Raw genomic sequence first — 144,179 nt, 5'->3', positions numbered from 1 at the left:
TTATCTTGGGATTTTCATTAACACAGGTACGTATAAGGCAAAAGTTTGGTTTCTCTGTGTTCTGGCAGTATTTCCTTCAGTATACTGCAAGTCCAATGAAGGCATTGCCCAATGAATGCACTCTCCAAAATCCCACAAACTGTATTCAGGTGCACAATTCAATTTTGTACTGGTTATACAAAAAAAAATCAGTCAGAACAAATCAACCACGTAACCCTTCTCATTACTCATTGAATTCGCAGGAGTCATCTACTGCACTCAGTGCTCCCGTTGTGGCCTTCTCTACATCGGAGAGACTGGATGCAGACTGGGAAATCGCTTTGTTGGGCACCTTCGCTCTGTCCGTATCAGTATCCAGTTTCAGGTGGAATAGCTGGGAGAATGCGGCTGCAGAGCTGGCTGCGAGTGCGCGCGAAGCGACATTCAGGTGGCAGTGCTGAAGGCACTGTTCTGGCACCTGAAAGGTCCGCAGTGGGGAGAGGCGCCACAGAGCAAACGCCGGCTCCTGCCGACTGTGGCCATAGTCCTGCCTGCTTTCAGGTGCCATTGGGAGCGCTTGGAAGCAGAGAATACACCTACCCGAGGAGGGTTGGGTAAGTACTCCTTGGGTCAAGGTTCTCCGCTTTCAGGTGGCCTTCCAACAGCCGCATTTTTAGATGGCTTTACGTTGGGGTATTCTGGCCACCTGAAAGCGGCTAGTGACAGTGGCCAACCACTTTAATTCCTTGCCCCACTCCTGTGCTGACATGTCTGTGCACTGCCAAACCAAGCCCACTTGTAAAACTGGAGGACCACACCAACTATTCTGTCCGGGCACCATCCAACTGGATGGCATTAACAGCAACATCTCCGGTTCCCATTCTCCCCCATCCCTTTGTCTTCTTTCCTTCAGCTCTCCACCCCTTTCTCTCCACTCACAGAGCCATCCCTCCTCCCCTTGTTTGCTCATGTCCCATCCCTCCCTCTTCCACCTATTACCTCCTGCCTGTGGGAACGTGCTCCTTCCCTCTCCATTTTGTTTGAGCTCCTGTCTACATTTGGCTCAGGCCCGAAACGTTGCTACATTGCTACATAGAGTTCGCTGTTTGAACTGCTGAGTTACCCCAGCATCGTGTGTTTTTACTTCAACCGCGGTGTTTTATGGATTCTACAGTACCCATGGAGGCAGAGGGAGATTCACATTTGACAAGTTGCCATCTACCCTCCAGCACACACCACTTCTAGTTAGAATGGTGCTTGAGCCAATGGAAGCCAGGTCAAGTTTAACACTAAATTCAAGGCACTTTTTGTAACTGCTCCATCATCAATTATGGGTTTAGCTGCAGTTCTGTGACCTCCAGCGATGTCTGCTGTAACTTTAAGCTTGTGCCCCAACTCATCAGCAAAAGTTGAGCAAGAGCAAAGATTGTGAGATTGCATTCTTTTTCCTTTCTCCCCAGTATTCCAGGCTGTCAAAGCAGTATGGGATGGAAATCTACTTGAAGAAGGAGTATCTGCACCACACTGGCAGCGTGAAGGAGCGGGGAGTGTGGTACCTGTTGACATCACTCTCACAGGTACGGGAAGTCAAACCTGCCAGCTTACTTCTGTGCCGTTCTGAATAAAACTAGAGCAAAACTGTGCAAATGTAGAGCTCTCACAAAAGATCAGAAAATGTTTGGAATAGTTAGTGGCGGACCCAGGAGAGCAGGGAGCGGAGACACACCACTACTTCACAGTGGCCTACTGCCTTGTCCTAATACCGTACAGGCTCTAAACAGCCTGTTAGACAGGTTATCTATGCCTCTCATAATCTTGTAGACCTAAAACCCAGAGCTTTGTCCCCAAGATGGTGGCGTCTGTGCTGGGCAGCGTGCCATGAGGGGGTTGTAAACTCTGGGGAGTAGTAGGATACCACCCACCTTCCCATGTAGAAAGAGAAGCAGAGGAATTGACCTCCTTACAGGACGGTGACCAGAGCAGTGAACCACCGAAGGCCTCAACGACTGAAGAATCTGGTGGTTGGCAGCTTGTGGTTCAAGGACTCACACAGGCTGTGGGCAGCTGGAGACCGCCTCATGGGAACCCGGTACTGGAAGCTTGATTTGAGAGGGTGCTGAGGGCAAGGAAGGAACTCGAAAGGCTTCAGGTGCTGAAGGCCTGGAGGTTTGGACCAGGAGCTTGGGGCACCAATGAATTGAACAGGAGTCTGTGAGCACTGGACACGAATCTACGGACACTCAGTGACTTTGAAGGGTCTCTTTTTTGACTCTCTTTCTCCTATTGTTGGGGCACCAGGCAATGCTTATGGTGTCTCTGTTTGCCTTACAGCAGGCAAAAGTTGAAGTATATTTCATTTTTAAAGTATTTATAAGTAACATTAAAGGGAACCTTTGAACCTGGAAACAGATCTTGTGTCTGCAAGGAGCTCATTTCATAAAAGAGAGAAGAGGGGGTAAGGACGAGGAACCTATGCACGATCAATTGCACAAAGACTGAAGTAATCGAAATTGATTTGGAAGAGATGGACAGCGTCTCCACGTTGGTCGCTCACACTGACCCGGACTCGAACTGGGGGGGCAGGCTTGTGGCATGACATGGGGGAGAAAGGGGGAAGAGTCATGAGCTGGCCAGTGAGAGCAGAGTCAACCAGGAAAGGTCATGTAATTTACATATAACGAATATGTCCAATAGTGGTTTCACTACAGAACCAACGAGAGGAGATCATGCTTAAATGATCTGCAAACTTCACTATAAAAGATTTACACAAGGCTCTTTCAGGTGCATTCTCCGCTAAGAATGCGCCTGAAGAAGCAGAAGCGGCCTTTTAAATTGCCATTCAGGTGGCAGCATTAAAAGCGCAACGCTGGCCACCCGAAGGACACAGCTGCACAGGATGCGGCTCTGAGCACCCTCCGGCTCCTGCCCAGTGTCAGCTGTGATCAGCAGCCTGACCCTTTAACATCTGCTTTCAGCCAGCTGCATTCAGGTGGCTGGGGGAGCTGCTGAGCTGAGCTGATTATCCCTCTCGGAGGAGGGTTACATAGCTCACCTCAAGAGCCCCTCCTGTACATTCAGGTGGCCTCAAAACAGCCACCTATTGCTCAAACCTGCAGCAATTGGCTACCTGAAAGTGCCTCGAGAAATTTTGGATAAAATCAGCTGGTCTTGAAGCATCCTTGAGAGGTAAAGATATTGACATTTTGGGCCGGAGCCCTTCCTCAAGGTGTTAGCTAAAAGCAGCCAGGAGCCTTATATTAAAAGGCTGGGGAAAAGGGAAGAATGGGAGGGGAGGAGAACAGACCAAAGGAAAACAATGTTAATTGGATCTAATAAGAGTACAGGAGAGAGGAATAGTGAGAATTGATTGAGGAAGGGGTGCAGTTTTTGGCTCTGTGACAGAGAGAGAGAGAGAGAGAGAAAGAGAGAGAGAGAGAGAGAGAGAGAGAGACAGGGCCAGCGGAAGGGAGATGCAGGGAAAGATGGAGAGAGGGGTAGTTTAACAGAAACTGGAGAAGTCAATGTTAATGCCATCCAGTTGGAGAGTGCCCAGGTGGAAGATGAGCTGCTGTTCCTCCAGTTTGCGGGAGGTCTTAGTCTGGCAGGGGGCGAGACCCGTGAGGGAATGGGATGGAGAATTGAAATGGGGGGCCACTGGGAGAACCCCGCCATTGCGGCAGACGTAGTCAATGTCTGGCTAACGTTTCCAGCCCATGCAGGACCAATGAATTGTGAATATTCCATTCATGTGAATTGCAAAGAGTAATCTTCCCCATTTAATATTTGAAATGAGACCCTGTCTAGGATTGGGCCACAGGCTGGGAACTTGCCAATGGTGGGGGGTGGGAATAGAACAGGCACAGAGCTCAAATTTAAAGTGAACCTTTACAATAAAGTCATTGGAGGGAAATTATTGGTAGCCTTTTATTTCTGAAATTAGAGCCGGAAATAGGTTTTGTGCTTAAACGATCCAGCATCCAAGTTGCAGAGTGTCACAGCTAGTAAAAGACCCTATCCCACAATTCTTGTTCATCCCTGATCTCTGAGAGCTGTCTGTTACTTCCCTGTGACCACACGTGTTCCCTCTGAGAGCTCCAGTTTCCTCCCGAAGATCTACAGGTTGGAGGTTAATTGGAGTGCTGTATATTTACCATAGTGCAGCTGGGTGGGGAGGCACAAGGTGAAGGGAAATGTGTGAGGAGGCACAAGGTGAAGGGAAGAAAGTTTAGGGAAGGCATCATAGAACATTGCAGCACAGTACAGGCCATTTTGCCCTTGATGTTGTGCCGACCGTATATTCCTTTAAAAAATATACTAAACCCACCCTTCCTTGCAACCCTCAATTTTTCTTTCACTCATGTGTCTGTCTTAGAGTTTCTTAAATGCTCCCAATGTTCCAGCCTCCACCACCATCCCCAGCAATGCTCTCCAGGCCCCCACAACTCTCTGTATAAAATAACTTACCCTTGATGTCTCCAATAAACATCGCTCCCTTCACTTTTGTAGAGATGTCCTCTGGTGTTTGCTGTTCCTGCGCAGGGAAACAGATGCTGGCTCTCCACCCTATCTATGCCTCTCATAATCTTGTAGACCTCTATAAAGTCTCCTCTCAACATTCCAAAGAGATAGGTCCCAGCTTTGCCAACCTTGCCTCAGAAGACTTGTTTTCCAATCCAAGCAACATCCTTGGTAATTCTCCTCTGCACCCTCTCCATATCTTCCACATCCTTCCCATAATGAGGTGACCAGACCAGAGAGTTGTGGGTGCCTGGAATGCATTGCCAAGAATGGTGGTTGTAATGTAACTGAATGCCCTCAGAGACAAGTGAGGAGTACAAACCAGCTTTTAATAGCTTACAATCGATGGCCAGTAGATACAATAGTTCTCAGGTGAATCTCAGGTAAGACGGGAAAACCAGGGTTTATATTGGAGTAGGTAAGGGTGGAACCAAGGGAGGAGCCGATCATCTGAACAATACTCAGGCGGTGAATTCCAGTTCACTGCATTGGAGACAGCCAAAAAGAAAAATAGAGGGTTACGAAGTTGGAAGGGTTTAGTTTATTTTTGGTAGGAATACATGAGTTGGCACAACATTGCGGACTAAAGAACCTGTACTGTGCTGTAATGTTCTACATTCTAGGTTTAAGACTGGAGGGTAAATGCAGCATTGGAATAAATAAGGACAGTGGTCTGCATAAACATAGTGGGCTGAGGGGCCTGGTTCTGTACTGTATGACTCTATATTATGCAGACATCATTCCCCTGTTTAAAGAAGGTGTGGGCAGTACTGGGTTAGCTAGTTAAGTAATGCCATTGGAGAGATGAGCTATAGACCAGCGTCCAGATTGTTCGGCTAGTGATATGGGAAATGGGATTACTGCTGAAACGAGGCAGTGCAGGAATCCAGGTCTAATGTGCAAAATCATCGAGGACCCCTTCCACCCCACACACAGCATCATTCAGCTGCTCCCATTGGGGAAGAGATACGGGAGGATCAGAGCCAGCACCACCAGGCTGAGGAACAGCTTTCTTCCCACGGGCAGTGAGAATGATGAACGACCAAAGGAACTGCTCACACAAATCTTCCGAGATTCTCGTATTTCATAAAACAAAATTTATATGTTTATTCATTTGCATGTATGAATACTTACCCTGCGTATGTATTGTCTGTCTGTATGTGTGTTATGTCTGGTTGTGTGCCTGTGTGTTTTGCACCAAGGGCCAGAGAATGCTGCTTTGTTGTATTTGTACAATCAGATAACAATAAACTTGAGTTGGTCTGAGGTGAGATGACTGACCTGCTTCTTTTCCAGGAACAGCAGAGGAAAGGCGTGATCCTGGCATCGGACAACGACTTCGCCAAAGCTGTGGCTCACCATGCCACTGAACTCCATGTACCGGTGTTTGTCATCCTGTCCGCCAACACCCCACCCAGCAGAGTCAAAACCTGCCGTGAGTATGGAGCGATGGTGATTACGCACGGAGGTAGCATCAAGGATTCCCGGAGCCACGCCAAAAAACTGGCCACTGAGAATGGCTATCTCTACCTGCAGGAGTGAGTTCCTGAACTGCCGCTTCTATACAAACTTGGAGGGAACTATGGTGACCAAACTCAGATTTCACAAAGTGGAAAGCAAAATTCTTAGTCAGGATCCCATCACTTCTTTGTGAAGAAGGACAGGCATTGATTATTGAAAGTCTTTGGGAAAGGAATGAGAGGATAGGAAAAGAGAATTTTCCTTTTGGAATTTAACGCACAAAAGTACTGGAGAAACTCAGCAGGTCACGCAGCGTCCATATGGAAGCAAAGGTATAGAACTAACGTTTTGGGCCTGAGCCCTTCATCAAGGTATGAGCAAAAAGCAGGTAGGCGGCTGAATAAGAGGTGGATGAAGGGGGAAGGGGAGGGGGAGGAGCGCAGGACAACAGGCAAAAGGTGAATAGGGATGGGAGGGCAGCTGGGAAGGAATAGGGGGAGGGAGTAGCTCTCTGAATGGTAGAGGGAAGGGTGTGGGGGGATGGGGCAGGAGGAAAGTGGAGGAAAGGAAAAGGAGAGAGAGAGAGAAATCTGAGTTAATATTAATGCCAGGTGGTTGGACACTCAGATGTACTGTTAGGTGTTGTTCCTCCAAATTGAAGGTGTTCTCAGGTTTGGCAATGCATAATGCCCTGGACAGACATGCCCATGTGGGAATGGGGTGCAGAATTGAAATGACTGCCCAGTGGGAGCTCTCCATCATTGCAGCAGGCAGAGCAAAGGCATTCAACGAAATGCTCTCCCGGTCCTTCTCCAGTCCCTCCGATGCAGAGGAGGCCACAACGGGAGCACAGGGCACTGTAGACGACTCGTGCAGATTCACTTAGAAGAACCACTCTACCGGTTAGAACTCTAAGTCTGACGTTGTATCCTCTGCATTAGAAAGGCGACCAGCTTCTGCAACCTCTACTGGCCTCTGCCAATCACTCAGCCTTAATTCTGTTCCTCCGCTACTTGCACATCCTGCCCTGACATCTGTCCTCACATCTGTAACTGTCGACCTCCAGCAACCAGCAACTCATGCCCCATATTTCTCTTTCCTCCTTTTAAGGTTTGCTTTAAAAACCCAATTCCTTTACGTCACCTATTTTGTAGCTCAATTTAAGATTAAATTTTTTTAAAAACACGTCACAAAGTGGTTTGGAGGGTCAGAACAACGAGCTGACTAGATTTGGAGCTGGGTTCTGTGAAGTTCCAGATATGTCGGAGTATAAGGTGGTATTTAATCTTAAAAATATCACCCCGAAGCCAAGGGTCGTCTTATACGCCAAGTATGAAATCCAATCCTTGACGGTGAAGTCTCAGTTCTTCCCCCCTTGGGGTCCTTCCACCCAGTCCAACAGCCATCAGCTCCAAACAGGCTTTAAATGGCCTGTAAAAGGAGCCAAAAGTGGTTTATTTTAAAGTATCCTCATAAAATTTAAACCTTTACTGGGTAATTTGCTTTTAAAATATTGCGACAGCATCACTCCACTGGTCACTGGTGAGTGGTCTTATATTTTATAAATTTTAAATTCAGGACGGTTACGGGCCATTTTGGCCCACAAGTCTCTGCCATCCAATTTACACCCAATTAACCTACCCCCCCCCCCCCCCCCCGCGGTACGTTTCAAATGGTGGGAGGAAACCAGAGCCCCCAGGGAAAACCCACACAGACATGGGGATAACATACAAACAGACAGTGTGGGATTCAAACCCCAGTCCCGATCAATGGCACTGTAGAGGCGTGGTGCTAACTGGTACACCAACCGTGCCACCCCAATTACAGTGAGTATAACTCAAAACCTACATTTTGTGGAAATTCTGCGGGTCATCTTATACACAAGATGTCTTATACGCTGACATATACACTAGTACAGGCCACTTGGGTAGAAGGACCTGCACTATAGATTCTGCATCATTGTCCGCTGAAATTCATACCTATGCTGTCTAAGGACCCAATCCCTGAGGCATTGGCTTTGGTTTTTCTCACCCTTTCTATTGCAAGGCCACCAGCCCAGCAAATTCATGGCAAAGTCTCGAGCTTTTTCGCATCCCAGTCTAATCAGCTCTTTGAGGTGCATTGAGTGCAGCTCCTGCTCCAGGATGTCAGTGAGCCAGGTTCGTTCTTGACCTTCAGGGTTATCACTGTGGAGCTTGCACAGTGAGTTTGTCCTGGATGCTCTAGGTTCCTCCCACTTCCCACATATTCCGTAAGTGTGGATTCGAAGGTTGATTGACCATTGTGAATTGCCCCGAGTGTGTGGTAGAATTTGGTAGGAGTTGATAAGAATATGGGGAGAATTCATTAAAAAATATAGGATTAATGTAAGTGGATGGTTTCAGTCAGTTGAGCTTACTTAGGTATCCTGCTGTGCTTCCATGACTCCTACCCCAAGATATGTGAAGTAAAAGTGCAACGCTGGAGATTGGCATAGCGATCGGGCCCGGACCAGGGTTCGAATCCTGCGCTGTGTGCAAGGAGTTTGTATGTTCTTCCCATGCCTGCATGGGGGCTCCAGTTTCCTCCCACCATTCACAAACGGACTGGGGTGTAGGTTAACTGGGTGTAAATTGGGCGGCACGGACTCATTGGCCGAAATGGCCTGTTACCGTGCTGTTATGTCTACATTAAAAAAAAATTAATTTAAAAACTCAACTGGTCAAACAGTGTACTTTATCTTCTTTCTTTGGCTTGGCTTCGCGGACGAAGATTTATGGAGGGGGTAAAAAGTCCACGTCAGCTGCAGGCTCGTTTGTGGCTGACAAGTCCGATGCGGGACAGGCAAACATGGTTGCAGCGGTTGCAGGGGAAAATTGGTTGGTTGGGGTTGGGTGTTGGGTTTTTCCTCCTTTGCCTTTTGTCAGTGAGGTGGGCTCTGCGGTCTTCTTCAAAGGAGGTTGCTGCCCGCCAAACTGTGAGGCGCCAAGATGCACGGTTTGAGGCGTTATCAGCCCACTGGCGGTGGTCAATGTGGCAGGCACCAAGAGATTTCTTTAGGCAGTCCTTGTACCTTTTCTTTGGTGCACCTCTGTCACGGTGGCCAGTGGAGAGCTCGCCATATAACACGATCTTGGGAAGGCGATGGTCCTCCATTCTGGAGATGTGACCCACCCATCACCTTTGTTGACCTCACCAAAGCCTTCGACACCGTGAGCAGGAAAGGGCTTTGGCAAATACTAGAGCGCATCGGATGTCCCCCAAAGTTCCTCAACATGATTATCCAACTGCACGAAAACCAACAAGGTCGGGTCAGATACAGCAATGAGCTCTCTGAACCCTTCTCCATTAACAATGGCGTGAAGCAAGGCTGTGTTCTTGCACCAACCCTCTTTTCAATCTTCTTCAGCATGATGCTGAACCTAGCCATGAAAGACCCCAACAATGAAGACGCTGTTTACATCCGGTACCGCACGGATGGCAGTCTCTTCAATCTGAGGCGCCTGCAAGCTCACACCAAGACACAAGAGAAATTTGTCCGTGAACTACTCTTTGCAGACGAGTGTACTTTATATAGCAAAGATAAAGATACATAAGCAATGTTTTAGGCTTGAGCCCCCGATCAAGGTGTTCTTTGCGACACTGTTTGATCTGCTGAGTTTCTCCAGCCTTGCGTTTTTACTTCTGCAGACTTTCATGTTTTAAGGAGGTTTGGAATTCTTCCAAGGGAACACAGGCTCAATCTGGTAAAGGGCAATAAAAAATACTACAAACCAGAAAAACATTGGTCATTACTTGGAGTAAATTTCCAGGTTCAGCGGTCCAAAGATCACAGTGACTGAAATCTCATGATTCTCCAGAATAGTGGAGTTAAAATATTAAAAAAACCAACCCACAGAGTTGGAGAAACTCAGCTGGTCAGACAGCGTAACAAAGATAAAGATGCATGACCAACATTTTGGGCTTGAACCCTTCCTCAAGGTATGGAAAAATGTCAGCAGGAGCTCAACAAAATGGTAGGGGGAGGAATGGGCAGGGGGGAGGAGCACAGTCCCACAGGCAGGATGTAATAGGTGGATAAGGGAGAGAGGGCACAGCAGGAAACAAGAGGAGAGGGAATGACCCTGTGAATAGAAAGGGTGGGGACTGGAGTACTAGAGGAAAGAAGACCAAAGGAAAGGGAGGAACAGAGAGTAGGCTGGCAGAAATCAGAGAAGTCAATGTTTTTTTTTTAATTTTTTTATTTTTCACACCATAAATCACATTAGCCATGATATACACTATTTCTTTTTCACACATATACAGTGACTTTTTCTCCCCCCCCCCCCCTTTCCTCCCAAACCACCCCCCCCACCCCCCCCTCATCCATTTTAGGTATACAATCTAGGTTGCATTAAGCCAGTCAGACAATGTTGTCATTCAACAAAATTACACCAGAAATTCTACTGAGTCCATTCTTTTCTTTCCTTCTCCTTCCATCAACTTAGGTAATGTTTGTCCCCGGTAGGTTTTCGCTATTGTATTTAATGTAAGGCTCCTATACTTGTTCGAATATTTCAATATTATTTCTTAACCAATATGTTATTTTTTCTAATGGAATACATTTATTCATTTAAATTTGGTAGTTTCTTCCTTTTAATTTGGTTATGTATTCCATTAATATTTAAAGACATATAGTTCAGCGTAGCCCTTTTATATTTTGTTTATCTTCTATTTCCGTTTTTCCATCATTACCTTTCCTCCTTTTCCATTTCTGTTTTCTTATTTTCAACTCTTTATAAGACAACATTCCTACAACATCCAACATTTTCCTTATTCTCCTATTTCTATCTTATTTATCCCCAATCTCCCCTTCACCTCCTGAGTTGTCCTTTATCCCTTGTCGGAGAACCACATCTCCCCTCTCCATTTGGATTTGCGAATCCACTCGCAAGCGTCAACTGATTTTGCAGTGACCGCTATTTCCCCCCACCCCGCCTCCCCCAGAAAAGATTTCACTTTTCATATGTCACAAAGGTCACTCTTTTAATTCCCTCCTTATTCTCTCTATTCCATTACCTTCCCTTATTAATTCTTGTCTATACTATCTATATTTTCCTCTAAGTACAGATACATTCATGTATGCTCATTGTCTCTATTCACTCTTATACCTCTTTACCCGCATACATATCAATCGTGATCATTTTTACTCTCATTACCCGTCTTCATCCCTCAGTCTATTTTTGTCTTTACCCACATACATATCAATCGTGATCATTTTAACTCTCATTACCCGTCTTCCTCCCTCAGTCTATTTTTGTAATTGTTCTGCAAATTTTCGTGCTTCTTCTGGATCCGAGAATAGTCTGTTTTGTTGTCCTGGAATAAATATTTTCAATACCGCTGGATGCTTTAGTATAAATTTATACCCTTTCTTCCATAAAATCGCCTTTGCTGTATTGAACTCTTTTCTCTTCTTTAGGAGTTCAAAACTTATATCTGGATAAATGAAGATTTTTTGCCCTTTATACTCCAGTGGTTTGTTGCCCTCTCTTACTTTTTCCATTGTCTTCTCCAGTACCTTTTCTCTTGTAGTATATCTTAGGAATTTTACTACAATAGATCTTGGTTTTTGTTGTGGTTGTGGTTTAGAGGCCAATACTCTATGTGCCCTTTCTATTTCCAATTCTTGCTGTAGTTCTGGACATCCTAGGGTCTTAGGGATCCACTCTTTTATAAACTCCCTCATATTCTTGCCTTCTTCATCTTCCTTAAGGCCCACTATCTTTATGTTATTTCTTCTGTTATGGTTTTCCACTGTATCTATTTTTTGAGCTAGTAGTTCTTGTGTCTCTTTAGTTTTTTTATTAGATTTTTCCAATTTCTTTTTTAAGTCTTCTACCTCCATTTCTGCTGCTACTGCCCGCTCTTCCATCTTGTCCATTTTTTTTCCCATTTCTGTTAAGGTCATCTCCATTTTATTTATTTTCTCTTCTGTGTTGTTTATTCTTTTTCTTAAATCCTTAAATTCCTGTGTTTGCCATTCTTTAAATGACTCCATGTATCCTTTAATAAGAGCAAGTATATCCTTTACCTTGCCTTTCTTTTCTTCTTCTATTTCACCATACTCTTCCTCTTCTTCTTCCTCTGGGTTGACCATCTGTTGTTTCTTTGGTGCCCTTTCCTCCTCTTCTTTCTTGTTTCTATTGTCTTCTGTGGTCTCTTCTTGCTGCAGGTGTTCTGCAGCTGTCGTTGCCGGCTGTGGAGATCGACTCCCCAGCTGGTCCCCCCTCCCGTCGGTGTGTCTTTTTTCATTCGCATCGTGCATGCGCGATTCCTCGCGCATGCGCGGTTGCGCACTTTTACTCGGCTCTGCGAGCCATTTTTGTAGTCCATTATTTACCGACCTGAGGGAGCGGGTTTCTCTCTCCGCAGCGGGCCTCTTCGGACATGTAAGGCCTTCACCTTTTTCCTCCTTTGTCTTCTCTTCCTCTCTTCTTACCGTTGCTTTCGATTTTTCTTTTTTTGTCGCCATCTTCTTTCCACCTTTATACTCACTTTTCTGTAACTTTTATTTCTGTGCCTTTGTGTTTTCTCTTGTTTTTCCCGACTTTTCTGGAGAGGGCTGGAGTTCACCGTCCGGCCACTACTCCATCACGTGACTCCTCCCAGAGAAGTCAATGTTAACGCCATCTGGTTCGAGAGTGCCCAGACTGAAGATGACGTTAATGCCATCCAGTTGGAGAGTGGAATGTTGGCCATGTGGCCTCCTGGGAAATGTGACTGTGTTGTGTGTCATTCTGACAGGGAGGACAGCACACCATATCTGGCAGGACTGGGAACCATGGGGCTCGAAGTCTATGAGCAGGTGAACAAGCTGGATGCCATTATTCTACCAGCAGGTGGTGAGAGTCATATCCTGGCAGGAGCTGCAGCGCCCATCAAACACCTGAATCCGGGAATCACTGTTATTGTGAGTATACACAGATTGGCACCACACTCACCTGCGTCGATGGCAGCAAGTTAATGTCAGGGTCACCACAGTGGGGTGGGAGCTGGTGCTGAACTTAAGCTCACCAATGTAAAGTGATTTGGGTAGTGGAATTGGAGATGAGCATTTACTAAAGAATGGTGGAGTCTTGTTAAATATCGAGCTTGAGGAAATCTTGGAATGGCTCCTATCGTCGGTTGTTAAATTCCTCTCTCCTCTGATCTTGACTTTTGATGGAGGAGGCCTTTGGGTATTGGGCAGTGCTGAAGGATCCACATACTTCCTGATTACATTGGGCAACAAAGATTTTGCTTCATGAACATTTTTGGATGTATTTTATATATTTTGGGCCATTGATCACGAACATCACCGTAAAAGTTTCCTACCATGTACTGCTTTTTAGGTATAACCTTATTTTTGTGATTTCCTGCCATGTTTTAAGACTATTGGTATATTGCCTACATAGCAAGCTGTTTTGGTCCATCTAAGCATGCCTAGTCAGGATAGATGCAGACAGGAAATAAAAACAGCTCACATATACCGATGCTGTGCATTATATTGATTATAATTAAACACATGTTTTTCAGGCAATCGCATAGTGAGGGTACTTAAAAATAGCATTTATTGTCTTCAGGAAGATTTATCACAGCAGAAATGTCTCGTCAGTGTCACAACAGCTGTGATACATTCTGATACATTTGTGGTGAGTGTACGCTGAAGGCTCAAAGACACAGCATGACTGCATTTATTAAGAAAACCTGTGACCTCTACTTTGGTTGTAAAATTGATGACCAAGACAAACCCTGGGCTCTTCACAATTGTTGTGCAATATGTGCAGTCGCCCTGAGAGTTGGTGACAGCATTATTATGCAATTAAACGTGCTAAATTCAATAAAAGTTAATTTAATGTTTCTCCAACATCCGACAGCAAATCTGAAATTATCTTTGTGTTCAGTTTGAAATTGTCTATCATAATCCCCAATTTTTTTACAGGGAGCTAACCTTTGGAAAAATGTTGCTGTCCAGTGTTGAACTCTTTCCATCTACCAACAATCCTTTAACCCAAAGGCTTGTTGGAGTTGGACTGAGGTGGGAGGTATAATTTCGCCCTCTCAAGAGGTCCAATCATACCTTATGTTTGTGATTGATGATCTCCTGGATTTCTTAGTTGGTCCTATCAAAGCATTCCCTCACCACCACCCTGGAGGAGAAGCCAAAAGTCCTTTAACAAGGACTTTTACAGAGAGTTTCATGGTTAACGAGCCACTCTGAACATCATCATAGCTCAGGTTCGAGGAGTTGAGTGGTTGACTTGTGGTTCAGTATTATTGAGGAGACTAAGGCTAATCTTGGTGTTCCACATTGACGAGCTCTCTCCAGAGCTGTGACCTGCTCGACAGATGAAACCAACCGATCGATTTACTGTGGATTTACCACTCACTTGCTCAGTTACACAATCAAAGACATAGTATGGTTTCATTCATGGGCAACATGGGCAACATGCTGTTACAGTGCTAACCATTGGGCCCAGGGTTCGAATCCCACGCTGTCTGTAAGGAATTTGTACATTCTTCCCATGTCTGCGTGGGTTTTCCATGGGGGCTCTGGTTTCCTCCCACTGTTTGTAGGTTAATGGGGTGGAAATTGGGTGGGCCGAAATGACCTGTTACCGTGCTGTATGTCTAAATTTTAAAAAAAATTTAAAAGTCCTGACTGATGAAGAACAGCGGTGTGGAAGATCTGGGTGCAGAAAGCAGAGCCACTAGAAATGAACTGGAAGTTATAGTCAAAAATGTGATTGTCCAGCTGACAAGAAATCAATGCAGCCAGAACAATTTGAAGGGAAACCCCATGCTTGTTTATCGGGGCTGTACCCAATACCTCTGTTATATTTCTGGTGCCTGAGTATTTGTTAAGGGTCTGGCAGTGACAACTGGTTCTGTCTTATTTACATCCAGGGAGTGGAACCTGAGAATTATTCACCACTTCTACAGTCCCTTGAGATGGGCCCCACTTTAAAGGAGTCACCTTACACCATCCAAAGATTCTATGGAGGTAAATGATTTCTGAAATCAACAGAGCTAAATATACAGTAAAATTCCAAAAATCTAGATGCCAGAAATCCGGACTACCTGAGAATCCGGACTCTAAAAATTTTTTTAATTCAGCGGGCTTTTGTAAATGCTGCCACAGATGCACAACGGCAACAAGCGACCAGGTAATCTTATCACAAGGACATTCATTTGTACACCGCGTTCTTCTTCTACAATATTCATTTTTAAACATACTTTCAAGCATTGTGCACTTTGTAGTGAAAAAAATTATATACAGTATGTTTACAAGTTTGTCAAGTGTTGACTTTATTTTTCTTTAAAACTGCTCGTTTTGATAAATGAAGTGAGCTAAATTTGCTAATGAATAGATTATCAAAATTTACTCGTTCATCTCTTCTTTATTCCTTCTAAAATTTCAATTTTAAGAGTACTACCTGAGAATCCAAAAATCTGGACTGAGATCCCAGCGGAATCCAAGAGTAGTCCAGATATTTGGACTTTGACCAGCCATTTGGCACAACTAGTCTGTGTTGGTGTCATCCTGCCTGCAAGAAATAATTCAGATCTGATGACCTTCCCTCTTCTTTTATTCGTTCAAATCTTTTTTCCTTTGACCATCTATTCAGATTTAGAACCGTGGCTGCTTCAAACTTTAATCCCTGAACTGTACTCTCTAGCCTATATCTCTCTGTGGAAGGAATCTCATTGTCTCCTGACTTTTGTCCTCTGGAAGTACATTGGTACATCATGAGAAAACCTATCTCTTTATTTCACAGAGTTGTTTAACCCTTGTTTTGGCCGTGATGCCTTTCACATTGCTGAGAAACTAATAGACAAAATCGTTACAGTGAGGTAAGTGTGAGTGTTTTTTTTTCCATGGGATTACTCTTTATCACTGTGGTGGAATCACTCTTAATACTATTTGTATGCACACAACTGGCCCGCCCCTTGCTGATTGTAACTGTGTCTCCTCCCCCTTGATTCCCCTAATAAAGGCAGTAATGTCATAACCCCTCCCCCAGAACAAGCTCGGGTCTCGGGTCAACAACATGAGATGTGCTGTCGGTTTATGGTAATAAAAGCCTATCAGTCGGGTAACTTCTAGCCTTTGGAGAAATTGATGGCGCATCACTCATACTCAGTGATCACCTTATGTGATGGCATGCTCGACTCTGGAAAAAAATTAGACGCTCTACTAATGTAATGAACCTGATTTTCTAAATTTATGGTGCCCTCTTCAGTATTTATAGGATTATTGGATCCCATTTTACGGTTTGGTTGTCCTTTCTGTCATGCATTAATAGAACAGATACGGTTAATCATCACTTCACAAGGGAAGGGTTAGATTATTAGAATAATTTTTGTTTTATATACATTTTGATTTTTTTTGTCTCTTTCATAGGTTGTTTACAGCTATTTGTTAATATACCTTTACTTAGTTGGATATATATTCTTGTTATCATCTTAGTATGAGCAGATATATATTTAAAACTCAACAAAAATATTGGAAAGAGGGATTACTCTTTATAAATGTTCATATCTAGGGCAGGGCTTTCAGTTCCAGCCAGCCCAATAAGCCCACTCTTTATAATGACCAATATACAGTAAAATCTCCAGCACCTACAGGGATTATGGATACCAGATATGCAAAATTTCCGGTTGCCTGAGACACACTCTTATAATGTTTAACTAATATACCAGCATTAAAAATAAACAGTTTAAAAGACAAAAGAGTGTCAAGTGTAAAGCAATTTGAAAAAAATCTGTATTGTAGTCCTTAATTATGTAAATATCACTTTAATCGGGGCAATTCCTGTAATTTACAAAATATATAATTTTAACACTGCAATACTTTGGCCCTCGATGTTGTGTTGACCCATATATTCCTTAAAGAAGTACTAAACCTATTTTTATTCCATCCATGTGCCTATAATTTATAACCACATTACAATTACAACACAGTAACAGACCAGTTCGGCCCTTCTAGTCCATGCCAACCACCTTCTCCCACCTAGTCCCATTGATCTGCACCAAGCCCATAACCTTCCATACCTCTCCCACCCATATACCTATTCATATCTACTGCTTTGGCCAGAAGCTCATTCCACACTTCCACCACCCTTCATGTTTCCCCTATACTTTCCCCCCCTCAATCTCAAACCATGTCCTCTTGTTTGAATCTCCCCACTCTCAATGGAAAAAGCCTGACCACATTTACTCCATCTGTCCCCATCATAATTTCTATCAAATCACCCCTCAATCTTCTACACTCCAGGGAATAAAGTCCTAGCCTGTTTAACCTTTCCCTGTAATTCAAACCCTGAAACCCAGGCAACATTCTTGTAAATCTTCACTGCACTCTCTCTATTTTGTTGTTGTCCTTCCTATAATTTGGCGACCAAAACTGGACACAATATTCAAATTTGGCTTTGTACAACTTCAACATGATATCCCAACCCTTCTACTCAGAGTCACTTAAATGCCCCTAATGTTTCAGCCTCCACCAGCATCCCGGGCAAGGCATTCCAGGCACCCACCACCCTCTGTGTTTAAAAAAAAATGCCCCTGATGTTTCTCCTAAACCTCCCTCCCTTAACTTTGTACAGACGTCCTCCGGTGTTTGCTATTCCTGCCCTGGGAAACAAGCGCTGACTCTCCACCCTATCGATGCCTCTCAGAATCTATCAAGTCCCCTCTCATCCTTCTACGCTCCAAAGAGAAAAGTCCCAGCTCTGCTAACCTTGCCTCATTAGACTTATTTTCCAATCAAATCCATTTCTGAAGTGTAATCTCCTTCCCATAGCAATAAAACAAAAACATTCCGGAAGCTTCCCTTAAGTACTTACTGTGGTTGCTCATTAGCCTTTAGTGAAACTTGCACGGGGAACGCAAGATCCTTCTGCAGCTAACAGCCCTGCATTTTCTCAGCACTTGGAAAATGTGATTTATTTTTATTTCTCCATCTCACATTATTTGCCTGACCCTTTGCCACTCATTAACCAGTATATTTCTGTGAGGGGGGGAGGGGGCTGTACAAAGTGGCGACTCTCTGTCTTCCTTATGGTAGACAAAGTTAAAAATTGTTACTTTCTAAATGTAGTATTACGTGACAATAATGGAACCTTTACCTTTACATATCCCTTTGTGGCCTCCTTATGAACTCTTCTTTTTCCACCTCACTACATGTCATTGAAACCAGGCCACAACTCTCTAACAGCTGAGATGTAGTGCACGGTAATGAGATATTAAAACAACAGACCAGGAAAACCTTGGGTTCTTTAAATTTAAATTTAGACATACAGCATGGTATCAGGCCCTTCCGACTCACGAGCCCAATGACACCCAATTAACCTATGACCTCCCCATATGTTTGGAAGGGTGGGAGGAAGCCAGAGTACCTGGAAGAAACCCATGCAGACACGGGAAGAACGGACAAACAGCGCCGAATTCGAACCCAGGTTGCTGGCGCTGCAATAGCATTGCGTTAACCGCTTTGCTAACTTTGTGCTGTGTTAGCCTGACAACAGCCACAACCCATGGTGGGAGACAGAGAAACAAACTGCCGGACTTCCATTAGAATTACTACAGGGCTCAGGCATGCATATGTTGGTTTAGGGTAAAGGTAAAGGTTCCATTATGGTACAGCCAAGAGAAGAAAACAACCTGAACACTGACCGCCGTGCCGTAACAAACCCCTGTTATATGTCTTATACCTTTGTTGTGAGTGGTTAGTTTTGTGTTAAATGTGAGAGGTGGGGAGGGAGGGGGACGGAAAGAACATGAACTCTGCAGAAAACTTTATATAGAATTGATCATTTTAAAGTGCGCTCGATGCTGATACTATTAACATTGACGCTAATAATGTTGATAACTGTTTAAGTTTGGAAAATCATAAATATTCAAAAAGAAAAGGTTCCATTGTTGTCACCTAATACTACATTTAGATTGTAATGTAGATGAAATTCTTTAACTTTGTCCACCATAAGGCAGACAGAGAATCACCACTTCGTCCAGCGCCCCTCACAGAAACCTATAGCACCTGGTGTTCCAATGCGGTCCCCCCTCCAAGTATAGACCAGTGCAATGCCTGCTTAGCTTTCGAGATCAGACAATCCCAGGTGTATTCAGGCTATTTGGTGCTGCATATGTTGGTTTAGAGCATGCATATGTTGGATGAGGACATGCATATGCAGGTTGAGGGCATGTGTATGCAGGTTGAAGGCATGTATATGCAGGTTGGGGGCATGTGTATCTTGGTTGAGGGCACGTGTATGAAGGTTGAGGGCATGTGTATGCAGGTTGGGGGTATGTGTATGCAGGTTGGGGGCATGTGTATGCAGGTTGGGGGCATGTGTATGCAGAGTGAGGACATGTGTATGTAGGTTTATGCATGTGTATGTTGGGTTTTTTAAAATTCTTTATTTATCGCACTATGAACCATATCAACCAATATATTTACAGATGCATCTCTTTAAATATTCACAGTGGCATCTTCTCTTTTTTCCCCCATCCCTCCCTTTCCCCTTCCCAACCCCCTCCAAAAACAGTAAATATTGAACATATAAAATTCAATAAAACAATATCTTTATACAAAAGGAATCAAACAAAAAAGACGTATCATCTACTTATTCACATTAACTCTGATCATGTTTATCTTCTTATCATTTTAGGTGGTGGTGGTCCGAGGCCTGCTCTTTCTGTTATATTCCATATATGGTTCCCAGGATTTTTCAAACATTGTAACTTTGTCTTTTAAATTATATGTGATTTTTTTTCCAATGGGATACACTTAAACTTGGTTATATATTCCATTAATATTTATAGTCATATAGTCCAACGTGGCCATCTTATATCTTTATTTTCACTTCTTTTCTGCCTCTTTACCACCTCCATCCCCTTTTTTTCCGTTACTGTTTTTTAAGTTTTCCTTTTTAATCTCAATATATGACAACGGGCTTGTGTTTGTTGGTTGAGGGCATGTATATGCAGATTGGGAGCATGTGTAAACTTTTCCATTTTATCTCACAGAGAAACAGACATCTTGCTCTCCATCCTTCGTCTTGTGGAGTATGAGAGGGCGACGGTGGATGCAGTGGGGGCGATAGGACTTGCTGCTGTCATTGCTGGGAAACTGCCAGAACTCAAAGGCAAGAGGTGAGAGTTTCCTCAGGTCTATTGGGATAGACTGGGAGATCGCTTTGTTGAGTACCTTGGCTCTGCCTGCTGCAGTTACGTGGATCTCCCGAGGGCCACACATTTCTATTACCCATCCTATTGCCTTGACTGACTGTGGTCTCATGCACTGTCAGACTGAGACCACCCGCAAATTGGAGGAGCCACACCTCATCTTTTGCCTGGGCACCCTGCAACCGGATGATATTAACATCGACTTCTCCAGCTTTCATTAAACATCCCCCCCACCTCACTTTCTTCTTCCCCCGTCGTCTTTCCCCCAGCTCTGTCTCTCTCTCTTCCCTTTTCCCTCTGTATCCTTTCACAGAGCCACAATTAATTCTCATCTTTCCTCTTATCACATCCAATTAACATCTTTGTTTGGTCTGGATTCCTCCCCCAGCCAGCCTTGCTTTTATTCTGATACCTTCCTGCTCTTTACTTGAAGATGGGCTCAGGCCTGAAATGTCGGTAATATATCTTTACCTCACATGGATGCTGTGAGACCAGCTGAGTTCCTCCAGTATCTCTGTGTGTTTTTACTACAATCACAGTGTTGGCACTCTTTCATGTTTCCCTCTATTGGTGCTTTTGTTACAGCCAAAATTCAACCCAATTCAATCCTCAACATAATTACAGAATCAGAGACTGAATTAGGACAGAAAGATGTTAGAGATGACCAGGTGTGCAGTGCTGATTTTTTTAGGTGCAGGACCTCACCAAAAATGACGACAAGGAGGTGCCGGGGGCTGCCCCATGAGGTGTCAGAATGGTACTCCTGTGACCACCTGCACCCCGATGATAACCACGTATTATCCCTTTAAAAGTGTTCTTTGGCTTGACTTCGCGGACAAAGATTTATGGAGGGGGTAAAAAGTCCACGACAGCTGCAGGCTCGTTTGTGGCTGACAAGTCCGATGCGGGACAGGCAGACACGATTGCAGCGGTTGCAGGGGAAAATTGGTTGGTTGGGGTTGGGTGTTGGGTGTTTCCTCCTTTGCCTTTTGTCAGTGAGGTGGGCTCTGCGGTCTTCTTCAAAGGAGGTTGCTGCCCGCCAAACTGTGAGGCGCCAAGATGCACGGTTTGAGGCGTTATCAGCCCACTGGCGGTGGTCAATGTGGCAGGCACCAAGAGATTTCTTTAGGCAGTCCTTGTACCTTTTCTTTGGTGCACCTCTGTCACGGTGGCCAGTGGAGAGCTCGCCATATAACACGATCTTGGGAAGGCGATGGTCCTCCATTCTGGAGACGTGACCCATCCAGCGCAGCTGGATCTTCAGCAGCGTGGACTCGATGCTGTCGACCTCTGCCATCTCGAGTACTTCGACGTTAGGGATGTAAGCGCTCCAATGGATGTTGAGGATGGAGCGGAGACAACGCTGGTGGAAGCGTTCTAGGAGCCGTAGGTGGTGCCGGTAGAGGACCCATGATTCGGAGCCGAACAGGAGTGTGGGTATGACAACGGCTCTGTATACGCTTATCTTTGTGAGGTTTTTCAGTTGGTTGTTTCTCCAGACTCTTTTGTGTAGTCTTCCAAAGGCGCTATTTGCCTTGGCGAGTCTGTTGTCTATCTCATTGTCGATCCTTGCATCTGATGAAATGGTGCAGCCGAGATAGGTAAACTGGTTGACCGTTTTGAGTTTTGTGTGCCCGATGGAGATGTGGGGGGGCTGGTAGTCATGGTGGGGAGCTGGCTGATGGAGGACCTCTAAAAGTGTTAAGCTAGTAGAAATCCCTTTAAAAGTGTTAAGCTAGTAGAAATTCTCCTGCATTTTCCCTTCATCTCCACATTTCTTTCCCTCATTAAACACGTATCCAGTTTCCTTTTGGTAAAGAGAGAGATTCTCCTCAAATAGTTCTACTGTTAGATCTCACTTGCTGTTAGACTGAGCCAAGTGAATTGAAATGTCAGAACAATGATTTGGCATCGATTATTCTGCTTTTGAATAAGTTCTTCCTCCTGACCATTTCCCTCTCCCCGCCACGTGGCTGTCCCTCACCTGTCACTCATATTCCATCAGTGCAGAGTCTTGGATACAGGCTGAGCCGTGGAATAGATGTTCAGGTAGGAACAGTTCGAAGGAAGTCCGGAGATGGAGTTAAGTCAGAGTGTGGAATAATGGTAAAATGTATGGAATGGTCATGAGGAAGAACTGAGTGCGGACGAGGGGAGGTGGGGAAAGACAAGCGACAGAGCAAAACTGGGAGGTTGATTCCTCAATATCAACGCAGTATTTGTCAGTCTGTGACCCCCCGCCCACTAACTTCCAGTGAATTGGAGATCGATGGAGATTGGGGAAACTATTCATTGGTTAGCGCAAAGCTATTACAGCACCATGTGTCTGCGTGGGCTTCCTCCGGATGCTCCAGTTTCCTCCCACCCTTCAAAATGTACCAGGATCATAGGTTTGGGAGGCACGGGTTCGTGGGCCGGAAGGGCCTGTTACCATGCAGTATCTACCTTAAATTAAATAATAATTAGCACAAAAGAAGACGGTGAGCTTCTTGGAAGTCAGGTTATTCCTGCAAAAGTTCCTCAGGGCCACTCTATCAGAAAGCCAGCCACATCCTGCTACATAGCTGACTGTTCTCCCATGGTCAGGTTGGAACTGGGGATGTTCACTGATCAGCGCACCATATTCAGTTCCATTTCAGCTGCTCAGATTGGCCATTGATTCGTGCTCTCATCCTGCAAGGCATGACCAAATAAATGGCAGATTACGTTCATACCAAACAGGTTCAAGCAAGCTAACAACTCCGACATGGTAAACTGACCATTATCCAGAACACCATCAACATCCTAGAAATCAGAGCTCACCATAAGCTTGCACCTGGATCAGCCACCTATATACCAGAAGAGGCAAGGGGCCAATGCCTGGTGGGTGTTACTGTTTACTAGACTCTCACAGCCCCTTTCCACCAGGCCGGCACGGTTAGTGTAGAGGGGGGCACGATTAGTGTAGAGGGGGACACGGTTAGTGTAGAGGTGACACGGTTAGTGTTGGGGGGGGTACAGTTAGTGTAGAGGGATAAACGGTTAGTGTAGAGGGGGGACACAGTTAATATAGAAGGGGAACAATTAGTGTAGGGGGGCATGGTTAGTGTAGAAGGGGCACAATTAATGTAGAGGGGGTATAGTTAGTGTAGAGGGGGCATGGTTAGTGTTAGTGTAGAGGAGACACAGTTAGTGTAGAAGGGGCACAGTTAGTGTAGAGGGGGAATGGTTAGTGTAGAGGGGGAACAATTAGTGTAGAGGGGGACACGGTTAGTGTAGAGGGGAAACGGTTAGTGTAGAGGGGGAACGATTAGTGTAGAGGGAGCACGGTTAGTGTAGAGGGGAAACAATTAGTGTAGAGGGAGCACAGTTAGTGTAGAGGGGACACGGTTAGTGTAGAGGGGACACGGTTAGTGTAGAGGGAGCATGGTTAGTGTAGAGGGGGAACGGTTAGTGTAGAGGGGGAACGGTTAGTGTAGAGAGAATCATGGTTAGTGTAGGGAGACACAGTTAGTGTAGAGGGCAAAATGGTCAGTGTAGCAGTTAGCAAAACGCTGTAACAGCACCAGTAAACTGGTTTGAATTCTGTGCTATAAGGAGTTTGTACACTCTCCCCATGTCTGAGTGGGGTTCCCCGGAGGCTCTGGTTTCCTCCCACCCTTCAAAAGCATATGGGCTTGTTGGTTAATTGGGCCCCACGAGCTCTTGGGCCAAAAGGGCTTGTTACCATCTAAATTTATATATATTCAAGATAAAAATCAGGATACATTTGCCTAGATGACTTTGGGTCTAATAACAGTAAAATCTCAAAAGCATCCAGGGGAAAGTAACCCACTCAATCAGAACACCAAGAAAAGGAACCAGGAGTGAGATCATTAGCTCGTCGCTCCATTCTGTAGATAATGACCGATCCAATCTCGGCCTCAGCACCATTTTCCCACTCTCTCTCTCCAAGCTCTTTGGCTTCCTCAAGTTTGGATGTTCATTAATGTCCAGCTCTCAGGCATAGAGAATTCCAAAGAGTCAAGTCCCTCTTCAGTCATAAAAGGGCACCCCATTTGTTCTGAAACTCTTCCTCTAGGTCTAGATACCCAAAGTAGGAGAAAAATAATTGAGATAAGCTGTTGGAAATATTGGGCAGATTTGGCTGGAGAGCAAAGCACAGTTAATGTTTCAGCTTTAAAACACTCAATCTATTACATAAATGCTGGATTTTTCTCCACTGCATTTTGTTTTTCTATTGCACAATTTTAAGATCATCGAGTGTTGTGGAGTCCAAAACTAGAGTTGTAAATCATAAACAGGGTTTAAATTTTTCATCTTCAACTAATAAAACTCTAAACATAAAGCCCATGTAACAAAGATTTTTATTAATTTTGTTTTAACAATCCTGCATGTGGCTTTTAAAATGGGACATTTAGTGACATCCAGATGTTTTGCCTGGACTCTATGCCAGGGATGGACCAAACTTGCTTTAACGTATAAGCCACATATGATAAACTTCAGATGTCTGAGAGCTGCAAATCATGAAAAGAATTATATATGTACGTTTACTTTTGCATGCATATTTTGTTACAAAAATTTTAATACTCTGCTGTGGTGTGGCCCTGCCCGAGCAAGGAGATCCTGACTCCGGCATGTGCTCCTCTGCAGGGGACATCCCTCCAGTGCCCACATCCTCTTCCCTCTCCTTGTCATGCAACCTGGACTTGTGACCATCCCAGGTTCCCCTGGTCTGGCTGCAGGGATTTGGATGTGGCTTTGGGTGCGCTGGTATCTCCTCCAGCCTACATATTTCCCCCAGCCGCCCATTACAGGTCAAATAGCCACATGTGGCCCGTGAGCCACCCCTACTTTACACTGATTTTCCCTTCCAGAGTGGTCATTGCACTTTGCAGCGGGAATCTGGATGTTCCTCTGATGCGTCAGTGTCTGGACAGAGCCCTGGTCCTGGACAACAAGCTGTGCAAGTTCTCCATCCAGATGAATGACTTCACTGGGGATCTTGTAAAACTGCTCGAGATTCTCTCCCGTGAGGAAGTCAGGTGAGAACAAAGAAAGCATTGAACAACTTCATATAAGTGCTAAAGCCTTTGTCATTCCTGGATTGCTGCAATTGTGTTAACATCACAGAAACAAAATTGTTACATCACTGGCTATTTGGCCCATAGAATCCAAGATTCCTTGATATTGATCTGTTGAAAAATGTGGATTAGGGAGTGGGAGAATGCATTCCATAGATCTGCTTTATGTCCACATCCATGTTCGGATGTGTTATCAACCTGTTAATGGTACGTCACGTTGATTAGAACCAAATATGATGTTATCCAAGGTAGACCACAATCTAACACACTCTAACAATCTCCACAACAACACAGTTAAATTGTGAAGTACAATAATTATTTGCAAAACAAATGCCAGTTTACTTGGTGTTCTTTATTCGGGAGTTTTACATGTGGAGAGCTTAGTGGTCCTTGACTTAAATCCATTTCCTGCTTCCTCCCCTTAACACTTTGTTTCCCACGGTGTGAACATAATCCCACTGACTGTACTTGCCTCTGGACGTAGTGTTCAGCAAAGGGACCATTTCAGCAGAGGTGAGCAGAAACTGTAGGCCAACAGTACCTGTTGCTAAACCAGAAAGTCTGCAGATGCGGTGGATGTCATGCGATACACAGACATGCTGGAGAAACCCAGCAGGTCATGGAGCGTCCATGGGAAGCAAAGGTTCAGGCCTGAGCCCCTTCCTCAAGGTATGAGCAAGAAGGAGGCAGGGGACACTTCAATGAAATAGTGGCAGGAGGAGAGGAGGGAAGAAGGGGCATGGGGAGGGTGCACAGGCCAACAGGCATAAGGTCATGGATGGATGGATGGGAAAGCATAAGCAAAAAAAACTGAGGTGATAGGGGTTGGAGGGGGAATGATGCAGCAGGGATTGCAGATGGGAAGCAGTTAGCCCCTATATCCACCTTTAAACCTCTTGCCTGTTGGCCTTCCCCTGCCCCTCCTTCCCTCCTCTTCTCCCCTCCTGGTGCCTGCTTTCTTTTTGATCATACCTTGATAAGGCGCTCAGGCCTGAAACATAGAACAGGCCCTTCAGCCCTTGATGTTGTGCCGACCCATATATTTTTTGAAAGCAAAGTATGAAACCACCCCCCCCCCCCGTACCCTGAAACATTAAGCATCCCTTTGCTTTCTGTAGATGCTGCATTTCTCTTTAGCATTGGCCGTGGTTGCTCAGGGCCAACAACTAAAGATGAATTTCTCTCCCACCTACTGAAGCATTTATCTGTCTTCCACTAATTCTTTCTTCTTGCACTTTCCTTCTTGACTCAGGGTGCTGGACATTAGTCAGGACCGGCTTTTTGTCACCTCCAGCATTTTCAGCATTAAGGTAAGAAAGCCACATTAGTTCAGTATTTGAAGTCAAATGCTTTTTACATTAAATCACTGCACTAAGCACTTATCCTGATTAAATCAAGTGAACGGTGCCCTCACTGGAAACGAGGAAATGTACTAACAACATCAGTTCACCCAAGAACCTAATAAATTTACCAAGGTTTGTCATAAACTCCCCTCTGACCCGACACCAAGCGTTCCAACAAAGACAGCCAGCTGTTCAGTATGTGATATATCAAGGAATGAGGAGCTATGTGGATTTGAACTAGTCATGCAATTGAGGAGAGAACAGCTGTGAAGGGCTGAATGGCCTCTTTCTACTCCACATGAATCAAGAACAATCTAAACCTGTCTACACGTCGGGCATAGACTTTGACATTATCCCAATGAAGTTATCAATTAGGGAGTTCATATAGCTGATATTTTTAGAGTTGTACAGTTCAATGCAATAAATGCAGAGCCGTATCTAGGTAAAATAGCGCTCATTGCAAGCACTGAAATTGTGAGCCCACCCCACCCCCATTTAAAAAAAATGCACATAAAGTTGACCGTTGGGTGGTTTTCAAACACCATTGGGTATTTATGCAGATCAACCGGGTGTGTATTGGACACTCTCTCAGAGGTCATGAATTCCCATTCCCTAAATCTGCACCCTTCCTCACACCTGGGTTCATTGTAGAAGTGGGACAGATGAAAGGTTTTTAATGGGGAGAAGCAGTCTCTCTCGCCCCCCCCCCCCCACTGTTTAAAGCCTCTGCGCCTGCCGTGTGATTGGACTCGTTTGCTTTGTTCGAGAAACCGGCATGTTGAATTATACAGTATATTGACGTGCAGCCACTCCAGAGCTGAGCACAGGAGCGTGCTGTGCGAAGAACAGCAAATGCACTGCTGTTACCTGCTGTCGCACCGAAGGCCGCTCCTCCCGCACCCAAGGCCAGGTCAAACCGGCCTGACTGCAGAGCCTAGAAGGGCAGCTTGCACCTGAACTTCCTTTCTCATCCTAGAATAACTCTACTTGGCAGCCGATCATAGCACAGCAGTGGTCTACCATAATCTGACTGGAGCTTTACTGAAGCAATATTTTCAAGCTCATGTGTAAATCAGTCTTCTAACTCCAATCATCAAGAGTGGGAGATTTAAACACTGGGTCGAAGAGTGGCCAAGTTCACAACATGCCCTGATCTCCAGCAGGTGCCCATGTCTCTTGTACATGCCAAAGGAAAGAGACAGGGTGGGACGAGTAACAATAGGCCACTGAGGCAAGTTGAGAGAATTCCTGAAGTGGGTGCATACATAACTGTTTAATCAGCATGAAACCTTCTAAACTCATATATCGTGGGTGTCAGCTCATGAGGTGTGGTAATATATCTTCCTCTCCCGTTCTGAAGGAGGGCACCTTTGCTCTGTCTGCGTCAATAACAGGGATCTCCCAGTGCCCAACCATTGCAATTCTGTGCCCATTCCCACGCTGCCCATGGCCTTATGCACTGCCAAACCAAGGCCACCCATAAATTGGAGGAGCAAAGCTTAATATTCCATCTGGGCACTCTCCAACCTCTTTCTTTCGGCACAACATCTTGAGACCAATCCTGCTGACTACGCCAATTGTCTTGGGTAAACTCTCATTTTGATTGTTTTAGATTGGTCACAGTGTTTGAGCTACCAAAAGAAAATAGACACACACACACTGAGAGCAGTTCAGTTTATACAAGGCTTTATTACTAAATCTAAAGCTGAATTCACACTACAATATGCAAGCCCTTCCCAATTATACTTATCAATGCCTAGACTGGTCCCAACTGCCAAAGCGAGACAACGACTGCACACTTGTAGTAGGTTGTCTGGGCGCCGGTAGTAGCTTCTCCACCTCCCAGGACCGGGACGTTGGTTGGAATCTTGAAGTTCTTCTTGCTGAGAGATGTTGCCACCTCTTGGAGAGTCTCAAACTTCAGCAGTGGGACCATGACTTATATTACCCAAAAGTTGTTTACTTCAGATCTTATCTCTTTGAACAAATGATTTAATTATCTTCCCCCAAGGTCTCCTGACAGTCTGCCACCAACAAAAGAAAACTGCATCCCTGGGCCCCATAGTGTAAATTAGATAATGTCTGCTGATTCTAAAAGAACAAGCAGGTTCTCAGCCTTGCAGAAGTAAAAAACACAGTTTAAATCTTCCATGACATTCCACCCCTTGGTCGCAGTCTGTCACTTACGAGACCCAACAAGCATTCGAGTACAGAAGGAGCGAAAAACAGAAACTAAAACTATAATAATCACAAAAATAAGCAATAATGCGAGCAACCGACGGAGAATAATGTGGCCCAATCCCCCAAATGTACCAGTTAACTATGAAAAAGGATTCCAACCAAAGCTCAAACTATCCTTGTGGGCCACAATACCCAGACACTGAAGCTCATGAACAGATTTTGAAACATGCTGAACAATATCAAATATATTAGTGGATACATCGGGCCGTGTCCCCCACAGACAACTCCCTTGGAACATCCTTGACATTAGAAATCTAACTGCTGGCATCAAAGCAGCTGTTAAGCCAGATCAGCAGGAGCACAAGACAGAGGACCTGGAACAAAGAAACCTGACATACGTCACTCACAATGCCTTAAGTGTTCAGCATTTAAATAAATTAAACCATCCTGTCCCTCAATAGCTACCCACCAAGTGTTAACCTGGGCAGGTGTCACTATTTCCCCTTTTACAGGAGGGGCACTACCTGATGGTGCCACCCATACCTTTTGTCCGGCATTCTCTCATTCGGGAATGGGGGGCAATGACTGTTTTTCCTCTGGAATAGGCTGTAGTTCAGAAGCGTGAAGAAGTCGGTGGAAAGGTGTACTTCCTTTTAAAGGGCGATGATTCAAATTGTCAACTGCCTGCTGCAGCACATGATACCACCCCTTCAGGGTCCCCAGTGGTGTTAAACGAATTTGTTCCTTCAGTAAGCCATTCATTCGTTCAACTAACCCGGCTGCCTGTGGGTAATAAGGAATATGGTGGACCCATAAGATACTGTAGTCAGCTGCCCAATCACAGATTGACTTCCCGGAGAAGTGCAAGCCATTATCAGACTGAATTTCATCTGGCACATGATAACGAGAAATTAAATGGTTTAGTCCTTGGATAGTGCTAACTTGGTCAGCCGTCTTGGTGGGAAAAGCGAAAACCAGGCCCGAAAAGGTGTCAACCATTACTAGGACGTAACGTTTACCCATACAGTCTGGCATAGGGCTTATGTCATCAATTTGCCAGACCGCAGCTGAGCGAGCTCCCCGTCTTATTCGGCCATGCGGACCAGGAGGAATGGTGTGGGACTTCACAAGCTGGCATGCAGGGCATGTACACACGACCATGCAGACATCGTCCTGATGGACGGGCAAAGCATGTGTACGGGCCCACATAGCTGATCCCTTCTCCCCCAAATGGCCACTCTGTTCATGTGCCCATCAAGCCAGGGGGACGGTATCGGCGCGGCTGATAGTGGCAAGCTGATCTGCTACTGCATTATGTTGTGCCATGTTCGTCGTCACATTGGTATGGGCGCCAACGTGATATACGGTTATCTCACGATGATGGGAAGCATCCCACAACAGCTGCCACAACTGTTTGCCCCATACTGGGAGGTCATGTACCAGCCAGACATTCTTTTGCCAATCAGGCATCCATACCACTAGTCCATTAGCCACAGCCCAGGAATCAGTAAACAAGCGAAGAGGGTGATCACGGGGGTCCAGTGGTAAAGTGACCGCCTTCAACTCAGCATACTGACTGGAGCCACCATCCCCCTCCTCCAATAAGTGACCTGGGATGGTAAGCCACCGCCTTCCACTTTTGCTTTCCTTGCACCCACCGGCTGCTTCCATTGGTAAACCAGGCGTCCTCTTGTTCTACTTTCTGTACCATCTCTTCCGTGGCCCCTTGGACCATCACATCATCAATATAATGGTGAATTGAGAGGGAAGGCGATACTGGCACCGTCTCCAAATCACGGGCAATTAGGCTGTTGCAAATAGTGGGAGAGTGTACATAGCCCTGAGGGAGGCGGGTGAAGGTATACTGGTGCCCCTTCCAGGTAAAGGCGAACTGATCCTGTGAGACCTCATCTATAAGAATACTGCATACCATGTTCCTGAGTTCCCAGTAGCAATGTTTTCAATAAGGGTAACAATGTCCCGAACTGCCGAAACAAGTGGTTGGGCATGTTTGTTCAAGAAAGAATAATCAACTGTCATTCTCCAGGAGCCATCCGGCTTCTGGACCGGCCAAACAAGGCTATTAAAGGCCGACATTGCAGGCCTCACCATCCCTTCTTCTTGCAAAGCATCGATGGTGGCAGTAATTTCTTCCTGCCCCCCAGGGAGGTGATATTGTGGAATACATACTGGTTTCAGGGGGGAGGCACCATCACAGGATCCCACTTAGCCCGACCCACCACTAGTCTTTTAGTAATAGTCCGAATTCCAAATGCAAATCCCCCTCGACTAGTATTAAGGGCCGTACCGGCCAACATATTGAAGCCCAGGATACAATCGTCAGTGGCAGCCACCAGGGCATGTAACCATATAGGGGAAGGGCCATCACCTACCATGGCGCAGACTTTGATTTCCTTTGCCAGGGTGATCGGTCCTCCCATCCCCTCTATTTGAAATGTCAGTCCAGTCCAGAGGTCAGGATTACCCGGAATCACCGAGTGCTCCACACCGGTATCAACCAAGGCCAAATATTGGCGGTCATTACCCCCACCCCAATGGACTGTTAACGGTATGTAGGGCCGTGGGTCCCCGTGTATCCGCCGTATCTCAATGGAGTAGATATGGGGGCCCTGCCCACATCCTCATGCTTTAGTAGGGTTCGAGGGCTTCCAGGCCCACATGCCACTATTATCCATAAGAGCCTTTTTAACCATTTGTTGTATCTCATCACGGATAACTGGAGCAAGAGAAGCCTGCTCGATAGGAGTAGCAGTGGGAGCGGAGCTGGGGATGATGTTCCCCTGCCTTTCTCTTATAAAGGGCATAAAGGACTGCAGTAGGTTTCCCATCAATATCACTTTTAGGTACGCCTAACTTTAACAAGGTCAGAAAAAGGTCCTTTCTTGTCGGTCCGTTATTACCAGCAGCCCCTCTCTTTTCATCCTGCTTGTCTGATTTAACCTGGGTTGTACGTGAGTGGATTTTACTTCCCAACTCTAATTCTCTAAGCCCAGATAAGGCGTGCATCACCTCAGACACAGGGTGTCCAATTAGCAGACTAGTTACGGACAGAACCAGTCCCCGTATAGTGGGTTGGGCAGATCGAACCAATCGGGTATGCATTCCGGCTGTGAATATCTCTTCATCAGGGCTCCCCCCGTGTACCCACAGCCTCAAACGCCCTGCATACAAGGCAGAGGCCAGGGCCTGCTGACGAATTACTGCTATACCCTCCTTTGGGGTGCCCTAATTGTTCTGTAAATGTAAACCCAATCTACTGGTGATGGGTATACTCGTAGCAGGGCATCCCCTAGAGTGGCAAGTAAGTAATCCATCTCTCTTCCTCTACCCCGCAGCTCAGCAGTGACCCGGATATCAGTAGTCAATGTTCTTAATCTCAACAATCCCTCAGGGGTTAAATGTACATTACCCCCTCCTTGTTCCCAAACACGCAAGAGCGATGCTGCCAGAGTTTCTCCCGCCTTTTGCCTATATCGATCTCCAATGGCAGCCAGCTCTTTTATAGAGAAGTCACGTATCATTGTCTGCTCTTGACCTCTGCTCCCACTTTGGCCCACAGGGTCCTTTGCTCAATGGACGGGACGAGGCCTAGGCCATCCCGTAGAGGGGGTGGGCCATTGAGCATAAGCAGGGGTTCGGGTATTTTTCCCCTGGCTCCGCTTGGAGATCGGGGTATCTATCCCTTGAATCTCTACCCTTACATCATCCCCCCTTTTGTCTGTTTGAGAAGTCTGCTGCCTTATGGGGCGGGCATGAACAGCAGGTGGAGAGGGTACCATGTTAGGCACATGCTGAGGAGTATCTGCATTATTACCATGGTTATCTTTCCAGATATTCCCATCCCATTCATCAATTACATCAGGATCGTCGCCATTCCTTATCATGGCATGAATACGATGTGGATCAGGTTCTACTCCATGCCTTTCTTTATCTGCACAGAACTGCTGCCGGAGTTTAATATTATGGCAGATCGTTTGGACATGCTTATCCTCCCATTCTTTGGCTCGGTCCTGACTGGTGCGAACAATCTCGTTCATCATGGAACAGCGTTGTCGCAAGGCTTCTAGCTCCTCCTCTAGTTGCTCTCTCTTACGCTGAGATTCTACTTCTCTCTGAACTGATTCTGCTTCACGCTGAACGGAGTGGCATAAGGCTGCGGCCAGCAGCCAAAAACCGTCCGTCAGCGTTCCCTTTTTAACAGGAAATTTACTTTCTCGAAGGAGAATGGCAACCCGCTCTCTCAGAGGTGCACTTGATGGATCTAACTTCTCATCCCAACTGAGGGTGGTCCCAACAAAGACAGGGTATTGGCCAACATGCCAAACCCATCGTCTTTGGAAGTCCATACCGGAATCAAGAACTGCTCAGGGCTCGCCTCTTTCTTTCGGCACAACATCTTGAGACCAATCCTGCTGACTACGCCAATTGTCTTGGGTAAACTCTCATTTTGATTGTTTTAGATTGGTCACAGTGTTTGAGCTACCAAAAGAAAATAAACACACACACACCGAGAGCAGTTCAGTTTATACAAGGCTTTATTACTAAATCTAAAGCTGAATTCACACTACAATATGCAAGCCCTTCCCAATTATTCTTATCAATGCCTGGACTGGTCCCAACTGCCAAAGCGAGGCGACGGCTGCCAACTTGTAGTAGGTTGTCTGGGCGCTGGTAGCAGCTTCTCCACCTCCCCGAACCGGGACGTTGGTTGGAATCTTGAAGTTCTTCTTCTTGCTGAGAGATGTTGCCACCTCTTGGAGAGTCTCAAACTTCAGCAGTGGGACCATGCCTTATATTACCCAAAAGTTGTTTACTTCAGATCTTATCTCTTTGAACAAAAATGATTTAATTATCTTCAATCTCCTGACAGTCTGGAACCAACAAAAGAAAACTGCATTTCTGGGCCTCATGGTGGAAGTTGGATAATGTCTACTGATTCATATGCATCCCTGGGCCCCATAGTGTAAATTAGATTATGTCTGCTGATTCTAAAAAAACAAGCAGGTTCTCAGCCTTGCAGAAGCAAGGGCTGCAAAAGTAAAAAAACAGTTAAATCTTCCATTATACACACATCCCACTTTAAGTATTCCCTATGCCATCGGTGCTCTGTGATTAGTAAGGGATTGCTTAAGGTGGTATGCGAGTGGGAAGGGAAGCTTGAAAATCACTGCTCTTGACCCAATTGTTACTGAAATATCTTGCTTGAGAAAAATTTGGAGTTATGAAACTGTGCACATAGTTTCCACTCACATTCCACCTTAAGTAATCCCTTACTAATCACAGAGCACTGATGGCATAGGGAATACTTAAAGTGGGATGTGAGTGGAAAGAAAAAGTTTGAGAACCACTGATCTAGATGTTCTCAACAGTGGGGAGAGTTTTGCCTCTTATGTTCTGGATTGTGTTCATTTCCTTTTAGATGGCTTTATTCATGGGTATTGGTGTCCCCCATACAGCTGGTCAGCACCCTTTTCACCACACATCTGTGGAAATTTGCCAGGGTTTCTGATGTCGTACAAACCTCTGAAAACTCCTGAGGAAGTAGAGGCACTGATGTGCTTTAGACCAGCGGTTTTCAAACTTCTTCTTTCCACTCACATACTATCTTAAGTAATCCCTATGGCATAGGTGCTCCGTGATTAGAAAGGGATTACTTAAGGTAGTATGTGAATGGAAAGAAAAAAATTTGAAAAGCCCTGTTTTAATTGTACTTAATTGACTCCTTATGTGCAGGGTCTCATAACTCCAAAGGGAATGGGCCAATGACAATTTTTCTCAAGCCAAATATTTCAGTAACAATTGGATCTAGAGCAGTGATTCTCAACCTTTTTTTCCCCCCACTCACATCCCACCTTAAGCAATCTCTTACCAATCACAGAGCATAGGGATTACATAATGTGCGTGGAAAGAAAAAGTTTGAAAATCACTGCTGTAGACTAACCAAGGCAATAGAGAATGGTGTAACTAGAAAGCTTACTTGGTAGGGTAGACTGTTATCTCCGAGTTTTCCTTGTCTGCAAGCAGATGGAATGGCTTATCTCCATCCTCTGAATTACTGGCCATATCATTTACAGTCTTAGAAATTTTCACTGGGGCCAATCATAAACTAACACACTATGACATTGTAGCTTTGCCATGTTTCCCATCTGCCTTACAAGGATTTGGCCGTCTATCACCATGCAAAACTCATAACATTGGCATGTCTCACATCATGATTAGTTACAGATGGTGATTCTCATCAACTGTCCGAATAATCCACTTTCATTGCCAATATTATTGCATGCAGACACCAACCATTTTATGAAAGAACGTGAAATGACCTTGGTCAAGTTTTCTGTAGATCTTTCCAAGGTGATATTACCTTGCTCTCCTGTTAATCAAGATCCAACCATGATCAACTTATGTTTTTATCACCCTGAAGATTGAGAATGTGTGTCGTCTTTTGATGCAACAGGTCACTGTGATTCCCTTTATGTGACTCATATAACATCTTTTACTGGTGGGTCTTGGTGCTGTAACATGTATAACATGTACTATAGTTAAGATAGTGCTTTGTAACTGTTCCCATATGTTGTATCTATTATTGGCGAGCGTGCTGTATCTTTTATTGTCAATGGACTGCATGCTGTAATCTTGCTTAGATTTATTATGATGTTATGGCCAATGTAATGGGTTTAGCTCTAATATGCCATAGTTTCAGAGCAGCATTCTCTAATCCAATATCTTTGTCAAGCAGTTAGCTTAGATATGTAAAAGATTTTTAGTACGTTGTTATGAGCCCAGAGGACACCAAAACCCAGCAGCAATAGAAATTCACCAAGCCGATGATTACTTATACAAAAGTTGCTTTTAATTTTATTTAAACATAAAAGCAAGATCAAATTTTAACTTATTACTATTAACTTAACACCCTTCTAATTTTAAGCACACGTGTATGTTATGTGTATGTGTTCAGGAAAATTCTTTGATTCACTGTTCAATCTCACTTCTCCAAGTTCACTGGTATCAGGCAATTCTTATACTGTGCACAGAATTTAACATTTATGAATCTTCACCAGGCTCTGATGCTTGAAAGTTAAATGGTTACTGCTCAGGAAAGTTCTTGTCAGTTTCAGAGAGATATTTGTTGCTTGTTGGACACACACACAAACTGATTTCCTCCAATCAATCACTTCAGTGTCTTCCTGAAGAAACTTGCCCCATCATGGGTTTTCCAAATGATCACCTCTTCTTCCAGGTCACCACAGAGTTCCTCTTTTCCCTTATTACAGGAGAAAGACTCTAGCCAGCCATTTCCTCTTGCAAGGACTACAAGGGTTTTGAACAGGGAATGCTACCATCAGAGGGCAGCAGCAGTCATCAAAGACCCACACGCTCTGTTCTCGCTACTGCCATCAGGAAAGAGGTGCAAGTGCCCCAAGACTCGCCCCACCAGGTTCAGGAACTGCTGCCACCCCTCCACCATCTGACTCCTCAACAGCAAACTCAATTAGGGACTCTTACTTGTGCACTTTAATGATTTTCTTTGCTGTCCTATATTGCATGTTCAGTTTATTCACATTCATTATCTGTTCACAGATCTATTGATTGTTTACATGTTTGTGCTGTGTACAGATTTTTCGCACTACCAATTAGTGTTAATTCTGCCGCACCTGCAAGAAAATGGAATCTCAGGGTTGTATGTGATGTCGTGTATGTACTTGGACAATATATGTGAAATCTGAAATAACACATATACAGACGAACAATACAGTTATTTCACATATACAAATAAATACATAAATATTGTTTAATGAATATGAGGGTCTCGGATGGTTAGTGCTAGCAGTTCCTTTGGACGTTCAGCATTCTCACTGCCCATGTTTCTCAGCCTTGATGCAAATGGTTCCACACCAGAATCAGACTGAGCACTTTCAATTGAACGTGATTGGATCTCCAACCTCCTTGTGCAGCTAGGCCCAGTTCCTAACCTATATAATTCCTTCCCTTATTGGACCGGGAACCATGAGCCATGCCGGTATGGTCGTACCCGACTTGGATTTCCTCGGGAAAGAGAACATCCTTTCATGGGGGGTGGCATTGGTCATGGTGCATAGGAGGAAGCGGATGGAGTGTAGAGCACTAGTGAGTACATCCTGCCAACGAGAGGTGGGGAGACCTTTGGACCGGAGGGCAAGCGTAACCATTTTCCAGACGGTGGCATTCTCTCTTTCGACTTGCCCATTACCGCGTGAGTTATAGCTGGTGGTTCTGCTTGAAGCAATACCACACTCCAGAAGGTACTGCCGCAGCTCCACGCTCATAAATGAGGACCCCCTGTCACTGTGGATGTAATTGGGGTACCCAAAGATGGCGAAGATGCTGTGCAGGGCCTCTATAACTGAGGAGGCAGTCATGTCCAAGCAGGGCACAGCAAACGGGAAGCGGGAGTACTCGTTGATGGCTGTAAGGATGTAGGTGGTCGACAGTAGGGGCCCCTTGAAGTCTACGCTGAGATGCTCAAAGGGGCGGGTGGCTTTGATGACGTGGGTGTTCTCCGGATGGAAGAAGTGGGGCTTGCACTCAGCGCACACTGGGCAGGCTCGGGTCATGGAGCGAATCTCCTCAACCGTGTAGAGCAGGTTGTGAGATTTGACAAAGTGCGCAAACCTAGTGGCCCCTGGATGACAGAGCTCCTCGTGGAGTTTCTGCAGCCTGTCCAATTGCATGTTGCCGCAAGTCCTCCTGGAGACCGCATCTGGCGGGTTGTTGAGTTTACCTGGCCAATACAGTATGTCATAATTAAAGGTGGAGAGCTCGACTCTCCACCTGGAGATTTTGTCATTCTTGATCTTACCTCGCTGGGTATTGCTAAACATGAAGGAGACTGCGTATTGGTCAGTCAGCAGCGTAAAGCACCTGCCAGTGAGGCAGTGTCTCCAATGACGTACTGCCTCGACTATGGCCTGGGCCTCCTTCTGGAGAAGAAGGCTACTGGCCGGCCGGCCTGGTTCAAAGTGGCTGTCAGTGCAAAGTCAGAAGCATCACTTTCGACTTGGAATGGAATGGATTCGTCAATGGCATGCAGTGTTGCAGCAGCGATGTCCGATTTGATGCGGTCAAAAGCCGCTCTGACTTCGGTTGACATGGGGAAGGAGATGGTCTTGATGAGTGGCCATGCCTTGTCGGCATAGTGTGGAACCCATTGGGTATAGTACGAGAAAAAACCCAGGCAGCATTTCAGAGTGCCTTCTGGGTGTGGGGACTGCATGAGGGGATGCATGCAGTCAGGGTCTGGCATGACCACCCAGTTCTCCACCACACAAGCCAGAATTGTGAGCCGAGGGGTCCGGAAGACACACTTGTTGAAATTGTAGGTCAAGTACAGCCGAGTTGCAGTCTGAAAAAAATTTTCAAGGTTGGCATCATGATCCTCCGTGTCATGGCCGCTGATTGTGACATTGTCCAGATACGGAAAAGTAGCAGTCAGCCCGTTCTGGTCCACCATCCGGTCCATTTCCCGCTGGAAGACCATTTGTGACACCATTTGTGACCGCAAAGGGTACCCTGAGGAATTGATACAGCTGCCCATTCGCTTCGAAGGCTGTGAAAGGTCGGTCTCCTCGGCGGATCAGGAGCTGATGATAGGCCGAACATAAGTCAATGGTGGAAAATACACAGTAATGGGCAATCTGATTCACCACATCCGTGATCCGTGAAAGGGGGTACGCTTCTAGGAGCGTGAAGCAGTTGATAGTCTGGCTATAGTCAACCACCATCCGCGGCTTCTCCCCGTTTTTAACAACCACTACTTGGGCCCTCCATGGACTCGAGCTAGGTTCGATAATGCCCTCATCCAGCAGTCTGCGCACCTCGTTTGTGATAGATTTCCTGTGTTCAGAATTATATTGCCGGCTTTTGGTGGCCACAGGCTTCCAGCCAGGGGTGAGATTTTCAAAAAGTGCTGGCAGAGCAACTCGGAGGGTGGAGAGACTACAGATGAGGCCCCGGGGCGTGGGGGTGGGTGGCTCGGGCTGCCGCTGGCAGGAGGTTCCTGGGGTGGAGTGGTTACAGTGAGGCCCCTCAAAGTGCAGGAAAATGGTTTGAAATTGGCACTGAAAATCCAGTCCCAGCAGAGCAGGGGCACACAATTGTGAAAGGACTAATAGTTTGAAGTCTGTGAACGTGATGCCCTGGACTTTCAGGGTCACCACGCAGTACCCCTTTACCCCAGTTGAGAGCGATCTGGTCGCCAATGAAATTCTCTGTGCAGTGGGGAGAATAGCTAGTCCGCAACGGTGGGCCAGGTCCGGGCGGATAAAATTGTCAGTTGACCCCGAGTCAAATAAGCAAGTGGTATAGTGTCCATGCACTTTAATCAGTTCCATTGGTTTTGTGAGGGGCTGTGGGAAGTCCTGGTCAAGGGTTATTGATGCAGAGACTTGTAATGTAGACAGTGGAGACCAGCGTAATGACGTCACACAAACAGTGGGCCTGAAAAAAACAGTGTCGGGGAGGTGGTGTTGGTGCCTGCAGCCAAAGATAAGTGTTGGGGGTTGCTGCTTGCCGTTGGCGGTGGGGCGGTCAGCGGGGAAGTGGTCAACGGTGGTGGGTCCCTGGACGGCAGCGTCAGCGGGTACCGGGTCGGCAGCTGGGACCTGGTCAGACGTTAGTGTGAACGTCATCGCGGTGAGGGTGGGTTATACCTTCCATGCTCGGCGACTGCCCCATGACTTCAGGTGCTGCCGCGCAGTGGAGTCCTCGCTCTCATTGGACGAGAGCTCTGAGGAAGAAGTGTTTGAAATGGAGAGTGGCGATTTGGCTTCACACGAGGCACTGTGTTTGATGGCGGCCATTTTGGAGCAACAGACTGCAGCAAAGTGGCCGTTTTTAAGGTACTTCTGGCATCTGGCTTTTCTTGCCGGGCACTGGGACCTGCTGTGCTTGTTCTTCCCGCAGAAATAACACTTTGGGATTGCATCGGGCAGCGTAGCAGCAGTAGTAGGGTAAAGGGAGGGCATCCTACTCACATCAGAGTATGGGGTCCATACTTAAGACCGCAGCCTCCATCGTCTCTGTGATTCAGATCACGACCTCTAGGTTTTCTCCCCCGTGCTCTAGCAGGCGCTGCCTCACCTCATTCAATCGAACCCCAGCCACGTAGGCATCCCAAATGAGATCGTCTGTGGTCTCCGCAGCAGTTCTGTCTGTGCATGCACAATCCCTGTCCATTGCCCTTAGTGCCTGAATATAAGCTTCACAGGACTCACTGGGCTGTTGCCTCTTTGTAGAAAGTTTGTACCGACATAGACCCTGTTCACTGGTCACTCGTAGAGCCCTTCCAGCACCTTCATGGCTGCGGCGTAAGTGGTCGCGTCCTGGACACTCTGGTAGACTCTCGGGGTCACCATAGTCATCATTATTAATAGTTGACGACTGTCCTCTGTCACGGCAGGATCAGAGAGGTGTAATTATGTTTCGAAGCATCTCACCCAGTGCTTAAAGTCATTCGAGGCTGTAGCTGACTGTGGGTCGATGTTGAGGCGTTCCAGCCGTAGCATACGCTTTATCCCTTCAAAATTTATTTTAGTTAATAAAATTGTAATGTGCATTGAAAGAACCAAAGACTTGTTGATCCAAACCAAGGCTTTTATTAACTAAAAGATTGGAGCATTTCACAAGTAGGTCGACCAGTCCAGAATGACTTGGTCTGGCTAGGAGCAATCCTTTAAGACCTGCCAGTAGGTGTGGCTACACTCTCAGCCAATCACAGTCATCCTACACTACCATCTGTACATGTACACATTGGTGATAGAATCTGTACTGTCACACTAACCTATATAATTCCTTCCCTTATTCTCTCCATGATTCCTAACACGGTGCCCAAACCTTTGGTCTTTTATGTGTATCAAATATTTTGGCTGATTATGCAAAGCTCTGTGTAGTATTAAAAGGTGGAAAATAAATGCAAGCTCTTGTGGATGGTTAATGTTACAGCTTGCTTTGCTTGATCCTTTCAGGTCACATGTGTCATCGAAGTCCGAGATGGATCTCAAATGATGCAGGTGGAGAGGTCCCTGAGAGAGCGCTATACCACATTCCGCTGGCTGGAACAGTCTGCAGACCAAGTCCCAGAAAAGTAAGGGAGGCTGCATGCAGCGAACAATGTCAGGCATGCGACGCATTTCAATTGTAGTTTAGACAGCTTGTATATAGTTCTCTGTGGCCAGTCATTTCTGGTGGGTTGTTCAAGGTAACACAATCAAGCCAACCTTTCACCAGCATCAACTCTGATGTAATGGTAGTATTCTCACCTCTGAGTTAGGTCCCACTTTGGAGACTGGAGCACAACATTTGGGCAATGCTGAGGGAGTATAGCGTTGGCTGAAGAACTCCGAAAGGTGTTCGCAAAATTAACGCAACACTATTTCAGGGTCGGCGCCCTGGGTGTGAATCCAGTGCTGGGTGTAAAGAGTTTGTACGTTCTCCCCGTATCTGCAGGTGCTTCAGTTGCCACCCACCCTCCAAAAATGTACATTTGTAGGATAATTGGTGTATTTTGGGAGGCACGGGCTTGTGGGCCAGAAGGGACCATTATAGAGATGATTTCTAAAAATTTAATTAAACATTTGTTTGATATGAAATGGGAAAATGAAGCCTTTTCTGGTCTGTCATTTGAATATAAAGTTTAAGTTCAAGTATGCTGAAGAGTAGCGGGGTTTGCTGTTTCGACCTTGATTTACTCATCAGTTTTGGGACCTTGACTGGAATATATTTTGGTCAAAAAGACCATGCAAGGGTGATGAATGGGGGGGGGGGGATACAGGGAAGCCCTTACCCCCGCCCATGCCCCAACGGCCCCAAATCAACCTCCCCTCCCCAGTGGGCTGGGATCTGTCAGGTAGCGGGGCTGTCAGGTAGCAGGGCGGGGGTGGGAGCTGTCAGGCAGCAGGGAGTTGGGTTGCCAGCTGATGGAGTCATCAACCCGCCCCCAGGCAGACATGTACAGCGGGCTGTACATTCAGGTGCCTCAACGGAGCGCGGAACTCTATCGATTATCCCTCCCAGAGGAGGGTTGGCGTCGGTACTTCGGAGGTGTTTCGGCTGCCCTCAGGAAAGTGTGCCTTTAGCCGCAAAGGGGGACATTATGCGGCTTTACACTAGGGTGTTCAGGCCACCTGAAAGGGCCTTATCTCACGACAGCAAGAAGGCAGTCACATTCTCGTCTATGTTACAAGGCAACTATAGTCTCACCCAATTCATTAACTCTTTGTTAAGTAAATTTATTAAACTTATTTTTTTCACAGTTGAATACACAAAAGTGCAGGAGAAACTCAGCAGCATTCATAACCAACAATTTGGGCCTGAGCCCTTCATCAAGAACCAGGATCAGGGTGTCTTGCTCCAAGCCCAACATGATCAAGTATGCTCAGTTCAGACAGTGGTCAAGTTACTGACCATCTCAGGGAAATTGAGGTGTATGCACAGCCCAGCCTGGTCGAAGGACTGTCAGATTTGGTTGCAGGATACCTTCCATCACTCTTGCGTCTCAAGATGTTGCAATAAAGATCTCGCAAAAGAGTGGACACGTCCTGCCCGACCAGGGCTGAGAAGGTCAGTAAAACCCACTGAGCTCAATCCCACTCAAAGTTTTTTTTTCTGGCCTCATCAATCCCTATGAGTTGGCAACTGGTTGACTGGGAAGTCTTCACTTTCCCATGCTGCATGAATTTAGTTTGTATTCTCACAAGGAAGGTTGGGAGATCATCTGTTTGAGGTGATTAAAGTTTGAAAATGATTTTCTGGGGTAAGCATTCAGTATTTATTTCATTCTGAAGGGAAATCCAGTGTCATGCTTTAAAAAAAATGTAGGTTATTCAACCATGGGGACATGGATTTTTTTTGGACAAAAAGCATAGGAAATCGGAATTCTGGTGAAAAGAAGGACAATCCTCAACTTAACTTTTTAAAGACGGGGGGGATGGGGCACAAATTTTCTTATACTAGGACCCCCAAAAGAAACATGTCAAAGGCAGACAGTTTGAACTGAGGTTCAGGTTCAGCGATGAACCAGATTTCAGAGATGAATGGTCAGTGATTCCTAAAAGTACAACAGCAGTAGATTATTTAAATTCCTTAAAGATATTGTGTCTTGAAAGCCTAAGCTAGTATGAGTAATGAACCAATAATGTAGGTATAGTCAATGGCTTTGTTGCAGTACACACTGAGAGATTATTGCTCAATTAGAAGTAGACCAACTGCATTAATTTTAAGATCCTGAAAAAAGAGGATCATTGAGCCCAAAGTGCCCACAAATAAAGAAGGTGGCTGATTTGTGGGGTCTTCACTTTTTCTTCTGCTCTGGTTTGTATGACCAGAGGTGGTGGAGGGAGATAATCCCAAACAAAAACGTTTGCAAAGCCCACTTGATGCGAGTACTTTGGTTGGTGATGCCCTTGTCTCTGCGTGGGGAAAGAGAAAAGATGGTTAGCATTAATGAAGCCAGAAAGGCTATTGCACCTGTGCACAGACCCACTTTTTAACTACTGGTATCCTGGAAAACTCACAGCAATTCATGAGAAATTGCAATTCTATCTTGACCAAGAAAAATCACGTACAAGATCTATTATGGCCAGATTTTGGTAAAGTAACAGATGTTGATCTCGTCCACTGCATGTGAAGAAATAAATAAGCTCAGTCCATGCGCTTGTCTGACGAGACTCTTTACCCTCACCAGAACATTCTTCCATTTGTTCAGCATGAATTCTCCTTTAAACAAAGGGTCAATAAAATAATTTGTATAGAAGGTGGCATACAAAGTGAAATTTGGTGTCAGTGCTGGGCAGTTGCTCAGTAAAAGGAGATGTAAGGCACTCCTTCCATCCGATAGAGTACGGGTCACCCCTGGGCAAGGTGTTTAGCCTCCCAGTCAGGGTCATGTGAAGCCATGGATTGCAGATGATGAATGGTTTTTACAGGAAGATTCTACAATTGGAATTTATGGTTGTAACACTAAAAACGCCAGGCAGCTGAATCTGCTGATCAATGGCCAAGGTCACCCGTCCAGTATAGACACTGCAACTGAAGAAGACAACGGGAAACCACTTCAGTATTTTTCCCCTTGTATAATCATGACTACGGTCTCAGCTCAAAGATGGAGCCTTCACCGAAGGAGAAGAGGCAACAACTACAATTTGGAGGTTCAGAGATCATGATGGATGGAGAGACATGATTGCCCACACCAAACGGCAAGGCAACTGAATGAATGATGACAAGGTGAAATGAGGTAATATCATTAGATGCAAAACATCTCTTTTATATGCACTTTGAAAGGAGAAACAATGATTTACCCTCTGATAGTACAGATTCTATCACCAATGTGTATATGTATAGATGGTAGTGTAGGATGAGATAGACAACAGACTCGCCAAGGCAAATAGCGCCTTTGGAAGACTACACAAAAGAGTCTGGAAAAACAACCAACTGAAAAACCTCACAAAGATAAGCGTATACAGAGCCGTTGTCATACCCACACTCCTGTTCGGCTCCGAATCATGGGTCCTCTACCGGCACCACCTACGGCTCCTAGAACGCTTCCACCAGCGTTGTCTCCGCTCCATCCTCAACATCCATTGGAGCGCTCACACCCCTAACGTCGAGGTACTCGAGATGGCAGAGGTCGACAGCATCGAGTCCACGCTGCTGAAGATCCAGCTGCGCTGGATGGGTCACGTCTCCAGAATGGAGGACCATCGCCTTCCCAAGATCGTATTATATGGCGAGCTCTCCACTGGCCACCATGACAGAGGTGCACCAAAGAAAAGGTACAAGGACTGCCTAAAGAAATCTCTTGGTGCCTGCCACATTGACCACCGCCAGTGGGCTGATAACGCCTCAAACCGTGCATCTTGGCGCCTCACAGTTTGGCGGGCAGCAGCCTCCTTTGAAGAAGACCGCAGAGCGCACCTCACTGACAAAAGGCAAAGGAGGAAAAACCCAACACCCAACCCCAACCAACCAATTTTCCCTTGCAACCGCTGCAATCGTGTCTGCCTGTCCCGCATCGGACTGGTCAGCCACAAACGAGCCTGCAGCTGACGTGGACTTTTTACCCCCTCCATAAATCTTCGTCCGCGAAGCCAAGCCAAAGAAAGAAGTGTAGGATGACTTGTGATTGGCTGAGAATGTAGCCACACCTACTGGCAGGTCTTAAAGGATTACTCCTAGCCAGACCAAGTCATGCTGGACTGGTCAACCTACTTGTGATATGCTCCAGTCTTTTAGTTAATAAATGCCTTGGTTTGGATCAACAAGTCTTTACATCCCCTTACAAGTCCATACAGCTCCCAGCAATCAAGTCTTCCAGTTTATTTCTCACGTGAGAAGATCCTTCAGGAGAGTGAATGCTCAGAAAGTGTCCAGCCCAGATGAAATTCCTAGCTGTGTCCTTAGAATATGCATGGATCAACTGGCTGGAGTTTTTACAGGCATTTTTAACAACTTTGCTGCTATACTGAGGTTCCCACTTGCTTCAAAAACACATCCAACATACCAGTGGTCAAGAGCAAGGTGATCTGCTCTCAACAAATATCTACTGTGATTAAGTACTTGGTTGGTTATGGAGCAAATCAACTCCTGTCTCTGGAAGGATTTGGACCCACTTAAATTTGCCTATGGTCACCAAAGGTAATCTTGCCGATCCTCCACTTTGCTTTAGATCACCTGGACCACAAAAAACCTCACTTCAGGCTGATGTTCATCGACTACAACTCATCACTTAGCAAAACAACGAATGACTCAGGCCCAAACCGTTGGTTGCACTTTGCTTCCTCTAGATGCCATGTGAGCTTCTGCAGAACTTTTGTGTACTGCAATAAAACTTGGGGATCTGGGTCCCTGTTCGTCCCTTCGCACCTGGATTTCAAACATCAAACTGTGCGGAGTGGAAACATCACGTCAATCATGAATTTGGTCCAATTGGAGCCTTTGATTTTTTTTCCCCATTTCACCCAATGAGTCCTGCTTTATACAGTAACTTTGATTTCTCCTATTAAATACAGATCAACAACAAATAGTTGGACAACCTTGATATCTGAATGGTGTGACAAATTCGCGTGGTTACATTACCCACTATATACTCTCAGAAGATCCAAGTGACCCATTGCTTCCCTATAAAATCATGACCAACTTAAAGGCCTGTGCTTTTCCCCATGCTCCCCCAATCTGGATAAATAGCTAATTATGTAGTGCATCATTTATATACAGAACCTTCCATAATGTTGGAGACGAAGACATTTCATTTCCTATATTTGCCCCTGAGCACCAGTTTTACATTTCGCATGGAATTAAAGTGCATATTCCAGAGTTTATTCAAAGTCCTGCGTGTAAATTTTGGTTTGAACATGTAGAAATTATAGCATTTTTTAAATATATAGTCCCCCCATTTCAGGGCACCACAATGTATGGGACATTTGGCTTCACAGGTGTTTGTGAGTACTCAGGTAGGTCTAATTCTTCGTTGGTGTAGGTAGAAGAGAGCTAGGCTTGCTTCTAAGCCGTTGATCACCTTTGGAGTCTGAAGATGCCATTTTTCTATGAGGTTCTCAGCACCCCCCCTCCCCAACCCCAGTTCTCAACACCACCCCCTCCTCCATTCTTGGCCACCTCCTTGTCACCATTTTGATGAGCTCTGGCACCTAAAAATTTATCACTGCCTGTAATGAGGGAACTATATATTAAAAATACTGTAATTTATCATGTCTTGTTAATGAATAAATAATTTCTGTCCAATTCAGTGGTTCCCCACCCCCACCTCCATTCGTACCATCTTAAGCAATCCCTTACTAACCACAGGGGGCCTGTGGCGTAGGTGCTCTGTAGTTAGTAAGGGATTACTTAAAGTGGTTTCTGACTGAGGACAAAAAGGGGTGAGAACCACTGGTCTAATATGAACAAGTATCATCTGTCTCCTTGGCACAAAGTAGGCTATAATACAGTCTGTAAAAAGGATCATAAATGAAAAAGGAAACAAACAATAAACTGCTTTCATGAGTCCACATTGTTCTGAAATTCATTGCAGCCCAGGAAGCATTTTCTAATGCAGAAAATGAGACAGTAAAGCTGTATAATCAATGTTATAATGATCAAATAATTCACCTTTGATTTGCCAAGGGTAGCTCACCCCTCCAATTTAGAACATTGGCATCTTGTTCCACGACAGAATTAGACGACAGGGGAAGTCACGGTTTCATCAAAACTTCCAAGTAGATTTTTTTTTGCTTTTGTTTCTAGACTCAGACTCAATCCCAACACCTTCTAACTCAAGTGGCCAGAATGCCGCAGTGTGCTTTCACTGCAAAGCCGTTCCAAATTTGGCAATCTCGTTCAGGAGGGTCACTGGATAGATGTGGGAGAAGACAGGGAAGTTATATCAGGTTAATAAGGGGAATACTCTTCCAAGAATGAGGCAGCCCCAAGAAGACTTCATGATTTATCTAGGTGTGGGATGATTCTTTTATCCCCCAAAATAGACAGTATTTATATCTCAGATAACCAAACTTTAAACAAATGAACAGGATGAGAAAGTGAGATGAACCAGAAAGCATTAAGAAGCCTCACCTGCAGAGTTTAATGCTGTACAGTGCCTCAGCAACGTGGACTAACCAGGCCAACCAGTAGCTGTGAATAATTGGAAATAAGCACATATGGACTTATCAAAAGCAGCAGAAATAGAATACAACTAAGTGTCTCTACGTGCATGCCACTGCCTGGTGATGGACCAGAGTTCTGGCTGAGCATCAGACCGAATTCTGGCATTATAGCCATTAGGATCTCTCTTGCCACCTTTTCAATGTGCTGTAGGTCACATAGAAGTCCTTGTTAACGTTAATAAGAATTTCCTTCATTCGTGGCACAGCAACAATTCTCCAAGACCAGGCAGCACCCCCCTCTCCCCACCAAACTGACAGCATTGAGTAACCAGAAGGGCAGCAAGGTCACTGGAACCCCCATCGCCTTGGTGCACCATCATGACCTGGTATACACCGCCATTATCTGGTCATGGGTCAAATTCCTAAAACATTCCTACTAACAGCATTCCTGTCACATGGGCTGCACTTGGAAGTCTCACTAGCATCTTGTCAAGGCACCAGAGAAAGGGAAAGAATGCTCATTTTGCCATTAAATCAGATGTTTGGACAATATCGACCTTTAACATGGTGGTGGCAGAGGAGTGGCAGTGTCACATCAGGTGACATGGCCATGGTCAAAATTATGAGCATGTCTTAAGGGTATATGGGTGTTAACATCAATATTTATAGGAGGCTCATACTCAATTCCCAGGACATCACAGGCAAAACCCCTCCCTACCATCAGGAACATCTTCGGGGAATGCTGCCATCAGAGAGCAGCAGCAATCATCAAGGATCCACACCCCTCCCCCCCCCCCCAGCATACGCTCTGTTCTCGCTACTGCCATCAGGAAAGAGGTATCGGTGCCACAAGACTCACACCACCAGGTTCAGGAACAGCCACTCCCCCTCCACCGTCAGACTCCTCAGGAATCTTGCACTATTGATTATCTTCTCCAAATTGCAATCAGTTTGTTCACATTTCTTTACCATATTTGTTTACGTGTGCATATTGCGTACAGTTTTTTTTTAGTGGTAATTCTGCCTCGCCCACAGGAAAAAGAATCTCAGGGTTGTATTTGATGCTATATATGTGCTCTGACAATAAAACTGTGTGCAGGTTTGGTCCCCATTTCTTAGAAATTATATAGCAAGGTTGGAGAGGGTACAGAGGAAGTTTACCAGAATGATTCCAGGAATGAGAAAACTAACAGATGAGAAAAGCTAGCAGCTCTTTTCATTAGATTACAGAAGAATGGAAGGGCTCATAGAAACATTTTGAATAAAATGAATGGATTGGACAGAGTGGATGTAAATAAGATACTTCCCCTGTTGGGTGAATCCAGGACAAGAGGGCACTGTCTTAGAATTAAAAAGTACCAATTTACAACAGAGATGAGGAGAAATTTCTTTAGCCAGAGGTTAGTGGATTTGTGGAATTCGTTGCCATGTGCAGCTGTGGAGGCCGGGTCATTGGGGGAATTTAAAGGGGAAATTGATAGGTATCCAATTAGTCAGGGTATCGAGGGATATGGGGACAAGGCCAGAACTTGGAACAAGATGCGAGAACAGTTTAGCTTAGGGAGCAGACTCAATGGGCCAAATGGCCTGCTTCTGTTCCTTTTTCTTGCGATCTTGTGATAAATCTGAAATATGAAGAACAGTTTCCTTCCAACAGCCTCTTGAACAGTCCCTTGGCACTCCAATCGTAGATGGACTGGATCTATATATGTATTTATTGTCTATTTTAATTTAATTAATTTACTATTAGAGTTTTTCTCTACCTGTTTAGCTGCAGCATGAATTTTGATGCATGTGTACATTGCACAATGAGCATGACATCATCTCCACAGGCACAAATGGGGGGAGATTAATAAAACAAATTTTCAATGGTGAACTGATTGGGGTTGAGTAGATGAAGGTGGGAGATGGAAGGAGTGAGCTGGAGAGGGGTAGTTCCAGAATACGTCCAAAAAACTTACCCTCCATACAAATGGGGGTGATATTTATCCACCAGATTCTTGGAGAAGTTGCCCCAGAGTCCAAGGCTCTTGTATGGTATGCTCTGTGGCCAAAACACCAGCAGCTGGAAGGAAGAACAGAGTTCAAATTTATTGTCAGAGTACATACATGACATCACAAACAACCCTGAGATTATTTCTCCTGCAAGCGAGGCAGAATTATCACTTGTTGTTAGTGCAAAACAAAACTGTCATCAATGTACACATGTAAACAAACTGATTGTGTAATACAAAGAGAAAAATAACTCAATGAAGTGCGTAAGGAAGAGTCCTTAAATGAGTCCCTGATTGAGTTTGTTGTTGAGGAGTCTGATGGTGGAGGGGGAGCACCCGTTCCTGAACCCTGGCACCTCTTTCCTGATGGCAGCAGCGAGAACAGAGAGTTTGCTGGGTGGTGTGGATCCTTGTTGATTACTGCTGCTCTCCAATGTCAGTGTTCCCTGTAGGTGTTCTTGATGGTGGGGAGGGTTCCCCGTGATGACCCCCACCACCCAGGCCATGCCCTCTTCACTCTGCTACTATCGGGGGAAAAGGTACAGGAGCCTAAAGATGAGGACTTAAAGGCACAAGGACAGCTTCTTCCCCGCTGCCATCCTGAATGAACAAGGAACCACAGACACTGCCTCACTTTGTCTTTTACTTGCATTTTTTAAATTTAAAATTTAAAGTGGTTTTACATAAACATTTGCGCTGTGACGCTGCCACAAAACATTGAATTTCGTGACACATTCTGATTCAGTCTCTGAATTTTTTAAATGCCAAATCTATAGATACAGTCCTAACTGATAGGATGCATGCAATCAGCGGACACATTTCAGACTTACAGTATAATAGCCAAAGGCTCCAGTAATGACAGCCATCCAGAAGAGCCTAGTCCTTCTGAAATAGGCACCAGAGACTTCAGCAGTCATTATTTCCCCAGGCTTGCTTCTCTTTCAAACAACGGACGCATTGTTTGGGGTTCAAAGGTCACCAGCAGAATTTTACTTCCTATTTGATTTCTTAAAGCGAGACTGCCCTAGTTAAAGGGAAGATCATGACCCAGAAACCAATGACACTGGTCAACAAATTTTCAGTGACACGTTGCACTTTGTGGATTTTTATGCTTGAAGTGGACTTAAAGTATTTCAAAAATAGGTTATATCTAAACAAAACAAAGTACGCAATAGGAAATTTTTAAGGTGATTTTCATGATCTGAAAAACCCTTTGGGTGTTCAGGAAGCAACAGGCACTTTCAGGTGGCCAATTGCCCCGCCTGTAAAGCCGCATATTTTGGCGAAATGCGGATGTGGGAAGGCCACGTGAATGTGAAGGAGGCGCCTTCAAGGCGAGTTTGGTAACCCTCCTCCGAGAGGGATAATCCGCACAGCATAGTGGCCTCCCCAGCCATCTGAATGCAGTCGCCTAAAAGCTGTCAGTGCGGGGACGTCCCCACACTGATCCTGCTGCCCCGCTCTCTCCCCACTCATGAAATCAGTCCCCACACTGTGGGGCGGTTGGTGCGGGCTGTCCCCACACTGTGGGGACTGATTTCGGGAGTGGGGAGAAGGGGGCTGGAGCGGCCGGCGGGGGAGAAAGGGGCTGGCCGAAACAATGCCGGTACCTGACTCGAGCACCTCCTTCTCCCCGCCAGCCACTCCAGCCTCCTCCCTCGCTAGCTGCTCCAGCCTCCCCCCCCTCCAGCCACTCAGGCCCCGTACTCACCCACCGGTGCTCCAGCCCCCTTCTCCTCCGCCAGTGTTCCAGCCATCTCCCCTGCTGGCCACTCCAGCCCCCGTACTTACCTGCCGGTGCTCCAGCCTCCTTCTCCCCCACCAGTGCTCCAGCCTCCTCCCCTGCCTGCCGCTCCAGCCTCCTCCCCCACCAGCTGTTCCGGGGCAGCGGGATCAGTGTGGGGACGTCCCGCATGGGATGTCCCCGCGCTGACAGCCCGTGCCGGCTGCCCCACAATGTGGGGACTGAATTAGTGAGTGGGGAGAGAGCGGGACAGCGGGATCAGTCTGAGAGCCTGTTCTGGCTGTCCCAGCTAACAGCCAGCCATCCTGAATTGACAGCCCAAGGGACAGGAGCCACAATGCGCTCAGATGCGCATCCCAGCGCAGCTGTCCAGCATTCTGCTTTCAAAGCTGCCATCTGAATTGCAATTTAAAGGGCCGCTTCTGCTTCTTCAGGTGCATTCTTAGCGGAGAATGCACCTGAAAAAGCCTAAAATCTTCATTAATGAACAATAAACACAAAAGGTGCATGTACTAGAACTGTAGTTCAGTTACAAAGAGGTGTTAATGTAGAGGATGCCAACATCCTGAAAGGCCCATCCTACCCTCCACCCCCCAAAATACTCTTTCCTTCCTCCCTCAGGGAGAAGAGTGAAATCACACACCACTAGGCTTAAATACCCCACAGTAGTGCTATTATGCTGCCCTTGCTAAGCACCAATTGCTCTTTTCACTGCAACATGATACGATGTAATTGTTTTTAAATGTAGACATACAGCAAGGTAACAAGCCCTTCCTGCCCACAAGCCCGTGCCGCCCAATTACACCTGATTAACCACCTGAAGAAACACAAAGATCAGCGTGTACAGAGCCGTTGGGCATCACCTACGGCTCCTAGAACGCTTCCATCAGCGCTGTCTCCGCTCCATCCTCAACGTTCATTGGAGTGGCTTCATCACCAACATCAAAGTACTCGACCTGGTAGAGTCCGCAAGCATCGAATCCACGCTGCTGAAGACCCAACTGCGCTGGGTGGGTCACGTCTCCAGAATGGAGGACCATCGCCTTCTCAAGATCGTGTTATATGGTGAGCTCTCCACTGGCCACCGAGACAGAGGTGCACCAAAGAAGAGGTACAAGGACTGCTTAAAGAAATCTCTTAGTATCTGCCACATTGACCATCGCCAGTGGGCTGATATCGCCTCCAACCGTGCATCTTGGCACCTCACAGTTCGGCGGGCAGCAACCTCCTTTGAAGAAGACTGCAGAGCCCACCTCACTGACAAAAGACAAAGGAGGAAAAACCCAACACCCAACCCCAACCAACCAATTTTCTCTTGCAACCGTGCCTGCTTGTCCCACATCGGACTTGTCAGTAACCAACGAGCATGAAGCAGACGTGGAAGCAGTCCGTGAAGCCAAGAAAGAATCCACAACCCCCAAATGTTCTGAAGGGTGCTAGGAAACTGGAGCACCCGGAGGAAATGCACGCAGACACAGGGAGAAACTCTTTACAGACAGCGCCGGATTCAAAGCCAGGTCGCTGGCGCTGAGAGAGCGTTGTGATAACCTCCCCACTAACCGTGCCACTCTTCTTACTCTCCAGCTAAATGGTGCTGAGGGAGGAGGGGTGGGCGCATGCCTCCTCCCTCAGCCTCTGCAGGGACCACTCCCTCCGTGACTCCCTTGTCCACTCCTCCCTCCCTCCCCACCAATCGTCCCTTTTGGGGGCCCACCCATGTGACCATTTGCACCCGCGCCTCCTCCCTCAAGCACCATTCAGGGCTCAAAACACTTGTGAATCTGCAGGGGCCATCTACTGAATTCAGTACTCCACATCAGGGAGACTAAACGCAGACTGGGAGATCGCTTCGTTGAGCACCTCAGCTCTCCCAGTGGCTGCCTATTTCAATCCTCCACCCCATTCCCTTGTCAACGTGACTGTCCATGGTCTCATGCACTGCCAGACTGAGACCACCCGTAAAATGGAGGAACAACACCTCATCGTCCAAATGGGCGCCCTCCGACAGGATGGCATTAATATCGACTTCTCTAGCTTTCGTTAAAATCCCCCCCACTACCATTGTCTCTCCATTCCCTGTCTCCTTTCACAAAGACATGATAAATTCCAACTAGTCCCTTATCACATCCAATTAACACCTCTTATTGGTCTGGATTCCTCCCCCCATTGATTGAATTCTGAGACTTTCGGATATATTCTGCCTTTTCTCGTTTTTCCTTGAAGAAGGGCTCAGGCACGAAACATCGGCAATATATCTTTGTCTCCTATAGACACTGAAAAGAGCAGCTGAGTTCCTCCAATATGTTTACTACAATGACAGCATCTGCAGCCTTGTATTTCTCTTAATAAACTGCACTGTATGTTCATTGCACACCTTAGTTCCAACTCTAGATGGCGGTCCAGTAGTTTTAAAGAGCTTAAATTATTTTAAAATCCTATTGTATTTATATAAATTAAATTTAAGAGCAGCAGATACAGAAATGGCGGCTGTAATATTTGAGCATGTCAGTAAACTAATGTCAACGGTTAAACAGTTCAGTAGTGTCATAAAGTTATTTTGATAGAAAATGAATTTTCGATGGCACAGAATCAGAATCAGAATTTATTGTCATGAACAAGTCATGAAATTTGGTGTTTTGTGGCAGCGTCACAGACCAAACCTTCATATTATAATCACCTTACGACATTACTATATAAAAAAACTATAAAAGTGCACGAACAGTAAAGCAGTGTCTTTGGTTCGTTGATTATTCAGGAATTTGGCGGCAGCGGGGAAGAAGCTGTCCTTGTACTGCTGAGTGCTCATCATTAGACTCTGTAATGGAGGATTTAGACTAGCTTATGAAAGAAGGGATGCAGTTGCATCAGATGACATAATCTCAATTCCATTATGAGGCCCAGGATGCATATTTAGTAGACACACCTAAATTCCACTATGGGGCTCAGGGATGCATATGAATTTGTAGACATTATCCAACTTCCACCATGAGGCCAAGAGATGCAGTTGTCTTTTGTTGGTCGCAGACTGTCAGGAGACCTTGAAGATAATTAAATCATTTGTTCAAAGAGATAAGATCTGAAGTAAACAACTTTTGGGTAATATAAGCCATGGTCCCACTGCTGAAGTTTGAGACTCTCCAAGAGGTGGCAACATCTCTCAGCAAGAAGAAGAACTTCAAGATTCCAAACCGATGTCCCGGTCCGGGGAGGTGGAGAAGCTGCTACCGGCACCCAGACAACCTACTACAAGTGTGCAGTCGTCCCCTCACTTTGGCAGTTGGGACCAGTCTAGGCATTGATAAGTATAATTGGGAAAGGCTTGCATATTGTAGTGTGAATTCAGCTTTAGATTTAGTAATAAAGACTTGTATAAACTGAATTGTTCTCGGTGTGTGTGTGTCTATTTTCTTTGGGGTTATTCAGGAATTTGGTGGCAGCGGGGAAGAAGCTGTCCTTGTATTGCTGAGTGCTCATCTTTAGGCTCCTGTACCTTTTCCCCGATGGTAGCATGGCCTGGGAGGTGGGGGGTCTTTGAGGATAGAGACTGCTTTTTTAAGGCATCACCTCATGTCAATGTCCTCGATGGCGTGGAGTCTGGTGCCTGTGATGTTGCAGGCCAAGTTAACAACCCTCTGGAGTTTATTCTTGTCCTGAGAGTTGGTGCCTCCAGACTAGGCAGTGATGCAACAAGCCAGAATGGCCTCAACGGTACAACTGTAGGTGTTTATGAGAGTCTTCGATGATGTACCGAATCTCCTTAGACACGTAGTATAGCTGCTGGCGAGCCTTCTTTGAGATTGCATCAACGTGGAGGCTCCAGGACAGGTCCTCGGAGATGTTGACACCCTCTCCACTACTGAGCCCTCGATGAGGACTGGGTCATGTTAGAAATTAAAGTACCTTTAAAGAAATTGCTCGAGACAAAAATTGAGAACAAAGAACATTTATTACTACAACAATGCAAAGTTGGGTGCTTCCCCTTACCCTGGGAATACACACACATACTGGGGCTCACCCAACCTTTATACAGTCAATTTCAGTATCAGAGTGCCCTCCCCCTTACATTCTTCTGCCCCCTGGATGGGTTTGGCATAGGTAATCCTTCCTGCCTACGTGCAGTTTCAGTACACTTGGAGGACCAGGGGGTATCCTGTGGGTGCCCCATCATGTCATTGTCCTTATTCACACCTTCCTGATTCTCAGGGCTACAATCTCTTGGTATGCGGAGTTGACTCATTCTATCTAGGGTTGGCTAATTTCATATGTATAAATCTGTGTATGGTTAGCTAATTAGGTATGTAGGACTTGGTACTTCTGTTCAGGGCTAGGAGACCTTTATCTGATCCAGACTACCTCAACTTCCTACATTCTATTGTACCTTACCATTCCTTTTCTTAGTCTTATGGTCTTGTCACAAAGACTAGAAGATTCTTATGTTAATCGTGCTGACTCTGCTTTCCTGCATCCTAACCCCCAAGCTTATCCTGTTTGTACTGGTTACAGCCATTAACTGATGAACTTTAGTTTCTTCCATGTTCATAATTTTAGATCAATTTTCCCATCTCTCACAGTCATGTTCCCCTGACTTCCTCCTGAAGTCCACAATCATCTCCTTGGTTTTGCTAATGTTGAGTGCAAGGTGATTTGTTGTTACACCATTCAATGAGTTGACGGGGTTTTCTGGTCCAAAAACACTGTTTTTCTCAGGTATCATTTATTTATCACAATTAACACCATACAGCATTAAAACCGAGATAGCATTCTCTGAATCAATTTTCAGAAACAAGTAAAGGAGACAGGTTACAGCTAGATGTTATAAAATCTCCACCAGTTTCCGCTAAAGAAGAACATTTCCCGAGTCTGAGGGGCTGCTGCAGGCTCTGTTCGTGCAGCCTTCAACAGGTCAGGTTACCGACCCCTCCATAGATGTTGTCCACCAGCGGTAGGGAACTCAACTACCGCTCAGTCATAAGCTCATGCGGCCCGAGTCCTCCAGCGATGTCTTTCCCATGAAGCCCAGACATCGCAGCCTCGAATCCTTCATTTATCCACGAGGCCTAGGCACGTCTCTCCCGCCCTCCGAGCCTGGCTCAGCTCCGCAACACGTCACACCGGACACTGTCCCTGACGCCGCCACTTGTCCTTTCCACTCAGCCCAATAACAGTCACCTCTGTCAATGCTCTGAGAGCCGAAGCACCGCCGACCTCCAACGATGTGGGGGGGGGGGGGGGGGGGGGAGGGGCAGCTCGTCCTCCCCCACGCGCCCATGTCTGAAGCTCCACATCTCTGTCAGGTGAGTTCCACAACTCTGCAGCATCCGCTCAGATCTGCTCCCGATCAGCGTGTTCCACTGGCAACGCATGACTTCCTCCAGTCCAATGTCTATTCTCATCCGATTAAAAGTTGTTCATGGACCAAACCTCTAAGTTCTTGCAGCAATCATGATTAGGAATAACCGTTTTAGGCAAGGCCGTGCCTCTTGCAGTGCAACTGGTTGAAAACTGCTGGGCTTAATAGTGTGTGTGGCCCACAACCAAACGAACTTGCTATAAGACAAAGGAGCAGATATAGGCCATTTGGCCCATCAAATCTGCCTCATCATTTAATCATGAGCGGATCCATTTCCCCACTCAGCTCCACTGCCTGGCCTTCTCCCCATGACCTTTGAAGCCCTGGCTAATCCAGAACCTATTCATTGCTGCCTTAAATAGGAATAAAATGTTCAGGTCTCCAATTTAAAAAGTTTCATAAGCAATATCCCTGCTGGAGAAGCTGTATGGTTGGAATAGAGAGCTCACAGAAAACATGGCGGGAAGAGGAAGTCAAGTGAGCTCCTTAGAATTGATATTGGTCACTGGCTGAGGGAGGGAGGGAGAAGAACTGGACAGAGGAATGGAAGGAGGGAGGGGGAAGAGAAAAGCAGGTTAGCAGAAACTGGAAAAGTTGATGTTAAAGCCATCCCTGAGATGGAGTTTGATAAATCAAGTGAGGAGTTGGATTTGAAAGATAATTGCATTTTGAAGTTCTGGAAAAGAGCAAACAAAATACCACTGGTACTGTTATAAATGAACTGGTGTGGGAGTAGGACCAGGAGGGACGGGCCACGCTTGGCATCCTCAGTCTGGCTGGATTGTAATCAACTCCATCTGGCGGGACAGTGGGCGTTGCAGTTAGTGCAATGCCTTTACAGCGCCAGTGATTGGGACTAGGGTTCGAATCCTATGCTGTCTGTAAGGAGTTAGTACATTCTCCCCAGGGGTTCCGGAGTTTCCTCCCACCATTCGGGGGTTATAGGTTAATTGGATGTAAATTGGGCTTGTGGGCTGAAATGGCCTGTTACCATGTGTCATGATAATGAATATGTATGAGATGTACCGGAAGTCACGTGGTATGAGAGAGAGATAAGAACACAAGCAGGAGAACAAAGGAAACGGGAAAATAAAGACAACAGAGAAGTTTACCTGATAAAACTTGTGTTTAATGTTTTATTAACTTCACATTTCGGGCCACAAATGTGACACTGGCGACAAGGATGAAAGAAGCTTGAAGAAAATTAAAGACTAAACAAGATTACAGAGGATTACAGACAACTTCAAGGTGATAAGAATTTTCTCTGTGACTCAGTACTTTTGGGGCTGGAATATTTCCTCATGGCTGGTGCAAACTGTGACTTTCTAACACATAGTGGAATTGCTCATTTTGACCAGACTGGTGATGCAAGCACTGTAAGTGTGAAGTGGAAGGCATGGCTGGAAGAATTTGAATCCTACGCCGACAGTCGTGGCCTATTTCTAGATACCGGTACAGTTGAACAAAAAGCGCAGAGGAGGGCGTTACTTCTTTTCACTGCGGGACCCTCAGTTCGGGAAACATTTAAGACACTTTTGAATACTGGAAGAAAGGATGAGTACCGGAAAGCGGTAGATGCATTAAATGCACACTATGCAGTGACACCGAATGCTACATTTCAACGCCATTTGTTTCAGAGAACGAGACAAGAAGATGGCCAGACAATTGCTCAGTATGTGACGAGACTATGCCAGCTAGCTGTTGGATGCAATTACATGCCAGCTGATTTGGACAACCAATTACTGGATCAAGTCGTACAGCACTGCAGATCAGATAAACTCAGAAGATGTCTACTGGAAAGAGGGAGTGAGTTGGAACTCACCGATGCTTTAACCATTGCTGCTGCATTAGAGGCTGTTGAAGGGCAATTTCATACTATGACCCTGAAAGACAATTCAAGCCAGCAAATTAAGAGGCTCTCACATCGCCATAATCAGCCAAGATATACGTCGACACAGGACGTGGAGTGTTATCGATGTGGAAACCGAGGTCACTTTGGAAAAGACCCATATTGCCCGGCCAAAGGCAAAGTTTGCAGAAAGTGTGGAGGTAAGGACCACTTTGCAAAGAAGTGCAAAAGCAAGTCCAATGCAGACAGAAGAGGAAGAGTACAACTTCCAAAGGCAAAGCCTGGGGGAAAGGAAAGTATCCTGAAAAGAAAGATACCATTCGCCAGATAGACGGTGACGATGATGATACCCAGGAGGAACAGAGTTGTGACCAATTTATGTTGAATGAAGCTATAATTAGAGAACGACACCCTATACCAACGGTGGAGGAAATACTTCAAGAACTAACTACCAGTAAGGTATTCTCAAAAATTGATCTGAAATGGGGCTATCATCAATTAGAGCTGGATCCAGGTTCCCGAGATGTGACAACATTTGTGACTCACTGTGGATTGTATCGTTACAAGAGACTATCATTTGGAATTAATGCAGCTTCGGAGATCTACCAGTATGAAATCCATCGAGTGATTCAAGACATTCCTGGAGTTGCCAACATTTCTGACGACATCATAGTCCATGCACCAACGAAGGAAGAGCATGACAAACGGTTGAGGCGTGTACTATCTAGACTACAGGAGGCAGGCCTTATCGTGAATGGAAACAAGTGCCAGTTTGGTGTGTCAGAAATGGACTTCATGGGACACAGACTTACACGGAAAGGACTAAACCCTGCAGAGGCCAAGGTGAAAGCTATTGCAGAGGCATGTGCACCTCAGAACGCAACAGAGGTGAGGAGTTTCCTGGGATTGGTCAATTTTTGTGCAAAGTTCATTCCTAATTTCGCTATAGTGGCAGAACCACTAAGGAAACTAACCAGGAAAGGTGTACCATTTCATTTTGGATCTGAGCAGAAGAAAGCGTTCACAGCGCTGAAGCAAAGCCTGACAGATGCAAAAACTCTTGGATATTACGATCTGGCGGCATCAACCAAAGTCATAGCGGATGCCAGCCCAGTTGGTTTAGGAGCCGTGTTGGTCCAGATGCATGATGGAGGACCAAGAATCATTGCCTATGCCAGCAGATCATTATCAGATGTGGAAAGAAGATACTCTCAGACAGAGAAAGAAGCACTCGGACTTGTATGGGCCTGTGAGAGGTTCCATGCATATTTATACGGCATTGAATTTGAACTCATCACAGATCATAAGCCATTAGAGGTGATCTATGCACCTAGATCCAAACCATGTGCCAGAATAGAGAGATGGGTACTCAGACTACAACCCTACAAATATAAAGTAATCCACATTGCAGGGAAAGCAAACATTGCTGATCCGCTGTCCAGATTGGTGAAGGTTGGTGGTCCACAATCCAAGTCAGAATTGGGAACAGAAACAGAGAGCTTTGTACGCTTCGTAGCTATTCAGGCGACACCGAAAGCTGTGACTACGAAGGAAGTCGAGAGAGAATCCGAACGTGATCCAGAACTCATGGAAGTAAGAGAATGCATACAGAGTGGACAATGGGACAAGTGTACTCACAAGGCTTACATTCCCATTAGAGACGAACTTTGTTGCATCGGACAGTGTGTATTAAGAGGTTGCAGATTGGTGATACCGCAAAGATTGAGGCCGAAGATCGTATCCTTAGCGCATGAAGGACACCTAGGTATTGTTGGTACCATGCAAAACCTCAGGACCAAGGTATGGTGGCCAGGTTGTGATAAAGACACAGAGAAATTTGTTAAAACTTGTCACGGATGTCAAATCACAAGTAGGAGTAATCCGCCAGAACCGATCCGGAGTACGCAACTCCCGACAGGACCATGGATCGACGTAGCTGTTGATTTTCTTGGATCTTTACCGACGGGTGAATCAATTATGGTAGTGATAGATTACTACAGCAGATACTATGAGTACGTGGTGTTGAAGTCCACAACCACTGAAAAAACAATACAAGCGTTAGCAGAGATATTCGCAAGATATGGATTACCTGTTACATTATACTCTGACAATGGTCCACAATTCATTTCAGAGACATTTGCGGAATACATGAGGACCACAGGTATCCACCATTATAAAGTAACTCCGAAATGGCCGCAAGCCAACGGAGAAGTAGAGAGACAAAATCAGTCCATTGAAAAATGATTGAGGATTGCACACGCAGAAGGACAAAATTGGCGAGAAGCATTGCTATCTTATGTGGCTGTCTATTGAGCAACGCCTCATGCAACCACTGGAAAAAGTCCTGCAGAAGCATTTTTTGGGAGAAAAATCTGCACCAAAATGCCAGAAATAAAGGAAATCCGAGACGACCAGGAGATGAGGGACCACGATGCTCAAAAGAAAGGTGCAGCAAAGCTGTACACAGATTCAAAACGTGGAGCCAAGTAATCAGACATCATGCCAGGAGATAATGTTCTAGTGAGGCATGAAACTGGTGGTAAGCTAGACACACCTTATTACCGTCAACCCTATACTGTCGTATCCAGAAGTGGCAGTATGGTGACAGTCAAGTCTCCGACTGGAGTCCTGTATAAGAGAAATGTATCAAGTGTAAAAAGGTACCAGTCCAGAGATACATCGAGCGAAGAGGTTGAAAGGCCAATACGAGATGCTGAAACTGAGAGACCTGATGATGTTCCAGAGGCAGTTACCAGCACTCCTGATGAAGTGACTAGAGCGCCAGAAACACCCGAAGCCGTGGCGAGCAGTATTTCCGACGCTGAGAGTGAACAACCGAGAAGTGACGACAATATCGCAGGCAGGCCGAAACGAAACCGGAAAGTGCCCAAACGATACGAAGACTTTGTGCCATAGTTTTAATAAGAACTTTGGGACAGTATTTTAATCTTATATCATAAAGTGCATGTATGAGTGCTGTAGGAAGTAAATTTTATGTAGTTGAGTTATAGTATTACCATTAGTTACGATGTTTGTATGTTTCCGAGGGATATTGGTAAGTTAAGGTAAAGTTTATTTCTGATTAAAGGAGGGATGTCATGATAATGAATATGTATGAGATGTACCGGAAGTCACGTGGTATGAGAGAGAGATAAGAACACAAGCAGGAAAATAAAGACAACGGAGAAGTTTACCTGATAAAACTTGTGTTTAATGTTTTATTAACTTCACATTTCGGGCCACAAATGTGACACCGTGCTGTATGTCTAAAAAAAACTCAGCCGGTCTCATAGAGTCCCTATGACCTACCGATATATTATTGACATACATTATTGAAGATTCAGGCCTGAGCCCTTCTTCAAGGTGTGAATGAAAAAAGACAGGCTGGGGAGAGAAAGGGGAAAGAAGGGAAGGGGAGGAGGACAGACTAACAGACAAAAACTGTTAATTGGTTGTAAGGGGAATGGTGTGACAGTGGTAAAAAAGAAACAGAGGTAGAATAAATGGGCAGTGGGGGAATGGAGGAGGGGTTTGTAATGAAAATGGAGATCGATGTTAATGCCATCCGGTTGGAGGGTGCCCAGATGATGCTGAATGCGCAGAGGGCTTGTTGTTGGTCATTGAGCGATCACGGTAGGTGGGTTTTAACGTTGAGTGCCCTCAAGGGGAGGGAGTTTAATGTTGAGTGCCCTCAAGGGGCAGGGTTTTGTGACTCCCTCGTGCACTCATCTCTCCCCACTAATCACGCTCCCGCTGGCACCTTCCCCTGTGGCCGCAGGAGGTGCCACACTTGTGCCCACACCTCCTCCCTCACCACCATTCAGGGGCCCAAACAGTCCTTCCCAGTGAAGAAACACTTCTCGTATACCCGCTGGACTGGTTTACTGCATCCAGTGCTCCCTTTGTGGCTTTTCTCTACATTGGAGAGACTGGGAGATCACTTTGTTGAGCACCTACACTCCGTCTGTACCAGTGACAACGACATCCCAATAGCCAACTATTTTAATTCTATGTCACACTCCCACACTCACATGTCCGTCTATGGCCTTATGGACTATCCCACCAAGACCACCCGTAAATTGGAGAATGCCTGATCTTCTGTCTAGACCAGGGGTGTCAAACTCAAATTCACGGAGGGCCAAAATTAAAAACTTGGACTAAGTCGAGGGCCGAACTAAATATTTATTGAAAATTTTCAACAGCATCTGCATGTTTTCTCTTCTTTCAACATATGTAATGTTAAACTTTAGGATATAACTTTAGGAGGATAATGTTACAGGTCAGGAGTAGGTAGCTCAAGTTCACCCTTTGCTTGACCTGAGGGAAACATATTTGGTCCCTGTGGAGATGTAGTCAGCATTCACAGGCTGTGTCCATTTTGGCCTGCATCAGGACTCAGCATTTCCTGCTCACTCCTCAGGCTCTAGGCCTCTATTCACCCTCGACCCACCATCCCTCTACCTGACCAGTCCTTTACCCAACCTCTACTCACCCCTCACTCCACTCGCTCTGCCTCTACCCACCCCATCCTATACACGCCCCTCTACTGCCTCTCCCCTCAACCTGTTCCTCCCTCTACCCGTCTCTCACACTCTAATCACCCCTCCCCTACTCGCCCTGCCCCTCCCCTTTTACCTCTTCCCTATCCACCCCTCCTTCTACTCATCCCTCCCTCTAACTGCCCCTCGCACCACCATAACTTCCCCTGTCCATTACTCCTCACCTACACCCTCTGCCCACCCCTGCTTACCCACCCATTCAGGCCCAGTGCGCTGCCGATCAGCCTTTGCGGACAGCCACCATCTGTCTCTTCACGTGCAGGGCCGAACCAGCCGTCCCTGGGGTCCGCGCGGGTGCAAGCGCTGAAGGCCATGGCGATCGGGAGAAGTGCGCTCACGCTGTGGAAGGGCCGTCCGGTGCCAGTCATGCGGGGCTCGCGCTGCCCGGGGGCCATGCGCAACCTGCCATGCCCGTCGCGCCGACAGGAAATCACAGGTGCTCGCCCATCCGCCGCACCGCTCGACAGGTGGGAGAAGTGACTGGTTGTGCGGGGAGCCTTCCAACTGGCTTGCCGGCTGATGACAGCGACAGACTTCTCGTGTTACAATGGGGAAGTGTGTGCAATGAAGGGGGAGGATGGTGGGGGTGACATTACCAAAAAACAGCATCGGCTCTCGCTGCAGGGCGGGCCTCCTCTAATACATTTTTGAAATGATCTTGCGGGCCAAATATAATTATATCGCGGGCCAAATTTGGCCCGCGGGCCAGAGTTTGACATGTGTGGTCTAGACTCTCTCCAGCCAAATGGTTTTAACATCAACTTTTCCGGCTTCTGTTAACCTGCTCTCCTCTTACCCCTCCCCCCCCTTCCATTCTCTTGTCCAGTTCTCCTCCCTCCCTCCCCGCTCCCTTCACCCAGCCATCTTCCCTCCCCTCCCTCCCTTCACCCAACCATCCACCCTTCCTTCTCCACGAAATTACTTCTCGTTCAGATGCCTGGTGACATTTTTCCACACTGTGATGAAGGGCTCAAGCCCGGAATGTCGTGTATGAATCTTTACCTTTGCTACATAAAGGACACAATTTGACTTGCTGAGTTCTCCAGCACTGTGTTTTTACTAGGGGTTAATGTCGAGCGCCCTCCAGAGACTGGGTTAATGTCCAGTGCCCTCAAGGGGCGGGGTTAACGTCCAGCGCCCTCCAGAGGCGGGGTTAACGTCCAGCGCCCTCAAGGGGCGGGGTTAACGTCCAGTGCCCTCCAGAGGCGGTGTGAACGTCCATCGCCCTCAAAGGGCGGGGTTAATGGCAAGCGCCCTCAAAGGGCAGGGTTCAACGTCAAGCGCATGCGCTGGGCGGGAGCGTGTCCTCGGCGCGATTTGGAGCGCGCAATCAGCTTCAGAGTGGGAAGGTTGGCGGCTGGGAACGGGGTAAGTGAGGGGGCGGGGCTGGGCCTGGCCGGGCCGAGCTGGGTCTGGGGCCGCTGAGGGGCTCGAGGACTCGGCCCAGGGCGCTCGGGGGCTGGGGCTGGGGCCGGTCAGTCCCAGGGACGCTGCCCCTCAGCCCTGCGGCGGTGGGACCAAGGCAGCGCCTGTACAAACTTGAGTGTTTTACTTTTAGAGCCATTGACCACTACACCTGGCTTTTCGGCCCTTCTAGTCCGTGCTGTGCTATTATTTTGCCCAGTCCCACTGATCCAAGTCCCTCCATACCCCTCCCATCCATGTACCTGTCCCAAATTACCTTAAATGCTGAAATTGAGCCTTCGTTTGGCAATCCCACCACTTGTTTCCCCCAATATTCACCTTAAATCAAGTTTATTGTCATTTGATCTGAACCCACCTCACTGACAAAAGACAAAGGAGGAAAAACCCAACACCTAACCCCAACCAACCAATTTTCCCCTGCAACTGTGTCTGCCTGTCCCGCATCGGACTTGTCAGCCACAAACGAGCCTGCAGCTGACGTGGACATTTACCCCTCCATAAATCTTCGTCCGCGAAGCCAAACCAAAGAAAAAAAAGAAGTTTTAAAAGAAAAACAATGCTGGAGAAACTCAGCAAGTTGAGTGAGAGGCTGTGACTGTAGTAAACACACCAAAATGCTGGAGGAACTCAGCTGGTCTTTTCAGCATCCATAGGAGACAAATATATATTGCCGACATTTCGGGCTTGATCCCTTCAAGGAAAAGGCAGAAGCAGGATGTATCCGAGAGCCTCAGAATTCAAACATTGGGGGAGGAATCCAGACCAACAAAAGGTGTTAATTGGATATAATATGTGGAATTGATCATGTCTGTGAGAAAGGAGACAGGGAATGGAGGGACAACGGCGGAAGCAGGGAGTAGGGGTTTAAACGAAAGCTGGAGATGTCGATATTAATGCCATCCAGTTGGAGGGTGCCCAGTTGGAAGATGAGGTGTTCTTCCTCTGATTTGTGGGTGGTCTCAGTCTGGCAGTGCATGAGGCAATGTCGGCAAGGGAATGGGATGGGGAATTGAATGAGTGTCCACTGGAAGATCCACGCTATTGTGACGACACAGCCAAGGCGCTCAACAAAGTCTCTGATGTCGAGGAGACCACAGCGGGAGTACTAGATGACAAGTGAAATGTTGCTTCACTTGGAAGGACTGTTTGGGGTTCTGAATGGTGCTGAGGGAGGAGGTGTGGCAATTGGGGCATCTCCTGGGTTCACAGGGATGGGTGCCAAGGGGACGATTGGGAGGGAGGGAGGAGTGGACAAGGGAGTCACGGAGGGAGCAGTCCCTACGGAAGATGGAGAGGGAAAGTGAGGGGAGCATATGTCTGGTGGTGGGATCACGTACTAGGTTGCGGAAATGGCAGAGGATATCTTGAATGCGGAGCCTGGTGGGGTGGTAGGTGAGGATAATAGGAATCTTGTCATTGTGGCTCCAGAGGGGGCGAGAGCAGATGTGTGGGTAAATTATAAACAAATCCTATCCCTGATTCAATAGGTAAACTGTAATGTGTCCATTTGAGATTAAGGTTGTTCATCCACAGATATGCAAGTGAAATGAACTCTGGCTGATATTCTCCGATTGTTGACTTCAGCAAAGAAAAGCCAGAGATCTACAATCCAGTGATCACTGGGGGATCAGATGGGGAGAGAGTGAGCAAATTTAAGTTTTGGACCCAGCACACCAATGGCATTGAGAAGAAAGCACATTATCGCCCTACTCCCTCAGGAGTTTGCAGAGGTTTGGTATGACATCAGAAACCCTGGCAAATTTCTACAGAGGTGTGGTGGAAAGTATGCTGACCAGCTGCATCATGGACTATGGGGACACCAATACCCCTGAGTGTAAAGCCCTCCAAAAGGTAGTGGACGGAGCCCAGGACATCACAGGCAAAGCCCTCCCCACTAGTGAGTACATCTACAGGGAACGCTGCCATCAGAGAGCAGCAGCAAGGACCCACACAACCCAGCACATGCTCTGTTCTCACTGCTACCATCACGAAAGAGGTATAGATGCCACAAGACTTGCACCACCAGGTTCAGGAACAGCTGCTCCCCCTCCACCATCAGACTCCTCAATGACAAACTCAGAGACTCATTTAAGGACTCTTTCTTATGCACTTTATTGATTTTTGTTCTCTCTATCTTGCACAGTTTGTTTACATTGGTTATCTGTTTACAGTTCTTTTATTTGTTTCCATATTTACGCTGTGTACAGTTTAATTTTTTCACTACCAATTAGTGGTAATTTGACCGCGCCTTCAACAACAAAAAGGATCTCAGGGTTGTATGTGATGTCATGTATGTACTCTGACAATAAATCTGAATTCTGATGTATTTCAGCCTTTCAGGATTAAACCCATTTATTATGTCATTATTTTCTCACCTACAAATGGAGGAGGGAAATGAGGTGTTGTACTCAGTGTGTCGAATTAACAATAACAAGTTCAGGTTCAAATTAATAGTCAGAATACATACATGACATCATATACAACCTGAGATTATTTCTACCCATCGGTAGTGTAAACTGTAGTCAAGCTAAAGAAGCAAAAGAGAGAAATTTTAATAAAGAAAGAAATTTAAACAAACTGTGCAAATACAGAAAAAAAATCAAGGATAAATAATGTGCAAAATAAGATGGGTCCCTGATTGAGTTTGGCGCTGAGGAGTCTGATGATGGAGGGGGGAGCAGCTGTTCCTGAACCTGGTGGGGCGAGTCTTGTGGCACCTGCACCTCTTTCCCTGCTGGCAGCAGCGAGAACAGACTGTCCTGGATGGTGTGGATCCTGGATGATCGCTGCTGCTCTCCGACGATAGCGTTCCGTATCGACTTCCTAAATGGTGGGGAGAGTTTTGCCTCTGATGTCCACCACCTTTTGCAGGATTTTAAGCTCTGAAGTATTGGTGCCCCGATAACTGGCTGTGATGCAGCTGGTTGGTGCACTTGCCACTAAACGTCTGTTTAGATTTGTCAAAGTTTCTGATGTCATACTGAACCTGCACAAACTCCTGAGGAAGTAGGGGCGCTGACGTGCTTTCTTCATGATACCATTAATGTGTTGGGTCCACGAGAGGTCCTGAACAGAAGGCTCTTGTTGGGGATTTTATCATCACAAGTATTGCTGCAGCTCTCAATCGCAGCCGGAAGAAAGATGGTCTGATTAATTCTGTCCATGTAAGCCTTCAGTCTAGAAGCTGCCGCTCACTTTTAACTTGACGTCTAAGAAGCAATAAGGTAAATGCTCCTGTCTTTGTAAGATGCATGTTATTGACTGGCTGATGATCTCTAGGGTGTGAAGAGAGTAAATGTTGAAATATTGGAGAAGCAAACACCAAAGAGCCAGGTCATAAGAGGGGTTATAGTCTATTTAATGGGGCAATGCCATGGGAGATCAACAAATACATCAATGAACAGACACTTGTTTCTGGAATGAAAAATCTACCTTCACTCTAAGTCTATATGCAATGGGGCAGTATTAATGATCAATGGCAAAGTAACCAGAAGAAATGACGATTAAAAAGCTGAAGTTTTGTGAGGAGACAGGAGAGATCCTAAAATCTGGAGCAAAAAGGGATCTGCTGAAAAGGATATTCAATGTTTCAGGCTGGAACTCCTCTTGCTGATGAGTTCTGGCCTGAAACTTTAAAAATTCTTTTTCTCGTAATAATGCTGCTCAACCTGCTGATTTTCCTCCAGCAGACTGGGGGGTTTTTTTTCCCCTAAAAGTTTGGTGGAAGTGGCACGAGGACAATTTGTTAAGAAGGAGGATAGTTAACTACAATTTATCTTGGATTCAAACCGCATGCCCCTAATTTTCAGTTGGAGACATCCAAATTCCTTTACTGAATTTTAATTGAACTGTTTATTAGTTATAGAAAGCTCATTGATCATGACATAATTTCTGTTGCATGACATGAAATAAATAATCCAAAGAACAAGGATTAGATTGTTGAAGAGTTGAGTGCAGGCATTAAAATGGGGGCTAGTTCTGTAATTTAAGATCAGTTCCCTTTCCCATTTCAGCCTAGTTCTGTAATTTAAGATCTATTCCATTTCAGTGTGAAACTAAACATGTGATTTATTTTTGCAGGTGGCATCTTGTACCTCTTCACCTGCTGACACCATGGCAATGGAAAAAATTATCCGTGACTCGCTGGCCCAGTTTGTTCACTCGTACATCCCTGATGCTGATTTCGGGTGAGTGATAAAAGCAACAGATGTGGAAAGTAGGAGCTCCTTAATTCAGTAAGATCATGGCTGAGTTTAATTCCCATACTATTCAAGCATCTAGCTTCTTCTTAAGTCCATTCAGTGATGCATCCCATACTGTTTCTTTGGGCAGAGAATCCACAGATTCAGTGCTCTCTGGGAGAAACAGTTTGTCCTTATCTCTGTCTTAAATCTACTCCCCTTTGAGGCTATATCCCCCAGTTCTAGTCTCATCTGCTAGTGGAAACCACCTCCATGTTTCAATTTTATTTATTCCTTTAATAATTTTATATGTTACTATAAGATCACCCCTCATCCTTCTAAACTCCAATGAGTACCAGGCTACTCAATCTATCCTCATAAGATAACCCCTTAATTTCCAGAATCGACCTGGTGAACATCCTCTGCACCATTGCCACTCACACAAGAAAAAATACAGTAAAACCTCATTAGAATGCGATAGTTAAGGTCCAAGATTTAATACCGCGTTGCAGCCGACTCACGGAACAAATGCATATATGTCAGTGTGCCCACGGATAACCAAACCCAAATATTACCAGTTAAATTGCAGTTACATTTTGAGCCAAACAAAAGAAGATAATTAATAAATATTTGATCAAGTGTGGTGTTAAATAGATGAGAAGTAAATTGACTTGTGATAATGGAGATAATTTATGCAGATTAACACCTTCATAGAAACTAAATTCAAGTTGTAAATATACAAAATGTCAGTCAAACACATCTATTAAAAATAACTTAAGTATTTAATTTATAATTACAATTGGTTCCCTTTGTCATCTTGAGGGCAAAACGCATATCAATAATCTAACAAACCCATCCTTTTTTCCATCCATTTATCTTTCATGTTTTGCAAAGTTTGGGGTCCACAGACACCCACGCTATAAGCGATTCTGCGGATTAACGAATTGCGTTCTAACGAGGTTTCAGTGTAATAGCCAGAGGGATGACAGAGACACAGCTCATTCAAAAACTGGTCTAAAGGTATTATACCTGTAACAGCACTGATTTACCACAGCTTGCAAACAAATAAAGAATGAACTCACATGTTTCTTTCAGCATACCATGAAGTCAACATTTTTTTCATTCACTAGACACAATATTGTATTCCCCAAACACCACCCAGCTAAACTCCTCTGACCTTCTCACTGCCACATGGGTGATCCAGACACTCTCACTCTCCTCCCCTTCGTCCTGCGTCTGAGATTCTTCACCTGTATACTGACGCTTAAGACACCCGTGCATGCGTGCTGTTACCCCTGTGTGTCGCTTTACTTGTGCCATCAGTGGCGGCCGGCACCGCTCCTGATGTAAGTATGCGACCATTATATACTTGAATGCACGCATCATTAGAAACAAGGTGGATGATCTTGCTGTACAGTGACAGATTGGACAGCACAATACTGTAGCCATTACTGAGTCGTGGCTCAAGGATTGATGTCATTGGGAGCTGAATGTCCACTGATGCAAAGATGGGCAGGGGGTAGAAGGGGTGGTGTGGCTCTGCTGGTAAGCAACGATATTAAATGATTGGAAAGAAGGGGCATAGGATCAGAAGAGGTAGAGTCCTTATGGGTTGAGTTAAGGAATGGTAAAGGTAAACAGCAGCCGGGATATGGATTACAAAATACGTAAGGCATGTCAGAAGGACTATGTTACGTGGGGGGATTTTAACATGGGGGGATTTTAACATGAAAATAGATTGGAGAAGTCAGGTCAGTACAGGATCCCAGGAAGGGGAGTTTGTGGAATGTCTAGGGGATGGCTCTTTGGAGCAGCTTGTTGATGAGCCCAGCAGGGGATCGGCTGGTCTGGATTGGGTGCTGAGTAATGATTAGATTAGAGAGCTTAAGGTAAAGGGACCCTTAGGAGGCAGTGATCACAATATGACTGAGTTCACTTTGAAATTTGAAAAGGAGAGGCTAGAGTCCAGTGTTTCAGTGGAGTAAAGGAAATTACAGTCGCATGAGAGAGGAACTGGCCAAAGTTGACTGGAAAAACACATGAATGGAAAGGCAGCAGATCAGCAATGGCTGAAGTTTCTGTGAGAAATGAGGAAAGTGCAGGACAGGTTCAAACCAAAAAGAAAGAAAATAGTGAATGGGAAAATTCACTATTCACGTTGTGGATGACGACAGACGTTAACGCAACAGAGGGCAAACAAGGAAACAAAAAATCAGTAGGAAGGTAGAGGACTGCGAAACTTTAAAAACTTGGAGAAGGCAACTAAGAAGATGATCAGGAAGGAAAAGATTAATCAGATTGCATATTTACTGTCAGATGATAATAAACATGAACTTCTCTCATCTTCACCTGGTTAATCTCTGACTCCTTTCTTCCATGATGACTGTATCCATTTTGGGGAAAAGACTCGTAGTCAACATTCATTACAAGCCCAGTGATTTTGACTGTTTCCCCTCACTGTAAGACTCCATTTGGGGGAGTCACGTGATGGAGTAGTGGCCGGTCAGGGAATTCCAGCCCTCTCCCGAAAAGTTTAAAAAAAAAAACACACAAAGCACAAGGGTACAAGATTAAAATTTATAATAAAGTAAAAATAAAGGTGAGAAGAAAATGGCAGCGAAGAGAGAAAAGTCAAAAACAACGGGAAGAAAAGAGGAAGAAAGAATGTCGGAAGAAGAAGGTGAAGGCCTTACCTGTCCGAAGAGGCCCGCCGCGGAGAGAGAAGCCCACTCCCTCAGGCCAGTGGAAGTCCCGGGCTCGGGACTACAAAAATGGCTCACAGAGCCGAGTAAAAGTGCGCAACCGCGCATGAAAAAAAACACACTGACGGGAGGGGGGAACAGCTGCGAAGTCGATCTCCACAGCTGAGAGAGACACCTGCAGCACAGCAGCAGGTGCAGAACACAGACAATAATGACAAGAAGAAAGAAGAGAGTAAAAAGAAAACAAGGAAACAACAGATGGTCAATCCAGAGGAAGAAGAAGAAGAACAGAAAGAAGTGGAAGAAGAACAGAAAGGCAAGACAATGGATGTATCTTTTTTTAAAGAATATATGGAATCAGTGAAAGAATGGCAATTACAAGAATTTAATGAGATAAAAAGAAGAATTAAGAATGCAGAAGAAAAAATGAATAAAATGGAAATGGCCATGTCAGAGTTAGGAAAAAGAGTGGAAAATATGGAAGAACGAGAAACAATTGTAGAAATGGAAGTAGAGGAATTAAAAGAGAAATTAGAAGAATCTAATAAAAAAGTTAAAGAGGCACATGAGCTGTTAGCTCAGAAGATAGATATAATAGAAAACTATAATAGAAGAAATAATATAAAGATAGTGGGCCTTAAGGAAGATGAAGAAGGCAAGAATATGAGAGAATTTATAAAAGATTGGATCCCCAGGGTCCTGGGAAGACCAGAATTACAGGAAGAAATGGAAATAGAGAGGGCACATAGAACTTTAGCCCCGAAACCACAACCGCAGCAAAAACCAAGATCCATTTTAGTAAAATTCTTAAGATATACAACAAGAGAAAATATATTGGAGAAAGCAATGAAGAAAGTAAGAGAAGACAAAAAGCCACTGGAATATAAAGGTCAAAAAAATTTTTTCTGTCCAGACATAAGTTTTGAACTCCTGAAGAAGAGGAAGGAGTTCAATGCAGCAAAAACGATCTTATGGAAAAAAGGATATAAATTTATGTTAAAGTACCCAGCGGTACTTAAAATAGTTATTCCAGGGCAACAAAACAGACTATTCTCGGATCCAGAGGAAGCACGAAAATTTGCAGAACAACTACAAAACAAGCAGAGAGATGAAGACATGTAATGAGAGTAAAAATGACCACGAACTATATGTATGTGTGTAAAGGGGTATATGTGTGTGTGTGTGTGTGTATATATATATATATATATATATATATATAGTGTGTATACATGAATGTATCCGTATTTAGAGGAAAATATATAGAGTATAGACAAGAATTAATAAGGGAGGGAAAGGGAATAGAGGGAATAAGGAGGGAATTAAAAGAGTGACCTTTGTTACATATGAAAATTGAAATCTTTTCTGGGGGGGCTGGGTGGGGAGGAGTTACGGTCACTACAAAATCAGTTGACGTTTGCGAGTGAATTCGCAAATCCAAATGGAGAGGGGAGGTGTGGTTGCCCGACAAGGGATAAAGGGCAACTCAGGAGGGGGAGGGAGAATGGGGTTAAAGAAGTTTTAAATAAGAGAATAAGGAAAATGTTTGATGTTTTAGAAATGTTGTCTTATAAAGTGTTCAAAACAAGAAAGCAGAAATGGGTAAGAAGGAAAGGTGATGATGGAGAAATGGAAAGGGAAGATAAACAAAGTATGAAATGGCTACGCTGAACTATATGACTTTAAATATTAACGGAATACATAACCAAATTAAAAGGAAGAAACTGATAAATTTACTGAAAAAAGAAAAAATTGATATAGCATTTGTGCAAGAAAACATTTAACTGAATTGGAGCACAAGAAATTAAAGAGAGATTGAGTAGGACACATAACAGCAGCGTCGTATAATTCAAAAGCAAGAGGAGTAGCTATATTAATTAGTAAAAATGTGCCAATTAAAATAGAAGAGGAAATAATAAATGCAGCAGGGAGATATGTAACGATAAAATGTCAGATATATTCGGAGTTTTGGAATCTACTCAATGTATATTCACCTAACGAAGAAGATCAAAAGTTTATGCAAGATATTTTTTTGAAGATAGCAGATACGCAAGGGAACATATTAATAGGAGGGGATTTCAACCTGAATTTGGATTCAAATATGGACAAAACTGGGAAAAAAATTAACAGAAAGAACAAAGTAACCAAATTTATAATTAAATCGATGGAAGAAATGCAACTTTTGGATATATGGAGGAAACAACACCCAAATGAAAAGGAATATTCATATTACTTGGCTAGACATAAAACATACTCAAGAATAGACCTATTTTTGTTATCAGCTCGTATGCAAGACAGAGTAAGAAAAACAGAATATAAAGCTAGAATATTATCGGACCATTCACCCTTAATATTGACAGTAAAGTTAGAGGACATCCCTCCAAGAATGTATAGATGGAGATTAAACTCCATGCTACTTAAAAGGCAGGATTTTAGAGAATTCATTGAAAGACAAATTAAAATGTACTTTGAAATAAATACGGAATCAGTGAAAGATAAGTTTATACTATGGGATGCAATGAAAGCGTTCATTAGAGGGCAAATAATAAGTTATGTAACCAAGATGAAGAAGGACTATAATCAGGAAACAGAGCAGTTGGAAAGGGAAATAGTAAATATAGAAAAAGAATTAGCAATGAAGGAAGATACAACTAAAAGAAGAGAATTGGCGGATAAAAAAAATAAAATATGAAACACTACAAACATATAAGGTGGAGAAGAACATAATGAAGACAAAACAGAAATATTATGAATTAGGGGAAAAAACGCACAAAATTCTAGCATGGCAGCTTAAAACAGAACAAGCTAAGAAAATGGTATTGGCATCAAGGAAAAAAGACAAACAAATCACATATAATCCAACGGAGATCAAGGAAAACTTTAGAGAATTCTATGAACAATTATGCCAAACTGAAAACGAAGGGAAAGAAGGGAAAATAGATGAATTTTTAACTAAAATTGAACTACCAAAATTACAAATAGAGGAACAAAATAAATTAACAGAACCATTTGAAATAGTAGAAATACAAGAGATAATAAAAAAATTACCAAATAATAAAACACCAGGAGAGGATGGATTCCCAATAGAATTCTATAAAACATTTAAAGTTTTATTAATTCCTCCCCTCCTGGAAGTAATCAACCAGATTGATAAAACACAAAGCTTACCAGATTCATGTAAAACAGCAATAATTACAGTAATACTAAAGCAAGGGAAAGATCCACTCGCACCAGCGTCATATAAACCAATATCATTACTTAACACAGATTATAAGATAATAGCTAAACTATTAGCAAACAGATTAGCAGAGTATGTACCTAAAATGGTAAATCTAGACCAAACTGGATTTATTAAAAAAAGACGCACAACAGACAATATTTGTAAATTTATTAACTTAATTCATACAGTAGAAGGGAGTAAAGCGCCAACAGTAGCAGTTGCTTTAGACACAGAGAAGGCCTTTGACAGAGTAGAATGGAATTATTTATTCAAAGTATTGCAAAAATTCAGTTTACCAGAAAAGTATATTAATTGGATTAAAGCATTATATAAGGGGCCATTGGCGAAAGTGACAGTAAATGGATATATATCAAAGCAATTTAACTTAAGCAGGTCAACACGGCAGGGATGCCCACTATCACCCTTATTGTTCGCGTTAGCTATAGAACCACTAGCAGAATTGATAAGAACAGAAAATAATATAAAAGGGATAAAAATAAAAGACAAGGAATATAAAATCAGTTTATTTGCGGATGATGTTATAGTATACTTAACAGAACCAGAACTATCAATAAAAGAATTAAATAAGAAATTGAAGGAATATGGAGAAGTGTTGGGTTACAAGATTAACGTAAATAAAAGTGAAGCAATGCCAATGAATAATGCGGATTTCTCAAAATTTAAGAAGGAATCACCATTCAGATGGCAAATGCAAGCAATAAGATACCTAGGTATACAAATAAATAAAAATCTCGGCCATCTATATAAACTGAATTATTATCCACTAATGAAAAAATTACAGGGCAATTTAGAGCATTGGAAAGATTTACCACTAACACTAATAGGAAGGATAAACTGTATTAAAATGAACATTTTCCCAAGGATATTATACCTATTTCAGGCATTGCCAATATACTTGACAGAGAAATTCTTCAAGGAGTTAAAGAAAATAATAAGGAAATTTTTATGGAAAGGGGAGAAACCGAGGATAGCACTAGATAAATTAGCAGAATGGTATAAACAAGGAGGCTTACAACTGCCAAACTTTAAAAATTATTATAGAGCCGCACAATTAAGATACCTATCAGATTTTTATCAAACAAGGGAAAAGCCAGATTGGACTAGATTAGAATTAGATAAAATAGGGGAAAAGATACCTGAACACATATTATATAAATGAGATGAAAGATTGGTACAACGTAGGAGTTCTCCAGTATTACATCATCTGCTCAATATTTGGAAAAAGATTCATGTAGAAAGGAATAAAACAAATTACCAATTACCAAAACTAATATTGACGCAAAATAACTTACTCCCTTTTACAATAGATAACCTTTCCTTTAGAGAATGGGAGAAAAAAGGGATCAAAAGAATAGAAAATTGTTTTTCAGGAAATAGATTCTTATCCTTTGAACAAATGAAAGATAAATACAATATAACTCAAGATACAGTGCTGGCATATTACCAATTGAGATCCTACTTGAAAGACAAATTAGGAAGCAGTCTGAGGTTACCAGAGGGAAGTAACTTTGAATATGTGATTACAGATACAATGATAATCAAAAGATTTATAACAAATATGTATATTAAACTGCAAGAAAAGGAAAATGAGGAAACAAATGGTAAAACTAAACAAAAATGGGAACAAGATTTAAATATAAAGATAAAAAAGGAAACATGGGAGAAATTATGTTCTGGAACGATGAGAAATACAATAAATACGAGGTTACGTATGATACAATATAACTGGATACACATTACACCTCAAAAGTTAAATAAATGGGACCCAACAGTATCTGATAGATGTTTTCGATGTAAAAAAGAAATGGGAACAACAATTCATGCAATCTGGACATGTGAGAAAGTAGAAAAATTTTGGGAAGATCTAAACCAAATATTAAATAAAATAACAGAAAACAATATACCAAAAAATCCAGAGATCTTCCTCCTAAGTAACATAAAAAACAAAGAATTTGGAATTGATTTGGATGGTGCACAAAAAAGATTTGTTAAGATAGCTCTAGCCGTAGCAAAAAAAATGTATTATGTCAACCTGGAAATTGGAAAATAATTTGAAAATACAACAAAGGTATATAGAAATGAATAAATGTATTCCATTAGAAAAAATAACATATAGTTTAAGAAATAATATTGAAATATTTGAACAAATATGGGAGCCTTACATGAAACACAATAGAGAAAACCTACCGGGGACATTCACTACCTAAATTAACGAAAGGAGATGGAAATGAAAAGAATTGACTCAGTGGAATTTCTTGTTTATTTTTATTGAATGACAACATTGTTTGACTGGTTTAATATATCTTAGATTTTGTGCTTTAAATGGATGGGGGGGGGAAGTAGGGAGGGTGGGATGGGAGGAGGGAGGGGGGGAGAAAATGACACTATATATTTGAAAAGGAAAATGTATGTATCATGGTCAATGTGGTTTATGGTGTGAAAAATAAAAAAATTTAAAAAAAAAGACTCCATTCTCCCACATTCTCAGTTCTGCCATTTTTGTTCTGACTGCCATATAGTTTTTCTGAAGATCTCTTTCTCTATTTTTTGAATATAGTTGATTTTCCATGCAAATCCAATAAATAAAATATTATTCTCTTTCCACATAATACGATTCTTTTTCTTTATTCTTAGTCAGTTTCCCCCTTCATGAGAGTTGGACATTATTCTTGACTGAATCTGTTCTATTCGCCTCTTCTGCTCTCTCCCTTTCTCACTTCACCCAGAGGAAAGATTGAGTTCTGCTCCACCCCACTTTCCATGCCTACAGTATCCTTCATCTGCTTTGTAATGATATCGGGCACCTGTATTTCCAATAAAATAAAGCTAAAGGTGTTCAACACAAGTGATTCTTTAATTAAGAAAAATGTTTGCCATTGCAACAGTGTTAAATTAATGAAACATTTCTTTCACTCATCTAGAATGCTTAATGTTATATATTTGAATTTTACTTTTTCCTATTTAGGGGAATTCTGTCAATGTTATTTCCCCCCCCCCTACAGTGTTATGGATGATGTAATTCTTTCCTACATCACTGGTGTGTTGGAGGAGCTTGGATCTCCAGACTCCTCTGAAGAGAATTTTGATGTGGAAATGTTTGTTGAAATGATGGAGGCCTACATCCCAGGCTTTGCAGAAATAAGCAGGTAGGGAATTTCTCGCCATTATAACTGATTGCTGGATCCTTAAAGTTTTCGTGGTAGAACTTGATGACAAAAGCCATAAGATGTAGGAGCAGAATTGGGCCATTCAGCCTACTCTTCCATTCTAATTGTGGCTGATGTATTTTTTACTCTAAACCATATTCTCCTGCCTTCTCACTATAACGTTTAACTCTCTTACTGATCAAGCACTGATCAAGCTGTGTCCAATGACTTGGCCTCCACAACTGGCTGCAGTGAATTCCATTGATTCACCATTCTCTGGCCAAAGTAATTTTGCCCCAGACAGTCCTTCCAAATGAATCAACACTTGTGAATCTGTAGGGGTCCTTTATTACATCCTGTGCTCTTGGTGCAGCCTCCTGTACATTGGGGAGTCTGGATGCAGACTGGGAGATTGCTTCACAATAAAGAACTCCCAGAGGCCAAGCACACCTTTGCCACGCTGACATGTCTGTCCATGGCCTCACTTAACACCAAATATAGGCCACCTGCAAATCAGGAATAAGTCCTTGTGTTCGATCTTAGCAGACACCAACCAGATGTCATCCATATCAATTTCTCTAATTTCTGTTTACACTTTCCCCAGTCTGTTTCCCCTCCTCCAGCTCCCCATCCCCTTCTCTTCCTGCTCCTATACATTTTTAACCCTCTGCCCTGTCCCATCAGCATCATTCTCTTCCACCCTCCCACCTAATTGCTCTTACCCGTTAGCCTGTGCTTTTGCCCCTTCCCACCCCTTGCCTCTTTATTCACACCTCTGCCTGAGTTTTGATATTCCTGACGAAGGGCTGAAATATCGACCTGTTGAGTTTCTCCAGCATTTTTGTGTACTGCCTTAGACCCCAGCATCTGCAGCTTTTATTGCTTACCTCCAAATCTTTCCTCATCCATTACTCTACGAGGGATGTACTTTTTTCTAAGCTGTTCCCTCTGGTCCTAGACTCCCATGACTAGAAACATCTCATCCATTCTATGCAGGCCTCTCAATATTTCAGTATGTCTCAATGAGATTCTGCCTCATCCTTTTTAAAAATAAATAGAATTGTTAACATTTGGAATAAAAATTAGTGTTACGGGGAGGGGAAGGTTTAGTACATTTTTTAAAGGAATGTATGGTTTGGCATAACGTCGAGGGCCAGGGAGCCTGTACTATGCTGTAGTGTTCTATGTTTAGTGAGCTTCAAAAAAAAAACTTAGTACACATTATACTGACATACTTCGTGCTCCTATTTTCTCTTTTTAACAGAAAAATCAGCACCAATATACACAACTGTTCACGTCCACCCCTCTCGCTGACCACCTCGGCACCTTTGCTGACAATATCATTGGTATATTATTGATTGTACTGGCACAACCATTAACTCGTAATTCATAACTTGTAATGCATCAAGTTTTGCCATTTATGGAAAAAAATTCCAGTGTATCCTCTTAATGTGTATTTGATTTTCTCCATTTTAATAAAGAAAAACTGATATCCTTTCTGTGATAGAAGGACGCCCATCAGACTTTCAGTGTAACAAGATTAGACACTTGGCTAATAGGGATGTAGATGCTACCGCGTCTTTCTACAGGGAATTTAGGGAGTTGTCAGAGATTCCAAATATTGCATTCAATGGGCAGGGTTTTAAATATTAAAAAAAAATGATTGCACTTATCCTCTATTTGAAGATAGATGGCTGACAGTCTGGACTTTGACGAATGAACCCTGTGCTGCACCTTGAACTGAATGAGTCCCAAGCGAGCGTGGGAGGTGGTAGCACGAATTATCTCAGTAGTCTCCTCCCACTGTTTCTCCTCAATTTCCAATCCTTAGACCCATTCTGCCTTTATTCTGGCTTTTAATTGACAGAATAGAGCAAAACATTTTTGAAAGTGTCCTTCTCCTTCCTGGATTAACTGATATTAGATCTTCCCAGGGTTGTTTAGCAGGTAACTGAGGGAAGTCGGGAAAGCTTTTGAAATAAAACATTGAATCTGAAAGTAATGTGATGCAGGTAAGCCATATGTGAGTGACGGAAAGGTGAAGCTGCTAAATACCCATCCGCATAAAGATCCTGAAGCCATTTAACACCTTTAGTTTGTCATATATTTAAAAAGGACAGAAGGTGAAAATAAGTGATTTTTATTTAAGGACCCTGAACTGATGCTTCTGCCCATTTAAAGTGATGTGCCTTATCCTTCCAAACACTTGTCCATTCATGAGCTAAATTTGATAATTAGAAAAAGGTTTTTATTTTTAAAATTTAATCTGCTGTCCTTAATATTTTAATTTTTTTTAGTGTTGCTATTTATGAGATGATGTTTGATTTGGCCGCACAGCTGATTGAAGCCCGTAACAAAGGTAAGTCCAAAAGAAATTTAAGTGGGGCATCACGGACGGGCTGAATGAACTAGGTCAGTACATCTTGGGTTTGATCGCTTCCTTGCTAAATTGAATCATGATGACTAGGTTAATAGTCTGATGTGATGCAATTGCCATCTCTAACTGTTTCCCAATCCCCTATCCATTATTGTTGCTAGGTTGAACCTCTATTATCTGGTGCACGTTTTGAATCTGCTGCTGTTAGTACAAACTCCTGACAGAGTGCAGGATTCAAACCCTGGTCCCAATCGCTGGCGCTGTAAAGGCATTGCACTAACCGGGATTTGATTTGTGATTATATTTGACCTTTTAGCTCAGAAAATGGGTCTGATTGAGGCACCGACAGCATGTTTGACAGCTATTTTCTGTGACCCGGCAATGGCCGGATTAAAGAGGTTCGACCTGTATTTCTGTAATCAGTAATCTCACTGACAAAAGACAAAGGAGGAAGAACCCAACACCCAACCCCAACCAACCAATTTTCCCTTGCATCCGCTGCAACCGTGTCTGCCTGTCCCGCATCGGACTTGTCAGCCACAAACGAGCCTGCAGCTGACGTGGACATTACCCCTCCATAAATCTTCGTCCGCGAAGCCAAGCCAAAGAAGAAGAATCCTGCTGGGGCAGGATCTCTATCTGTCTTTGCAGTAGGCAGTATATGAGGGAGAAATGCGCTTTTGTAAATGTGCAGGGGTGTAGACACCAACACTAATTCTTCAAAGCTTCAATTTTGGTTGGTTATTAGTCATGCTCATGGCCTCTGTTATTGCTTATATGTATTTCTATGGAAGCAATAATATGGTGACATTTCAAATAAATGCATTGGCTGTGATGACTTGAATGAAATGAATGCTATGAAGCAAACTGTAGGAGGATTGAAAATCTGGTTTGTTTGACACTTTTGTGAGTTTATCATCTAAGTTCTGATCAACATAAGTTCTGGAATCTTTAAATCAGTGGTTTTCAAACTTTTTCTTTCCACTCGAGAATGCCATAGGTGTTCTGTGATTACTAAGGGATTGCTTAAGGTGGTATGTGAGTGGGGGGAAAAGGTTGAGAATCACTGTTCTAGACTCAATTGTTACTGAAATATTTTGGTTGAGAAAAATTGTCATTGGCCTGTGCCTGTTTCCTTTGGAGTTATGAAACCGGGCACATAACAAGTCAATTAGGGACGATTAAAACAGCAGTTTTCAAACATTTTCTTTCCACTCACATACCTTACTAATCACAGAGCACCTCTGGTATAGGGATTACTTAAGGTGGGGTGTGGGTGGAAAGAAAAAGTTTGAAAACCACTGCTTTAAATGGTCAACTTTTACTTCAAATTATGTGATTAAACTATGGCTTAAAAAAAGTAACAATTAAACTTTGGATTTGTGTACCTCTTGCATGTACTGAACTTCGTGAGGATGGGAATTTTTGTTGGGGGGGTGGTGGCCTTTCTCCACCTCTATTCATGTGGCATGAATGCAAAGTTCTAATGTACATCAAAATCCCCATTATTCGGAATCAAGCAACCAGCGAAAAAAAATCGTGGAAAATAAATGTCCGAAAGTTTGAAATTGACGCCACCTAGTGGTCAATTTGCCAATCATACAAATCTCAATCTCAAGTGACTGGAAAATGTATTTATCTGGCATTTATCAATCCCAGTAGGTGCCGGATACCGGCGGTTTGCTGTAATTAAATAAGTCATACAATGGCTTAGCTGTGACAATAGTGTGAGGCGCCTGATTTTTCAGTGCGCACAGTGCCCCATTTTAAGGCTTCCACATTATTTAATGGATGACCACTTCTGGGCTGTTGAATTTGTTTGACTGACCTCCGTGTGATACGAGTTCCTTGTGTGAAAGTGGGACTGTCTCAGTTGCACACCAGATATGCCAATGAAAGAATACTACACGCTTGAAGCACTCTGCAACATTCCGATGTGAGGTAGCATAATTAAACCTGTTTACTTGTCTTTTGTCCACTCTATCTCTCCTCTCCATGGCTCCACTCACCCAAACAAGTCTAAACATTACCAACTGATTTTATGACAAGATGTCGGGCCTCTCCATGGAGAAAGAGAGGTGGGAGGCAGGATAAATTGGCTGAATTTCACCTGATCCTAAGCATTCCACCTCCCCTGCAGTTTCTTTGCTGTAGTAGAATGATGAAAGGCCACTTGGCTTAATTGCAGCCCTCTAGTGGAGTCTGTTCTTGAAATCCAATCCTCTCAATCAAGCAGCAAAACAGGCAGTATCATTTTCCAAAAATAGTCTGAGCTCCAAAGGTCTGAAGTGAATACTCACGATGTTGCAGGCACCAAAAGTGGCACATTGGAGGATTCGAAGTGACGCATTGCATCCACCCCAGTGATAATGATTAAAAAAGCTTACTCACCCAAAAACTGATCTGTAGAAAAAAAATCTGTAACAGGAATTCAATTAGCTTAGAGCTAGAAATGGGGTTTACTGAGAAGAAATCTAAAACTTGGCAATTATTTTTAGTGAAATCAAAACAGTCCCAGAAGTCTCATTAAGGTAAGTAATGTTTATATTGTTTTTAATATTAGATCAATATATCATGTGAAAACGGTAAATCTGTCCATATTAACATTTTTACAAGAATTGAATGGGGGTACAAGAGTTGTGTGGCATGAAAATACTGAGGCATGGAATGTAAAAGGTTGGCCATCCTTGTCTCACACCACTGCAGGTTGTAACTTGTAACTTTTTTTTTGATGCCTATACAGAAAATGTTCCTCCTCCTGTGTGCTCGCAAGATACTGTATCTTCTTTGAACAAGCAGCAGATGAGTGACTGGGAACAGAAGTCATCAGTGGAGTTGGAAAGTGGTTTTGTGGCAGGAGTTGGAGCCACTGCAAAGGTCTGCTGTTCAATGGATTACAATGGGTACTGGCAGTTTTGAATCCCTGTCCTGAAGGCTTGAAGTAATCAGGATATTAGTGCAAATGTTCAAAAGAACATTTGTACCAAAGGGTAATTGCAGCAGATTATAAGGAAACCACAAAAAGCAAATAATGTGAAAGGCAACAGAGGGAGGTAATAGGACCGGAATTATGATGATTTTTTAAAATAACATTGGAAATTCTAGCACACTGAATGTTGATTCTTGTGCTTTCTGAGGCCCTGGATGGCTCACCTGATGCAACACTTTGGCTTCACCTGTTGTAACATAAATTTTTTAAACGTACAACACGGTGACGGGCCCTTTCGGCCCACGAGCCCATGCCACCCAATTAACCTACAACCCCGTGCGTTTCAAGAAACCAGAGCCCCCGTGGAAGACCCATGCAGACACAGAGAGAACGTACAAATTCCTTGCCACGCGGGATTTGAACCCCAGTCCCGATCGCTAACCGTGCCACTCCATTGAAAAGAAGTGTATTAGAGTTGTGGAAAATCATCTCATTCAGTACTATTTACACTCTGAGTAAAGCAGATTTTGCAACAAACTAAACTAAATATACTTGTAAAAAAGTTCCCATCATTTTTAAATGTTCCTATTTTTCTGTGCAAATATTAATATGGCAATAATTTCTTTCCATTGTTCGTGATAAATTCATACAATTTTATTAATCGTACTTGAAAATTTTCTAGACGCAAGATTTGAAATAATAATCAAGTGAGAAAATATACACAAATTTCACATATGTGTTGGGGGGGGAGAAATAGTTGACAAGAGTACGATCAGTTCTAGAAGTTTCCTCCAACCAAATAACTAAACAATTGTTGACTCGCCTCCTGCCCCAAAATATTGGATTCTAACCTGGGATCCTTGGGGAGCCAATTTGTTCACTGTCCACCTCAATAAGAAATATGAGGCTTCAGTTCAATTTTTGGGGCTCAGTTGTCATCATAATTGTTTGCTTGATTTTGAAACTTGCTTTTACAATGCCACAGGTAAAGAACAACCAAATAACCATTGGTCCTCACTCTTCTAGTTTGTCAAGTATAACACGAAAGGTGGCAGATCCTGTGACTGTAGTAAAAACATAAAATTGCTGGAGGAACTCAGCAGGTCTTGCAGCATCCATAGGGGGTTAAAAATATATAATCGAACTTTTCCGGCCTGAGCCCTTCTTCAAGGTAAGGTAAGGATATATAACCAATGTATAATACAGATGGTGAAGTTAGCGCAACACTGTTACAGCGCCAGCGACCTGGGTTCTAATCCCGCACTGTCTGTAATGAGTTTGTATGTTCTTCCTGTGTCTGCATGGGTGTCTGGTTTCCTCCCACCTTTCAAGATGTATGGGGTTTATAGGTTGATTGGGTGGCATAGCTCATGGGCCTGTCAGCGTGCTCAATGTCTAAAGTTTTTTTTAAAAATTAGTGTTTGGCCTGAGACCTTCAAGTTGCTGAAGAAGACCTCAGGCTTGAAATGTCGGTAATATATTCTATTGACAATGTGAGACCTGCTGAGTTCTTCCTTTTGTCTTTTTAATTTGGTTTCTCAAGATCATTTTTTGTCGATGAAAGGTTTTGAGGAACCTCTTGACAAGCTGCTTCTCAGCTCCTGACTGGGGCCCTTCTGCATAATGGATACCCATGCCCATTATTTTTTTAGGAAGCCGGTGTTGAAAAGGAAGATGGGATCCAGCTGCTTGTGGAGATGTTTCCATCCTGCAGTGTGTCCACCATGCGGCATGCTCTATCTGTGGCGAAAGGTGACATGGATTACGCTGTGCAGTTAATAATAGAAGGCTCAGTGGAGGGTCTTGACACTCCAACTTCAGAGGTTAGTCCACCAGCTACGGTTGATACTTGTCTTTGAATAAGAATTTTAAGATAGGTTTTTCCACAGACTGGCACAGCCAGTTAAGTTTTGATACCATATATGCCATTGTATAGGAGGATGCAAAACTTTCAAAATTCACCAAAATTCAGCCATGTTCTATATAAAGGGTCTAAAATTCTTCCCTTGACAAAGTCTCAACCTGCTGCCATTCTTCCCGCCAGCTCCGACGCATCTCGCGCATGCCCTGTTAGTTATTTTCAAAATCTTGGCACTCCTCCACTGGTCCCATCCGCCCAGTCCGTCTGCTGTCGGCTCTGTATAGTGGCCTGTTACAGGAGCCAACAGTGGATAATTTTAAACTATCCCAATAAAATTTAAAGCTTTGAATGATAATTCAGTACTGTTGTTAAAATATTGTGATTTGCATTTAACAGCAGCTACTGGTCAGCGGTAAGTGCCAGATTTGGGGTCACCTTATTCAAGGGGTATAGCTCAAAACCAACATTTTAGATGGAAATTCTGGGGTTATCCTGTACAACAACATATACAGTGTATTTATTTGGCAATTCTGGATGTGGAGGGCTTTATGCTAGACCACTCCAAATCTTTTGTATGTTCTCTTCTGCACATGATAACCAGACAGATGAAAATTGGGCAGGGCAAATTAATGCTCCAGCCTTTGCAGAAAGGCAGACTTCAAAGAGACCGGTCGCAGATTAGGAGATCGCTTCGCCCAGCACCTCCTCTCCGTCCGCAACAACAGCAACCTCCCCATAGCCAACCATTTCAATTCTGAGTCACACTCTCAAGCTCACATGTCTGTCTATTGCCTTTCACACTACCCCACCCTGACCACCCGCAGATTGGAGGAACAACACCTCATTTTTCATCTGGGCATGAACGCTGAGTTCACTGCAGTCCACTAATCAGCTTGCTTCTCCACCCCCTCCCACCCAACTAGTTATTCCAGTTCCTACTTCCTTTCTCTCTCCACCTACCCTAGACCCCTCCCCCCCCACGGTATTTCTCCCCCCCCCCCTCCACCTATCATCTCCCACCTCCTCCCCCCTTTTGTTCAGTCATCTCTCGTGTTCCCCCACACCTTGATGAAGGGCTCAAGCCCAAAACATTGGAGATGGCTCTTCACCTTTGCTACATAAAGGCACTGTTTGACCTGCTGAGTTTCTCCAGCATTTGTGTTTTTTTTCCTTTGTTGTTTCAAACACTTTCATGCCATCACAGACTAACCTTGAACAGTAACAGAAGTTCAGCAGTTCTTGATGATACAACCCCAACTCCCCACTGGTGCTCTCACTTGTCAGCTTGCTGGCACAGTCCATTATATGAGCGTTAACACCCATACAACAGAGCCTGGTCACTTTGGTTGTCTTTGCCACTGAAATATCCTGTTTTGTCAAATTCATACGGCAGTTGGCATGCAGCAGCTCACCCATGTTAAAAGAAACTCATTTACAGCTTCCAGTGGTGACAGACCTGAATACCATTCTTATCATTGCTTGAGAATTTGTTGATAATGGCACCACCAACTGCAGTGAGACCCAGGTCAGGCAATGTTTAGATAGCAGTTAACCCATGTTAAAAGAAACTGTTATTTACTGGTTTGTGTTCTTCTACTTTGCCCTTCTGAAATCCACAATCGGTTTCTTAGTTTTTTTTGTTTCCCTTTTTTCTTTTTTTAAGATTAACACCAAATATGGGTTTAAATATGGTTGGCATAGATCACACGATTAAATAAGCCAGAAATGATCCTTTGTTTAGATAAAGGGATTGTTTAATTTAGTCTTAATTATTTTCTAGCCAGAACTATTTTTGAATATTTTGAGATGGTTAATTACCATATTATTAAATAAACAAATACGAATAAGTTTTTGATTTACATTTATATTTGTGTTATGTATATGACATGACCTGTTTGTTAAATTAGGTGATTTTGTAGGATTTATATGTTAAACTCATTAAAAATATTTTGAAAACAAATCTTTATTTGCTAACTTTGAGTGCCAAATTGTTTTTGTGAAACCACTCAACTAAATGATTTATCTCACTCCTATACACTTCCTCATTGCCGTCCGTGATTCTGCTACTGACTGACTGGCAAATTTGTAAATGCCATTTGAATTGTCCCTACCTCACAGAGATGTGTAGAGCAGTGGTTTTCAACCTTTTTTCCCCCCACTCACAGACCACGCTAAGTGATCCCCATGCCATCGGTGCTCTGTGATGAGTAAGGGATGGCTTAAGGTGGGATGAGGATGGAAAGAGAATATTGAGAGCCACTGCTCAAGACTCGATTGTTACTGAAATATTTTGCTTGAGCAAAATGGTCATTGGCCCATTTCCTTTGCAGTTATGAAACCGTGCACATAACAAGTCCATGAGGTTCAATTAAAACAGTGGTTTTCAGACTTTTTTTTTCCACCAACATACGATCTTAAGCGATCCCTTTCAGAGCACCTATGACACAGGGAATATCTGATGTGATATGTGAGTGGAAAGAAAAAAGTTAAGAACCATTGGTGTAGCGAGAGAGTAGAGCAGTGGGGTTAGCGTGCATCCTTGAGGTGCACCTATGTGGACTGTCAGTGAGGAGATGCCCTGACTGTGGTCTTCCAACAAGGAAGCTGAGGATTGAGTCGCCGAGGGAGGTGCAAAGTTCCAGGTTTTGAAGCTTGTTGACCAGTACTGAGGGTGTAATGGGGTTGAAAGCTGATCTGTTCAAAAGCAGCTGATGTGCGTGTTGCTGTGGTCTATGCGATCCAGGGCTGAGCCAGTGAGATTGCATCGGCTGTGAAGTGATTATCTTTGGCTTGGCTTCACGGACGAAGATTTATGGAGGGGTAACGTCCATGTCAGCTGCAGGCTCGTTTGTGGCTGACAAGTCCGATGCGGGACAGGCAGACACTGTTGCAGCGGTTGCAAGGGAAAATTGGTTGGTTGGGGTTGGGTGTTGGGTTTTTCCTCCCTTGTCTTTTGTCAGTGAGGTGGGCTCTGTGGTCTTCTTCAAAGGAGGTTGCTGCCCGCCGAACTGTGAGGCGCCAAGATGCACGGTTTGAGGCGATATCAGCCCACTGGCGGTGGTCAATGTGGCAGGCACCAAGAGATTTCTTTAGGCAGTCCTTGTACCTCTTCTTTTGTGTCTCACGGTGGAGATTATAGCAGTAGGAAAATTGCAGAGGGTCCATGTCTTTACTTGGGTACAAGTTGATTCTGGCCATGACCTACCTCAATGCATTTCATCACAGCGGATACGAGTGCTCCCAGATGATGGTCATTGAGGCAGCTCACTCTACTCTTCAACACTATTTATCTTGGATGTTATTTTATAGCAATATTTCTTTTTTCTTTGGAGGAAAAAAAGAAATATTGCTATAAAATAACATCCAAGATAAATAGTGTTGAAGAGTAGAGTGAGCTGCCTCAATGTTAATTTATAGCAATATTGACACTGCAAAGTAACACATTTTGTGACAAAGCTCATGACAATAAATTCTGATTCACTCTGAACTTGTCTGAAAGGAACAGTGTAACTATTGACATGCAATAATGAGTTGTAGATAATGAATTATTACTATTTTCTTTCAGGAAGCACGGCCAAAAACAGATAAGAAGATCAAAGCCAGTATCTTGGAAAAGTGAGCATTGAAAACTTGGTGTTTTCTTTGAACCAAGGGGGAGGAGAAAGAACTGTTTGCAGAATGATTAGATGGTGCTCGCCATCCCAGTAACCCAAAGTGAAATCTAGTTGAACCAAACGGCCATTTGTGAACTGCATAATCTGCAGAATAATTCCTCACAGTACTGTGGGCTAATAGGATGATGTGAGACCACACTTGAAGTGAACCACAAATTAAATGAGAAAATTTCACAGCTGGTGCAACAGAATGACAAGGAAGAAAGATTCTCTTTTGTTGTCGCCAATGAAGGAGCCAGAAACATGAAGCTAAGAGAATTTCTGTAATAGCAATGTTTGAGTATTTAGTTCCTTAGATTAGCTAAAGGATTAGTTAACCCTTAGATTAGTTTGCAGGAATAAAATGGATCCCTAACATCGAAGTACTCGAGATGGCAGAGGCCGACAGCATCGAGTCCATGCTGCTGAAGATCCAGCTGCGCTGGGTGGGTCACGTCTCCAGAATGGAGGACCATCGCCTTCCCAAGATCGTGTTATATGGCGAGCTCTCCACTGGCCACCGTGACAGAGGTGCACCAAAGAAGAGGTACAAGGACTGCCTAAAGAAATCTCTTGGTGCCTGCCACATTGACCACCGCCAGTGGGCTGATATCGCCTCAAACCGTGCATCTTGGCGCCTCACAGTTCGGCGGGCAGCAACCTCCTTTGAAGAAGACCACAGAGCCCACCTCACTGACAAAAGACAAAGGAGGAAAAACCCAACACCCAACTCCAACCCACCAATTTTCCGCTGCAACCGTGTCTGCCTGTCCCGCATCGGACTTGTCAGCCACAATCGAGCCTGCAGCTGACGTGGACTTTTACCCCCTCCATAAATCTTCGTCCGCGAAGCCAAGCCAAAGAAGAAGGATAATAATTGTGACAATCTGATTACTTTACAACAGATTGTTAATGTACAGCACCTTTAACAAATCAAACTCAACTTGGCACGAAACGACCTTATACTTTAGGCAAATGAATAGAGGTTTCGTTTAAAAAAAACTGAATATATTAAAGATGTTAGAAAGAGAGGGAAATTCAGAAAATTATAGGGAAGAAATTCCAGATCCGAAGTCACAACTGCTGAAGGCAAAGTGTTTGAGTTTAGAGATGATCCACAGACCTGAACTGCAGATATATCAGAGGCTTCTTCTACAACTATAGGAGATTAAAATTTGTTAAGTGTAGAACCAAAGAATTTTAAAGTCAAGATTCTGCATTCTTGGGGATCCAAGGGAGCTCAGCAAGTGCAATGACTGAATAGAAATTTGAAATGAAAACGGAAACTTGGGGAAACACTCAACGGATTAAGCAGCATTTTGGGGAGAGAGACATGGTTTGTATCTTGGGCCTTTATCAGAACTGAATGGAATTTGGTGTCTGTCTGGGATATAGAATGAGCAAGGTTGTCCAAGAGAATGTGGGAATAGTTAGAACCAGAGGTAAAAGCTTGGGCAAGTGTTTTGCTTGTGGGTGTGCCAATAAGGGGAGAGTTGAGAAATAATCTTAGTGATACTACATGCTTATTGTCTCAAGGTAAAATCTATCTTCTGCATTCATTGTCTTTTTAATTGAATTAGTTTACTATTATAATTTTATCTTTAAATGTACCTGTTTGGCTGCAGCAGGTAAGAATTCTGGTATGTTTGTACATTGTACAATGTGCACGGCAATAAACTTATCAAGTCACCTTTATTTATTGTTCCTATCAAGCTCATACGGTAAAGACGAGTTAGCGTTTCTCCAGGACCACGAAGCATATTTACATAAATGTAAGAATGTAAGTTAGAAGTTAAACACAATAAAATATTAAGTATTGAGACGTATACGCTAAAAGTCCTCGGTACACTATCCACATATGTTATGGGAATTTGGGAGCCTGAAGGCTTGGGGGGGGGGGTGGAAGGGAAGACTCTTGCCCAATCTGGACACTACGGTACCTCCTACCAGCCGGCAGAAGGGAGCGGTGTGTGGGTCCCTTCACCACATTTATTGCCTTTCACCTGCATTGTGTGTTGTAGACGTCCTTCATGGTAGGAAGAGGACCCCCCCCCCCCCCCCATGATCTTTTCCACTGACTTCACCATCCTCTGCAGGGTCTTGCGGTCCGAGGTGGTACAGCTTCTAAACCAGGTCGTGATGCAGTTGCACAGGATGCTCTCAATCCATCCTCTGTAGAAGGTGGTGAGGATGGAGGGTAGGAGATGAACTTTCCTCAACATTATCAATAGGGATTACATTAGGTTAAATTTCAGACAGATCAAGGCCAAAGGATAGAATTAGTGGCTGGGGAATGAAGTTAGTGACAGGAACTGGTCTTTGGCATCAGAATTCCTCATGCTCAGTTGGGGAAACACTCAATGGGTCAAGCAGCATCTTGGGGAGAGAAACATGCATGGAAACAAGCTCTTCGGCCTATTGGTCTGTGCAAATCAAAAACATCCATTTTCATATCCATTCAGATCACCACAACCAGAATACTTGCCCATGGGGTACCCATTTGGTCAAAAAGAGTTGGTCATAATTAGGTGGTAGGTCGCCAGTGACTTTAATATCGTTTGAAAGCACAAGGGCAGAAAATTTGTTTGGATAAATGTTGAGGAAGGATTTCCTTAAAAGGTGAACCACGCCATATTCAAAGAGAGGAAGGGGTTTGGAAATTGAGTGATAGTTTAAGGACTGAGGGTTTTTAGAGCTGAATGACATGGCGTTGTAGTTAGCACAACACTGTCACAGTGCCAGCGGAGTTCGAACCCTGCGGTGTCTGTAAGGAGTTGGTACGTTCCTCCATCCCTTCAAAAATGAACCAGGATTGTAGGTCGATCCGGTGTAATTGCCCAACACAGATTCAAGGGCCGGAAGGGCCTGTGACCGTGCTGTACGTCAAAATTAAATTAAAAATCAAGAATCCAAGAAATATCAGCTAACTTTTAAATTTTTAATATATTCATGTTCATATTTGTCGTAACTCTTGGTATGGAATACTAATTTTTGCTGGCCTGTTTTATGTTGAAAAGCTGTGCCTTGCATAGATGCTGATATTCTCCCTGTGATTTCAGATATATGATGGTGGATAATGAAGAGGATGTCAAAATTCACAAGCCTATTGCACCTAAAGAGGTAAGAAATTAACCAGACCAAATCCATGGAACAAAGTGTCCGTACTGAGCTTCCTTCATTCCATTACCACCACTAGATGTGTGCAATCGATTCAGTCTTACTTCACTAAGGGCATCACGGTTATATCATAGTGGTTTAATGAAACGCTGTTACGGGACCAGGGTTTGTCTGTAAGGAGTTTGTACCATCTCCCCATGTAGGTCAACTGGCACAGGTTCATAGGAACATAGGAAGTAGGAACAGGAGTAGGCCAAAAATGGCCCATCGAGCCTGCTCCGCCATTCAATACGATCATGGCTGATCTAATTTATGACCTAACTCCACCTACCTGCCTTCTCCCCATATCCCCTAATTCCTCTATCATGTAAAAATGTATCTAACCGAATTTTAAATATCTTTAATGAGGCAGCCTCAACCACTTCCCTGGTTAGAGAATTCCAAACATTCACTACTCTCTGGGAAAAACTATTTTTCCTCATCTCTGTCCTAAATCTACTCCCCCGAATCTTGAGACTGTGTCCTCTGGTTTTAGTTTCCCTGGCCAGCTCAAAAAACCTTCGTACATCTATCCTATCCATGCCCTTCATAATCCTATATGTTTCTATAAGATCTCCTCTCATTCTTCTGAACTCGAGCGAATACAATCCTAGATGATTTAATCTTTTTTCATAAGTCAACCCTTTCATCCCAGGGATCAACCTAGTAATCCTCCTCTGGACTGCCTCCAAAGCCAAGATATCCTTCCTCAATATAGAGACCAGAACTGGACACAGTACTCCAGGTGCGGTCTCACCAGTACTTTATACAGTTGCAACATTACCTCCCCACTCCTGAATTCAATTCCTCTAGCGATGAAGGCCAACATTCCATTTGCCTTCTTAATAACCTGCTGCACCTGCAACCTAACTTTTTGCGATTCATGCACAAGCACTCCCAAGTCCCTCTGCACAACAGCATGCTGTAGTTTTTCACCCTTTAAATAATATTCAGCTCTTTTATTTTTCTTGCAATAAAATCATTGGCCTGTTACTGTGCTGCATGTGTAAAATTTTTTTTAATTTAAATTCATCACTTTCAATCTTGTCAATCTTTAAAAATCACTGCAGTCATAATGTCTTCACATTGTGGAATTCTGGCTATTTATAAGATGAGGCCATTTGTCCTTGTTCTCTCTAAAAGAGCTGTCCAATCATTTTCCTACGAACTGCCTTTCCCCCAGAGACATAAGGAAAAAAAAAATCTTTTTTTTTGGATGAGTCAATTTCCTTTTGCTGTTGGATTTGGCTGAATTCTACCTTCCACTAAGGGCAACGTGTTAAGTGCATATTATCACAACAAATGAAGTTTTATTGCAGTTTCCAAAACCTTTCACCTTTGACCAGGGAAGTTGCCCCTTGACTTTGTTACATTTCAGAATCTTAACTTTTTTTGTTTCTGTTCCCCTCAAAATTCCAAAATAACAGAAATTGGAAAAGCTGTTTTTAAAATAAAAAATGGCACAGACAAGTTGGAAGAGTGGGCTCCACCCGCTTTGTAACACATTCCCCACTCCCCATTTTCTTTCTTTTTTTCTTTCTTTTCTTTCTTTTGGCTTGGCTTCGCGGACGAAGATTTATCGAGGGGGTAAAAGTCCACGTCAGCTGCAGGCTCGTTTGTGGCTGACAAGTCCGATGCGGGACAGGCAGACACGGTTGCAGCGGCTGCAGGGGAAAATTGGTTGGTTGGGGTTGGGTGTTGGGTTTTTCCTCCTTTGCCTTTTGTCAGTGAGGTGGGCTCTGCGGTCTTCTTCAAAGGAGGTTGCTGCCCGCCAAACTGTGAGGCGCCAAGATGCACGGTTTGAGGCGATATCAGCCCACTGGTGGTGGTCAATGTGGCAGGCACCAAGAGATTTCTTTAGGCAGTCCTTGTACCTTTTCTTTGGTGCACCTCTGTCATGGTGGCCAGTGGAGAGCTCGCCATATAACACGATCTTGGGAAGGCGATGGTCCTCCATTCTGGAGACGTGACCCACCCAGCGCAGCTAGATCTTCAGCAGCGTGGACTCGATGCTGTCGACCTCTGCCATCTCCCCATTTCGGCGTTGTTTAAATCTCATTGGTTTGCTGCAGACTTTTTACTTTCATTTGCATTTGTCTCTTTTGAGTTTGATTAACATTAATTTCCCCTGAGAAGTTTTTTCCTGAGCCGAGAAATGTTTTAATGTTGGTGCATGAGATTTGTGACTCGTGAAAATTTGTCCTCCTGGCACCATGTAACAGTGACGACGCCTCCCTATTGAGAGATTTTTAAAATAGGAAAACATTTAAAATCAATGGGTCTGGTTTAAAATTGGATTTGGATGGAAATTTGGCCACCCAACGTGCAAATAAATAGAATAACAATGTCCAGGAGTGAAGGAAAAAGTAAATTTACACTACCAGGTTTAGCAAGAGTGAAGTTTTTGAAATTAAATATAGCCATAGGAGAGCTCTAAGAGGATGTTGAACATCATTGGTTGTCTTTTAGCATTCTGGAAAAAAGATTTTTTTAATAACTTGGAAAAAGTTGGTGAACTGGCAACATGAAAAAGATTTTGAATATTTGTTTTGAACCTAGTACTTGAACATTCTGTATTTTTGATTTGTGGCTGCCCTGAACTTCACAATGCCATTGTGACTTGATGACCAGATCAGCAGTGATTTGGTTAAAGTTTCATAGGTCGTTTAAGAATTAAGACTGACAGTCTAAAGAACTTGGACAGCGGGCACGTACCTCACATACATTTACATACAAGCCATCCGCTGAATAGGGAGAAGATGTGGGACGTATCTGGCCAGTCTCTTCAAATGGTTTCTTTATGAAGTGTACAAAAACAAATTGTGTAGTCTCTCTCTCTATCCATGGAAAAGAATCAGGTGAAGATTAATGCGCAGATAGTCAGAAGAGAGACAGATTTGGGTCAGAGGTTTGTCATTATTCCCCAAACCAACCAGTTAAAAATCTGTTTGGAGAAGAGGGCTCCTTTCCAGGCCTGCCTGGTTGACAATATTGATGTTCACCAGCAGAGGTGGCTACATTACTGGAGCAATGATTGTTGGTTGAGGGAAGTGTTTAGAACCTGAACATTCACAGAAAGATAATTGTGTCTTAAGGATCAACCTAGAGGCTGTTGGAACGTGCAAGTTCAACTTGGAAGAAATGCATGTTGTCCAGCAAACAAAAAGTTTGGATTTGGGAGGGAATCCACCCACTTCAGTGCCTACAATCATGAAATTTCATTCCAGTAATAATGAAGGGTAACCAGATCATGCTGCTAATTACACTGCAGGGGGTAACGGAGAAATAAAAACAAAATGCTGGAGAAACTCAGCGGGTCAAACAGCGTACTTTATGTAACAAAGATAAAGGTGCATCGCCAACATTTCGGGCTTGAACCCTTCATTGAGGTTTGCACAAAATGTCGGCCAGCCACCAAACAAAATGGTGGGGGGAGTGGGGGGGGGGTTTTGTGCAGGGAGAGGAGCACAGTCCCACAAGCAAGAGGTGATGGGTTAGGGTAGGGTGGGTCCATCGCATGTCTCTGAAAAATAATAAAGATGAGCCTTGTGATCAAATTCATGGAATAGAAAACATCACGGATACTCAGTATACTCACCAAGTATATGTGTGGATGTGGAAGCAAACACTCTCAGGTTTTGGAGTAGAAAACATCACGGATACTCAGTATACTTACCAAGTATATGTGTGGATGTGGAAGCAAACACTCTCAGGTTTTGGAATAGAAAACATCACGGATACTCAGTATACTCACCAAGTATATGTGTGGATGTGGAAGCAAACACTCTCAGGTTTTGGAATAGAAAACATCACGGATACTCAGTATACACACCAAGTATATGTGTGGATGTGGAAGCAAACACTCTCAGGTTTTGGAATAGAAAACATCACGGATACTCAGTATACTTACCAAGTATATGTGTGAATGTGGAAGCAAACACTCTCAGGTTTTGGAATAGAAAACATCACGGATACTCAGTATACTCACCAAGTATATGTGTGGATGTGGAAGCAAACACTCTCAGGTTTTGGAATAGAAAACATCACGGATACTCAGTATACTTACCAAGTATATGTGTGGATGTGGAAGCAAACACTCTCAGGTTTTGGAATAGAAAACATCACGGATACTCAGTATACTTACCAAGTATATGTGTGGATGTGGAAGCAAACACTCTCAGGTTTTGGAATAGAAAACATCACGGATACTCAGTATACTTACCAAGTATATGTGTGGATGTGGAAGCAAACACTCTCAGGTTTTGGAATAGAAAACATCACGGATACTCAGTATACTCACCAAGTATATGTGTGGATGTGGAAGCAAACACTCTCAGGTTTTGGAATAGAAAACATCACGGATACTCAGTATACTCACCAAGTATATGTGTGGATGTGGAAGCAAACACTCTCAGGTTTTGGAATAGAAAACATCACGGATACTCAGTATACTTACCAAGTATATGTGTGGATGTGGAAGCAAACACTCTCAGGTTTTGGAATAGAAAACATCACGGATACTCAGTATACTTACCAAGTATATGTGTGGATGTGGAAGCAAACACTCTCTGGTTTTGGAGTAGAAAACATCACGGATACTCAGTATACTCACCAAGTATATGTGTGGATGTGGAAGCAAACACTCTCAGGTTTTGGAGTAGAAAACATCACGGATACTCAGTATACTCACCAAGTATATGTGTGGATGTGGAAGCAAACACTCTCAGGTTTTGGAATAGAAAACATAACGGATACTCAGTATACTCACCAAGCATATGTGTGGATGTGGAAGCAAACACTCTCAGGTTTTGTTTTTTGTCAGAACCATCGTAGGCTGATCAAAATGAAAAGGCTGACTGTTTCTTTCAAAAGATGTCTCGCCTGGTGAGTCCTTCTTGCACTTTTCTGTTCCAGCATCTAGTATTTTGTTCTATCCTGCTGGTTTGTAAAAGTTGCTGTTAATCTGTTGCATTCTGGCCACATACTTAGGGAAAAATCTCAATTTTCACTCACAAAAGCTGACTACACCATCTACAAATTCGATATTACGGTAGTGGGTGGTATAAAAAGGGGTGACAAATCAGCCTTCAGGAGGGAGATTGAAAACCTGGCTGAATGATACACCATCAACAACCTCACACCCAATGTCACCAAAACCAAGGAGCTGAATGTTGACTTCAGGAAGGGATCCCGAAATGTGCGATCATTGGGAGATCAGGCGTGGAGAGGGTGAACAACGTTAAGTTCTTGGGAGTCTTTAGAGCGCGTTGAAAGAATCAAAGGCTTGTTGATCCAAACCAAGGCTTTCATTAACTAGAAGACTGGAGCGTATCACATGTAGGTCGACCAGTCCAGAATGACCTGGTCTGGCTAGGAGCAACCCTTTAAGACCTGCCAGTAGGCGTGGCTACGCTCTCAGCCAATCACAGTCATCCTACACTACAATCTGTACATATACACATTGGTGATAGTGACACTGTGATGGTACAGATTCTATCTCAGAGGATCTTTCCTGCACCCAACACCCTAATGGCATCGTGAAGAAAGCACGTCAGCGCCTTCACTTCCTCAGGTGTTTGCGGAGGTTCGGTATGACATCAGAAACCCTGGCAAATTTCTGGAGATGTGTGGTGGAAAGTGCGCTGACTGGCTGCATCATGGGGACACCAATACTACTCCCTAAACGAAAAGCCATCCAAAAAGTAGTTGACACAGCTCAGGACATCACGGGCAAAACCCTCCCCACCAATGAGAATTTCTACAGGCAACATTGCTGTCAGAGAGCAGCTGCAATCATCAAGGATCCACACCACCCAGTGCACACACTATTCTTATTGCTGCCTTCAGGAAAGAGGTCCGGGTGCCACAAGACTTGCACCACCAGGTTCAGGAACAGCTGCTCCCCCTCCACCATCAGACTCCTTAGCAATAAACTCAGGGACTCATTTAAAGACTCTTATTTTTGCACTTTATCAATTTTCCTCTCAGTATTGCAGTTTGTTTACATGTGTACGTTGTGTAGAGTTTATTTTTTCTTGCACTACCAATAAGTGGTGATTCTGTCTCGCCTGCAGGAAAAAGAATCTCGAGGTTGTATGTGATGTCACGTACTCTGAACAAGTAGACTTCAGATTGATTGTCACTGAAATGAAGCACAAAAGTCTGCAGACACTAATCGTAGTAAAAACACAGAAATGCTGGAGGAACTCCGAAGGTGTCGAAGCGTCCATAAGATCTAAATGGCACTGCAGGACTTGAGTTCTTCCAGCATTTGTGTTTTTCTACTTGTTGTCCATCAAGTATCCTCAGCTTGGGGTTAGGAGAGCTTTTCCTCTTTGATACCACAGCCATCTGTACCTTTTGATAAACTATCTCGTCCTACTAATGTGAATTTTCCATTTTCCACTCAAGACCGTTGATTTTTCAAAGTAGTATTGTGTTCTGTGTAGTTTTGGTTTTGGCTTATACCCACTTGAAATGCTTCTTCAAGGATGTTTGAGAGTTAACAAGAAATGTTCATCTCGCTTCCCCTGGTTACTGCAATGTCGATCCAGCTATGATGAGGAGGTACCACCTGTAGTGTTATGCAGCATTTTTCTAGCTAGTGACAAGTAACTATTCTCCTGTTTTCAGTTCCAATGTTTTCATCTGTGGAAAATTTAGATCTTTTGTGGTCCTTTCCAATTCATAACACATGGAGAGGCAAACAGTGACTGTGAGGTTACATTTGCCATTAATGAGCTAAATAACTCACTTGGTCAAGGATCTAGTTTAAACATAAAGAGTAGATGCATCAAAATAACCTGAATTAGTATGCCTAATGTTGGTTCAGATCAACATTTTAAACTTCATATACATAAAATCTGCTAGACATCAGATAATAGTGAAGAGTTCCAGTGAGATTGCTTTCTCATTGTGTTGTCTTTTTCTTAAACAGGCTCCAAAAAAACTGATTCGATACATTGACAACCAGGTCGTGAGCACCAAGGGTGAACGATATACTGAAGTGAAGAAAGCTGAAAGTGACGAGATGAAGAAAACTTACATTAACCTTAAACCAGCCAGAAAGTACAAATTTCACTAGGATGTTGATTGAGTGTTTCATGGTTATTTATTACTCCAGCACGGGTACATACTTTTTGTCGTCTATTTCCCATGAATCAAGCACAACAAGATGGCTCGGTCCTTTCCTTCATTTAAGCACCCAAAAGTGAGTCAGGAGGAATTACATGGTGCTTTCCACCTCTACAAGAAAAGAATTTGAAGATCACCCCTCTTGAAATCCCAGCAATGGCATGTTGTGTAGCATTTACACTGCTGTGGTAAAGACTGCTTCTGCTATTAATTGAAAACATTATACTTTTAAAGCTTTGTTAAAGCTTTGTTATCGAAATAAGGTCTCCATTTAATTAATGACAAGGTTAAAAACCTGTAAACCTCTTAACATCTGGCCTTGAACTGCACATGAATATATTTAAAATATTCTGCTCCCCTTCGTCCACAAACTGAATGGATGATGTCTGTCCATTTACACGGGCCAGTATTTTAATGCAACCTTGAAGGGAAGATGCTGCATGCCTGGTGGGGGGGATATTCCAACATGTTTCTGAGACTGGTTGTGCACCATTATTAGACGTACCAGTCATTGTATAAAGATCTCAATGATCACGTCTAGTCTCACTGTCAACACACTGAGTATGGTTAAGCCAAGTTATGCTATTTGTATCATCTTTCAAAATAATTAGGAATTGTTCTCTGGCATTATCTCATGATAATTATGTTATACTTGGTTTAATATCTTGTTTTTACTAATAGACCTAAATATCAGTGGCCTCCTAGAAATTATACTAAATATTAAGGATGTAAATTGATTAAAAATGGCTGAGTAGTTCATGTGTTCCACAAAAGATGGTTCATAAATCCATGGCAGTTTTATGGCATTTTACAAAGTAACTTTTTTTTAATCACTTAAAATCTCGTCACAATGATGGGAAGGGCAGATACCCAAACCTCCGGATGAATGGAGGTTGTTGCATTCTCTTTTAAAGCAACTCTCCCCTTGTCTCCCCATCTGCATGCAAAATGCAGCAATCTATAAATTGCATTTGTGGTTGTGTTTATTGGTGTGCGTGGTAGTATCTTTTGATGCTACAATATATGTATAGGTGCTTTAGAATAATAAAATTGCTTTTATACTTCTGCTTAGTTAGTATTTTTAACTTCAAAATGATTCATAAAAACAAAATTTTAAAATTAGTAGTTGTTAATAAAAATTGGAGTGGATAAAACATTCAGCTATTATGATTTAAATGGGAATCTACATAGAAATTGGCTTTTCTCACTGTCCAACTGAATTGGAATGAATTTGATTAAACTGCTAAATACATGGGCCACAAGCAACAGTACTGGAGAAAGAAAACCTGTTTTGTTGGGACAAGCTGGAAGCATTTTCCCTTGTGGTTGAAGACACAATGTCAAATCAATACAGTGAGTATAATTTCTAAATGTATTAACTCCCAGAGATGGTGACTCTCAAAAATGGAACTTGCAATGAAAGAAATACAAGAGATTTTTATGTCGTCAAATCACACCTGCAATAATAGTGTGTTCATAAAAAGCAGAGGAGAGAACAAGCTACTTGGGTTCTTGCCTGATGTGTTGAGAATGTCGGCTGGTTATTAATTTACTTGTGGGTGACCTGCAAGGAAAAATAACCTATAACTGAATTTTATACAATGTAGGTCATCTGGTTTAGACTAGAAACTTGAAGCTAATTATAGGGCTTGGCCAAAGTAGACCCCAAAAGGCTAAAACAAAAGGTGAAAAAAAAGGCAAACTCAGAAGTCTGTAGACACTGTGGTTGAAGTAAAAACACAATGCTGGTCAACTTTATATAGCAAAGATAAACATACATAACTAATGCTTTGGGCTTGAGCCCCTCATCCAAGGTCTGAGCAACGTGTCGGCAGGTGCCGCAAACAAAACATTTGGGGGAGGGGGGATGGGAAGGAGCACGGTCCCAAAGCCAGGAGGTAATAGGTGGATAAGGGAGGGCACACCAATAAGCAGGGAGAGGAGGCTCTGTGAAATGAAGAAGGGGTGGAGTTTTTTGTGCGCCAGACTACAACAGCGCCGCCCTTGTCTGCGGGTTTGATGGTGAGCTTGGGATTGTTGCAGAGTGTTTGGAGGTGGTGAGATTGGTATGAGAGGGGAGTGAAGAAGATGAGACAGCTGATGACTTGGTAATGGGAACTGAAAGGACCCTGAGTGTGCAGCTGGCCAGGGTGAGGTGTCCAAGGGGAGGAAGAAGGCTTAAAACGGGACAAGTGGTCTTGGGTGGAGAGTCATGGATTGTGGAAATGATTTAATTATCTTCAAGGTCTCCTGACAGTCTGTGACCAACAAAAGGCAGCTGCATCTCTGGGCCTCATGGTGTAAATTAGATTATGTCTACTGATGCAACTGCATCCCTTCTTGCATAAGTTGGTCTAAATCCTCCATGACATTCCACCCCTTGATCGCAGCCAGTCACTTACGAGACCTAACAAGCATTTGAGTACAGAAGGAGCGAAAAAGAGAAACTAAAACTACAATAATCACAAAAATATGCAATAATGTGAGCCACCAACGGAGAATATTGTGGCCCAATCCCCCAAATGTACCAGTTAACATGAAAAAGGATTCCAACTGTGAGAAGCAGAGGTGACTTCACAAATTTCACTCGAGACAAAAATTGAGAACAAAGAACATTTATTTTACAACAATGCAAATTTGGGTGCTTCCCCTTACCTTGGGAATACACACACATACTGGGGCTCACCCAACTTTTTATACATTCCATTTCAGTACAGAGGTACCTCCCCCCTTAACATTCTTCTGCCTCCTGGATTGGTTTAGCATTAGATAATTCTGCCTACCTGCAGTTTATGTGCCTTTCTGTAAACTTGTTTACCAGGAAGTGTCATGTCTTTGTTCTTATTCATTAATCTCACCCCCAGGACTTGCTAAATCTATCTACTTGCTATAAGACCCCTATTCTATTATTCTTGCTTAACCCTTCCTCACATTCCATTCTTACTTCACCTATTTAACCCATCATAATTCATTCCCAATTAGCACTTGCTTGACTCCCCATATTCCATTATCCCTTACAATCTTTTTCTTTAGCTATGCTTAGTAAGCCCTCATTCGGACAGTATTCTTTTAAGCTTGGTCTTTTTCCCAGCGAGTGAGTAAATGAACGGCGGCCTCAGCATCATCAAACGGAGTTTGGGAAGCATACATCATTTGGGTTGCAGTGACCTGGCGAAGGGCCCGTTGAATTAAAAAATGCACACAAGGCATTTAGCAGGGAATTATTATAAGGACTAGAATAAAAAGCCCAGCCGCTATAAGGGCCGTATGTATCCAGCTCCAGTCGCCAGTAAAAATTTTAGTCCACCATATATCGGACCAAGGATGCCAAGTCTGGACTGGGACATGGGAAATTTTTCGAATTCCTGAAGAAATATTTTTTACCGCCCGGCCATTGTCATCAATCTTCAAGCAACAATTGGTAAGGTTCAGTTTTCCACAAATGCCACCCTCAACAGCCAACAAGTAGTCGAGGGCCAGGCGATTTTGATAAGCTGTAGCACGTATCTGTCACTGCTCTTCAGCCAATAAATCTAAGGCCGTCGCTGTCTGATTGGTGATAATTTCCAAAACTGCCTGGAGTCTGATCAAACGATTTAGTATATAAATGGGGGTTCGATATCCCCATGATCCATCCTGAGCCCAAGTAGCAGGGCCATAATATGAAATAATACGTTCAGGGGACCAGTCTTCACCCCAATTTCCAATCTTAAGTTCTCTCTTTGGACGAGTATCCTGAGGAGATTGTGGGATTAGGCGCATATATAGCTTGGTGGAAAAGTGATGGTCGGCATGCAAAGGCAGTAAGACAAATTGAGGTTGAATAATTCCAATGCAACAAGTGCCGCTCCAATCAGGTTCTAAAAAGGTATAAGCCATATTCCCACAAATCCAATATAAACCCTCTGGGGCATATCCATGTGGGATAGTCTGGTTCCAGATCTGCCGAAGCGAGGGGATGCCCCAGTAAGGAGTTTCACCTGAACAGTTCCATATGTCACTGGTGTCATTGATACTCCCATAAAGCACACAATCTGAATCTTTTTCCATGGAGAAATACGAGGTAGGGGTTGCAGGATGCCAAACAACTGTAGTATTCTTGAGCAGCTTAAGCCGTTTACAACTGGAATCCCCCTTATAGTGACGGCCTTTAGCCTTCTGGACGCATTCGTGACCCAATGGATGATTTGCAAGATGCCAAGTTTTGGGGGGGTGGGGGGCGTTCAATTTTATTCATTGTAGCATTAAAGCGTAAAAGTTCCCATATATCCAAAGGTTCACCTTGCCAGAGCCAGGTACCATCTTTAGTTGGCCCTCCGAAAATCCAACAATTCTTCAACCCCAGCAAGTCAGCTGTTCGTTGACTTAAATCTTCCCATTTATTGTCACCCAACGGTGAGTAGCAGCTTGTCTGTGGGCATTAGCATATATATCCCCTTTATTCCTACTCCAGGTATAGTCCTGACTAATATTTTGCTTATAATCCTCCCACCATCTTCTTTGTACCGTATTTTTGGCACTTGTTTTTTAATACCCGTAGAGGCTGGGATGCAAACCCAATCCTCTCCCCTAGGACAGTTCTGCTTCCCTGGTCTATGTTGGGATCCTAAATTAAACCATAATAAATAAGGTACCCCACTGTGAATACACTCTATACCTGTGCCCCGTTTGCATTCTAAAGGTAAACTTGTCCATTCTTCAAAGTAACTATCACCTCTGCTGCCCCTATTCCAGGAGGACTTAATACATTGTGCACAATTGGGTGGTTTCCCAAAAATTGGGAACCAGCAGGAAAACAAAACCGCAAATAATAAAAATAACATTACAACAATTTTTGTCGGTGGAGCATAACTTTCAGCCCAGAAGGATGCGAAACTGCATGCCAGGTGGAGGGGATATTATCAACATCTTTAGTCTGTGGATTAGCGTGCTTAATGCGTTGCACGTGATTCCATCCCTTTTCTTTTGTTCATACTGCAGTGTCTGTAATCAAAAGTACACAATAAGGGCCATCCCATATAGGTTCTAGTTTATGGTCTTGCCATGCTTTTACATATACCCAATCACCAGCTTTAATGGAATGAATGGGATAGTCCAAGGATGGGGTTTGAGCTAATAACTCCTTCTGTTTTAAGTCATACAAAGAAGTGGAAAGCCCCTGTAAATATTTAGATATTTATATATATTGGTCATTAGCCTCAGGGGTAGGGGAATCGGTGTGGAATCCCATGTAGGGAAGACCAAACATCATCTCATAGGGTGAGACAGCAAGGTCCTTACAAGGAACTGTGCAAATCCTGATTAAAGCTTAGGGTAAGCATTTAATCCAGGAGAGGCCAGTTTCCTCATGAAGTCGAGTGAGTTGATTTTTCAGGGTCTGATTCATCCGCTCGACTCGGCCTGAACTCTGGGGGTGCCATGGGGTGCGTAACTGCCAATCTATTCCCAAGATTTTACAGACCCCCTGGAGTACCTGAGAGGTAAAATGTGTACCTCGATCTGAGTCAATAGTTTGCACAATACCATAACGTGTAATAATAGCCTCTAGTAATATCCAAATAACGGTGTTAGCACGATCATTAGGGGTCGGGAAAGCCTCAACCCATCGAGTAAAATGATCCACCATTACTAGGAGATATTTATAGACCCCTATCTTGGGCAATTCTGTGAAGTCAATCTGTATTCGTTGAAACGGGCGTACGGCTATATCGCGACCCCCCCAGGCATTACATGGCGCATTACTTTCTTATTCACTCGCTGACAAATTGGACATCCCCGTGTACTTTGTTTGGCTAAGGTGTATATTCCAGAACAAAAGTATACTTGGAGTCGGTATAGATTATGCCCACCTTTCCCTCTAAACCCTGGAGAAATCACCTCTAATTTTACAATCCTCTCTCCGAGGGGCCTCATCTAGTACCTGTTTCAAAACTTGGCCAAACAAATTTGGTGATTCCGTAAAACCTTGGGGAAGGACCGTCCACCGGTATTGATTTTTCCGTCCTGTAAAGGGATTTTCCCACTCAAACGCAAACATGTCCCTACTGTCCATTGCCAAAGGGCAGGTCCAGAAGGCATCTTTTACACTGAACCACTTACTATGGGGGTCAATCTTACCCATCAATGTATAAGGGTTAGGTACAACTGGATAACGGGTGAGAATAATTTTGTTTAACTCTCTCAAATCCTGTACTAAACGGTATGTGCCGTCTGGTTTTTGGACAGGTAGAATTGGAGTATTAAAGGGTGACATGCAGGGTTTGAGTATACCGTCTTTCACCAATTGGTCAATTACTGGCTGCAGCCCCTTTCGGCCAGCCATAGGAATTGGATACTGTTTTCGTCGAACTACCTGGTCGGGGTCTTTTAGAGTAACTTGCAGGGGAGGAACATCTAACCTTCCTCTATTGCCTCTTTTCGCCCATACCTTAGGATTTATTAGTCCCCGATCCTCCTCCGTCAGCACATAAAATTGAACCCCGATACCTGATCCCTGTGGTCTGATACCGATAGCCAATTGGTCCTGTAAATCATGTCCCAACAAGCAAACCCCAGCTTGGGGAATTAGTAAAATACCCTCTGTTATGATTTTTCCTCCCATTTGTATCTTTACATTCTTTAATTTAGGGACCGCAAAATCTCTCCCCCCCCACCCCCAAAATCATCACTGTCCCTTCTGTTTTAACACCCTCGGGCCGTCGTAAAATACTAGACCGGGATGCCCTGGAATCTACTAGAAAAGTCATTTTGTCACCGTGGGGTCCTACGCTTAAATTTACCAATGGTTCTCCATGCAGCCCCACAGTATACATTGGCTGAGAACCGTGACCTCCCTATTCATAATCTGCCTCCATCAATGCGTAAGATCGCGTCTCCCTGGCCCGCATCGGGCATTCCCTCTTAAAGTGTCCCTCCTTTTTACAATAATAGCATACTAATGCTCCTGTCTCCCAATTTCTGCCAGGGTCTCCACGGGGTCCCGGGAACGATCGCCATCCCCGGAATCCTCCTCTACCCCTACTCCTGCCCTGGTCTCTACTTCCCCACTCCCGGCACTCCTCCCAACATCCAGGAGCCGACACACGGTTCCTAACACTTCCTTGCTTTCCATCCACAACTTCCTTTACTGCCTTTCCTTTCTGTTTTTCTTCAGAGCTCTGGACGTATGCCCTTTGTGCGATCTGCAAAAGCTGTGATAGTCCCTATTCAGGCCAATTCTCCGTCTTTTGTAATTTCTTCCGGATATCTAGAGCTGAATTAGTAACAAAACTTGTCAATACCAACTGTTCACCTGCTGGGGATTCTCTATCCAACCCCCCATATTGCTGTATGGCTACACGTAATCTAGTCAGAAATGCAGAGGGGGTCTCCTCGGGACCTTGGGGAAACTCAAATGCCTTCCTAAAGTTCTGTCCTTTTGTAACAGACTCCTTCATTCCTTTTATTAGATTAACCCTGTACTCATCCATTCGCGTGTGACCATCATTAGTAGTCTTATCCCAATTTGGGTTTACCAGGGGAAATTTAGCTTCTCCAGGTATCGCCCCTGGCACCCCTTGGTATTCCCTATCCCAGACTCTGATCCCTGCCTGGCGGATCGTTCCATGCTCATCCAAAGTAAATAGAGCCTTAAAGATAGACATTAATTCATCCCAGGTATATATATTAGGCCCCAAAAATTGATTTAATTGTTCTGCACATCCCTGAGGGTCTTCTACCAGAGGGATCATTTCCTTTTTAAAATTGCGCACCTCAGTACTAGTCAAAGGCACGTTTACAAATCTGAGACCCCCTCCATCCCCTCCCAAGGGAACTCCCGTAAAGGTCTCATCCAATTAGTTTCTGGCTTATCTCCTCCCTCTCGTGTCAATTGAGGCGGTAATCTTGCACTCTGTGAGCGAGTCCTCATACCACTCCTACTTTCTCCTTCTTTCTTTAACTGTGGAGGAGGAGGGGAAGGTAAAGAAGGGTAAAACATAGGGGAAAAGGGGAATGGGAGCCGGCACAGGGGAAACATAAGGTGGAGGAAGGGAATGTAACACATCCCATCCCTTTATTTCGGGGGCAGAAGGTTCCTCATCCTTCTTGTTTCTAAGTTTCTTCTCATCCAAAATCATTTGATTTGACGATCCACTAAGCCAATAGGTTACATATTCCCTACTCCCGGTATTGTCTCCTTGATTTTGGTAGAGCCAGATGTTCAATGCCTGACACATCCAGTCCTCGTCAGATCCGAACTTTGGCCAATATACCGAACTCCCTTTTATCGGATTCTTAACCCATTCCTGACAACAATACCTGACCATGGTCTGCTTATCCTTCTCATGGGTTTTCCCCGCACTCCAATTGGATAACATTAATCCTAAGGTTATCTATGTTTTGGTGTTTTATCCTCCCATCCTTCTTTAGGACTTTTTCCCTTGCTACTTCCTCCTCCCATATTGGCAGGAAAATAAAATTCTTCTTACCGGAATCCAGTAGCTATTCCTAGTGCGCTTCCTTAACGTCCACCCGTTGTTTGTTCTCAATGCCTCTTCTCGGATATCACTCGCTTCGTCCACTGACCAGCTACCCGTCGTCTGGGAGTCCAGCTGAATCAGCTGGGGTGCACCTACCGCCGTGGTCAGGCGCTCTGTCAGTGGAGGGAGTGCGATCCCGGACAAGTCCCCAAGTTGTGATAAGCAGAGATGCCTTCACAGATTTCACTCGAGACAAAAATTGACAACAAAGAACATTTATTTTACAACAATGCAAAGTTGGGTGCTTCCCCTTACCCTGGGAATACACACACATACTGGGGCTTACCCAACTTTTTATACATTCCATTTCAGTACAGAGGTACCTCCCCCCTTAACATTCTTCTGCCTCCTGGATTGGTTTAGCATTAGGTAATTCTGCCTATGTGCAGTTTATGTGCCTTTCTGTAAACTTGTTTTCCAGGAAGTGTCATGTCTTTGTTCTTATTCATTAATCTCAACCCCTAGGACTTGCTAAATATATCTACTTGCTATAAGACCCCTTTTCTATTATACTTGCTTAACCCTTCCTCACATTCCATTCTTACTTCACCCTTATTTAACCCATCATAATTCATTCCCAATTAGCACTTGCTTGACTCCCCATATTCCATTATCCTTACACAACCAAGGCTCAAACTATCCTTGTGGGCCACAATACCCAGACACAGAAGCTCACGAACAGATTTTGAAACATGCTGAACAATATCAGATATATTAGTGGATAGATCGGGCCGTGTCCCCCACGGGCAACTCCCTCGGAACATCCTCGACATTACAAATCCAATTGCTGGCATCAAAGCAGCTGTTAAGCCAGATCAGCAGGAGCGCAAGATGGAGGACCTGGAACAGAGAAGCCTGACACATGTCACTCACGATGCCGTAAGTGTTCAGTATTTAAACTAAACCATCCTGTCCCTCAATAGCTACCCACCGAGTGTTACCCTGGGCAGGTGTCACTATTTCCCCTTTTACAGGAGGGCCACTACCTGGTGGTGCCACCCATACCTTTTGTCCAACATTCTCTAGTTCGGGGATGGGGGGCAATGACTGTTTTTCCTCTGGAATAGGCTGTAATTCAGAAACGTGAAGAAGTCGGTGGAAAGGTGTACCTCCCTTCAAAGGGCGATGATTCAATTGTCGACTGCCTTCTGCAGCATATGGCTCCACCCCTTCAGGGTCCCCAGTGGTGTTAACAAACGAATTTGTTCCTTCAGTAAGCCGTTCATTCGTTCAACTAACCCGGCAGCCTGTGGGTAATAAGGAATATGGTGGACCCATAAAATACTGTTGTCAGCTGCCCAATCACAGATTGCCTTCCCAGAGATGTGCGAGCCATTATCAGACTGAATTTCCTCTGGTACATCACAACGAGAAATTAAATGGTTTAGTCCTTGGATAGTGCTAGCTTGGTCAGCTGTCTTGGTGGGAAAAGCAAAAACCAGGCCCGAAAAGGTGTCAACCATTACTAGGACGTAACGTTTACCCATACAGTCTGGCATAGGGCTTTGGTCATCAATTTGCCAGACCGCAGCTGAGCGAGCTCCCCGTCTTATTCGGCCATGTGAACCAGGAGGAACGGTGCGGGACTTCACAAGCTGGCATGCTGGGCATGTCCGAACGACCATGCGGACATCGTCTTGATGAATGGGTAAGGCATGTGTATGGGCCCACATAGCTGATCCCTTCTCCCCCAAATGGCCACTCTGTTCATGTGCCCATCGAGCCAGTGGGACGGTATTGGCACGGCTGATAGTGGCAAGCTGATCTGCTACTGCATTATTGTTATGCCATGTTCGTCGTCGCATTGTTATGGGCATCAACGTGATATACGGTTATCTCATGATGATGGGAAGCATCCCACAAAAGCTGCCACAACTGTTTGCCCCATACTGGCCAGTCATGTTCCAGCCAGTCATTCCTTTGCCAATCAGGCATTCATACCATTAGCCACAGCTCAGGTATCAGTAAACAGCTGAAGAGGGTGATCATGGGAGTCTAGTGGTAAAGTGACTGCCTTCAACACAGCATTCTGAGTGGAGCCACCATCCTCCTCCTCCAATAAGTGAGTTCCTGACCTGGGATGGTAAGCCACCGCCTTCCACTTCTGCTTTCCTTGCACCCATCGGCGGCTTCCATCAATAAAGCAGGCGTCCTCTTGTTCTGCTTTCTGTACCATCTCTTCTGTGGTCCCTTGGATCATCACATCATCAATATAACGGTGAATTGAGAGGGAAGGCGATACTGGCACCGTCTCCAAATCACGGGCAATTAGGCTGTGGCAAATAGTGGGAGAGTGTACATAGCCCTGAGGGAGGCGGGTGAAGGTATACTGGTGCCCCTTCCAGGTAAAGGCGAATTGATCCTGTGAGACCTCAGCTATAAGAATACTGAAGAAGGCGTTAGCGAGATCAAGGACAACATACCATGTTCCCGAGTTCCCAGTAGCAATGTTTTCAATAAGGGTGACAATGTCCGGAACTGCCAAAGCAAGTGGTGGGGCACGTTTGTTCAAGAAACGATAATCAACTGTCATTCTCCAGGAGCCATCGTCCTTCTGGACCGGCTAAATAGGGCAATTAAAGGGCGACGTTGTGGGCCTCACTACCCCTTCCTTTTGCAAAGCATCGATGGTGGCAGTAATCTCTTCTTGCCCTCCAGGGAGGCGATACTGTGCAATGCATACTGGTTTTGGGGGTGGGGGGGAAGGCACTATCACAGGATCCCACTTAGCCAAACCCACCACTAGTCTTTTAGTAATAGTCTGAATTCCAAATGCAAATCCCCCTCGACTAGTATTAAGGGTCATACCGGCCAACATATTAATACCCAGGATACACTCATCAGTAGCAGCCACCAGGGCATGTAGCCATACAGGGGAAGGGCTATCACCCACCGTGGCGCGGACTTTTATTTCCTTTGCCAGGGTGATCGCTCTTCCCATCCACTCTATTCAAAATGTCGGTCCAGTCCAGAGGTCGAGGTTACCCGGAATCACCGAGTGCTCCGCACTGGTATCGACCAAGGCCAAATATTGGCGGTCATTACCCCCACCCCAATAGACTGTTAACGGTATGTAGGGCCATGGGTCTCGTGTATCCTCCGTATCTCAATGGAGTAGACACGGGGGGCCTGCCCACATCCTCATGCTTTAGTAAGGTTCGGGGGCTTCCAGGCCCACATGCTACTATTATCCATAAGAGCCTTTTAACCAATTGTTGTATCTCATCATGGATAACTGGAGCAAGAGAAGCCTGCTCGATAGCAGCAGCAGTGGGAGCAGAAGGCACAGCTGGGCCAGGAGGACTCAACAGCTGGGGAAGATGTTCCTCTGCCTTCCTCTTATAAAGGGCATAAAGGACTGCAGTAGGTTTCCCATCAATATCACTTTTAGATACGCCTAACTTTAACAAGGTTAGAAAAAGTTCCTTTCTTGTTGGTCCGTTATTACCAGCAGCCCCTCTCTTTTCATCCTGCTTGTCTGATTTAACCTGGGTTGTACGTGAGTGGATTTTACTTCCCAACTCTAATTCTCGAAGCCGAGATAAGACGTGCACCGCCTCAGACACAGGGTGTCCAATTAGCGGACTAGGTACGGACAGAACCAGTCCCCGTACAGTGGGTTGGGTGGAACAAACCATGTATTCTGGCCGTGAATATCTCTTCATCAGGGCTCCCCCCATGTACCCACAGCCTCAAACGCCCTGCATACAAGGCAGAGGCCAGGGCCTGTTGACGAATTACTGCTTTACCCTCCTCTGGGGTGCCCCAATTGTTCTGCAAATGTAAATCCCAATCCACTGGTGATGGGTATACTCGTAGCAGGGCATCCCCTAGAGTGGCAAGTAAGTAATCCACCTCTCTTCCACTACCCCGCAGCTCAGCAGTGACCCAGATCTCAGTAGTCAATGTTCCTAATCCCAACAATTCCTCTGGGGTTAAATATACATTACCCCTCCTTGCTCCCAAACTCACAGAAGCCAGGCCGCCAGAGTTTCTCCCGCCTTTTGCCTAAATCGATCTCCAATGGCAGCCAGCTCTTTTATAGAGATGTCACGTATCATTGTCTGCTCTTGACCCCTGCTTCCACTTTGACCCACAGGGTCCTTTGCCCAGGGGACAGGATGAGGGTTAGGCCTTCCTGTAGAGGGGGTGGGCCATTGAGCATAAGCAGGGGTTCGGGAACCTTCCCCTGGGTCCTCTAGTGATATCAGGGGATCATCTACCTCTTCAATCTCGTCAGTTACATTCCACCCCTCTCCCTCTCCGTCTGTTTGGAAAATCTGCTGTCTTACAGGGTGGGCGTGAACAGCGGGTGGAGAGGGTAGTATGTTAGGCACATGCCGAGGAGTATCTGCATTATTACCATTGTCGTCATTCCAGATATTCCCGTGCCATTCATCAATTACATCAGGATCGTTGCCATTCCTTTTCATGGCACGAATACGATGTGGATCAGGTTCTACTCTATGCCTTTCTTTATCTGCACAGAGCTGCTGCCAGAGTTTAGTATTATGGCAGATCTTTTGGACATGCTTATCCTCCCATTCTTTGGCTCGGTCCTGACTGGTGCAAACAATCACGCTTATCATGGAACAGCGTTGTCGCAGGGCTTCTTGCTCCTCCTCTAGTTGCTCTCTCTTGCACTGAAATTCTACTTCTCGTTGAACTGATTCTGCTTCACACTGAACGGAGTGGTGTAAGGCTGTGGTCAGCAGACAAAAACCGTCCATCAGCGTCCCCTTTTTAACAGGAAATTTACTTTCTCGAAGGAGAGTGGCAACCCGCTCTCCCAGAGGCGCACTTTTTTTTTTTTAAATTTTTTATTTTTCACACCATAAATCACATTAGCCATGATACACACTTTTTCCTTTTCACACATAAACAGTGACATTTTCTCCCCCCCCCTCCCTCCTCCCAACCCACCCCCCCACCCCCCCTCCCATCCATTTAAGGTATACAATCTAGGATACCTTAAACCAGTCAGACAATGTTGTCATTCAACAAAAATACACCAGAAATTCTACTGAGTCCATTTCTTTTCTTTCCTTCTCCTTCCATCAACTTAGGTAATGATTGTCCCCGGTAGGTTTTCGCTATTGTATTTAATGTAAGGCTCCCATATTTGTTCAAATATTTCAATATTATTTCTTAAACTATATGTAATTTTTTCTAATGGAATACATTTATTCATTTCTATATACCATTGTTGTATTTTCAGATTACCTTCCAATTTCCAGGTTGACATAATACATTTTTTTGCTACGGCTAGAGCTATCTTAACAAATCTTTTTTGTGCATCCTCCAAATCAATTCCAAATTCTTTGTTTTTTATGTTACTTAGGAGAAAGATCTCTGGATTCTTTGGTATATTGTTTTCTGTTATTTTATTTAATATCTGATTGAGATCTTCCCAAAATTTTTCTACTTTCTCACATGTGCATGAATTGTTGTTCCCATTTCTTTTTTACATCGAAAACATCTATCAGATACTGTTGGGTCCCATTTATTTAACTTTTGAGGTGTAATGTATAGTCTGTGTAACCAGTTATATTGTATCATACGTAGCCTCGTATTTATTGTATTTCTCATCGTTCCAGAACATAATTTCTCCCATGTTTCCTTTTTTATCTTTATATTTAAATCTTGTTCCCATTTTTGTTTAGTTTTACCATTTGTTTCCTCATTTTCCTTTTCTTGCAGTTTAATATACATATTTGTAATAAATCTTTTGATTAACATTGTATCTGTAATCACATATTCAAGATTACTTCCCTCTGGCAAACTCAAACTGCTTCCTAATTTATCCTTCAAGTAGGATCTCAATTGGTAATATGACAGCGCTGTATCTCCAATTATATTGTACTTATCTCTCATTTGTTCAAAGGATAAGAATCTACTTCCTGAAAAACAATTTTCTATTCTTTTCATCCTTTTTTTTCCCATTCTCTAAAGGAAAGGTTAACTATTGTAAAAGGGAGCAACTTATTTTGCGTCAATATTAGTTTTGGTAATTGATAGTTTGTTTTATTTCTTTCTACATGAATCTTCTTGAGGAGATGATGTAATACTGGAGAAGTTCTATGTTGTACCAATTTTTCATCCCATTTATATAATATGTGTTCAGGTATCTTTTCCCCTATTTTATCTAATTCTAATCTCGTCCAGTCTGGTTTTTCCCTTGTTTGATAAAAATCTGATAGGTATCTTAATTGTGCGGCTCTATAATAATTTTTAAAGTTTGGCAATTGTAAGCCTCCATGTTTATACCATTCTGTTAATTTATCTAGTGCTATCCTCGGTTTCCCCCTTCTCCATAAAAATTTCCTTATTATTTTCTTTAACTCTTTGAAGAATTTCTCTGTCAGTTGTATTGGCAATGCCTGAAATAAGTATAATATCCTTGGAAAAATGTTCATTTTAATACAGTTTATCCTTCCTATTAGTGTTAGTGGTAAATCTTTCCAATGCTCTAAATCGTCCTGTAATTTTTTCATTAGTGGATAATAATTGAGTTTATATAGTTGGCCGAGATTTTTGTTTATTTGTACACCTAGGTATCTTATTGCCTGCATTTGCCATCTAAATGGAGATTCCTTCTTAAATTTTGAGAAGTCCGCATTATTCATAGGCATTGCTTCACTTTTATTTACATTTATCTTGTAACCCGACACTTCTCCATATTCCTTCAATTTCTTATATAATTCTTTTATTGATAGTTCTGGTTCTGTTAAGTACACTATAACATCATCCGCAAATAGACTGATTTTATATTCCTTGTCTTTTATTTTTATTCCTTTTATATTATTGTCTATTCTTATCAATTCTGCTAGTGGTTCTATAGCTAATGCAAACAATAAAGGTGATAGTGGGCATCCCTGCCGCGTTGACCTGCTTAAGTTAAATTGCTTTGATACATGTCCATTTACTGTCACTTTCGCTAATGGTCCCTTATATAATGCTTTAATCCAATTAATATACTTCTCCGGTAAACTGAATTTTTGCAATACTTTGAACAAATAATTCCATTCTACTCTGTCAAAGGCCTTCTCTGCGTCTAAAGCAACTGCTACTGCAGGTGCTTTATTTCCTTCTACTGCATGAATTAAGTTAATAAATTTACAAATATTGTCTGTTGTGCGTCTTTTTTTGATAAATCCAGTTTGGTCTAAATTTACCATTTTCTGTACATGCTCTGCTAATCTGTTTGCTAATAGTTTAGCTATTATCTTATAATCTGTGTTTAGTAAAGATATTGGTCTATATGACGCTGGTGAGAGTGGATCTTTCCCTTGTTTTAGTATTACTGTAATTATTGCTGTTTTACATGAATCTGGTAAGCTTTGTGTTTCATCAATCTGGTTGATTACATCCAGGAGGGGCGGAATTAATAAGTCTTTAAATGTTTTGTAGAATTCTATTGGGAGTCCATCCTCTCCTGGTGTCTTATTATTTGGTAATTTTTTAATTATCTCTTGTATTTCTACTATTCCAAATGGTTCTGTTAATTTATTATGTTCCTCTATTTGTAGTTTTGGTAGTTCAATTTTAGTCAGAAATTCATCTATTTTCCCTTCTTTCCCTTCGTTTTCAGTTCGGTATAATTGTTCATAGAATTCTCTAAAGTTTTCCTTAATTTCTTTTGGATTATATGTAATTTGTTTGTCTTTTTTCCTTGATGCCAATACCATTTTCTTAGCTTGTTCTGTCTTAAGCTGCCATGCTAGGATTTTGTGCGTTTTTTCACCCAGTTCATAATATTTCTGTTTTGTCTTCATTATATTCTTCTCCACCTTATATGTTTGTAGTGTTTCATATTTTATTTTTTTATCCGCCAATTCTCTTCTTTTAGTTGTATCTTCCTTCATTGCTAATTCTTTTTCTATATTTGCTATTTCCCTTTCCAACTGCTCTGTTTCCTGATTATAGTCCTTCTTCATCTTGGTTACATAACTTATTATTTGCCCTCTAATGAATGCTTTCATTGCATCCCATAGTATAAACTTATCTTCCACTGATTCTGTATTTATTTCAAAATACATTTTTATTTGTTTTTCAATAAATTCTCTAAAATTCTGCCTTTTAAGTAACATGGGGTTTAATCTCCATCTATACATTCTTGGAGGGATGTCCTCTAGCTTTACTGTCAATATTAAGGGTGAATGGTCCGATAGTATTCTAGCTTTATATTCTGTTTTTCTTACTCTATCTTGCATAAGAGCTGATAACAAAAATAGGTCTATTCTTGAGTATGTTTTATGTCTAGCCGAGTAATATGAATATTCCTTTTCATTTGGGTGTTGTTTCCTCCATATATCCAGAAGTTGCATTTCTTCCATTGATTTAATTATAAATTTGGTTACTTTGTTCTTTCTGTTAATTTTTTTCCCAGTTTTATCCATATTTAGATCCAAATTCAGGTTGAAATCCCCTCCTATTAATATGTTCCCTTGCGTATTTGCTACCTTCAAAAAGATATCTTGCATAAACTTTTGATCTTCTTCGTTAGGTGAATATACATTGAGTAGATTCCAAAACTCCGAATATATCTGACATTTTATCATTACATATCTCCCTGCTGGATCTATTATTTCCTCTTCTATTTTAAATGGCACATTTTTACTAATTAATATAGCCACTCCTCTTGCTTTTGAATTATACGATGCTGCTGTTACATGTCCTACCCAATCTCTCTTTAATTTCTTGTGCTCCAATTCAGTTAAGTGTGTTTCTTGCACAAATGCTATATCAATTTTTTCTTTTTTCAGTAAATTTAGCAGTTTCTTCCTTTTAATTTGGTTATGTATTCCATTAATATTCAAAGTCATATAGTTCAACGTAGCCATTTTATACTTTGTTTATCTTCCCTTTCCGTTTTTCCATCATTACCTTTCCTCCTTTTCCATTTCTGTTTTCTTATTTTAAACCCTTTATAAGACAACATTCCTAAAACATCAAACATTTTCCTTATTCTCCTATTTAAAACTTATTTAGCCCCAATCTCCCCTTCCCCTCCTGTGTTGTCCTTTATCCCTTGTCGGACAACATCTCCCCTCTCCATTTGGGTTTGCGAATTCACTCGCAAGCGTCAGCTGATTTTGCAGTGACCGCAACTCCCCCTCACCCAGCCCCCCCAGAAAAGATTTCACTTTTCATATATTTCATATATTTCACTTTTTCACTCTTTTAGTTCCCTCCTTATTCCCTCTATTCCATTTCCTTCCCTTATTAATTCTTGTCTATACTATCTATATTTTCCTCTAAATACAGATACATTCACGTATGCACATTATACATATACACACTTATACTTCTTTACCCACATACATATAAATCGTGGTCATTTTTACTCTTATTACACGTCTTCATCCCTTAGTCTGTTTTGTAATTGTTCTGCAAATTTTCGTGCTTCTTCTGGATCCGAGAATAGTCTGTTTTCTTGTCCTGGAATAAATATTTTCAATACAGCTGGATGCTTTAGTATAAATTTATACCCTTTCTTCCATAAAATCGCCTTTGCTGTATTGAACTCCTTTCTCTTCTTTAGGAGTTCAAAACTTATATCTGGATAAATGAAGATTTTTTGCCCTTTGTACTCCAGTGGCTTGTTGCCCTCTCTTACTTTTTCCATTGTCTTCTCCAGTACCTTTTCTCTTGTAGTATATCTTAGGAATTTTACTAAAATAGATCTTGGTTTTTGTTGTGGTTGTAGTTTAAAGGCCAATGCTCTCGTGCCCTTTCTATTTCCATTTCTTGCTGTAGTTCTGGACATCCTAGGATCCTAGGGATTCAATCTTTTATAAACTCTCTCATATTCTTGCCTTCTTCATCTTCCTTAAGGCCCACTATCTTTATGTTATTTCTTCTGTTATAATTTTCCATTATATCTATTTTCTGAGCTAACAGTTCTTGTGTTTCTTTAACTTTTTTATTAGATTCCTCTAATTTCTTTTTTAAGTCTTCTACCTCCATTTCTACTGCTGCTTCTCGTTCCTGCACCTTGTCTATTCTTTTTCCCATTTCTGATAAGGTCATATCTATTTTATTCATTTTCTCTTCTGTATTGTTTATTCTTCTTCTTAAATCATCAAATTCCTGCGCTTGCCATTCTTTAAATGACTCCATGTATTCTTTAATAAGAGAAAGTATATCCTTTATCTTGCCTTTCCCTTCTTCTTCTATCTCACTGTACTCTTCCTCTTCCTCTTCTTCTTCCTCTGGGTTGGCCACCTGCTGCTTCTTTGTTGCCCTTCTCTTCTCTTCTTTCTTGTTTCCATTGTCTTCTGTGTTCTCCTCTTGCTGCAGGTGTTCTGCAGCTGTCGTTGCCGGCTGTGGAGATCGACTCCCCAGCTGGTCACCCCTCCCGTCGGTGAGTTCTTTTTCATGCGTACCGCGCATGCGCGACTCTTCGCGCATGCGCGGTTGCGCACTTTTACTCGGCTCAGCGAGCCATTTTTGTAGTCCGGTTTCTACCGACCTGGGGGAGCGGGTTTCTCTCTCCACCGCGGGCCTCTTCGAGCAGGTAAGGCCTTTTCCTTCATCTTCCGTTGTCTTCTCTTCCTCTCTTCTTACCATTGGTTTCGACTTTTCTTTTTTTGTCGCCATCTTCTTTGCACCTTTATACTCACTTTTCTTTAACTTTTATTTCTGTGCCTTTGTGTTTTCCTTTGCTTTTTCCGACTTTTCTGGAGAGGGCTGGAGTTCACCGTCCGGCCACTACTCCATCACGTGACTCCCCCTCCCAGAGGCGCACTTGATGGATCTAACTTCTCATCCCAACTAATGGGAGGTCCCAACAAAGACAGGGTATTGGCCAACATGCCAAACCCATCGTCTTTGGAAGTCCATCCCAGAATCAAGAACTGCTCAGGGCTCATCTCTTTCTTTCAGCGAAACATCTCGAGACCAATCCTGCTCGCAGCGCCAATTGTCCTGGGTAAACTTGTACCTCTCACTTTGTTCATTTTAGATTGGTCAGTGTTCGAGCTACCGAAAGAAAATAGACACCCACACCGAGAGCAGTTCAGTTTATACAAATGTTTATTACAAATTCAAAAGCTGCTTTCAAACTACAATATGCAAGCCCTTCCCAATTATACTTATCAACACCTGGACTGGTCCCATCTGCCGAAGCAAGGCAATGACCGCTCACTTGTAGTAGGTTGTCGGGGTGCCAGTAGCAGCTTCTCCACCTCCGCTGACCGGGACATTTCTTCTTCTTGCTGAGAGATGTTTCCACCCCTCAGAGTGTCTCCACTTCATGAGTGGGACCATGGCTTATATTACCCAAAAAATTGTTTACTCATAGCTTATCTCTTTGAACAAATGATTTCATTATCTTCAAGGTCTCCTGACAGTCTGCGACCAACAAAAGGCAACTACATCTCTTGGCCTCATGGTGTAAATTAGATTATGTCTACTGATTCAACTGCATCCCTTCTTGCATAAGCTGGTTGGTCTAAATCCTCCATTACAGAAGTGGGCCTGGAGAAGTAGGTAGAGATTGGCATTGCGTGCGCTGAACTCATTAAGGTAATAATGGTAACAATGGTAATAATGCAGATACTCCTCGGCATGTGCCTAACATACTACCCACTCATTAAGGAACTCATCAAGGCCTCCACTGAAAACCAAGTACGTAGTCTCCGAGAGGGCAAGGTCAGAGGCGATGGTAAAGACCAAACTCCACCCCCCTCCCCTCATAGAGACATTGTCCCTCCCCGATTGCTGGTGTGCCCTCCATCCCTTATCCACCTGTGGGACTGTGCTGTGTCCCTCCCCTCCATATTTCTGATATTTCTCCAAATCTTGATGTAGGGCTTAAACCGGAAACAGCAGTTATGTATTTTTATCCCTGCGTTGTTTTCACTATCAATTAAAAGGTTTGGGAATAAATAAATAAATTTTAATTTCCTAATGAATACAGGAAAATGAATCTATTTGTATTAAGAGACTTAAACTGTCATGACGGCATTTCCAGACAATGAGATGTTGGACAATTAGAAAGTTATATTTAGCAGAATTTATTCTGTTTTGAAATGGACAAATTGAGTTTATCATCAGGATAAGGAAGGTAGGAAAATACCACCTGAAGCTTCTGACTTGGTGGGAGGAGAGGGGTTGGTTAGGAGGTTATGCCCTCTTTCGCATGGTAACCATAGTATTTACATGACTGGTCCACAACTTTCTGATCTGGAATGAATGCCAAGTGACTAAATGGTGTGAGACTTTGGTGGTTGTGTTGATGTTGAATGTCTAGAGTACAGGATTGGACTTCATGGAGATGGAATTGGAAACAGAAATAGGCCATCTGGTCAAGATTGCTCTGCCATTCAACAAGATCATGGCTGTGGAAAGCTCCACAGACCCACCCCCCCCTCCCCTGCAGAAATTTCTAATGTATCTCAATATTTGTTATAAATATTATTTGACAAACCTCATTCCAAGCATCAGTATTATTTTCGGTTCTGTTGCATGGTTTTTTATTACCTGCCAGTTGCAAATCAGCAGTGAAACATCTGAGTGAAGGTGATTGATGTTTCAGCTAAAGATAGTTGTGCCTCATGCAATTGTCTCCAGTGATGTCCTTGAATAAATGTGTCAGGACAAGACCTAAAAGAGTTATTTTTCTCTCAGCTCGTTGCAGGTGCCCTTGTAGCTTCTCATTTGAATACTGTATTTAAAAACAAGTTTCTGATACCCTTAACAATTGCCTGAAAGAATTTTGAGAAAGAAAACTCCCCCCAAAAGTCTCTCATCCTTTGACCAATAAATTTAAATTTTTGCCTCGTCTCAGGTCCTCCTCCAATTTAATAACGTGCACTCCAATTAACTTTGCCCTCAATCTCTGTGAGAAAGAAAACTACCCGTTGGTGCAGCATCACAAAAAAATGACTTCTGTAGCCCCAAGAACATCACATAGTAGGCCTTCCAGCTTGGCCCATCATTCAACCTGATCATAGCTGACCAACTCCAGGCCTCAATTCCCTGATTTTTTTTTTTCAAAATTGTCAGGTTACACTTTAAGTACAGTAAAAATATCCCTGTTATGCAACTGGCAAAAAAAATGTGGAAAATAAATAGGTAAAAATATGCAGGAGGTTAAAATTAGCATGCCTTGCCATTAGCTCTTCATTCATGCAACTGGAAAACTTGCTTAGCGGCATTCTATCAATCCCTGTACGAGCCAGATACCAGGGTACTTCTATTTATTTAACCTCTAATTCTGAGCTTCACTGCCCTCTATGATAAGAGGAAATAACAGTAAAGGAGGTGGTCATCTATGTCCCTTTGATTGAGATTCCCATGGGTGGAAAACATCTACCACCCATTATCCACTTAAAAATCTTGCATTTTATTAAGATCACACTTCATTCTGGTAAATTTCCTAGGAACAGACCAGATTTGATTAAAAGAATAATAATTTTCATCCCTGGAGTTAGTCTGTTGAGTTTCCAATGGACTCCCTCCAATTCTACCATGTCCTTTCTTATGCCAAATGCATGTTATCATATTCTTTCTGTCAGGTGGTGACCAGAACGTCCAGTTTTTTAAAAATGGGCTATAGCCGAGACAGCACTAACACCAATGCCCATTTTGCTGTTAAACAGCCACTCATCCTGCATCTGGGAATCTGCAGATTGAAACATACCAGGGGTGTAGGTTAATTGGGTGGCACAGACTCGTGGGCCAAAATGGCCTGTATATCTAAATGTTTTAAATTATAAAAGCTCCAAATTCCTTGTTCGTTCACCTGTTTACTGTGAATTTCCTCCTTACTCTCCCAAAATACATTATTTCTCTGGTGGTACCCTATTTGCCACTTCTGTGATTATCTACCCAGTGAGTTACTTGATATAATCCAGAACCTAGAACATGGTGTTACAGAGTTCTATGTTGTGTATTAGCCAATGTGTTGTGTGGTTTTATGTTAAAAAGTGACAGTTTGGCTTAGAGAGCCAAGGTGAAGGTGGACTGCTGAGAGAGTGGGAGACGGACTGAGCATGTGCAGAAGATGATCTAAAAATTTCTGGACTTGGATGATAAACCACCACTGGGTGGTGTTGTGGAGTGGAAGGTAGCCCAGAGCATGAGTCATGGTCTGGAGAACAGTTTAGAATGTTGGGCATTTCAAAAAGGATGAACATTCCGAGGGCAGCCAGAAGGATCCGGACCAAGCCAGTTGGTTCCTCTCTCTGCAAGCAACACAAGATGACAACTTTGAATTTTGTGCTCTCTCTCTCTCTCTCAAAGATCTTTTGGCTTCAGTTTACCAAACAAACTGAATTTTGTTTCTGATCTTTGCTTCGGTTGAGATCTAAGTTTTGAGAGTCTTGTATGTTTTGTATTTGTTTTGTGTCTAAGTTTTTCTGTGGGCTGGTTGGAAATATAACTTAGACTTTAATTACATATGTTATATTTAGGCTGGGGTATTTATTAGTTTTACACTGTTATAGAAATTTGCACAGTAACCAGTGGTCATTGTTATAAAAGGAGGGATTTTGAATTAAAGTTTGAAGATGAATTTTTTGTTAATAAAGTAATTGTTCATCTTTACCCCTGTGTGATATGCCTTCTTAGTTTGATCTTGTAACAAGAGAAGCTCAATATCAACCATATTGACACTTCTTATCCAAATTATTGAAACCGTACACAAAAATCACGCAATTTGGTTTTAATCCCCGTTGCATCCAATGTCAGTAATTAAAGTTCCTGTCAACCAATCTCCTTTACCTTCTTCCACTCTGCTAGTTTTTAACTCCAATTTGTCACTTGGATCCCAAGAATCATTTTTCCTGATCTGTTGGCTTCAAATGATATCTTCAACCATCCCTGTTACCGCCTTAAAAAAAATTTAGCTGATCATCTTTGTTTAATAATTTCAATCTGTGTGTCCTGGATTAAACTGTGCCTCTCCAAGTGCTCATTGGTGTTTGGTCTATAATAATTCACCCACTGACATCTTAGTCCTGAGACTGATCCATTTGGCAACTGCAGCAATCACCTTCTGCGCAAAATGCATCCCTAGTAAAATTGAAGTATATTGAAAGGGCAAACCTCCTCGTTCTAAAACTTCTAAAAGTTCTAAAACTCACACTTATTTGCACACCCCTCTAATTCAGTCCACCCCAATAAAGGCTGAAATGTGGCTAAGAACCAAGTGGTTGTTGCAGTTCCCCCTGCCCCCCCCCCCCCCCCCCCACCCCAGCCCCACTGAGCAGAAGTGTACAGGACACAATGAACATGCAAGTACTACAAGCAATTGAAAAGGCAAATGGTACATTGATCTTTACTTTAGGGGATTTAGGATGCATACTTTAATGCAACTATTGTGCAGTTTAGGACCAGAACACAAAGATAAACTTGCCTCAGAAACAATGCAACAAGGATTCAAGGTTGAGCAGGGTCTTAGGAGACATTGGGTATTTCAAGCCCACAGCTACATTCAGAAAATGCTTAATGAAAGACAAAGAGCTTGTCTAAGAAATATTTCCTCTCGTTAAGAGTCTAAAACTAGGGTGCATGGACTCAGAGTAACTAGTCACTCATCTGGACTAAGACAAGCAGGAATTTCTTCACTGGAATTCTCTGCTGGAGAAGTGTGTACAAGGTCAGTGGGCCCAAGCCTTCCCTTTGCTCAATGAAGGAATGAATATCTAGCAATGGTCATTTAATGTGACTGTTGAGAATTAAATACATCTGATTTACTCTCACTTCAATATTGCTGCATTTCAATATGGTGAAGTGCAGTACTAACACCTTATTGAAATGCACTGCACATCAACTCTAATGTCAGGCTAGCATATACATTTAGATGCTGGAATAAGGCTTAATTCAGTTTTTAAAATCAAGAATAGAATCATTAGACTAACTGACTTTTGCATTGTAGTGCTAAATTCGTTAGGCTAAAATAAAAAATAGAGTATTTTAAGATTGCAAGTCAGAGTTAGCACAAAGTAATAAGAAAATTCAGAGATAAGAATGGACAAGACATCATCTCGAAAGAAAGTTGAATCTTATGGGGTCTTCTGACATGTAAACTACTTTTGAGGGACTGAAATTCACACTAGCATCTAAAAGACCATATCAATAGCAGAAGTCCGATGATCTCAATGAATAAAGGACAAAACACGAGGAATTAAAGTGATTCAAAACGCACATCCTACCACGAGAGGAGGTTGGGGCTGCATCGTCGGAGATCAGCGGGCGTCCAGGGCCGAGACAAGAGTTCACGTTCGAGGCAGCGGGAGCTCTGATGGGCGGACAGCCAACTAAAGTCATTTTACACGAGATGTATGGAAAATTCCATATTTTAGCCAAAAAAAGGCAGTCAACTTTTACGAGATCAACTTTTGCAAGAGTATATACGGTCAGAGAAGTTACAGTTTGACTTTTCTGAGATTGTTGCCCAAGGTATTGAAGGTTAAAAGGAATTTTAATTGTTCAAAATCATTAGGAATTCTTTCCACCAGCGGAATTATCAGTCAGTAACCAGAGCTACAAAATAAAAAGAGCCAACAAAGATCAAAGGAAACTTTACAAATGGATATAGGTTCTGAAATTTGTGTGAGAAAGAGTATTGAAAGCCAATCCTATAATTCACAAAATAGATTTGAATATATAAATCTGAGGGGATTGAGTTGAATTGAATGGCTCTTTAATCTATCCAAAATGGCAGATCTTTGTGGCCTATGAATTTATGAGCCAGTGTAGAATTGGCTGCTTGGTGCTTTGAGAGCCAAAGCTGTAAAGCCAGATACAAGAAGATGCAATGTTGGCGCATTGGCCATCACAGACATTAATGAGAGACAGAACAGGGAAAGGTCATGTTCAGAAAGTGTGATGAAGAAGACAAAAATAACTTTTAACAAAATACAAAGAATGCATAGCTATAGAGCAGGGGTGGCCAAAATTGCTTAATCAAAGAGCCACCTATGATAAACTTCAGATGTCTGAGAGCCGCAAGACATGAAAAAAATTACCTACACTTTTTTTTTACTCTTGCACACATATTTTGTTACAAAAATTTTCATTCCCTACTGCACACCTTTTTGGCGGTGTTCTGTGTGACCTGGCCCGAGCGAGGAGAGCCTGACTCTGGCATGCGCTGCTCACTTCGCTCCTCCCCGGGGGCCGTTCCTCCAGTGTCACTCCCTCTTCCCTCTCCTGGTCACGCAGCCTGGGCTGTGACCGTCCCAAGACCTCTCTCCCCCTCGGTCTGGCTGCAGGGATTTGGGAGTGCTGGTATCTCCTCCAGGCGACACATTTCTGCAAGCCGCGTGAGGCTCACTAGCCGCGGTTCAGCCACCGCTACTTCATGGTGATTATTGAAGCTCACCTCAATTCCAAACCTTGATAGCATCAAGTTTATTGACAGTCATCATTTATCCCTTCAGTTGATGTGGTTTCCACTTACTTCTACTACGGGTTATTGATGATTCACTCTTAACCTCATTGTTTTGGGAATTGTGCTCCAGTGAACATTCAGCAACAGTCTGCCTCCCACCTCCAGTGCAACATGGACACTCTCGACACTTTACACAACTAATAAAGAATATACTTGCAATGACTTAGCAATGCTGATTCAATACAATGACAAGTCAGGATGGAGGCTATTTTAATGCATGAAACACAAGTCCGCAGACACTGTGATTGCAGTAAAAACACACCAAAATGCTGGAGGAAATAAGCTGGTCTTGCAGTGTCCACAGGAGATAGAAGATATATTACTGATGTTCCGGGCCTAAGCCCTTCTCCCTTGCTCATTCCTTGCAGAAGGGCTCAGGCCCGAAATGTCAGCAATATATTTATCTGCTTTGGACGCTGCAAGACTGGCTGAGTTCCTCCACATTTCTGTGTGCTATTTTAATGCACTACAATTAAGGGTCTTAACTCATTTCAATTCCACATTGAGAAATAAATAATTACAATCTCATTAATGCAAGCTTGACAAAGGAGCATCAAGTCACTCATGAAATATTATACATCCTATTTTAATCTAAGTTTACATAACCATGACTGTGGAGTGCAATTGTGTCTGGGCAATGGATAACTGATTCGCCACATTTCTGTTCAAATCTGGAGGTTGATATATGGAGCAAATCCCACAACATCCTGCAGAAGTACCAGTGCCCGGTGGAGGGGAGGCTGAACATCAATGTCTACTCCCCTCTTGCGCAAAACTTCCAAGCTTCCTTCCGTGATGTTATGACAGTGATTCACTTTCAGCGAGTTGAGCTTTGTGCAATACTCAGCAACGGTCCTGGAAAACACAATTTGGAATTTTTTAAAAATCAAACATCTGACAAGAACTAAACTTTCAAAAGAAAGTCACTTGCTTTGATAAGGTGCTCCACCATTATTGGATGTGCAAGCGTTGCTCATGGTGCGTCGAAATAGAACATTTTAAATTTTACTTACAAACTGCTTGTATTGTATCAATTTGCTTACATTTCTTTATTTGTTGACATCTCTTTGAGTACCGTTCTTTTTGCACAACCAATAAGTGCCTCACCCGCAGTAAAAAAAAATCTCGGGGTTGTAAGTGATGTCATGTATGCAAGTTAGACATACAGCCCTGTTAACAGGCCAATTTGGGCATATGAATATGAATATCAATCTATGCTGCCCAATTTACAAACCATTAACCTATACCCTGCTATGTTTTTTTTGAAGGGTGGGAGAAAACCGGAGCCCCCAGGGAAAACCCACACAGACATGGGGAGAACATACAGACAGTGGGGGATTTGAACCCAGGTCCGGTCGGTCCTGATTGCTGGTGTTGTAAAGGCGTTGCGTTAACTGCTACGCCAACCGTGCTGCCCCAATGTACTCTGATAATGAATCTAAATGTTAACTTTGACTTTCAAATACACCCCACTATGAGATGGTGATGCATGGGAGACAGTCCTACAGGACAGTGACGATGGCAGCAGACCAGCAAGGGGCTCAGCAGCTGAAGGGCCCACAGGCTGCAGGAGACTGGCTTATGGGAACCAGGATTCGAGAGGGGGCTGAGGGCAAGAAGGGCTCCTAAGGGGCCTCGGCCGCTTTAGTAGGTTTGGACTTGGAGCTCAGGTTGTTGATGAGTCAAAAGGGAGTGTCCGCTACTGCAGAAGCTGTGGGAGGGCTAGAAGCAAATCCATGGGCACTCGGGACCTCTGAAGGGACTCCCTTTTGCTTCTCTTTGTCCTTTTGTTAGGGGCCCCAGACTCATGGTGACTCTTTTGTTTACCTAACAGCAAGCAAAAGGGGTGTGTTATATTTTGAATGACACAAACAGAACACCTATTTGAGGATGGGAATCTTTGACTTTACCTGATACATTCGTTCTTGAGGCGGAGACAGCCAGTCAAATCCAGGTGCTCGAGATCAGTGCAGAGCTTTGCCACTTCCTGCACTGAGCTATCGCTGAGGTTTGCATTGACCGCCAGGGACAGCGACCTGATCTTTGGACACTTGCGCACAAGGTAGCAGATGGCTTCGTCATTCAACTGCTTGCAAGCAGTCAGATCAATCGACACGAGCCGGCCGCAGTGATCCGCCAGACTTCGCAGGGAGAGGGGGTCCACCCAGTCACACTGCCTGAGCAAGAGGTACTGCAGGTTGGGGCAGCTGAGAGCCAGGGCCACCAGCGTCCGCCTGCTCAGGCCACAGCATCCTGTCACGTCGACCTTTTCCAAGTGATGATTTTGGCCAATCACTGGCAAGAGCTCGAGGTCTGTGAGCCAACTGGAGCAGCTGTGAACAATGAGATGATGCAGCACCGTGCTGTCTTTCAGTATTCTGCAGAATGCTTGTTGAGGAATGGCAGCCCCGAACTGAACTCGATCAGAGAGAGAAAGTTGTGAGTAAAGATCTTTTTCTCATGTTCTTTTATTTCTCTTTTCCTCCATACTCATTCCAAGCTAGCCCTGGCTCCAATCAAATTGCCCAAGGTGATTTAATAGCTCAGAAAGGACATTTATCCTTTTTTATTATGTTCCATGTCTTCTTTCAGAATATTATTCCATTTCTCCTTCCTCTTAAAAAGTCAAAACTCCCTGCACCCACCCTTACCCATCTCTTGATCAATACAAGTTTCTCCAACATTGTTTTTACATGTGCAATAGTACATACTGTGTAAAATTCGACTCCCCTATTTTTGACCCAAAATCTGCTATTTTCCATATACTACATGTAAAAATTGCCCCCCCCCACCTTTATTTTTGGCCCTGGTCACCCACCACTGAAGCTCCCAATGCCTCGACCACAGGCGTACCACCCGGTTCTGACAGCCTGCCTATCCAAGCTCCCGACGTCCTGACCGCAGACATAGTACCCAGTCCCAGCTGCCCTCCAATCCGAGCTCCTGACACCTCATACAACATCGGCACTCACCGTGGTCAAAGGCAGCATGCGTGTAATAGTCGACCCACTAAATTTTACCATCCACAAAATTTGACTATTACACACATATTTCCAGTACTCTAATCACAGAGTCCGCTGACTTTCATATTTCACTCATGATTTATATTGCAGGGGGTTAAAACCAGCACCACAGAAAGGCATCAGTGGAAGCTTTGTAATATGCATCCAGCACTTCCTATCATTGTTCATCACTGTGCAAACCTGAGATGCCAGTGAGGCCTTGATATGGCTGCAATTTCTCGACACACACATCTTTCTTATGGTACAGTATATTCCTCCAGTGGTCTGTTAGTCCTTACTCTTTCAATTTCTACTTGCCATCATTATTATATGCAGTAACTAGGGAGATGTGTCTGAAATTCACTCTAGAATAGGGCAGTAATCAAGTCTAAACACCCAATCCGATAGACATGGACAGGAATACATAGTAATGTACGAGAGATCATTCCCAGCTAAGGATAATGGGTAATTCCATTGCTCTAATTGGTGAAACAATGCACAGTAAACTCTTTTCTATATTAGCAAACACAAATAAAAAAATAACACTTGCAACTAATAAAGCTTTACAGTGACTCTACCAAAAGAAATACTTCAACCTGGGAACTCTGCCACTGGGGAAAAAAAATGTTCAAAATTACCAACAGCAAATGATAAAAGGCCCACAATATAACCCTGATTATAAAACTACATTCTGCCTGTGATGGATGTTGATATACAGTAAAACCACTGTATCCGAATTCCAAGCAACTGGCAAAAAAAAAGAGGAAAATACATTTAAAGAATTAAAATAAATAAGAATAAAATACTGTAATAGGTAAAAAGTTTAAAATTGTAAATGAAGTAATACAAAAACCTTTGGTGAAGATGGGAGCAGATATTCAGCCAGCAGAGGGCCTTGGTCGGGCTTTGCTTGTAGCAGCTGTCAGAATAAAGTTGTGCGAAACAGCAATGGCATCGCTCAGGATGAAGAGCTGGTGGATGCTACTCGCCTTTGGGGTGACTCTCTTGTATCCTTATCCCTGCTTAGTAAGAGCCCCCCTGGTGAAAGGGTTTATCTGTAAACTTGGGGAGGAGGAAGCTTAATGTTATGGTTCATCTTTTGGGTGACTCCATGGAGGGGAAGGAACCTACAGATGCAGCGACGGTTAAATGTTTTCAAAGAATGTGACTGTAAAAAAAGTAAAATGCTTTAAGGTTTATATATTCACGGAAGTGAAGTTTGTTCTGCGTAAGCACGGTGTAGTATTTTTGTCTTTTAAATTATTTATTCTTAATGCAGTTGTATTAGTTAGGCATTGTTAGAGTAAGTCTTAAGCAACCAGAAAATAGGGTTAGGGTTATCTATCAATCCCCATAGGTTCCAGATACCAAGGGTTTGTTCATCTTTTCTGGTTTTTTTCCCCCCTCTTGCTCCAAATGTTTCCCTCCAATTTCCTTTTCGAATTATGATTGTAATGCTCCTAGCATCTTATCAGATAAATACAAATTAACAACAAGGAATGGAACCTTTTCCTCCTTCACTAACTGTGCAGGGTTCCTAAGTAATGAAGAGAGGTGCAATGTCCTCGCTGCACCTGTTACCTGGGATGTGTCCAGACTGTGACAGTTTGCCAAGTAGAGCTGAATCAAGGAGCGGAACTGTTTACTGACACGCTGCAGGCAGACTAATTGGCCCAGTGGGAGGTGGCAGAGGACATGAGGAACCAGAACATCCTCCCAGGGCAACTCCAGGAACTGGCAACCCCTGTCAAGACAAACAAATTTTAGAATAGGGGAAAGGATTTATTTTGAAAAAAAAAGAAATGACAGTAAATCTTCCATTAAGTTGATCCATTATGATTCTGTCATGCAGCAATATAACTCTGCAAATTCCAGTGTCTTGTTCTTCATTAAGTAGAGAAATCATCAACAACTCTACAATGGAGAGTGGAGAGCACCAATTTCCTTGTAGTTAACTGAATTAGTACCCTATCGTGGACAAGCATCAACTCGCTTCACTTGTCAAGAAGGTGCAACAGGGGAGGAGAAGGGAGGTGTCGGGTTTTATGGAGAGAAGGGTAACCCACCCAGAAGGATTATATGGAGAGAAGGGCGGAGGGAGAAGGGTTATATGGGGAGAAGAGCAGAGGGAGGGTTATATGGGGAGAAGGGCGGAGGGAGAAGGGTTATATGCGGAGAAGGGTGGAGGGAGAAGGGTTATATGGGGAGAAGAGCGGAGGGAGGGTTGTATGGGGAGAAGGGCGGAGGGAGAAGGGTTATATGGGGAGAAGAGCGGAGGGAGGGTTATATGGGGAGAAGGGCGGAGGGAGAAGGGTTATATGGGGAGAAGGATTATATGGGGAGAAGGGGGAGGGAGTAGGGTTTATATGGAGAGAAGGGGGAGTAAGGACATGGAGAGAGGAGGGATGGAGGTCGGGGGATGCAGGGGGTCGGGGGATGCAGGGGTAAAGGAATACATAGGTAGGTATGCACGGGATGTAGAGAGGGGCGGGCCAGTGGCGGTGGATCCGAAGGCCTGGTGACCGAGCCTGTCCGCTGCACTGGGGACGGGGAAGCGGGGCAGGGTACTCGCAGCATTTCCAACTCCTGGCTCGACCGACCACGGTCCTCGCCGCTCACCCCGTGCAGCACCAGCCGCTTCTCACCTGCTCCTCTCACCTGTCTCCATGGCACCCGGTGCCACTCGGTGCAACCCCTTCTCCCGTCCCCCGACAGCTGCTCAGTGCAACCCCTCTCCCGTCCCCCGTCAGTGCAACCCCTCTCCCGTCCCCCGTCAGTGCAACCCCTCTCCCGTCCCCTGTCAGCCGCTGGTGCAACCCCCCCCCCCCCTCCAGTCCTCCGTCAGCCGCTGGGTGCAACCCCCCCTCTCCCGTTCCCGTCAGCCGCTCGGTGCAACCCCCCCCTCCAGTCCTCCGTCAGCCGCTGGGTGCAACCCCCCCTCTCCCGTTCCCGTCAGCCGCTCGGTGCAACCCCCTCTCCCGTTTGATTCACTGAAGAAACGCCTTGCGTAGTTATTTCAACGTGTCCTCTGCGATTCCAGTGGCCACAATATCATGAATGCAATGAAGAATTTGCTTCCATTTATTACTTTCACCCTTGAGCAATGTAATTTAGTTGAAGTTGTGAGAAGCAGAGATTTCTTCACAGATTTCACTCGAGACAAAAATTGAGAACAAAGAACATTTGTTGTACAACAGTGCAAAGTTGGGTGCTTCCCCTTACCCTGGGAATACACACACATACTGGGGCTCACCCAACTTTTCTACAGTTCATTTCAGTGTAGAATCAGATAACTACGTACAGCCCGCTTGGGTTGATGTTATCTGAGTGGGGCACGGGAAGGACCCGTGGAAAGGACAAACTGACCATGGTCAGGTATTGTTGTATAGAATGGGTTAAAAGCCCGGTTAAAGGGAGCTCCGTGTACTGGCCAAAGCTCGGATCCGAGGATGACTGGATGTGTCAAGCATTTGTTAGAAATTAAAGTACCTTTAAAGAAATTGCTCGAGACAAAAATTGAGAACAAAGAACATTTATTACTACAACAATGCAAAGTTGGGTGCTTCCCCTTACCCTGGGAATACACACATATACTGGGGCTCACCCAACTTTTATACAGTCAATTTCAGTATCAGAGTGCCCTCCCCCTTACATTCTTCTGACCCCTGGATGGGTTTGGCATAGGTAATCCTTCCTGCCTACGTGCAGTTTCAGTACACTTGGAGGACCAGGGGGTATCCTGTGGGTGCCCCATCATGTCATTGTCCTTATTCACACCTTCCTGATTCTCGGGGCTACAGTCTCTTGATATGCAGAGTTGACTCATTCTATCTAGGGTTGGCTAATTTCATATGTATAAATCTGTGTATGGTTAGCTAATTAGAAATGTATGACTTGGTACTTCTGTCCAGGGCTAGGAGACCCTTATCTGATCCAGACTACCTCAACTTCCTACATTCTATTGTACCTTACCATTCCTTATCTTAGTCTTATGGTCTTGTCACAAAGACTAGAAGATTCTTATGTTAATCGTGCTGACTCTGCTTTCCTGCATCCTAAGCCCCAAGCTTATCCTGTTTGAACTGGTTACAGCCATTTACTGATGAACTTTAGTTTCTTCCATGTTCATAATTTTAGATCAATTTTCCCATCTCTCACAATCCTCACTTTTCTTTTAGATCAGTAATACTGATCTTTCACCATGATCAGTGTTACTGATCTTTGGTTACTAGTGTCAGTGTGACTGATTCCCCCCCCCCTCCTCACTTTTCTTTTAGATCAGTAATACTGATCTTTCAAGTGTAAGGTGTTGTTTTACCCAGCTGGTCAATAACCGAATTGTAATCTCTGTGTAAAGTCTTTAGGTAGGGGAGCACCATGAAGGTCAGAGTAGCGAGTCCAGCTGCTTATTAGGGTTGCGAGTATCAGGCTCCAGTTCTCAGTAAAGAGTCTAGTCCATCCCACATCAGTCCAAAGTTGCCACGTCTGAACATGGGCATGGACAGATTCACGTTGAAACATTGAAGCAGTGTCTTTTAACCACCCGACTTTTGTAAGCATTGTCCTGACGAAGTCTGTGAGAAACGCTGCCTTCAGCAGCGAACGAGTAGCAGTAGTCAGGCGGTTCCGTTGAATTGTGGCTAGTATCTGATGTCCTCTTCAGCCCCGAACCCTAGGGCCACCGATCTCCGAAGGTTGTTTGGAGCCTGATATTAAAGTGTCAAGCAGCTCACGTTGTTGGAAACTGGTGCTCCCCTTCACGGGGTGATGAAAAGTGACCAAGCTGGGGGGGGGATTGTTTCTTGTGATTTAACAGTGTGTTGCAGCTTGTCTGCTAACATTAGCATATGTATCATTGAACTTGTGAGTTGCAGCCTGTCTGTGTACATTAGCATATGTATTAACTCTCTCTCTCTGCTACATGTACAATCCTGACTACCATTCTGTCTGTCTTTGTCCCACCATGTCTTTTGTGCTATCGCCTCAAAACTCTTGTCTTTAATACCTGTGTAGGCTAAGATACAAATTAAATGTACTCCACTAAAGCTGTTCAGTTCCCCTGGTCCGTATTGGAATCCCTTGTTAACCCATATTCCACTATGACTATACATTAAATCCATGCCCTGTCTACATTCTAAAGGAGCACAATTGTAACCTCTGCTGCCCCTATTCCAGGGGGACTTAAAACAAAAAAAAAACCCATTGAAAACAGCAATAAAATACAACAATAACTGAATAAACCATTAAAATACGACAATAAATATAAAACCCATTAAAATACGGCAATAAAGAATACAACAATAACTGAATAAACCATTAAAATACGACAATAAATGTAAAACCCATTAAAATACGGCAATAAAGAATACAACAATAACTGAATAAACCATTAAAATACGACAAAAATGTAACATTACGGCACTTTGTCACGGCGCAGTGTAAGTTTCAGGTCTGATGGATGAGGGACTGCACGCCAGGTTGGGGTTTGAATCTGTGTGTCGTGATGTTGTGGTTCAGAAGCTGGTTTAATTCTTTGAATGTGGGTCCAGCCTTTCTCTCTTGTTCTTACTGCGGTGTCTGTAATTAAAAGTACACAGAAGGGACCATCCCAGGCAGGTTTTAGTTGATCCTCTTGCCATGCTTTTACATAAACCCAATCACCAGGTTTAATAGAATGTATAGGAAAGTCTAAGGGTGGTGTTTGGGCTAAGAGTCCTTTTTGTTTTAAATCTTGGATGGAAGTAGAAAGCCCTCGTAAAAATTTGGAAATGTATTGGTCATTAGCTTCAGGAATGGGAGAATCAGTGTGGAACCCCATAAATGGGAGCCCAAACATCATCTCATACGGTGAGACTGCAAGATCTTTACGAGGTGCTGTCCAAATTCTAATCAGGGCTAATGGTAATGATTTAATCCAGGAAAGACCAGTCTCTTCATGAAGTCGAGTGAGTTGGAGTTTCAATGTTTGATTCATACGTTCGACTCGACCCGAACTTTGGGGATGCCATGGGGTATGTAGTTGCCATTCTATTCTTAAGTTCTTGCAGACACCCTGTAGAATCTTAGAGGTGAAATGTGTACCTCTATCTGAATCAATGGTCTGCATCATACCGTATCGTGGAATGACACATTCAATGAGTATTCGGATGACAGTGTTGGCACGATCATTCGGGGTAGGAAAAGCTTCAACCCATCTTGTAAAATGATCGACCATGACAAGGAGAAATTTGTAAATACCAATCTTAGGAAGTTCAGTAAAGTCTATTTGTATGCGCTGGAACGGGCGAACGGCAATGTCGCGACCGCCAGGTATTACTTGGTGCATCGATTTCTTATTAACCCTTTGACAAATGGGACAAGATCTAGTAGCAAACTTAGTAATATTGTATATGCCAGGGCAGTGAAGGGAACGTGCAAAGGTATCAACAAGGGACTGGGTTCCCCAATGTGTTTGTTGATGTAACTGATCTATGACTTGGCGGGCTATGGCTTTGTTAATGACTTGCCGTCCGTCTACTGTCCACCACAACCCGTCGGCAGTCTGGCAAAATCCCTTATCTCTCATTGCGACCTCCTCTTCCCGTGAAAAGATGGGATTCTTATTAATCTCTATCGGCGTGGGTAGTAGCTGGTATATGTGAATCTTTTCTGTTAATGCCGCCTGTTTGGCAGCTGCATCAGCCTGCCTGTTTCCTCTAGCTTCAGGACTGTTACCAGTCTGATGTCCCCGCACATGTACAATGGCAATATCGGACGGGAGTGTTAAAGCCTCTAGGGATTGGGTAATTAACTGTTCATGGGCTAACTTTTGTCCTTTGCCAGTTATCATCCCTCTTTCTTTCCATATCTTACCGAAGGTATGGACTACACCAAAAGCATATTTAGAATCAGTGTAGATCGTTCCTACCTTGTTCTCTAGTTCGTGGAGTGCTCTACAGAGGGCATATAGCTCACAGGATTGTGCTGACCAATGACCAGGGAGGCGACCAGCTTCGATCACCAGTTCCTGTTTACCGTCCACTACACTATACCCGCTATAGCGGGTTCCTGCAATACAACGTGAAGAACCATCAATAAACAATTTTTCCCCTTCAGTTAAAGGGACATCGGTTAGGTCTTCCCTAATTTTTGTTTGTAAGTCGATAACCTCTGAGCACACATGTTCTAAATTGTCCGAAGGCTGGTCATTAGTTGGAGAGATGAGGAAGGCTGCTGGGTTGAGAGTTTTGGTTGTAATTAAGGTCAAATCATTGCTGTCCATTAGTATCGTTTCGTATTTTAAATTCTCGAATCCGTGAGCCACCTTCCAGCTCGCTGCAATAGAATGTTGCGGACTGTATGAGGGGTATGCACTATCATAGGGGCACCGAAAGTAATCTTTCGTCCTTCTTCCACCAAAATTGCAGTGGCTGCTACGGCTTGTATACATTCCGGCCAGCCGCGACAAACGGGGTCTAAAAGCTTTGACAGGAAAGCCACTGGTTGTCTATAGCCAGCCCTGCTCTGGGTGAGCACTCCAGTGGCTGTTCCAGCTTTGGTATTAGTGTACAAATCAAAGGTTTTGTTTAGGTCGGGTAGCGCTAAAACTGGGGCACTCGTTAGGCACCGTTTAACAAAGTTGAATTTTTCAATCTCTTCATCCGTCCAGTCAAGGGTTTCGGTTCTTATACTGGAAATCTTATCATAAAGAAATTTGACCAGAATCGAATAATTTTCTATCCATATTCTACAGAATCCCACTAACCCAAGGAATTTCCTGAGTTCTTGGGCATTTTTGGGAGGGGGGATCTGTATAATACCAGTTATTCTTCCTGGGCTAATTTTCCTGGTTCCTTGACTAACTAGATGACCTAAGTATTTGACCTCAGATTGCACAAATTGTAATTTGGACTCACTGACTCTCAGACCTTTCTTCTCCAGAAAATTTAAAAGTGCTACCGTAAAATCTTTAGCTAATTCCTGTGTTCTTGCAGTAATTAGCAAGTCATCCACATACTGTATGAGTTGGCAATTTTCTATCTTAGGAGCTTCATCTAATACCCGCTCTAAGACTTGACCAAATAAATTGGGCGATTCTGTAAAGCCTTGGGGAAGGACAGTCCACCGGTATTGGTTTTTACGGCCAGTAAAGGGGTTCTCCCATTCAAAGGCGAACATGTCTCTGCTTTCTGTGGCTAATGGACAAGTCCAGAATGCATCCTTTAAATCAATGACACTAAACCATTGATTATGGGGGTCAATTTTACTCATGATGGTATAAGGGTTGGGTACAACCGGGTGACGGGCAAGAATGAATTTGTTAAGCTCCCTCATGTCCTGTACTAGGCGGTAGGTGCCGTCTGGCTTTTGAACAGGTAAAATCGGGGTATTAAAGGGAGACATACAGGGTTCGAGTATACCGTCCTGAATCAACTGGTCAATTACGGGCTGTAAACCTTTCCGGCCAGCCATCGGAATTGGGTACTGTTTTTGTCTAACAATTCGTTGAGTATCTTTTAACGTGACTTGTAGCGGAGGAATATCAAGGATTCCTCTATTTCCATTTCCTGCCCATACTCTTGGATTTATTAGTTTGCGATCTTCTTCGTTTAAAACATAGAATTGTACTCCAATGCCTGATTGTAGAGGTCGAGTACCGATAGCCAATTGGTCCTGTAGATCCCTTCCTAGCAAGCATACTCCGGCTTGGGGAAGTAATAGAAGATCCTCAATTATGATCTTATCTCCCATTTGAATACTGACTTCTCGCAATACCGGGACTGGAAAGTCTCGTCCTCCTACCCCAGAAACTGTAACTGTCCCTTCTATTTTCACCCCCTGGGGTTGGTATAGAACGCTAGATCGGGCGGCTCCAGAATCGACCAGAAATGTCATCTTATCCCTGTGGGATAATTTATCCTATGCATAAATTAACTAACGGTTCTCCTTGCAGCCCCACGGTATGTATTAATTGAGAACCGTGACCCCCCTATTCGTGATCAGCTTCCATCAAGGCATAGGAACGTGTGTCCATTGCTCGCAGTGGGCATTCCTTTTTAAAGTGCCCTTCCTTTCTACAATGAAAACAAATGAGGGGTCCTGTTTCCCAATCTTTCCCAAAATTTCTAGGGGGCATACGTCGTCCCCGGAATCCTCCTCTACTCCTCCACCTGCTGGGGTCTCCACCTCCCCACCCGTGGCTCCCCTTACCTCGTACAGAAGTTGGCCAGTAATCCTTATCTTTTTCGTGATGGTCAGCTACTATTCCTTTGACTGTTTGTAATAGAATTTTAGCTTTCCCTTTTTGTTTATCCTCTGCCCTCTGGACAAATGCTCTCTGAGCAATCTGCAGTAACTGGGTAATTCCTTGCTCGTGCCAATTTTCTGTCTTTTGTAACTTTCTTCTGATGTCTGGGGCTGAGTTGGTAACGAAACCCGTTAGAATCAATTGTTCCCCTGCTGGGGATTCTATGTCGAGACCCCTGTATTGTTGAATTGCTGTGCGCAATCTATTGAGAAATGCAGAGGGGGTCTCCTCAGGACCTTGGGGAACCTCAAAGGCTTTTTTGAAGTTCTGTCCTTTGGGGACAGATTCCTTGATTCCTTTGATCAAATTAATCCTATATTCCTCCATCAGTGTGCGGCCAGCACTGGTATTTTTGTCCCAATTAGGTTTTGTGAGAGGGAATTTGGCTTCTCCAGGGATCGCCTCGTGTCCCCCTTGGTGTTCCTTATCCCATGCTTTAATGCCTGCCTGTCGGATCATTCCCCGCTCATCTAAGGTAAACAAAGTCTTAAAGATGGATGTTAATTCCTCCCAAGTATACAAATTTGGTCCCAAAAATTGGTCTAACTGTTCGGCACATCCCTGGGGATCTTCTATCAGGGAGATTAATTCTTTCTTAAAATTACGTACTTCGGTGCTGGTCAGGGGCACATTTACGAACCCAAGACCTTCTCCTACGGGAACCTCCCGTAGGGGTCGCATCCAGCTAATTTCTGGTTTCTTAGATTTGTGTTCCTGTTCCCTGAGGAGTAAATCGCAGGGTTCTGCCACTTCTTCCTGAGGGGTCTCACGCTGTTCTGAGTTACAATGTTCTACCTCTACTGTTAACGGAGGTGGTAATCGAGCGCTTTGTGAGCGAGTCACTATACCACTCCAGTTCTCCTCTTTCTTCTCTAGTGGTAGGGGAGGAGGGGGAGGTGCAGAAGGGTAGGTTATAGGAGGGGAAGGAAAGATAGGAGCTGGCATAGGAGGAACATAGGGTGGAGGGAGGGAATGTAACACATCCCAACCCTGTGGTTCAGGGACAAGAGGTTCCTCCTCTCTCTTATCCCTGAATTCTTTCTCATTCAAAACCAGCTGTTCAATGGATCCCTTGAGCCAGCAGGCTGCATATTCCCTGCTCTCAACATTGTCTTTCTGGTTTTGATAGAGCCATAGGTTCAAAGCTTCACACATCCATTCATCCTCGGATCCGAATTTTGGCCAGTACACGGAGCTCCCTTTAACCGGGTATTTAACCCATTCAATACAACAATACCTGACCATCGTCAGTTTCTCTTTACCACGGGTCTTTCCTGTGCCCCACTCAGATAACATCAACCCAAGCGGGCTGTACGTAGCTATCTGGTGTTCACATCCTGTACCAGGACTCTCCTCTTATTATTATTCCCATGCTTATAAACAAGTAAAATACTCTTACCGAGTTCTAGTAGTACTGCTCTAGTGCGCTTCCTTCCGTCGTTTGTTCTCAATGCCTCTTCTCGGATATCACTCGCTTCTTCCACTGACCAGCCACCCGTCGCCCGTGAGTCCAGCTGAATCAGCCGGGGTGCACCTACTCTCGTCGTCGGGGCACTCTGTCAGTGGAGGGAGTGTGATCCCGGACGAGCCCCCATTTGTTAGAAATTAAAGTACCTTTAAAGAAATTGCTCGAGACAAAAATTGAGAACAAAGAACATTTATTACTACAACAATGCAAAGTTGGGTGCTTCCCCTTACCCTGGGAATACACACACATACTGGGGCTCACCCAACTTTTATACAGTCAATTTCAGTATCAGAGTGCCCTCCCCCTTACATTCTTCTGCCCCCTGGATGGGTTTGGCATAGGTAATCCTTCCTGCCTACGTGCAGTTTCAGTACACTTGGAGGACCAGGGGGTATCCTGTGGGTGCCCCATCATGTCATTGTCCTTATTCACACCTTCCTGATTCTCGGGGCTACAGTCTCTTGATATGCAGAGTTGACTCATTCTATCTAGGGTTGGCTAATTTCATATGTATAAATCTGTGTATGGTTAGCTAATTAGAAATGTATGACTTGGTACTTCTGTCCAGGGCTAGGAGACCCTTATCTGATCCAGAATACCTCAACTTCTTACATTCTATTGTACCTTACCATTCCTTATCTTAGTCTTATGGTCTTGTCACAAAGACTAGAAGATTCTTATGTTAATCGTGCTGACTCTGCTTTCCTGCATCCTAAGCCCCAAGCTTATCCTGTTTGAACTGGTTACAGCCATTTACTGATGAACTTTAGTTTCTTCCATGTTCATAATTTTAGATCAATTTTCCCATCTCTCACACATTGAACATCTGGCTCTATCAAAACCAGAGAGATAATCTTGAGAGCAGGGAATATGCAGCCTGCTGGCTCAGGGGATCATTTGATCAATTGGTTTTGAATGAAAAAGAATGCAAGGACAAGAGAGAGGAGGAACCTTTTGTCCCTGAACCACAAGGGTGGGATGTGCTTACATTCCCTCCCTCCACCTTATGTTCCTCCTATGCTGGCTCCTATCTTTCCTCCCCCTCCTATGCCCTACCCTTCTGCACCTTCCCCTCCTCCCCCACAGCTAGAGAAAAGAGAAGAGAATAGGAGTGGTATGATGACTCGCTCACAAAGCACTTGATTACCACCTCTGTTGACAGGAGAGAGAGGTAACTTTAATTCAGAACAGTGTGAGACTCTTCAGGAAGAAAGGTCAGAACCCTTTGATTCATTTCCCAGGGAGCAGGAACCCAGACCTAATAAGCCAGAAACCAACTGGATGAGACCACTGCGGGAAGTTCCCGTGGGAGAGGGTCTCGGTTTCGTAAATGTGCCCCTGACCAGTACTGAAGTGCGTAACTTTAAGAAAGAACTGACCTCCCTGATAGAAGATCCCCAGGGATGTACCGAACAGTTAGATCAATTTTTTGGGACCAAATATATATACTTGGGATGAGTTAACATCTATCTTTAAGACTCTGTTTACTTTGGATGAGCGTGGAATGATTCGCCAGGCAGGGATTAGAGTCTGGGATAAGGATCACCAAGGGGGACCAGATGCAGTACCTGGAGAAGCTAAATTCCCCTTGGCTAGACCTAATTGGGATAAAAATACCAATGATGGTCGGGTATTGATGGAAGAATACAGGGTTAATTTGATAAGAGGAATCAAGGAATCTGTCCCAAAGGGACAGAATTTTAAGAAAGCCTTTGAGGTTCCCCAAGGTCCCGAGGAGACCCCCTCTACATTTCTGAATAGATTGCGCATGGCAATACAACAATATGGGGGTCTCGACATAGAATCCCCAGCAGGGGAACAATTGGTACTAACAGGTTTTGTTACCAACTCAGCCCCAGACATTAGAAGAAAATTACAAAAGACGGAAAATTGGCATGCTCAGGGAATTACCCAGCTTCTACAGATTGCACAAAAAGCATTTGTCCAGACATCTGAGGATAAGCAGAAAGGAAAGGTGAAAATTTTAATGCAAGCAGTTAAAGGAATAGTAGATGAGTACTCGAGATGGCAGAGATCGACAGCATCGAGTCCACGCTGCTGAAGATCCAGCTGCGCTGGATGGGTCACGTCTCCAGAATGGAGGACCATCGCCTTCCCAAGATCGTGTTATATGGCGAGCTCTCCACTGGCCACCGTGACAGAGGTGCACCAAAGAAAAGGTACAAGGACTGCCTAAAGAAATCTCTTGGTGCCTGCCACATTGACCACCGCCAGTGGGCTGATAACGCCTCAAACCGTGCATCTTGGCGCCTCACAGTTTGGCGGGCAGCAACCTCCTTTGAAGAAGACCGCAGAGCCCACCTCACTGACAAAAGGCAAAGGAGGAAAAACCCAACACCCAACCCCAACCAACCAATTTTCCCCTGCAACCGCTGCAACCGTGTCTGCCTGTCCCACATCGGACTTGTCAGCCACAAACGAGCCTGCAGCTGACGTGGACTTTTTACCCCCTCCATAAATCTTCATCCGCGAAGCCAAGCCAAAGAAGAAGATGAGTAACATGAAAAAGGCAGGGACTGTGTGCCAGCTCCTGGACGTTGGGAGAAGTGCCGGGGAGTGGGAGAGTAGAGACCAGAGATAATTTCATAAATCATGACTTCCCACTTCAGTCACTGACCAATATTGATTAAAATTCATGCTAAAATTTAGATGTCATAAATGATCATTTATCAATACTGTAGAATGAGTGAATTTAACTACCAGTTAATTCCAATTTATGAAATAAATTGTATTCAAATGTGATTTTGCACAGGGAGTACCTGAGAGTTGAGTGATGTTATGACATTTGCAGGGAGAAATGTTTGCGCAAATAGGGTGAGTTCTATACATCTTAACTTTAAGTGTATATGAGATAAAGAAAGGATCTGATGTGTAAAGTGGCTGGATCAGCCAGTTGAAGGGGGAGTGTGCATGTCCCTTTAAGCACGTTGTGGCTCTAATGAATTGTATGCTGTTCACTTGAAACTGAGGCTCTAGGCTCCTGTCTTGCAGTTAGAGGTATGGAGCCCTATCAATAGATTTAGTACATTTCTTCTACACATTCAGCAGTCAAGGTCCGTGAGTTTAAAGATCACCCACCTCTGGAGAATAAAGATACCTCTGGGGATTCCCATAAGTTTAATCATTCATTTCTCTGGTGCATTTTCCTCCGGAGTGAAATTAATGCCTCAGCACAATTTCTCTGTATTGCCGCTGTAATTTAATTCATGATAACTCTCCCCCCCCTCATTCATCAGGTTTATATTTAAATCCGGTAGTGCGGAAGTTACATTGTAAATAATCACGGAGGTAAACCCTGCGCGACGGGATTTAGCTTAATGGAGAAATAAACCTGCGAACTGGTCTATGGTGGTGCGTGAGTACTGCAATAGGTGGAATATGATTTAAATTGGTGGCATCGTTCAGAACAATTGGGTGCATAAGAATAATAATATCATTAATAACTCACAGATCTTGTACCAGATGCTATTCAGTACATCTTGACTTAAGGACTGGAGAAATTGGCATGTTAGAATGAGATTGGCATGGCACCAATATTTCTTGATTCAATAATGACTCCACAAGCTCCAGGATTCATGCAGCAGAACTTTTAAGTGGAATATAATAGAAACTAGCCTGTACTTAAATTATTGTGTGTGCAATCTTCAAAAGAACATCTTTTAACTTTTTTTGGTGCCTGTTTTACAGACTGTTTTAAATAAGGCCAGCTCCTGTGAGCTGTGGCACAAGGCATTTAATGTTTAAAATTACAATAGCAATGTTAAATAATCGTCAAATTCATTGCCGTCGTCAGTGACAAAGACATGTCTTATTCCCACTCGGCTATTTTAAAATAAATTCATTTAGAATACAGTTAATATCACTCGCCGAATCATTATGGCTAATTGTGTACTTCTTTCTTTGGCTTGGCTTCGCGGACGAAGATTTATGGAGGGGGTAAATGTCCACGTCAGCTGCAGGCTCGTTTGTGGCTGACAAGTCCGATGCGGGACAGGCAGACACGGTTGCAGCGGTTGCAGGAGAAAATTGGTTGGTTGGGGTTGGGTGTTGGGTTTTTCCTCCTTTGCCTTTTGTCAGTGAGGTGGGCTCTGCGGTCTTTTTCAAAGGAGGTTGCTGCCCGCCAAACTGTGAGGCGCCAAGATGCACGGTTTGAGGCGTTATCAGCCCACTGGCGGTGGTCAATGTGGCAGGCACCAAGAGATTTCTTTAGGCAGTCCTTGCACCTTTTCTTTGGTGCACCTCTGTCACGGTGGCCAGTGGAGAGCTCGCCATATAACACGATCTTGGGAAGGCGATGGTCCTCCATTCTGGAGACGTGACCCACCCAGCGCAGCTGGATCTTCAGCAGCGTGGACTCGATGCTGTCGACCTCTGCCATCTCGAGTACTTCGACGTTAGGGATGAAAGCACTCCAATGGATGTTGAGGATGGAGCGGAGACAACGCTGGTGGAAGCGTTCTAGGAGCCGTAGGTGATGCCGGTAGAGGACCCATGATTCGGAGCCGAACAGGATAATGACATGATACCGGACAGGATACCCCCTGGTCCTCCAAGTGCACAGAAACAGCACGTAGGCAGACAGGATTGCCTAATGCCAAGCCTCTCCAGCAGGAGGCAGAAGAATGTAAGGGGGGGGGGGTTATTCCTATACTGAGATAAACTGTATAAAAGTTGGGTGAGCCCCAGTGTATGTGTGTATTCCCATGGTAAGGGGAAGCACCCAACTTTGCATTGTTGTTTAATAAATGTTCTTTGTTCTCAATCTTTGTCTCAAGCAATTTCTTTAAAGGTAATTCTGTTTCCAACAGTCTTTTTCCCAGTGAGTCAGTAAATGAACTCCGGCCTCAGCATCATCAAACGGAGTTTGGGAAGCATACATCATTTGGGTTGCAGTGACCTGGCGAAGGGCCCGTTGAATTAAACAATGCACACAAGGCATTAAGCAGGGAATTATTATAAGGACTAGAATAAAAAGTCCAACCGCTATAAGGGCCGTATGTATCCAGCTCCAGTCGCCAGTAAAAATTTTAGTCCACCATAAACCGGACCAAGGATGCCAAGTCTGGACCGGGACATGGGAAAGTTTTCAAATTCCTGAAGAAATATATTTTATACCGCCTGGCCATTGTCATCAATCTTCAAGCAACAATTGGTAAGGTTCAATTTTCCACAAACGCCGCACTCAACAGCCAACAAGTAATTGAGGGCCAGGTGATTTTGATAAGCTGTAGCACGTATCTGTCTCTGCTCTTCAGCCAATAAATCTAAGGCCGTCGCTGTCTGATTGGTGATAATTTCCAAAACTGCCTGGAGTCTGATCAAACGATTTAGTATATAAATGGGGGTTCGATATCCCCATGATCCATCCTGAGCCCAAGTAGCAGGCCCATAATATGAAATAATACGTTCAGGGGACCAGTCTTCACCCCAATTTCCAATCTTAAGTTCTCTCTTTGGACGAGTATCCTGAGGAGATTGTGGGATTAGGCGCATATATAGCTTGGTGGAAAGGTGGTGGTCGGCATGCAAAGGCATTAAGACAAATTGACGTTGAATGATTCCAATACAAGTGCCGCTCCAATCAGGTTCTAAAAAGGTATAAGCCATATTCCCACAAATCCAATATAAACTCTCTGGTGCATATCCATGTGGGATAGTCTGGTTCCAGATCTGCCAAAGGGAGGGGATGCCCCAGTAAGGATTTTTACCTGAACAGTTCCATATGTCACTAGTGTCATTGATACTCTCATAAAGCACACATTCTGAATCTTTTTCCATAGAGAAATACCAGGTAGG

General features: G+C 43.7%; 3 protein-coding genes across 9 annotated transcripts; 1 reads left to right on the top strand and 2 right to left on the bottom strand.

Moving 5' to 3' along the window:
- Positions 1–41,997: 41,997 nt before the first annotated feature.
- On the bottom strand, positions 41,998–50,355 carry tmem254 (transmembrane protein 254). 2 transcript variants are annotated; one of them, XM_069885735.1, is made up of 4 exons: positions 50,210–50,355; positions 49,347–49,450; positions 47,354–47,413; positions 41,998–43,197 (listed from the first exon to the last, which is right to left on the bottom strand). In XM_069885735.1, the coding sequence occupies exons 1-4, from the start codon at positions 50,294–50,296 to the stop codon at positions 43,080–43,082; spliced, it is 369 nt and encodes a 122-aa protein (XP_069741836.1). In that variant the 5' UTR covers positions 50,297–50,355; the 3' UTR covers positions 41,998–43,079. The 2 variants fall into 2 exon arrangements, with proteins under 2 accessions (XP_069741836.1, XP_069741837.1); XM_069885736.1 differs by lacking the exon at positions 41,998–43,197 and having other exon boundaries at positions 47,350–47,413.
- A 13,734-nt stretch (positions 50,356–64,089) lies between these two features.
- Positions 64,090–99,747, top strand: cuedc2 (CUE domain containing 2). 6 transcript variants are annotated; one of them, XR_011340240.1, is made up of 10 exons: positions 64,090–64,249; positions 68,387–68,493; positions 77,393–77,573; positions 79,871–79,932; positions 82,694–82,827; positions 84,532–84,702; positions 88,306–88,355; positions 90,107–90,165; positions 91,453–91,513; positions 98,487–98,513. XR_011340240.1 is itself a non-coding variant. In XM_069885712.1 (10 exons), exons 1-9 carry the CDS (start codon positions 64,125–64,127, stop codon positions 91,468–91,470), a joined length of 915 nt encoding a protein of 304 aa, XP_069741813.1. In that variant the 5' UTR covers positions 64,091–64,124; the 3' UTR covers positions 91,471–91,513; positions 98,487–98,575. The 6 variants fall into 6 exon arrangements, 5 of the variants coding, with proteins under 5 accessions (XP_069741813.1, XP_069741811.1, XP_069741816.1 ...); XM_069885712.1 differs by having other exon boundaries at positions 64,091–64,249; positions 90,107–90,173; positions 98,487–98,575; XM_069885710.1 differs by lacking the exon at positions 90,107–90,165 and having other exon boundaries at positions 64,096–64,249; positions 98,487–99,747.
- A 25,052-nt stretch (positions 99,748–124,799) lies between these two features.
- On the bottom strand, positions 124,800–130,327 carry fbxl15 (F-box and leucine-rich repeat protein 15). Its single transcript, XM_069885709.1, has 4 exons — positions 130,254–130,327; positions 129,190–129,352; positions 126,517–127,019; positions 124,800–125,461 (listed from the first exon to the last, which is right to left on the bottom strand). Exons 1-4 carry the CDS (start codon positions 130,274–130,276, stop codon positions 125,272–125,274), a joined length of 879 nt encoding a protein of 292 aa, XP_069741810.1. The 5' UTR covers positions 130,277–130,327; the 3' UTR covers positions 124,800–125,271.
- Between the last annotated feature and the right edge of the window lie 13,852 nt (positions 130,328–144,179).

This window comes from Narcine bancroftii, chromosome 6, assembly GCF_036971445.1.
Source record: "Narcine bancroftii isolate sNarBan1 chromosome 6, sNarBan1.hap1, whole genome shotgun sequence".
In the NCBI taxonomy this organism is placed as follows: Eukaryota; Metazoa; Chordata; class Chondrichthyes; order Torpediniformes; family Narcinidae; genus Narcine; species Narcine bancroftii.
This window is presented reverse-complemented; position numbering and strand designations above follow the sequence as displayed.

Excerpts from the sequence above, each read along its gene's own strand:
- tmem254 (XM_069885735.1), bottom strand. The coding sequence starts at position 50,296 with ATGACTGCTGAAGTCTCTGGTGCCTATTTCAGAAGGACTAGGCTCTTC. Across the intron at positions 49,451-50,209 it reads GAGCCTTTGGCTATTATACT|CTGCTGGTGTTTTGGCCACA; the intron begins GTAAGTCTGAAA and ends TCTTCCTTCCAG. Across the intron at positions 47,414-49,346 it reads CACCCCCATTTGTATGGAGG|CTACTGGTTGGCCTGGTTAG; the intron begins GTAAGTTTTTTG and ends AATTATTCACAG.
- cuedc2 (XM_069885710.1), top strand. The coding sequence starts at position 64,125 with ATGGCAAGCGCCCTCAAAGGGCAGGGTTCAACGTCAAGCGCATGCGCT. Across the intron at positions 82,828-84,531 it reads GAGTTGGAGCCACTGCAAAG|GAAGCCGGTGTTGAAAAGGA; the intron begins GTCTGCTGTTCA and ends TTATTTTTTTAG. Across the intron at positions 84,703-88,305 it reads TTGACACTCCAACTTCAGAG|GAAGCACGGCCAAAAACAGA; the intron begins GTTAGTCCACCA and ends ATTTTCTTTCAG.
- fbxl15 (XM_069885709.1), bottom strand. The coding sequence starts at position 130,276 with ATGGAGACAGGTGAGAGGAGCAG. Across the intron at positions 129,353-130,253 it reads GAGACAGGTGAGAGGAGCAG|GGGTTGCCAGTTCCTGGAGT; the intron begins GTGAGAAGCGGC and ends TTGTCTTGACAG. Across the intron at positions 127,020-129,189 it reads ACAGTCTGGACACATCCCAG|TTCGGGGCTGCCATTCCTCA; the intron begins GTAACAGGTGCA and ends GATCGAGTTCAG.